The 144,179-nt window shown below is 47.0% G+C and overlaps 1 protein-coding gene and 1 long non-coding RNA gene across 5 annotated transcripts; one reads left to right on the top strand and one right to left on the bottom strand.

The window, feature by feature from the left end:
* Window positions 1-24,474: 24,474 nt before the first annotated feature.
* Insig1 (insulin induced gene 1) lies at window positions 24,475-33,671 on the bottom strand. Of its 2 annotated transcripts, XM_085691106.2 has the most exons (6): window positions 33,241-33,671; window positions 31,275-31,399; window positions 30,239-30,405; window positions 29,662-29,761; window positions 27,771-27,845; window positions 24,475-26,325 (listed from the first exon to the last, which is right to left on the bottom strand). In XM_085691106.2, exons 1-6 carry the CDS (start codon window positions 33,590-33,592, stop codon window positions 26,296-26,298), a joined length of 849 nt encoding a protein of 282 aa, XP_085547232.1. In that variant the 5' UTR covers window positions 33,593-33,671; the 3' UTR covers window positions 24,475-26,295. The 2 variants fall into 2 exon arrangements, with proteins under 2 accessions (XP_085547232.1, XP_048296149.1); XM_048440192.3 differs by lacking the exon at window positions 27,771-27,845 and having other exon boundaries at window positions 33,241-33,667.
* Window positions 33,672-33,895: 224 nt separating this feature from the next.
* On the top strand, window positions 33,896-136,107 carry LOC148121958 (uncharacterized). Of its 3 annotated transcripts, none has more exons than XR_015738198.1 (8): window positions 33,896-34,240; window positions 35,597-35,654; window positions 50,578-54,354; window positions 88,442-88,549; window positions 106,017-106,156; window positions 107,579-107,715; window positions 117,108-117,200; window positions 135,939-136,107. It is a non-coding gene; the product is annotated as an uncharacterized LOC148121958 (long non-coding RNA). The 3 variants fall into 3 exon arrangements; XR_015738199.1 differs by lacking the exon at window positions 135,939-136,107 and adding an exon at window positions 119,941-120,135; XR_015738197.1 differs by lacking the exon at window positions 135,939-136,107 and adding an exon at window positions 120,142-120,189 and having other exon boundaries at window positions 33,897-34,240.
* Window positions 136,108-144,179: the final 8,072 nt, after the last annotated feature.

Here is a 144,179-nt window from a genome sequence, read left to right as displayed (position 1 = left end):
AAATTGTCTTCCTGAGCCAGCGGCAGAGCCTTGCACACACACATAGCCACAGGGAACGTGAGCAGGGCTTAGAAGGCAGATGTTTGTCACACTCATAAGTCCTAGAGATGTGACACACAGGACCATAGAAAAAGCAGCAAGCCATGGGCTGGACCGGGGAGAAGGCAGTGTGGAATAGGCTCAGGCCCCAGCTCCTAAGGTGAATCGCATAGACAGGAAGGCAAGCCAAGATGGGCAGTTTAGAACTGACTTCTGTGAGTAATCTCAGTAGCTCCTACTCAAGGTAAGCGGGTCTGCAATGTGACCCTGGGATACAGGAATGATGCCTCCTCCTCTGACCATGGGCCTGGGTTCTTTGTTGGCCACCTGACCAGCAGAGATGTGTGCTCACTTGGCTTGTGCTTCCTCAAAGAGCTGAGCAGAACAACCTCTCCCCCCCAGGAATGGATTTTGTGTGTATATGTGTGTGTTGGGTGTGTGTAAGAGCGTGCATATATGTAGATGCCAAAGTCAACTTTTGATGCCTTTCTCAATGGCTTCTGATCTTATTTTGTTTTTGAGACAGGGTCTGTTACTGAACCTGGAGCTCACCAACTCAGAAGATTGGGTACCCAGCAAGTTCCAGGAATCCTCCTGCCTCTACCTTCCCAGCACCAGGTTATAGGTATATACCACTACTCCTGGGTTTTACCTGGGTGCTGAGGATACAAACTGAGATCCTCATGTTGGTGCAATAAGCACTTTGAAAATGGAGCCTTCTCCCCAGCCTCACATCGTGACATTGTTTGAAAAAACAAAAACAAAACAAAACAAAAAACAAACAAACAAAAACACTGGTATATGTCTTTCATCCTACTATGAAGGAGGCAGTATCAGGGGGACCTCTGTGAATTTGAGGATAATCTGGTTTGCTTAGCAAGTTCCAGTCCAGCTAGGACTACTTAATGAGACTGTGTCTCGTGCACACCTTTCTGGGACTAGGGCTAGGGCTGGGGAATCGACTCAGCTGATAAAATGCTTGCTGTGCAAGCTTGAGAACCCAAAATTATATCCCCAGGATTCATGTAAAAGCTGTACCTGAGGGTGTACCTAGGTAACCTAGCCCTGGGGAAAGAGACAGGCAGATCCCTAAGGCTCACTGGCCAGCCTGTTTAGCTGAAGTGAAGAGTCCCAGGTGCCCAGAAAGACCATGTATCAAAAAAAGATAGCGAGAGATCGAAGGAAACACTTGATGTCCACTTCTGTTCACATACATATGTATACACACATGTACATTTATTTCCACATACATGTATACACATGAGCACACACAATCAAAGAGGTTATAACATGGGAATGTGCTTGTCATTCCAGCACTTGAAATGCTAAGACAGGAAAATTCCAAGTGTGAGACCAGCCTGAGCTAAGTAGTGAGATCCTGTCTCGATAACAACAGTGATCAATAATAATAATAAATTCTAATAGGGCCAGGATGTGGTTTATTGATAGAATGCTTGCCTGGCATGCGCAAGGCCTTGAGTGAGTTCCTGATGCCAAAACAAAAAGAAAAAGAAAAACCATCCTTGTGGAAAGGAAAACAAAAGGTTGGTACAGCGTTACTGCTCCTCTAAGCTGGTGGTACCAGAGTCTTGCCTCCCGGTGGCGACAGCACAGACCCCAGCTCTTCCTAGAGAAGGTGGGGTGCAGGTTGAGTCTGTGGCTTGATTTGCAGTTCTCTACTCCATGCTGAGCATGCTTCACAGAGTACTCGGCAGCGCCCCCTGGTGCAGACACCACAGGGGTCCTCACGCACTGCCTGGTACTGGAGGATGTGACATTGCCCGCCATCTGCCCATGGCATGCTGCAAAGGAGGTGTTTGCTTGGAACAGGAAAGATCTGAAGCCCGTGACCTTGAGCAAAGGAATATGGCTTAGAGCGATGTCAGAACTCCTTGCCAGCAGCAGTCTGGCTGATCTAACCACACAGCTGGCTGGGACATAGGGATGGTAAGAGTTGCTGTCCCTGCTGTGATAGTGTGGTGGCCTTGAGTGGACAGACCGAGACCCAGGCCTGCTTTGCCACCTGGCCCTCATCTACACATGCAAGTCTGCCCTGGGCTTCAGGAGGGGATGGAGAGAAGAGGTAGTTGCAGGGAGGGGACCCACTCTGATCCTTGCTCCTCCAAGGCCCTCCCTTCCCTTCTCATCTTCTCATTGTTCCTTATTTCCCTGCTGAGGGCAAAGACCATTGGCCAAGTGGGACAGTCCTTTGTGTGTATTTCAGGCCTTATAAAAGTGACTGAAGCTGTCCTTCAAAGCAAGCCAGAGCACATGACTCTCCAGTTTGACTATCTCAGGAAGGCGAGGATCATTGGGCTGGGCATTGTCTCTTTCTAGGCAATGAGAGTATGGGCAGGCAGCAAGGGAGGGTTGCAGCAAATGCATGAGGGCCTGTCCAGTTCTTGGTCTGTGTTGAGCCCAGTGCTCAGGCAAAGGTTCTAGAAAGCCCAGGGCCAACCTGTGCAGCTGGTATAGCAGGGTCTTCCCTGTATGCTTTTGCTTTTGAGTAGCTCAGAGTCTGAGCTTTGGGAGCATGCAGCAAGAGTCTTGCTTTACCAAACAGAAGGAGAGCAGCCCAGAAGGCAAGGCAGTGTGTTTGCTTTGCAGTCTGTGACCCAGTGGCCACACCGTGAAGGATGTGGGCCAGCCCCTAAGGAGGGCTGTAGTAGATCCTTCTTTGTCCCCATTCGTTCCGATTGGAGATGCACATCCCACCTGCTCAGACAGCTAGTGCGGGGCTTCTGCGCATTTCTTTGCTTTTAAGTTCTTCTTCATGGCCTGTTGGGGAATAGTATCTTCAGGTGTGTGACTCTTGTTTATACTGCATTTGATTAACTGTGAAGCTGTGATTCTTTGTTTAAAACACTTGATGGTCCTAATAAAGAGCTGAACAGTCAGCAGTGAGACAAGCGGGATAGGCAGGGCTGGCAGGCAGAGAGAATCAAAGGAGACATGAGGAGCACAAGGAGCAGCAAGAGAACAAGCAGGGGCCATCGGAGGCCAGCCACCTCGCTACACTCAGCAAGGCACGGAGGAAAAAGAAAGGTATACAGAAATAGAGAAAGATAAAAGCCCAGAAGCCAAAGGTAGTTAGGATAATTAGTTAAGAAAAGCAAGAAACAAGCCAAGCTAAGGCCAGGTATTCATAACTAAGAGTATGTCTCTGTGTGTTATTTATTTGGGAACTGGGTAGCAGATCCCCCAAAAAGTCAGAAAAGTAAAACATCACGTGACAATGTCCAGGATAGGGAAGCGTGCTTATGCTCCAGATGACCAGCCAGTCACTATGACTTAAATCCTGTGTGAGCAGGGACTCTGTCTGCACCAGCCACATGCTCCATGGTGCTTGCCTCCAAGTACAGCAACACCCTTTGTCTGACATCAACACCCACGATTTCAAATGCTAGGAACTTGGTCAGAGGCATTATCATTCATTCAGCAAGAGCTCACCGAGCACTTACCATGAGTGAGACCAGATAGTGACGAGCAAGACAGGTGAGGTCCCGGGGCTCAGACAGACCCCAGAAGACAGACAAGAGAACGTTCTTCATGTTAACACAGGTCTCCCTAGGCTGAGCATGAAATATCAGTCTGGAAGTGGTGCCAAGCAGAGCATGAAGGACAGGGACAGAGGAAACTGCAGAGGTAGCAAAGTCAGTGTAATTGTGTGGGCCACACAGCTTCTCTGTCCCCATGGCCATTTGTGTGGTGACAACCTGGAGAGGCCTTTGCTCTCCCTGGTCCCTGGATACCTCCTGGCTGAAGGGCCATGATCTGCCCACTGGAGAGCTGTTTCTGGAGAATGTTTCTGGTTTCCTGAACAAATTTAAACAAAGAATAATAAGGAGTGACAGTGTCGTGGAGAGAAGGGGAAGAGGAGACCAAGGAAGACCGGAGAGAAGTGACGAGGGTGAAGCGGGAAGGCAGGAGGAGAGGATGAAGAGCAGAGGAAAATGGAAGGAGGTAGGGAGGAGGGGAGGAGAAGGGAGAAGAGGAGGGAGGAGAACCAGGGAGGAGGAGCAGGGAGGAGCTGTGCCGCTGGCCCAGAGTGGCACTACATGCCAGGGATGCCGGCAGACTTCCATCTCCATCAGGAACCTTGGGAAAGCTGTGGGGGCCACAGCACACCAGGATTCTTCCAGACATATTCTAGAGCAATGCCAAGCTTCCCAGACAAGAATCCCCAACACTGGAGCCTGAACCCAGGACCACACCCACTACATAAGGGCTCTACCACTAAGTCACAACCCCTCCTTCCTTTTTGTTTGTGTTTTGTATAAGGTCTTACTACATTGCCCAGGCTGACCTTGAATTCTGTGTGTGGGGGTGCGGTGGGCTGTTCCCCAGCTTTCCTTCCCAGCAGGAGGCAGAGACCTAGAGCCTGCATCTAGATATCTTTTGAGCATCTCTGAGTCAGAGTGCCTGTGCTCTGAGAAGACAGTGTTGGTGACAGTATCCCACCGTAGCAGGTCTGTGTCGGGAATAAAGCTTTGTGTGTATAACGTTACATGGAATTGTGTCTGAGGCTTATGACCTGGATGTTCTCATGCAGAAGGTTGGATGATTTTTTGAAAGTTGTTGCTTTTAAATTGTTAAAGACATTAGAGTGATGGGGGCCTGAAACATCCGATGGCTGCCACCTGAGGAGTGACAAATTAATGCTGCACCTGCTCTGATCGGTGACGCAGACCCTCTAACTAGAAGACAATGGATGTTTCCCTTTGTATGGGGCTAGATGTTTTTTGCACTGCTGTTGGGGAGAAAGAGTAGTAACACCCCTATACACACATACCCACACACACATATACATGTGACATGTACAAACACACAGACACATGTAGATATGTGCACATGCACACAATACACATTCTATACACGTGTTGATGGTACATATACATGTACATGAAGACATAGTCAAGACATACACAGACACATGCACTATGTGGACATACACATGCAAAATATAGACATGCACATACAACCAGACACAATATATGCACATGTCTGTGCAGACATGCATGTGTACATGTAGATCCACATGCAGACTTGGGAACACATATAACACACACATGCAGTCATGTATACACAGACATACATGCACAAATATACAGTGCATACTCAGGTGTGCATACACATATTCAGACACACACTCAGACATGTGTACACATATGCACATACAGATTACACACACAGAACCCAGATGCATACACAGACATGCACACACTTCTGCCCACAATTCTGCATGAGTACAACCATTATCCAAGCAGCCTCCCTGCTCTCTGAGACCTTGAAGGAGCTCTCTTGTCCTAGTGTGGTCTCCCTCAAGATACTCTTTTTAGAAGTGGGTCGAGTGTGGTGGTAGCTGGCCCCACCTATGCTTTATGCATGAACCTGAACCATATGGAGTGGCAGCCATAGCTCTTTGGGACCTCAGGTCAACCTTCCCAGGAGGTCAGATTGTGTTTGTTTCATTGATCCTCATGAGAGCTTTGGGGCACTTCCTCTATCCTTTGGGATGCTGGGGAGGTAGCAGTGACTCTCATAGAAGTGGGTGGAGTTAAGAGTGAGTAGCATCCTGCCTCTTCCCCATCCTTGCTGTGTAGCTTGGTCATTTTCTGATTTCGTTGAGCCTCGTTTTCCTTCCCTAGAGCTGTCATGAAGGCGAAGCAGTAGTGGAGGGTCAGAGCTGACCTCAGCCTAGCTATTGTGACAGCCCATGATTGTGGTTCCTTGTTACTGTTCCTCACTAATGCGGAGGAAGTGAGATGCTCACCTCTGGCACCATGCAAGGGGCGAGGTGCCTGCAGAGGGATGCTTTTCCACTGTGAGCGGCTTCCTGGGGCCTTCAGCCTTCTTGTGCCTGAATCTTACACACAGGACAGAGCATAGGATTGAAGATACGTGAACCTGAGTGTTCCCACATCACTGTCACTGGTGTCCTGGGACCAGTCAGTCACAGGTCCTTTAACTGCCAGAGCTGATGAGTGGGTATCTCCACAGGGAGCTCAAGAGGTTATGGAAGAATTGATGCCAAGCACAATGCTATGCTGGCGAGGTGGAGAGGAACACCCCCTACCAGGGCATCTTTGCCTCATCCCAGCAGCAGGAGCTGGCCCAAGACCAGAAAGTGTCGCGGGGGCTCTTTCTTTTCCACCCTGGTAAGGGAATCTTGGGCCAGAGTGGAGGAGAGGAGGCCTGACTGTCTTGGAACTCACTCTGTAGACCAGGCTGGCCTAGAATTCATAGAGATCTGCCTGCCTCTGCCTCCTGAGTGCTGGTATTAAAGGGGTTGGCCACCACCACCTGGCTTTTGCAGCCAATGCTCTTAATAGCTGAGCTATCTCTCCAGCCCCTCTGAACTCCTCTTAAAAGGATGGATGAACCAAAACTTGGTGTGTGTGACAGGAATAGATAGCTCAGTTGTTAAGAGGACTTTCTGCTCTTAGGGAGGACCCGGGCTTAGTTCCTTGTGTCCATATGTTGGCTCTCATATGTAACTCCAGTTCTAGGGGGTCTGATGCCCTCTTCTAGCCTCACGGGGCACAGCATTCACATGGTGCTCATACATGCATTCAGGCAAAACACTTAGTTTGTGTGGACTGACTAGTGGGTGACTGTGTGCTGGGGACTGCCCTCATACGGCTGGGGACTGCCCACAGCACCTGTGCACTCCACCTACTAAGCCTCAGTACATGTCCTGGTTATGACATTCAGATTAGTTTTGGGATTGAGTAAGCAGAGAGCTCCGGAGGATGCTCAGAGAGCAGCATTTGGAAAGCAGGGGAAGCCCTTGTGGGAAAAGGGGCGGAGTCACTGGCCACACCCTTACATGGGGCAGGGAAGGTGCTGGAGTTGGAAGATACCTTTGACACATGGCGGAATCTATGTATCTCATACAGCTTAGCGCTGATCTCTACTTGACCACAAACCAGCTGGCGCAGGGCCTGGCTGGGCTGTTCACATGGCCACACCTCCTGGGCCTGGCAGGACTGTTTATGAGGCTGCACCTCCTGCTAGAAGCCACTTGGCATCTCCTCCTGGTGCTATATGGTTCCAATACTCAGTTACACCTGTGCACCTGAGATGGCCTTGGTGAATGTGGCCTATAGACTGCATTTGGGAGGACACATTCCTTTTCTTAAGTGCTCCCCTGCCCAGAACTTTCTGTGTCACCTTCCGCTGACCTGTCCTCTGGAACCAGGAGTAAAGGGTAGCCACAGAACAGTGGGTGACAGGGGTGAGGCTTCTGTTCCCTCCCACAGCTCAAGGGGCATCCCTGCTGCTCTCATGCGGAAAGACGCTCTGGTCTCCTCTACGTGTGAGCTCCTCTTGCTCGATCTTCTGGCTGCTACCCCACAGATGACGGGAGAGAGCATGTTTTCCTTCACGGCAGTGCCTACCTCTGAAGTGACTCATTTACAAATTCATCCTGGCAGCAGCTTGAGCATCTGTTGCAATTTTTACCTGGGCCCCGGGGGCAAAACTTCCTACCTGGCTGACTTCAAATGATTACGAAGAAGTACTTTCTCTCTTCCCAGATCCCAATAACAGGGATGGTTGGGGAAAGAGCGGACGCCCTGTGCTGTACTGAGCCAGGTAGATGGTTGGGCAGCTGGAGTCTCTGAATGCACGTATATACCTGTCCAGATCCAAGCATGGGATTGGTGGAAGGTGTTGGCTCCCACCAGACACGCCCCCTTTCTACATCTGTTCTACCTTACCCCACAATGCCCTGCACTCTTGACTCTCCAGCTATGTATGCCTCCCGACTGTGGGTAAAAGCAAGATCGTATTTACTTAAGGAGCTGGGGTGGCGGAGGTGGGGGTGGGGTGGGGTGGCTGCCTGACCAGGTGGGATGCCTCATTGATGTGACTGGCTCCCCTGCACTGCCAGGAACAGCTGGCTCCCCAAGGGTGTGAGCTGGTGGCCAGTGACAGCAGTATGACAGACAGATTGTGAGGGGGCTGAGACAGGTCTGGTACATCTCATAGCTGTTTCTGCTGCATTTTAAATCTGACCTTCTGTTGCTTTGCGGTTTTGACCACATGTGTGTTGGCTCCTCCCAACGCTTCATTTCCAGCAAACCGGAACACAACCGCATAACCTCCAGCGAACGCACTGCATAAGACCGAGTTGGTGTCTCTGTATCAGACAGAACGGATTAGAGATAACATTGTTGCCGAGATTTGCCTTTTAAAAACTGCTCTGGCTTCCATTTCTCCCTAATGAGGCGGTGTCGGGCTTGGGGCGGGAGAAACAAGGGTGCTACCGTGACCACCAGGGGGCGCTGATGCTGTGTTCTGAAAACTACACTGTCGTGGAACAGTTTTCAGCTAACCGCAATGGAGGTGACAAGCAATCTGCGGCTATGCGTACACAAATGCACGAAGAACAAGCGGGTCCAAGTCTCACCTCTCTCCTCGTCAAAGATCGGCTTTGTACCAAGTGTAGCCAGCGTCTGTCCCCTGTGCCATCCCAGTATGGCGGAGAGCCCAGGGATAGGTGGAGAGGTTCTCGGATCAGATGCCCTCTCTTTAACCAAGTGCAGACTGCTACAGGGATGCTGCCCAAACCCCAAACTGGAAAACTGTTTTATATGGAACTGTACTGGAGGAACTTTTTAATAATCCAAATAGAGCTGAAGAGATGGTTCAGTAGTTAAGAGCACACAGTATTCTTGCAGAGGACCCGAGTTCAGTTGCCAGCACCATGTCAGGTAGCTTACAAGTGTCTGTAACCCCAGATCCACGGAGCGGATGCTCTGGCCTCCATTGACACCCTGTACTCACCTCACATGTCCCCACACTCTCGTCGATACACAGATGTACTTAAACATAATAAATCTTGGAAATCTTTAAAGAATAAAATATTGACAATATACCTCCCCTTTGATTTTTTTAAAATTTATTCTTATTTTATGTGCATTGGTGTTCTGCCTGCATGCATCCCTGGCTGTCCTGGAACTCACCCTGTAGACAAGTCTGGCCTCAAACTCACAGAGAAGAGCCAATTTCTTAAACATGTCTGATACTTTCAGGATCCTCACTAGTGAGCCAGGTGACAGCTTTGCCCCCGTCACAGTCCTCACTAACCAGCCGCCATAGTCAGCAGACCCACCCTTCAGGAAGCCCACACATGGCCACCCACCCACCCACCTATGTCATCGCTTCCTCCACAGGAGTGGGAGCACACCCTGGCGATCTCTCTCTTGACTCACCTGGAGCCGCTTTGGCAGGCAGCCTTTCTCCTCAGAGCAGCGTGAGGAGCAGCACACAGCAGTTTGCAGCTCCAAGGCCAAGGTGTGAGCAGGGCTGGTTCCTCCCGAGGCCTCTGGCCTGAGTTCCTAGGTGCTCTTTCCTGTTTGACTCACAGGGTCATCCCATTGTACACGACTGTGTCCTCATCTTTCCATACGGAGACGTCAGTGGCATTGGTTAGGACTCATTACTTACTCACCTCCTTAGAGACCCTGTCACGAGACAGCCCTGTGAGAGCAGGAATCAGGAGGCCCAGACGCATTTTATCCTGCAGCACAGTGCTAAGTGCATCCCATGTCCCTCGTCTAAGAGGAAAACTGTGAGCCTGAACCCTGTTCACAGCCTTCTGTGTGGAGCCTCACCACACACCTTTGCCTGGTGTACAACCAAGAGGTGGTCCCTCTGTTCTGGGATCGTATTTTCTTGGCCTGATGGAAATACCAGGTACCAAAGGAACATTAACAAGGGAGTTGACACTTCATTACCGTTAGTCAGTGTGCACTGGGAAAGGCCAGTGACAATGCAATGGCAATGCCGCCCTGCCCGGAAACCATGTCTGTATCCAGTGGGCCTTGGAAATCAATTGACTGGTAGGAAAACCCAAGACAAAAGGAAGCAGTCCGTAACAAGCACAGGAGTTTCCTGGTTTGCCCAGAGATATGATTGGCATGCAAACTTTTCTCTTTCTAGTATGTTCTGTTATTAAAAAACGATGATGCATAAAAATATATACAGTGGGGGTTTGGGAGATGGATCCATGGGTAACAGCATTTGGCATACGAATGTGAGGACCTGTGTTTAAATCCTCAGCACCTATGGAAAAGCCAGGCCTGTAACCTAAGTACTGGGGCATAGAGGCAAGCAGATTTCAGGAGCTTGCTGACTCTGTGCGTGTGTGCGTGCGTGCGTGCGTGCGTGCGTGTGTGTGTGTGTGTGTGTGTGTCTATGTGACATGTGTGTGTATGAGATGATGTGACATGTATGACAGGTGCATGTCTGTTAACCAATGTCTCCTTTTCTCCAGTCCTTCAAAGTTATTGTCCACTAAGGGGACAATGAAAGTCTATAAGAACTTGGTGCTCCAGCAGGCAATCTGTAACAGTCAGTGCTCTTACTGTTTGGGAAATGACCTCAGACTCAATACCCTGAGTGGCCCCTGTGCTAAGCATTGCACATAGTTTTGGTTCTTTTGGTTTTACTCTCTGGGGCATTGCATGGTGGCTCTAACATGAGAATTGGAGGTTAGACTCAAAGCCTGACTGGAGTTGTGTGTAGTAGGAGGTCACTTGTTCATTTCCCAAATCACTCAGAAGCTATATTAATTAAAACGCTGCTTGGCTAATACCTTAAGCATGTTGCTAGTGAGTTCTTACATCTAGAATTAACCCATTTCCATTATTTTATATTTACCACAAGGCTCACGGCCACTGACAAGGCTCCAGCGGCAGCTCACGTCCTTCCCCTCTGGCGGCTCCATGGCGTCCTGGGACTCCAGTTTCCTTCTCCCAGCATTCAGTTGTTTTCCCACCCAGCTCTATTCTCCTAAGCTGCTGGCCAAAACATTTATTTATTAACCAATAAAAGCAACACATAGACAGAAGGATTTCTCACACCATTTCCCCTTTTCTACTTAAATAAAAAGGAAGGTTTTAACTTTAACATAATAAAATTACATATAACAAGATAGGTATCAAGCAAGAATTACAGTTACAATATTTATATCTACTTTATCTTTTATCATAATTAGAAATACTGTAACTATCTATTCTTCAACTCCATCCAAGACTCCAGAAGGATACAATATTACCTAACTAAACAGGAAGTGCATTGTAAGCAATTTCCAAAACTCTAGAATTGACAGAGACATCTTACTGCCTGGACAGTCACCCAAAGTTCTTCTGTATTATTGAGGTATCCATCTTCAGCACACAGGTCCATAGTATCCTGCAGACTTTTCCACAAAGCAGGAAATTTCAAAAACAGTTCTGCCTATATTGGCAGTTTGTCAATTGACTTTTTTCTGTGTCCTGCAGAATGTCTTGCAGACTCTTTCATGAAGCAAGAACCCCAAAGGATGGTTTCACCTTTAGGCAAGTTCATCAGTCGTTTCTCTGTAGGTCCTGCATGTCCAGATCATACAGCATAGCATCAGGCAGTCCAGGCAAGAGCAGTTTCTTGCCCAAATGGCTAGCAAACTCCATAAGGAGCCTCTTTGGTGCCCATCTTCCTCTTGAAGTTAATTGGTGCTACCCAGAGCAGATGAGTCTCACTGTCATGAAAAATCCTCAGTTTTTAAAACATTTTAAATGCCATATTCCATAGGTCTTTGAAAGGTTTGAAGATTATCTATCTATCTGAAATATATCTCTCTAAATCTAAAAAAAACTAGTGGGTTAATGTAAATTATAAGAGTTAATAAAAAGTCTGAGCCAATAGGCCAACCAGTTTATAATTAAGCCTCTGTGTGTTTCTTTGGGACTGAACAGCTGCAGGACTGGGTGGGACAGAAACCTCTGCCAACAGCTGTGTACTGATTTTCTGAGAGCCTAAACTAGTTTCTGCTGTGCTATAGTGCTTGGCCTGGAACAGGTTGGTTGCATTTGCTATGGGTGCTAGTACCTGTGGTTGCTGCAAGATGTTCCCATGAGCTCAGGGGTGTGTGTAACCTCAACAATTTTTCTCACATAGGCTGGGGGCAGGACGTCTACAGTGCTGGTAGGTCACTGCCTGCAAACTCACAGGAGTAGCCCCTTGCCTCTCCCAGCATTGGGTGCCTACTACCATTGCTTGGCTTCTGGCCACATCTCTCCAGTCTTCAAGGCCAGGGTCTCCAGGTACCTTGGCTCTTCCCTCACATCACCTTCTCTGCTGCGTGTGTCAGTGCCATGTCTGCCCATGTCAGGTTGCTTTTAGGAACCTCAGAGTCCAGACCGCAAATCTAGACAGCCCTAACGTAAGCACATCTGCAAGTGCCTTGCTTTGATGTATAAGGTGATATTCAGTGCTCACTGAGCTCCTGAGATACAGTCCTAGAGATTAGGATGCAGGACTCTTGAGAGTGTGTGTGTGGGGGGGGTGGAGAATCTACTCTTGGAAGTAAATCATAACTTGACAATGACAGCATTAGCTCTTAGTTTGTCTTGATAGTTTGGAATAAAGTTGTTGGCTATATTGAGGGAGATCCCAGCTTCCTTTCTGTTGTTATAATAAAACATACTCACCAAGAACAACTTGGGGGAGCCAAATGTCTGTTTGGCTTATACTTGCTAGTCTCAGTCACACTGGGTGACACCAAGACAGGAACATGCAGACAGGAACCACAGAAGACATTACTTACAAGTTTATCCTCCATTTCATGCTTAACTAGTTTTCTTCTGTGGTCCAGCACTATCTGCCCAGGGATGGTGCTGCCTACAGTAGCCTGGGTCCTTCTATGTGCATTAACAGTCAAGACAGTCCCCAAGGACATACCCATAGATCAGCAGATCTGAGCAGTTTCTCGACTCAGGTTTTTTGTCTCAGAAGACTCTAGGCTGTATCAAGTTGACAATTAAGGCTAATCAGGACAGGAGTGTATTAGAGTCCTTTAACCATAAACCAGCTAGGAACACTGAAGAGTGACTGTGGCTTCAGTTACCCATAGGACATTGGGGAAACATGCAGAGTCCTGTGCTGTGACAGTGTGCTCTTTAGGCATGGTGTTCAGGAACTTACCCTTCTTCAGGACCTCATGGGGTCCCCTGGCTGAGAGCCACGCTCCTGTTAAGGTGCTAGATACTCGGGGAGTCCTGTGTGTGTCAGTGAACGGAACATTACACATCAGGGCACATCCTATATGTGCTCACCATTCCAGTTCAGTCTGGGCAGTCTCAGGGTGGCCTCAGCGCATGGCCTCATAAAAGCCACCCTGGTTGTCAGCGATGGTATTTGTGAGACATTAACCCTCAGGCCTTCAACATGATGGTCTTTTAGAGTCGTGGACAAACCCAGCATGTCTCTGGCAATGATGAGGGTGCCCTGACCTCCTGCTCAGAGGCCTCTATCTTCCTGGTGCTCTTCTCAGCTCTCCCCAAGGCTGTTGGTTTATTATTGAACACAGCTGAGATCACGGTCATGCTACACAGACCAGCACACGATTCTTCAGAAGCCACAGAAACAGGGTGAGGGCACCAGAAGGGAGACGAGACAGGGCTTTGTTTGTCCAGTTCCAAGTTCTGGGTTCAGACCCAGTTTCTCCCTGCTATGTGTCCATCATCCCACCTACAGTGGAAACTCTAGTCCAGCAGACGTGCTCTCATGGCTTTCCTCAGCCATTTGATCGCAGTTGTATAAAGTGGGAAGAGTTGTCCTGGTGGTTTCTAAATTTAAGTAGAGTCTCCCCTGAAGGGAATTGAATTGTTCCCTTCCAGAGACAGAGTCTGACGTATCTTAGACAGTAAGGTTGACACTATCTTCATTACACTTGGCCTTGCAAATTAAGGCAAGCTTGATGCCACAGAGGAAGAGAGGCACACATAAGCAGGATGTGACATTAGATGGCGGTTATTGCTCCAGCCCAGACACTCTCAGGAGAGAGGAAGAGGAAGCAGACACTAGACCTGTCACCATATGTCAGAGACAAAGCGCGCACAGCCTTGAGAATGCAGATGGGCTATAAAATGGAGATATCTTCTTTGTTGGAAAGTGGGCAAAGGGGTTGATGAGGAATTCATAAGAGAAACACACACAGCCGGTAAGCCGGCGGCAATGCTCTGAACAGGATGAAAACTGGAACGCGTATTCACTTTGTTGGTAGTCACTTTAAGGGGGAAGTGGGGTTGGGGAGAAGGCTCAATGGATAAGAGACTTGCTGTGAAGACAGCTGGGTCACCAGAGTGATGCTAACAAATGGCGAGCTCCATCACCGAGAGACCCTGTCTCAGGGAATAAGGCAGACAGATAGAGCGAGGCACATGCTGTCCTCTAGTCTCAACATGCATGTGTGTGTGCTTGCTCACCCTCTAGGTAGGTATTCATGTTCACACATACACACACCACCATGTGCATGTGCATGCTCATCCCCTACGTACTCACGTACACACACACACCACCACCACGTGCATGTACATGCTCACCCGCTACATACTCACGTACACATACACACCACCATGTGCACGTGCATGCTCACCCCCTACGTACTCACGTACACACACACACCACCATGTGCACGTGCATACTCACCCCCTACGTACTCATGTACACACACACACCACCATGTGCACGTGCATGCTCACCCCCTACGTACTCATGTACACACACACACCACCATGTGCACATGCATGCTCACCCCCTACATACTCATGTACACACACACACCACCATGTGCACGTGTATGCTCACCCTCTACGTACTCACGTACACACACACACCACCATGTGCACGTGCATGCTCACCCCCTACGTACTCACGTACACACACACACCACCATGTGCACGTGCATGCTCACCCCCTACGTACTCACGTACACACACACACCACCATGTGCACGTGCATGCTCACCCCCTACGTACTCACGTACACACACACACCACCATGTGCACGTGCATGCTCACCCCCTACGTACTCACGTACACACACACACCACCATGTGCACGTGTATGCTCACCCCCTATGTACTCACGTACACACACACAACACCATGTGCACGTGCATGCTCACCCCCTATGTACTCACGTACACACACACACCACCATGTGCACGTGCATGCTCACCCCCTACGTACTCATGTACACACACACACAGACACACACACCACCATATGCATGTGCATGCTCACCCCCTATGTACTCATGTTAATACATACATGCTATCTGCATGCTCATCCTCTAGGTACTCACACATACACCACCATGTGCACAAACAAAGGGGGCAACTTGTGCTGCCAAGAAACCAGGTTTTCACAGTCCTGGAAGGCAAACAGGTGCAGCATACTTGGGGGAATTTCAACCTGTTCGGAGGTGAGCTGGGTAGATATGCCCCATCTAGAACACATCATTCTGCTGCCACAGCTTCAGATGGTCAGGTGTTCAGTCTGCAGACACGTATGTTGACTTTGACCTTGCTCATTCAGGTGAACAACCAGGGGTGTCTTCATGCTCTCAAGGAGGATTCTGCCCAATAAACAACACAGCCTTGTAAAAGGCGAGGCATTCCCATCCCAGGATGAAGGAGGTGATCTTCTGTACCTCCTGAAGTCCAGCCTCTCTTGACCCTCAGATGCTGGCAACCTGGTTGTCTTTGGACACCCTAGAGATTGATTTCCACTCCCGAGAAGTACCCAGCCCAGGGCTGGTCAGCACACGTCTGGGTTGCTTCCTCCCATCTTTGCTGGGATCACAGGAATCAGATTCTGCAGTGGCCACCAAATGTCAAGCAAGCTGATGACCCCATGGAGCCAGCAGCACTGGATGGAACAGGTGCGGGCAGAGCCACTCTCAGTGGCAGAGTCCTGGGCAGGATCAAGCTGCCTGCAAACACCAGGAGGTGGAGTGCCTGAGCTGCTCCATGGCTTGTCTGCCAAGCAGCAATCAGATCAGAGATACCTTAGTCTGGGAGGCTGCCTTGCTGCCCAGCTGCCCTAACCCTATCCCCACTGCTGGGACTGAGGGTGGATCCTTGAGAGAAAGCCCCAGCATGTGAGACTCACCTTGGGCCATTTTCCAGGGAGCATGGACAAAGCCACCTCCTCAAGAGGTCTTATTTCACCAGCCCGACTTAAAATCCCAGGCTGCCTTCCTGCTCTCCTCTCATGCCTCCACAGTCGCTGTTTTTCTTACACCCATTTCCCAGTCTAGTTTCTCTTTCCTCTAAGGGATGTACAGAAGGCAGACTCTCTAGTTTGCTCACCACCTCCAGGGCAGGTCCTGGAACTTGGAGGCTCCCGATGCACCTCCTCATGAACGAATGAAGTCTCCAGGGCATGAACAGGGTGCTCATGGTGGACCCTGGTTCACCCAGGACTGAACTGAACGTTGAATACTGTGGAGATGTATATATTCCCTGAAGCACTATCACCAGAATACCCCATAACCATTCCAAAATTCACATAGAATCTCAAGGGAGCCCAAGTAGCCAAAATGATCACAAAAGAGAAGGAACAAAGACAAAGAACTCACACATCATGATTTTAAAGCACACGAGCAAGGTGCAGTAGTCAGTGATCAGGTAGTGGAAGGGGCAAATACAGACAAAACGAAAATAACAAAGGGCCCAGAAATAGACCCTGGCACATGTGGTCAAATGGTTTGTGACAAAGGCTCCATGACCATTGAATGGGGACAAGAAGGCTCAACAAATGGTCCCAGGAAAATGGAATGGTCATAGGTGAAAGAGTGAATGTGCCCCCCAACCTTACATCACCGGCTAAAATTATTTAGACAGACATGACTCCACACTAAGAAACTCTTAGAAGAGAATGCAGAGCTTGACTTTGGGCTTGGCAATTATTTTTGGGGCATGACACCAGAGCATAGACAAGAAGAACAGGACTTAATGAATGGGGTTGCATCAAATGAAGATGCAAGCAGGACACCAAAGTGCAGAATCAACAGGACGGAAAGGCATGTGTGCTGGGCGTCTCGTTGCCGTGGCAAGATGCCTGACAGAGACGCCTGAGGAAGGAAGGATTCACCCTGACTCACAGACTATGGCAGTTCAGTCCACTGTGGCTGGAAGGCTTGACTGTGGAAAGACGGTCCGGCAGCTCACACCGCATCCATAGTCGGGGAGCAGAGAGACAAGTGACAGTGCTCAGCTCACTCCCTCCACCCACATGTTAAAGTTCAGTCCAGGACCACAGTCCATGGGATGGTGCCGGCCATATTTAGGATGGGTTACTCCTCAGTGAAGCCTCTCTGGAAACACCTGGTAGATCCATTCATTGGTGTGTCTCCTAGGGCATTCCAAACTCACTCGTTTGACAAAAAAGATTAACCACTGAAGGGCAATCTGGAATGGGAAAGACAAATCAAAAACCTAGCATCTGGTGAGGATTACTATCCTGGGTATATATTTAAAAATACACAAAAACTGTTCACAATTCAGCTAGAAGATTGAATAACTAAATAGAGCAATGAGCCAAAGGTTTGAATTAGCACACCTCCAAAGACGACAGATAGCTGGCCAGTAAGCACATAGACAGAAACTCAGCCGCAAACGCAAACCTTAATCAGATACCGTCTCACACCATTGGGAGAGCACTGTCGAAAAAAGGAAGAAAACAGATGTGCTGATAGGGCATGAGGAAGCCAGGATTCTGTGTACTCCTGGTGGGCTGTAATGCTGTGTCCGCCATAGAGCATGTGTTGTGAACAGGGCATTGTCGAGGACAAGGGCAGCGAAGCCCACAGCTCATGTGAACACAGGCTTTCTTTCCTTGTGGGCTGTTCCTGCAGCCTGTCACCTGGGCTCTGGTGCAGCGCCCTCTTTGTTGTTTCCTTCCTAACCTGGTCTGGATGTTTCTTCTGATCCTGAAGTCTTGCAGGTACTGAGCTCCCTGCAAAGTCCTGTGGGATATTTTAAAATAGTATTTGTGTGTGTGTGGTGTATCTGTATGGAGACTAGGTGTGAACATGCGTGAGTGCATGTGTGTGGAGGCTCGGTGTGAACATTGTGTGCATGTGGCGGTTAGGTGTGAACATGTACATGCACCTATAGAGGCTAGGTGTAAAGATGTGTGAGTCCATTGTGGAGGCTAGGTGTGCACATTGTGTGCATGTGGTGGCTAGGTTTGAACATTATGTATGTGTGTGGAGGCTAGGTGTGAACATGTGTGTGTACATGTGGAGGCTAGAGGCCAACCTCCAGGGTGTTCCTCTTTTGCTCTCCCCCTTAATTTTTGAGACAGAACCTCTCACTGAACTCAGACCTCAGATTGGCTAGGCTGGCTGGCCAATGATGGAGATCCTTCTGTCTCAGCATCCCAGAGTCACCTGGGGCTTTTTAAAAAGGTGACAGGGAAATGTGTCATAGTGGCCCATGGCAAAGCAGAAGTAAGGAGCAGCCCTGGTTCCTGCTTGTGGCAGCAGCTTCCTTCTACCTGTCCCTTATCTCCTGTGAGCTGGAGGCGACAGAGCTTTGTATTCAAAAGAACAATGCATGCCCTCACTCCTTGGGCTTTCTCTGTGGAGCCATTTGCCTGTTCATAAGGAATGAGAGAATAACACGAGGTCCAGTGAGAACCAGTGGCACAGGGCAAGGAGCCCGGTGCTGCCACAGTAGTAAAGTGTATCCCTGCTCTTAGGGAAGTTGCTCTCAGCACACCCATTTTCTCCTAAGTCAAACATGGGGCTTTCAAAAACTTCTGTCATCACCATGTATCAATTATTTTGAGTGTGTGTGTGTGTGTGTGTGTGTGTGTGTGTGTGCATGCATGCACACATGTATAAACTAAAAACCCAGAAGACTACATACTGTATTAATAATGCTATTCGCTCCTGGCAAGTGGGGTAAGAGAATTCCTTTCACCTTATCTATTTTGATGTCATTTGACATTTTCAGAAAGCAAGGATATTTCTACTGTAGCTTAAAAATGGTAAAAGCAATGCTCAATGTTTAAACAGTTTAGGCAGGTGACTAGGGAGACGGATGGCAGTGGTGGTCAAAGACAAACGCACTGCTTCTCTGTTTTAAGAAGGACTGCTGCTTTCACTTCTTTGCCAACCCAAGCTGTGCCTGTGCTTTGACTGGTGACCCGGAAAGGAAAAGTGGGGTCCTGAAATGGGAGCTGTGGAATTCCACTGGTGGCTCCGCAGTGGAGGATCAAGAAGCACAGCAAACAAAGCAGAGTTTTGTTTGAGAAAAAAAAAGAGAGTAGGATGGCACTGATGGTTGTAGTGATGATGGTGAAGATGGAAATGATGGTGGTGGTGATGGTGTGATGAGGTGTGATGAGGACAGTGATGGTGTGATGAGGATGGTGTGATGAGGACGGTGATGGTGGTGATGATGATGGTGATGATGAAGATGGAAATGGTGGTGGTGGTGGTGGTGGTGATGATGATGGTGTGATGAGGACAGTGATGGTAGTGATGATGGTGAAGGTGATGATGGATGAGTGTGATGACTATGGTGATGGTGATGAAGATGATGACAGTAATAACGATAGTAATGATGGTGGTGATAGCAGTAATAATGATGGTGGTGATAGTGGTATGGAATGGCAGATGAACATGATGACCATGGTGGTAATGATGGTGGTGACACTATCTAACATTTCCTGAGCTCATACTCTTACCATGCAATCACAGCCTCCTGAGGTGTGTCCTGTTATCATCCTCATTTTGCAGATAATTGGAGTGGGATGCTGAGGACTCACCACTGGAGTTCACATGACCATGGGTGGAACCCCAGCCTCAGTTCTGGTCTTAGGAAGGATATCTCTGACTTCCCTTGCCTGGTATCCCTCATAAAATCTATCTAGGGTTTTCAGAAGTCCTGGGGTAGCAGCTTCATCTGTAGAGAGGGAAGAAACCATTCAGGAAGAGCTAGACAGCATGTGACATGTGAACACCTTCATAAGAGGAAGCTGAATTTCTGAGCCTGTGTCCAGAGGTTGTGGTCCTAGACCACAAAGCACCAGAGATGTTCTCAGTGCCAGGCTGGCAGTGGGAAGAGTCTGGCCTTCAGATAGTTACCAAGCTTGTCATTAGGAGGGTAGGAAGAGGACATATTCTCTCCAGGTGAGCAAGGGACTCTTGGGACCACAGCATTAGAAGTGAGTCATTGCTAGGGCTGTCCCATTCTACTGCTAGAAACCCTAGGTGGGGTGGAGTCCAGAACATTTCTGATTGGGCCCCGCCCACTGTGGTCTGCTGGCTGTAATACCAGTCAAGCAACCTGCTCCTCTCCCTCCATCCTCCTCTCCCTCCCTTACTCCTTCCATCGGCTTGAGGCCCCTCCAGACAAATGCCCTGAGCACTCCTGCCTGCTTTCACTGCCCTCCAGCCTAGCAGGCCTTCTCACTGCACTTCTGTTTGAGGGCTGAACAGCCTTGGCGCCTCCCATTCACACACCCACCATCTGGTGAAGGTCACCTTCAAGCTACAGCGTTCTTGGGAGCTTCACACACCAGCTGGCTCTCCAGAGACCAGAAGTTGAAGGCCCGGGTGTGAGCAGGCCTGACTACCTTGTCAAGTGAGGAAGAGTGTGCTCTATGCCTCTCCAGCTCAGACAGGCTCTGTCCTCCTATAGCTTCTGAGTGCATGGCTCAGTCTGTCCTCACAGGTGTTCTAACATTGGCCTGAGGCGGTTTAAACGAAAATGGCCCCCATAGTTCCAGAGGGAAAGGCACTATTAGGAGGTATGGCCTTGTTGGAAGAAGTGTGTCAATGGAGGTGGGCTTTGAGGTTTCAGAAGCCAAGCCAGGCCCAATGTCTCTCTCCCTGCTGCCTGGCAATCCAGATGTAGAACTCTCTGCTCATTCTCCAGCACCATGTCTGCCTGCATGCTCCCATGCTTCCCACCATGATGACAATGGACTAAACCTCTGAATCTGTAAGCCAGCCTCAATAAAATGTTTTCCTTTATAAGAGTTGCTGTGGTCATGGTGTCTCTTTGCGACCATAAACACAACAAGACAGGTCTCCATATTACCTCCTCTCGGTGTCCATTTGCCCGTTTCCCCCTTTATAAAGACATCAGTCATTTGGGATTAGGGCCCATTAGTCCAGCCAGGTTCTCCAAAGGAACAAAACTCATAGAATGGATGTGAGTCATAAAAAGACTTTATTGGCAACAAGTTCGAGCTATTGGGGGTTGGGACTTGAACCTCTTTTTCAGATGTGGGGTTCAATTTAACCCATGGTGCTAGGTGGGGCACAATGAGATCTGCTGAGAGACTTGGTACAGATTCCTGCCCTTAGATGCAGAGTGGAGGCCAGTCATCCTAGGATAGGGATGCTTTCCTGGACCTGGCTACCTTCCTCCTTTAGAGACAACCCAGGGCTTGGGAATTTCTGATATTTCTAGCTGGCAGCCAAGGACTGAGACTAGTGGCTAGGCTGAAGACCACTTCCTCCTCCTTACACCCCACACCCAAGCATTTGAACTCAGCTTCTCCCTTCCTCCCCCCTTTCTGCATTCATAGCTTTCCTTTAAATACCTGAACCAGGGTCCCTGAACCACCACCAATGGGAGTCTCACATCTCCAGATGTGCACACTGGGTCTCCGTGAGCCTGAAGGGCTTTTCCCAGCTCCTGTCCAGGAAGGAACCCATTTTGTGGACTTCCAGACACAGCACATCTGGCACACAGCATTCATTAATACTTTCCTATCTTTTTACTATTTAAGACAGGGTCTCTCTGTGTAGCTCTGGCTGTTCTGGAACTCACTCTGTAGACCAGGCTGGCCTTGAACTCAGAGATCCACCTGCCTCTGCCTCCCGAGTGCTGGGATTAAAGGTGCACCTGACTTATTTTCCTAAGTATCTTAAATGGCTGAATGAATAATGACAGTCTGTGTTTAAGGTATCTGAGGGCAGATCTACCCGAAGTGTGGGTGGCACCATCCCTGTGGGCTGGGATGCCTGGGCTGGAAAGGAGAAAGGGAAGGGCTAGCTGTGGACCTACATTCCCTGTTTTCTGCTTTCGTTTCTGAGCTGTGACAGCATCTCCAGGCACCGAGCTTCCTAAGAGGCCTGGAGGTGCTTTCTAACCTGGCTTGGCTGTGCTCTCCTTACAGAACCTGTGCTGCACACTCTTCAAATGACTCTCGCAGCCTGTTCCCGGAGGGCAGGATAACAAAGTATAGTACCAACAGTCTCCCGTGAGAGTACTGATCCAGCATAGACTTGCATGTCTCTCTTGCTGGGCACAGAGCAGTGAGGGAGAGACACCTACTGTAGCAAGGCTGAGTGAGAGCTCTGTATTACTTGGAATCCGGGATAAGAGGACACTCACTGTTCTGCAGGCCCACGGAGATAGAGAAAATCACAAGTTTGAAAGCCATTGGGAGATAACAGAACATTACAGGGCTTCTCTCAAAGACGGAAATCAGAAGGCTAGATGTACTTCTGAGAGGGTGGCAGGCAAGTAGTTCTAAGGACAGCCACTGTGTTAGCCCCCATTCCCCAGCCCCATAATTCCAGGTCTAAAAGCAACTGGCAAACACTTTACCATGAAGTACCCAAAACAAAGTCATTCCCCTCCTGGGTAAGCTAACTCCTGCTGTTGGTCACTAGCATGGAAATTCTAGGGCTACCCCTAGGGAGCAGGAAGCAACCCTGCCCCCGGCATCTGTATGTATTCACCCCGGAGGACCCTCTACATCCTTCTCAGCTTTCCTGCACTAAGGCTGACTCAACAACCTTGACTCCACAAATCAGAGACTGGAAGCCTGTTGATAGTAAGAGGACAGCGGACTGCCTTGGCTTGACAGGAGCTCAGTGTTTCTTTTGCTTAGTTCTTCCAACCAGCATGTATCAGGGTAAGTACGTGTCAGCTCTCTTCACATGAGACTGCAGCTTGCTGAGGGCATCAGTCAGACCGTCACTGCTGTGGAACAGTGCTGAGGTGGGTGTAATGCTGAGGAGAGCAAGAAAATGACGCTCAGGTAGGTTTCCCGTTGATGTGAGAGAATACCTGACAACAGCAACTTGGGGAAGGAAGGGCTTTCCTGACTCAGGTGCAGCCTTCACTGTCGGGGAAGGACGGTGATGGAAGGGAGGTGCAGGCTTCACGGTGGGGAAGGCACAGCAATGGAAGAGGCTGTGAGTTTATCTCCTCACAGAGGACAAAGAATGCTGGCACTCAGCTGGCTTCCTGTTTCTCTGCTTTATTCAGTTTGAGTCCCTTGCCTATCGATGGAGCAACCAGATTGAAGATGACTCTCCCTCAGTTAAGCCTTTCTGGAATAGGTGGTTCTTCTCAAAGACTGGGCAACTGACCTCACCCAGACCTGCCAAATATTTCAATAAATTCTAAAATTCATGGTTGTCTTAGAAGTATCTAAGGGGAAATCCAGAGTATTCTTTGGGTATCGGACTCAGATCTATTTCTGGACCCTTGTCTGTCAACATAAGCTCTGCAGTCTGCTGCCTGTTGAAGACTCCCCCAAGAGTAAGCAAGAAGTCAGATGAGTTAGGAGCAGACGACTTTCCACAGCGTGTGCAGAACTGAGTCTCTGTTGCAATCTTGTGGTGACGCTATGGCTGTTATCTATTTTGTGGTTCATTATCACAAAGAGAACCTGAAGCTTCAGGAAGAAAGCAGCTGTAGCTACAGGTTATCCAACTCTAGAAGGGTGTGGAAAAAAGCAGGTAGGAGATGTGGGTCAGCCTTTTTACACTTTACCAACATACTGGCCATTTAAATCTGTCAGGAAAAACCCCATGTAAGGACCCAGGGGATTTGAAGAACTTGGTAAATGAAATCACTGAAGTCAATAACGAGCCCCTATGGACTCAGTCCTCTCAAATGGCTTAAGAGAAGTTGGTGGAAGTATTTTGTGAATCTCCTACCTTGCCTTTCGTGAATGAAATGGTAGTTCATGCAACAACCAGTAAAATTCAGGGAGTTTTAGCCTCCAAAACACAAGTTCAGCGTGAGCTTCACTGCTGGAGCCAACATACACTGGTTCCTTCACATAAATGGTGGGTGTCCAGCTAGAGAATGTGTACAGCACCATCCTGACCACTGTGGCTGCTCAGTGTCAACCTTGTCTCGGATGCAGTGCGAACCTATGGGTGTGTGTCTGTGTTACCATGCGCCGGGCCACCTTCAGTAAAGCACCATGGTTACCAGTGCTGAAAGCAGTGAACTGGAAAGCAATCAAGGCTGTGGTAAGTATGGTAGGACTACCCTGGAAAAAATGTGCATTCTTTCAGCACAGGGAGGATAAGAGATGGCTTTTTGCATACAGTCAATCACTCCACCCTACACCCTGTCACCAATAGTTATGAGAGGAGGTGATGGCCTTGTGATGACCCACTTTCACTCTACCTACCAGTAGGGGTGGGGGTAGTGGCAGGTTCCTTTTAGCTCCATTTAGCTCCTACTACATAGAAAACACCTTTCAAACGGCACTTCCCAAAGACTACCAAAACTCCATCAAACTGAAAAATCCTTTCCTCGTGAATCCTAACACCCTAAACCAAGGTGCCATTCTTCTCCTCAGAAAGAAAAACTCAGAAATGCAACAGCTGGTTTTGAACCTTTAATAAAAGTAAAAAAAAAAAATGCAAAAAGAACAGAATGCTGCAAACAGCATGGACGTAAACCTCGCTGGGTGTTCAGATCGGGGGCAGTGGATGTGGTTGGTACTAACTACCAGTTTTATAAATTCCATCACTTTGGTTCAATGTACCTGCTATAAAAAACTATTGGCAAAAACATCCTTCGGATTCACATTTTTTGGCTACATTACTTCTAATAGATTTATTTCCAGTTTAAGAGAAAAAAATCATATATGATCAAGCACATCAGCAAGTTCCCTCGCTTTTCTTCTAGTAGCTTCTGGCTCTCCTAAGACACTGAAGTACTTGCTGAGGAACGCCTTCGAAGGACCATTTGTTTTTATTTCCAGGAAATTTTAAGGATTGCTCCAAAGTCCAGAACAACCCATTTTCTCTTAACCAAAGTAGTTTCAGAAAACCAGTTTACTCCCGACATTTTCCTCAAAACAAACTAAGCAAAACCCCAATGAGCATCAGCACGTGAGGGAACCCAAACCCGGAAGTCCACACAGGCACCAAGTGTCTGTCCTGCCTGGGGACCAACTTCTGCATCATCGAGTCAGTTCCACAGAATTTAAAACAAACCAAAAACACATTGTAGAATACAAAAAAAGGTAAATTTGTAGGTAAAAATGACTAAACTCACAAAACTGGAGTATGTCCGAGGACTGGGGCGCAGTGGAGGGTGTGACTGAGGGAGCGTCTCGCTGACACGAGTATTGCTGAGCTCACCTCCACGCACCTCTGAAATGACCCGAGAACCCTTCTCTGGAACAGCTCACGCGGTAAAAAACAAAAAAAAATAAAATAAATATTTAAGAGAATACAAGGCTCAGATTGGTTTTCATACACATTGCACTTGAAGTTGAAGACCCAATACTTGCAAATTAGGCCCCACATGGTCTATGCCATTCAACGCATACAGGACACTGCATGTTTACTGCAGTGACATGCACACTCAACCTTTTACAAGGCAATCACAGATTGCAAGGTCCATAGGGCTGTGGAAAAGTCCTCTCCACTTTGGAGTGACAGAAACAATTTCGGCTCATTACGACTGAAACAGCACAGACAGCTACTCACTCTTAGATGGTCCCAACTGTGGACAAAACTTCATTTAAATTGAGGAGAAAAGTCCAGCATCATGGTGCAGAATCATGACTTTGCGCTGCCCTTGGCTCTCAGGAAGATTGTCTACAAACCCCTGGCAGTGAAAAGCAAAGTTCCCACACTGTTGAGGCCCACATGTGATGCCTGCCTGAGCGTGACCTGGAGATGTGGCTGCACTGGGACCTCCTGGGAGCATGACCTTCCTCCAACTCACTGCTGCTCTTCTCTCCACTCCTTTTTACACAACCCTATTTTAACTCTGGATAAATACTCTTACTACACATACTTCATGTCTGTTAAGCACCATCAGCCTCTCTCCTTTGGGCACTGACACAAAACTGCAGGTTGGTAGTTCATTTTGATTCAAGGCTTTGAAATATGGCAACTTGCTTTGAATGATGAATGAAATCTAATACTCAGGAAACTGGCCCCCCACTCTCACATACAGCCTGGGATGGAATGTTCCAGTGCAGACAGCCGTGAGGGTGGGTGAGCAAGGTGAGACTTAGGTGAGTGGTCCTTGCCTCCATTTGCTAGTCTAGACCATGTGAACACTTCTTCAGGAGTCATTTATCATCATCAGCCCAGTCTAAACGGGACATTGAGGAAAAAGAGTCTTCATCACACCCAGGACCAGTGTCTCCGCATCCTGCTTCCGCTCTGAACCATGCCCTGAAGCTCAGTCACTGTGAGGCTTTTCCGGAACACCCTATGTGGAAAAGAAGAAGAAAAGTCAGTGGTGGAACGTTTAAATGGTTATACATTCTCCTTGTCTGGGGATGAGGCTACTAAGGTTACAGACTTAGCTCTTCACCTATGAAGTTCTGACAATCCAAAGCTCAGAGAAAGTGGTGCTGCTCACCCTTTCTATAAAGCCCGTTATGCAGAGTCAGACAGATGAGTGACTAAGCTACCAGCCACAGGAAACACTATCAAAGCACCGCCACCCACGCTAAGGTAGGACAGGTGCACCTCAGAGCTGACTCGGTGCAATTAGGGCCCTACTTTAAATCGAATTTAACATGTAAAAGGTAGGTGGCCTCTGCTGGAGCCTTGATAAGACCCGAGGCCTCTGCTACACCTGCCCTGGCAGCAGCTCAAGTCCGGGAATCACTGTCATTGCCAGGTCTGCAGGACTGACTGTGTAGGACAGTGTCTCCTTGGCAGAGCTGACTGGACAGAGCAAACACAAGCTGCCAATGCAGGAGAGATAAACCTCAATTCACACATCTATCCTCTGGAAGCCCAGGGACCTCCTACTCTGTTCAGTGTTCCCACATTCAGCAGCCATACTTAGTAAGATCCTGGGAACAATGAGTGATAGACAGAAATGGGCGATCAAGTGAAGCCACCCCAGAGTATGGCATGCCTTCTGCCAGGCGGTGGCGGCACATGTCTTTAATCTCAGCACTCAGGAGACAGAGGCAGGCAAATCTCTGTGAGTTCGAGGCCAGCCTGTTCTACAAGGCGCATGCCAGGACAGCTAGGAATGTCACACAGAGAAGCCCTGTCTTGAAAAACCTAAATAAATAAATGAATAAGGCTGTAAGCAAACTTGCTTTATTTTTGCTGTTGTTTTCTTTCTCGATTTTTGAGTGTAGCCTAGGCTGGTCTGGAACTCACAGCGACCCATGCTTCTGCCTCTCAAAGGCTGGGACTAAAAGTGCGCACCACACCTGGTCCAGGTCAAATTCTTAATAGACAGTTGGAAAGAAAAGTTAAACCACCAAATTATACTATCTATTTACTGATTCTACAAACAAAACACAATTTGAGAATGTACAGTCCTCAGGAGACTAAGCCTGTATTAATGTAAAAGACGAAAGATTCAAGAAGCTACCAATGAGCTGAGACTCCCTGGCACCTGGCTGCTCACTAAGGCTAGCTACACAGTGTATCCTAAATCGAGGAAGACAGTATCTGGGACCCTGGTTTGTTTACATCAGTTTTTACATCCATTTGCAGAATGAATGAAAGATACATGCTGTATGTTAAATGGCCATACAGTATATTAGTGAGTAGCATGGCTCAAATTGCACATACTTGTGCAAACATCAAGTTCCATATTTAAAACATGTTAATCATAGCTTCTACTTCACAGCTTGAGGGTTCCACTAAGTAACAACAGACATGGTCAGTAGTCAGTGACTCAACTGTGTCAGGAGACAGCAGGAAGGACAAACAGAATCCAACAGCAGGACAGGGCGGCAAGCTCCACAGGTAGTGCCCCTGTGGGAGAGGGGACAAGGAGCTGACATAAACTTGGCTGCTGTTTGCAATCTGAAACTTGACTTTCTGGGGAAAGGCTTTATAAAAAGCAAATAGCATGACTGCAGATTCTCTAAATGATGGCAAGAATTTTCTCTAAACACACAAGCTGATGACAAGCTTGCTGTATTTTCAGACACCCAGGAAAAACAACAGAAGCACCACACAGAAGAAATTGCTCTAAGGATATGAGTTTCTGAGCATGACTATCCTTGTGAAGGCCTAGGGTTTCATGTTCAAGGGAACTACAGGCAAGAACAAAGAGGACCAACGAACAGCAGGAGGGCAGCAGAGGTCCCTAGGACAGTTCCTCTAGTGTCAGTCATTTCTAGGTGTCTAGACTGCGGCATGCTTCAAAGTGTCCACTCCTTCCCAGGCATGCTGATTCCCGAAGAGGATGGGAGAGCCTTGGCCTCCCATTACCCCCTCAGAGGTCACAACTCCAAATACCTTTCAGACTGATACTAGTCAACTTGCTTGAGGTCAGCTCAGCTCAAAAGCCCAGGGATTCTCTGCCAGACTGAGGACAAATCTAGGAACACGAGATACTAAGAGGCCTTTCTTTCACTGATAACTACCGGGGCACACTGTGGGGAGCGAGCATGAGGGAAGTGTTGTCATGTTTTCATGTGATATGGATCTGGTGCGTTTTTTTGGGGGGGGGGGTGTTTGTTTTAAGACAAGGTCTCTATATGTAACCCACACTAGGCTCAACTCAAGACCCCACCGGCCTCAGCTCCTGTGTTGGGGATACAGGTGTGTCCTACCATGCCAGGCTTCTGACAAGGTTGCTAACACTGAGGACAGCTTTCTACCTCTCCATCATGGACAAGAGACAGTGGTTTCTGACTGGCTGTGATCTGTAGAGGATTAGAGGGACAGAAGAGAAAGACACCTCTAGTGTGAGCCCTTAGAAAGGACTGGAATTTTTGTGAGATATCCAAGTGGCCTTCAACTTCAGCTTCTCAGGAGCAGGTGTCAGGTGGCAGTTTAAAAATAGCATGAAACACTGAGATAAGCACTCAGAGAAAGCCCTAGAGCTCAACCCTGTGTGCGATGGCTCACTCCTAGTCACCCTCCTGTGAAGTTCACTACACTTATGCCCATGTGTCAATATGTTTGTGTTTAGTTCCTCTTGAACTAAAACGTCCACATTATCTTTAAAATTAAAGTGTTCAAGTGGCAATTGCTGCCTGGTGAAGTGACCTGCTACAAGATTCTGCACTTAGCTGTCCAGTTGCCTCAGAAGTGACCCTGGATGTAAGGAGGTGGCACTGTCTTCTCTCTCAGGGAGAAGAGAGTTAGTACCCCAACAAGATGGCCCCTTTATACAGTGGTCAAGCCATGTTCTAGAGCTCTCTGGATGATTCCTTCCGGTGCCTGGGTTCAGGTACCTTTTGGTAGGGAGTACATGCTGGTTTGTCTAAAGACAAGGAACTCCAGCATCGCCTGCACCCCACTGACTTTGCCAACAGATTCTAGAGAGCAACTGACAGTGTGGCTACCTACTGGGTGTGTGCACTTAGAGAAACCACAGGATGCAGCTGCAGGACACATGGCCATCCTGAAGCTCTGGTTGCTTTCCAGCATGAACAAGTACTAAAAATCTAGACATCGTAACTTAGGGAAGACCCAGCTAGGTATCATTTTATATTTACCATGGAGTATCCTCATCAACTGTTGCTAAGGAATCTGAATGAGGCAAACATCAACACCAAATACAGCTGTCACACTAACAATCCTCGAGTGTCCAGAGAACACTGGCCACTGTACTCACCATAGCTAACTGCCGTCCTATGTTTCCCACTGTGACGCCACCTGAGAAAAATATACACGGGAGCCAGGAGCGAATATAGAGGAAATCTGGGGATGTGTACCTGGGGAGAAAACAAAACAGTCTTAGCTACCCAGGCAGCCTGGGGTCCAGGACTCCCGTGATGTGGGTGTAGGAGACATTTGTGAGCTACAGTTAACCTCAAATGCCAGTGTCTGAAAGACATGTTTTACGGCCACCAGACTTTCTTCTCACCAAGTTATGAATAATGAGTTTTTTGTTTTTCTGAGACAGGGTTTCTCTATGTAATCGTTTTGGCTGTCCTGGAACTCACTTTGTAGACCAGGCTAGCCTCAAACTCACAGAGATTCACCTGCCTCTGTTGGAATTCCCAAATGATGGGATTAAAGGCACGTGCCACCACCACCTGGCTTGGATAGTGAGTTTTTAATATGTGCCAAGAAAAACCATTTGGAGATTTTCAAAGTTATTTTGCACAAAAAGCCAAATAACTACAAAACGTCTACACTTAACAAGTAGGTGTTGTTACCAAAGCAAAGCAACATTTGAATACACTTACTGGTAGACACCATTATACACAAGAAGCTGAGTGATCAGCGTAGCTAGGAAGGCGATGGTGATCCCGAGCCCAAGGCCACTTCGGGAGCGGTCAAACGTCCACCACAGGCCCAAAGACAGGGCTGCTAAAGTCAAGGACAGCTGGACATTATTGGCAAAATCCAATTTCTAGAGATCCAAAAGTTAAGGAAAAGTTTCCTAATTTATCATAAGAAAACACTAAACCCCAGAATAACTCACAGGCCACATTATACAGTAACGTGCTGCTGGTAATGACGGCATATAAACAAAGCTGAACCCCTACTTCCAGGATGACATAAACAAACCTAAGACACCCACCCCAGGAGTACCGCATCCAGAGCACTGGCTTTTCAAACTCCTGAGAGCCACAAGCAATGAACCTCTGCTAAGACATTGTCTCTACCTCCTCACCCCTTCTTTTCAGTGAGTTGCGACAAACAGGCACTACCCCATGTTGTCTCTGAACCACCCCAGGCTGAAGGGCAGGGACAAGTCAGTCAGTTTATTCAGCGCCTGCCAATCAGCACTATCAGAGTTACCCTGTGAATCATCTGAGTAAGGAAAGAGCCCCTGACGTCAGTATACAACATAGTATCTTTTACTCCAAGTTACTCAAAAATATAGTATTTGAAGCATTTATATCAAATCAATCATTTTCATAAAAAATGTATAATGCACAAAAACACAGCACACTGCATGAAAGGAGTGTGTCAGCTTTGGACACTAGAAGCCCAGGGCTACCTGAGCAGCCCTGGACTTCTATGACAGGGCAGGAGCAAGGCTCTCACTAATTCTCTATCACAGGAACAAGCACGTCAGTGGGGCAAAAGCTAAGAGGGAGGATGGATCAAGTCCACTGAGAGGCAGTGACTGAGGGGCAGAGCACATCCACTTCTGGTGTTAGTCCAACTGTCCTAAGATGAGTAAAAGGCCCTAGAAACTGAAGTCCAGAATTCCTCTAAAGTACAGGGATGAGGGAATGAACATCAACACCCGGTCACAGTAACTGAGGATACGGCACTGGCGTGGTTGATTCCAACGAACACCGCTATACAGCGCATGACGCTAGCCCACTCTCTCTTGAACTTGTGAGGTTCTCCAAGATGACTGTCAATACAGGGGTACAGTAGGCCGACAACAGCTATGTGAAGAAAAACAAAAACAGGATTAGAATATACTGGCTAAAATTAGCGCTTGTGTGGTCATTATTAATAGGATCCGAACCACTTCTTTTCCTAGGCCGTTTGTCACCTGCAGCACTAAGTACTTACTATCTTGCAAATACCCTATAGGAAAAGGCTGTGGCATGGCCACTTCACAGCGCTTCCTCTTGCCTAGGCCTGGCCCCAGTGGGACAAGTGGCACACTGTGGGGAGGGCAGGGCCCTAGGAAGGGAGAGCTCTGCTGCCAGTCCCAGGCTGCCCTAGGATGGCTGGGCCTCCTCCTGCTTGTTTCCTCATGTGTGAAATTAGAGTTATGTAAGTGAAGTGGAGGGCAGAGAAGGAAGAGGTTTTGTGGTTCTGAGTTAGAACTGTCACATAGACTCAGACTCCTAAACACTTGGACAGCGGCAAGCTGGGTATTCCAGAAGAGAGCAAGAGAGTAAAAAACAGGAAAGGGGTGTTTGCAGTACAAGTGGGAGAGCCCCCATGGGACACAAGGTATGTGTGAGTTGCAGTTAAGTTCAAGATCTCAGGTTGCAGTCATTCAGCCTTGACAGCAGTGAGAAAGATGCAGGTTCCGCCACGTATTCAGCGGAGGTGAGAAACCAGCTCAAGTATTCCTCAAAACTTCCATTACAAACTTTATGTTCCATACGTACGAAGAACAGAATTTCAAATCTACATCTTATGCCCCCAAAGAACTTTTAAGTGCTGGGGTAATAGTTCAGGGGCAAATGATTTGCCTAACATGTATGAGGCCACCTCCAGTCCCAAATATACAAGATATTCAACCGTGAGGTAGAGTGCTTTGAAAACAAAGATACCAACTTTGTCCCAATGGCTACATCAACCTTCCTGGCACAAGCACGCAGCTGTCAAAAGGCTGACCCCATAATGCTGCAGATGAGCCTCAGAGCAACCTTGGGAATTAAGTACCCTGCACATTACATCCAACCCATGACTCAGCTACAGCCCAGGAGCGAAGCCCAGCACATAAAGCTTAGACAGGCAGTCCATAAAAGCTGGCTTCAAAGCAGACAGGAGCTGCTCCTGCTGTCCTGCGGTCACAGGCACAGGCGTGTCTGTCTCTCCAGTCTGGAGGAAAGGTGTACCAGAGCTTATACTGCCCACCCACACAGGCCAAAGACAAGCAAGGCGGGACACAGACACCTGACAGATGTCTTTGGAATATATGCTGTGCATTGAGGGATATGCAGGGATCTATTGGGCTGTGACCAGTCAACTTTTTTTTTTTTTTGTAAAACCAGCAAAATGATCAAAAAAAAGAAAAAAGAAAAAGACTGTCTCACTGTCACAAGTTTCGTTGGGCATGAGAGGTGACACCATAGGTGTGCTTAGGCCCAAAGGTTCCTCCTTTATTACTGTCCCAAGTCTACTGGAGCTCCAGAGGGCTTGGCTGCTAGTCACAAGGCACTCACTATCAGCAGAAGGAAGTGTGGAGAAGTCTGTCCCCTGGCAACAGCCTCTTGAACGCACGTGATGGTTTGTTTTCAGTTATTCAGCGGGGTAGCACGTTTGCTCAGGCAGCCAATGGCTGCGTGGTGCTGTCCTCACCAGTTCTCCAGGCGGCCAATCCTAGCTTCTGACTATGCGAGACAGCTGCGACTCCTCCACTTAAACTGCCAATTATCTCCTGACCTCATCTCCATCACTAGTCCCTCCAACTTCCGCTTGTCTCTCGCCCGCGTCTGGGGCTCCCAACCCTCTCGTCTCCCTTTTCTTGTACTCAGGGTGACAACAGCTGACGTGTAGTCGTCCCCCCACCCCCCCGACTCCAAGAACAAGGAAGGGTACTCACCGGCTGCCGTGCCACAGCACGGGGGCACCCACCAGGCAGAAGAGAAGATGGTGGCGATCACCTCGTCGGGGAAGAGCGTGACATTCCGCTGGATCTGCAGCAGGTTGAGCACCAGGGCCAGGACCACACCGAACGAGAAAAGCACGAGGCTCCGCTGCACCAGGTCGTGGTGCCAGCTGCCGGGCCTCGCGCCGCATCCTGCCGTTCCAGCTCGCTGGACCCGGGGCAAGGGCTCTGTGGCTCCGGGGCCCTGCGGACAGCGAGCTGCCGCAATCATGCCTCGCGGGAGGCTGTACGACCTCGCAGCGCCGGCGCTCGGGCAGCTCCAGACGTGGTCGTGCAACCTGGGCATCGGCGGCCAGGCGCACCGTGGGAGGAGCACGCCACGACACCACACGTAGCGCGCCCGGACGGCCCAGGAGCGGCCGCGGCCCCGCGCGGGTTCCGCTTATAAGGCGGGCCGCCGGTGGTATCACGTGACCTCACTCGGCCTATAGACCGCCCGCGCGCCCCGCTGGGGGGCGTGTCTTCCAGCGGCTCCGCCCTGCCCGCGCGCCTGTCCGCTCGGGGTCTGGTGAGGCGGCGGGAGCCAATAGGAGGAGGGCGGCCCATATGACGTGCGCACACGCCACCGGGGGGGTGGGGCTGGTGCCCGGCACGCGCGCTTCAAGGGAGTGCGCGCTGCACGGGCCGGCACCAGGGCAGACAGGACAGGTCATACGGTCCGGCGGTGCTCTGCCATGCCCTGCAGTGCGCTGCCCGACCTCGTTTTCTGAAAGAATGCGGACACCCGCAGGTCCTCTCCTTCCCCCAGGGTCCGTGCGCAAACCCCTCTTCGTGCTCTAAAGACCCGGGATCCCTAGGGCCGAGCACCTCGTTGGCCAGGCGACAGGTGGTCTGTAGGTTCACCACCCGGTACGGAGCGCCCCCTAGCAAAGAACCCACCGGCTAAAGCCACAGGGCTTGTGACCAGGCCTGAAAGGGCACCATGTGACCTTAGGTAAGACGTGTGGTGGCTAGAGTAAAACAAAGCCAACCTCCTAAGCAGGCTGTTTCTCAAAGTTCCTGAGGGAGGTCAGTTTCCCAGCGTGACGCAGCACCGGTGTGGGTGGCTTGGCCGCTTTACTCGCTCACAACCCGTCCATTCCCCTCTAAGCCATATTGGCCGTTCTATGCCTTGTTCAGAAGAACTCAAAGCAGCTTTCACTAAGGAATGTTGCAATTTGGGTCTTGACTTTTTTGCACACTCTGGCCAATGCAAGCTTGTGAAGGTTACACGGGCACGTGCGTGCACACACACGGTGGGAGTGGGGGGCATCAATACTGTACGGGAACCCTCTCGACAGCAAAAAGCAGGAGGGGCTGCCTAGCTTCGGTGGATAGAAGTTGTTAGTGACCGTGAGTCTCCACCGTGGGACGTGGCAGGTGCCGCCCCTACCAGCCATTATCGGCTGTAGTCCTAAGATATTGAGAGAACTGCACCTGTGTAAATACATACACCTTTGCCCCTAAGGAACAGACACATCACTCACAGGAAACATGGCCCTAAGGAACAGTCACATCAGTCTCTTGCAGGAAGCTGGCATGATGGGACAGGCTGCAGCTCAGACCCTTCACCCACACCCCAGTACCATGCATCTGTCTTGTGGGTCCTAAGTTGTATTCCAGTCCCTTTTTCTCAGTCCATTTTGCTTGTCCTTACGGATTTCTCCAAGGGTTCTTCCCTGCCTCCCTCCAAGGATTCTTTCTGTTACAGTCCTTATGGGCAGGCTTGGAGCTTCTAGTATTTTGTGCATTTCTGGGTTGCTTGCCTCTGGCATGGAAAGGAGCTAGTGATGTCTTCAAACAGTTGCTCTGCTACCAGCTACTTACCCAAGTAAGCACCCAGCGTAACCTGCTTGGCATCTCATCTGCACTGGGACAAAACAAGCTGTGGTCCTAAATCATGATGGTTGCTGTGGCACACAGACCAAGGTGCCCTGTGAACCATGAAGGCCATGAAGGATACCCACCCTGTGCTCTGGTTCCTGGGGTCCCATGGAGACTGCCACATGCTCTATGGGCTTATGAGCAATTTACCCTCACAGTCAGTGAATGAAGCTTCCATAGCGTGATGGTAGAGGATAGTTTGAACTAAGGCTCTTGGAGAGGCAGCCTGATTGCCAAAAGTAATAGCCAGTCATTCTATAAGGCCTGCTAGTTTCTGTATGCATACTGGAAATGGATGATCAGGTGCCCCCTCTCTGGCGCTGAGGATGAGTGGGGTTGCTAGGGAGATGCCTCTGAAACAGAGCTCCTGGGTGCGCCACTGTACCATGTTACCATATTAACATGTACTTCATGTTAATCATTACAGACATGCTGATTGCAGAGCTCCCATCTACTTACGATTGCCTGGAGACCACGCAGGCAAGGTGAGCCAGCCACTCCCTTTGTATCCCTGCATTCTTTCTGGGATAATAATAGCAATTATCACTCAGGCTTGTATTCTTAAAATGGAGTAGATAAGGAGATACATCGGCTACTTTAACGCAAGCTTATCCCATGTTGTTCCATGTTGGCTATTCAGAAAATATAATCATGTCTGGAGCTGAGGTAACAACCCAGTCAGTAAAGCGCTTGCTGTACAAGAATATGAACTAGAGTATGACCCCTCAGAACCCACATAAAGGGCCACACGTGCAGGAGCATGTGTGGATAATCTCAGTGCTAGAGACGTAGAGGACCCTTGGACTTTGCTGTCTCTGTCTCAGTGGTGTAGCCAAAAAGTGAGCTCTGAGTTCAGAGAGAAACCTTGTCTTAAAAAAGGTGGAGAGCAATTGAGGATGACTTCCTAATCCATCTGTGGTCTTCACACTTATCAACTTTCAGCCCACCACCCACCACTGAGCAAAAACTGCTGTTAAGATTTCATACTAGGCATGGCAGGGGTGGCATATGCCTTTAATCCTAGCACTTCAGAGGTAGAGGTAGGCGGATCTCTGAGAGTTTGAGGCTAGCCTGGTCTATAAGAACTAGTTCCAGGACAATCAGGACTGTTACACAGAGAAACCCTGCCACAAACAAACAAACAAAAAAAGATTTCAGACTATGTATTTCCGCACATTTTTTTCTATGCAGAAGTATTTCCACATATTTTTCCTATGCAGAAGTATATGTGGCTTTTTCAGTTTTTATTTTTTCAAAGATTTATTGTTTTTAATGTGTGCATGTGAATGTATGTATGTATGTGTTTCACATCCATGCAGGTGCTCACAGACCTGAAGAGAGTTTAGAATCCCCTGGAACTAGGATTATAGATGGTTGTGAGCCACCATGTGGATGCTGGGAACCAAACCTGGATCCTCCAAGAGAACAGCAAGTGTTCCTAACCACCAAGTCATCTCTCCAGCCCCCTTTTCCATTTCTAAACATTTATTGTGTGTGTGTGGGGGGGAGGTGGGTGTGGTGTGTGGCTGGAGGTCAGAAGACAACCTTTGGGAGTTGTTTTTCTCCTTTTATGTGGGTTCCAGAAATTAGAATGAAGGCCTTTACCCCCCGAGCCATTTTGCCAGCCCCTGTACTGCCTTCTGAGTCCTACTGGAGTCATCCACATACAGCAGAACCTATGACCAAGTGACCGTGAGCTTCTTCAGAGCATGACTTTGGTACCGTGGTCGAAACTTCACTGACATAGTGCACAGCTTCCTCTCTCCAGGCCCTCACTGAGTTCCCGTACTCAGAAGGTGCGTAGGCTGCCCGAGGGTCACTGCTACCTCTTCATCCTTCCCTAGCCTCAAACCACCACAAAGCTGCTGTCTGCCTCTCTGGCCCCTTCTGTTCCAACCACTCTTGTGAACATGATATTCACTGTGCGGTCTTTGGTGGTTCTCTTTCAGCATAATGTTTACAAGATTGATCTGTATTGTAGCACAGTACTGCGCTCTTTATGGCTGGCTAATATTCCATTGTGCAGCTGCACTTGACTTTGACCTTTCCCTGGTTGGATATTTTTAGCGGTTATGAATGATACTGCAGTAAAGACACGTGCATAGCTCTGTGTGTGTATTTCCAGTTCTCTTGGTGAAATTACAGGGTCTTACAGGAAACTCTGTTTTCCAAGGCAGCCACACCATTCTGCAGTCTCATCAGAACGTCATAAAGGGCCAGTCTGGGTGAGGATCCCAGGGGAGGTGACAGTGATCTCACAAGTATGTACATCTCTCGAAGGGTTTGGTTGTGAAGAGGTGGGGGTAGGAAATGGAGCTGGAGGGAAGAGAGAGCAAGTCCAGTAGCTGTGGGACGTAAGCTGGTTGACTCTAGTCACTGAGTCCTCTGGGGACAGACAATAGATGGGGGCAAGTCTTCCCTCAAGGGAGTCAATGATTTTTAAAAGGGGGAGCTCTTGTGTAGCTATGCCCTCAAATGGGAAACTCTGCCTTGTGTGTGTTGGTGGAGACAGGATCAGAAAGCTCAAGAGACTTAGGAATTCATGAGAGCCCTCATGGAGGTTATCTAAGCTATAAACAATTGCTGGGGAGAGGAGACAGAGTGCCAGTAAAGCTTGCAGGCAGGGAGCTCCAGACATGCAGATTCTGTGAGAGCGCAATCATGTTGGAGTAGGCTGTAAAAGACAGCAATAACAACAAAAGGCTGTGTGTGTGTGTGTGTGTGTGTGTGTGTGTGTGTGTGTGTGTGTGCATTCCACAGTGTACATGTGGAAGTCGGAACAACTTTGGGGAGTGGATTCCTTATTTCTACAATGTGGATCACATGGACTGAACTCAAATTATCAGTCTTGTGGTCAGGCAAGCACCTTTACCCACCGAGCCATCTTTCCAGCCTGCAGTGAGCCCTTTGGTGATGGCTTTGTGTCACCCACACCCTATAATTAACTCCATGGACTCACTGGTTCTCTAACCCAGACTCGGTGGAATAGTACCTTTGGTCTCTAGCGACTGCCTTACCTGGAGTGATGGACAGTATTCATACACTACACAGGGAAGAAGGGCAATGGTGGGGAGGGCAGATTGCAATTGCGGGTTGGGAAGGTGGGCATGGGGAGCTGCTCTTTTAAGGTTGAAGACTTGGTGAGGTCTGTGTTAGCAGTGCCACTGACTTGCAAGGTGTGGTGACTCTCTAGATCAGCATAAGGGCTTCTGGTAGAGAAAAGGCAGGAAAATGGAACCAGGGAGGCAGGATTGGGGCCTGGTGATTGATGGGGTCATGCCCCCAAGTTCTGGGAGGTGGAGGGAGAAGCAGAAGGCAGTTCAGAAGAGGCCCCCAGACAGGTGTTCAGAGAGGAGAGGAACCCACATGGAGTTAGATACAAGCCCTAGGCATGCAGGGATCTGTCCACTTCCTTGGTCTTACTTGCCTCTGCCTTTGATTCTGGAACCCGGCACCACTTGATCCCATAGAGTAGAAATGCTGGGATAGCACAGCTGGAGCAGAGGAGGCTGACTTTATAGACAGCCAGGCTGAAACCAGCAAAAATGACATGGGGTTGCTTAACACCTCACTGCTTCCTTCCTGCTTTCTGCAAGGATTAGCTGGTGTAAGGCTTAAGGCAGGGGACTTATGGAAGGGTCTGTTTGGGGAACTTGGCTGTTGCCTCCTGATTTCTTGGAAGTCAGATAACAGCTTAGTTTCGGTTTGGTGACATGGGACTTTAGCACAAGCGGATGAGGCTGTTTTGCTCTGCCCTCTGGCAGCTGGGCCTGTGCAGCAGCCCTTGGAAAACCAGGAAACTAACAGACACCTCTGGTTCTGGGCAGACGGCTGGTGAATAGCCCAGCCAGGTGGGGGTGGAAGCTGAGGATGAGTGCATCATGGGGAGATGCTGGAGATATGGACAAAGTCCAGAATGGCTTGATGACCAGGTGCTGGTCTGCTGGTCAGCACGTCACCCAGGAGGTCAAGGCCTGGATGACTAAGGCTTCTGTAGGCCAACGTGGCTTACAAAGGCTCACAACAGATTTGGAAAATGGAAGTGGGCAGTGTAACAGGGATGAAGATAGGGAATGGGGTTGGTAGGTGGGGTGCTGGGTAGGTAGGGTGTCCTCTAACCTATGTCCTCTCTGGACCCTCAGAATTTGCCATTAAGTCACTGCAGATGCAAAAAGTTAAAAGATTAGGTCACTGGGAGCAGGACAGACCCTGATCAATATAAGGCTACCCATATTAGAGGAGAAGAGGAGCCAGGCCGATATAGACACCAGCAGCAGCCTTCCCCAGCTTTAGAGGGGTCATGGACTCCATACTCTCCAAATTCTGGCCAGGGTTGAGTTTCTGTTGGGGTAGGGCTGGGGCAACAAGGTAGTATGGAGAAAGGCTTGGGGTTGCAGCCCATGCTACAGACACACTGATGCTTTCTGTTGGTCCCCAGGCACCCAAGGAAAGGCTGAATCATCTGTCCTAACCTCCTCAGGCTCCCAGAGGAGCCCAGATGGGAAGCGAGCAGGTCATCTCTGTAGAGCGGTGAATGCAATTCACCCTCCTTACCTGCCCTTCCTTACCCCATAGCACCTTCCTCCCTCAACACCTCCAGGTCCTCCACCCTTTCCCTCTCCTCTTCCTCCTCTTCCCCCTTCCCATCCCTCCTCCCTCCACCCCCTACTTCTCCCTCTATTCCTTCTCTCTACTCCCATCTCTCCTCCTCTTCCTTTTCTCCATTCCCACTCCACTTCCTCTTTCCTGTCTCTCTCACACTCCTTTCCTTCCATGCCCATTGCTCAGTTAGTACACAGAAGTAGCCAGATGTCAGGAACTCATACACTTCAGGTGTGAACCCCTTGTGACTGCCGTAATAAGTGAGCTGGAGCATAGTAACTCATAGCAATATGAGTTTATCATCCCAGAGGTCTGGAGTGTGAAAGGGGATGCATCCCCTCTGGTAGGATCTGTTTCTGCCCTTCCTGACTCCTGGAGATCACCTGCTTCCCTTGGCTCAAGGCCTCCTCCTCCTCTCCCGCTGACTATTGATTGTGTCTCCGACTTTCCTCCTGCCACCCTCTCACGTCCTAGGACATTTTATTTACATCAGAACTATCTAGAGAAGCCAACCATATGTGTCTATGTTCTTTAAGTCCGTGGCTGGGAATGCCCGTTTTCAACATGAAGCATCAGGAGGTGAAACCTTTGGGAGGTGATGAGGTGAATCAGAAGACACCATCATTACCTCATCTCAAGGGCTTTGACATAGCCACATCTAGAGTCCCTTTGCCATCCAGGCCATGCTTCACAGACTGAGTGTCAGGACCCAGCTCCAGGGGCTGTGTGTCTGCCGGATCCGACCTGAAGACAGATTCCAGTACATTGGCTCCTGTAGAAGCCCAACCCAAGAGCTCTGGAAATTCAAGCCAGAGTGGTGGCTCAGGCCTGTCATCCCACTTCAAAGACTGGAGAATTACCAAGTTCTAGGCTATCCTGGGCAACACAGTCTTAAGGGGAAAAAAAGAGATGGAATAAATGAATGGTAGCAGAGCCCCAGCTTGGCATGCACAAGGCTCTGAGTTTAACCCTAACCACTTAAAAAAGGGAGAGAGGGAAAGGGACAGGTCCTTCAGATACTTGGATAGGAGGCTCCAGCCCGCATGTGGACAGAGGAGCCAGGGAAGCCAAGCTAGGCAGAAGGTGTCTTCTGATGTATGATACTCCAAGGACTCCTCAACAAAGAGATGGCGCTGAAAAACAAGCCAGGATAGAGCCTGGCTGTTATACCAGGAAGTATTATGGGGGATGGTGTCCCCTAATCATCATCATCCATCCACTTCTACTGATGGTGGTTTAGCTAGTGCCCTTCCTTGCTGTGGTCAGATGATGTCTAGGCCCATGTCTACTCCATAGGGAATAAACTGGCATGTGTGCAGTTACAAGCATAGTAAGCAGCCAGCTGCACCCCCCTTCCTTCTCTCTGAGGTGATTGCACTCTCCTCCTCAGGCTTCTGTCCATCTCTATCTCTTTGAATAAGCTAGCATGCACCCTAATCAATATTATGGGCTCAAGGTCATGTTTAAGCTCCACATTGCTTAAGTACTTAGTCCTGAGATTAACAGCAAACTTCCTATTCTGTAGTCACTTCCCATGTCCTTGGGGAACCACGATGGCTTTATAATTGATGTGGACTATAAGTGAGAAGCACAAAAGTGGCAGGTGATATTTTAAGTAAGCCATAAGGTTTCTACTGTTCATGACAGTACCAGTTCAGGCCTGGGCTGTGGTTGTTCTCCCTGCATGGCCTGTCGTCACAGTCCCTGATTGTGAGGCATTGTCTGGTTGAGGAGAGAGACCTAGGTTGCATGTTTGCTGACTATTAGCACATATGGGTCTCTTCTAGAAACATGTTGAACCCTGAATGTGGCTGCTATTAGGAGAGGCAGTGCAAACTGAGAACCTTTTTACCTCATTGAAGCCTGGGAGAGACTTCAGCATGGAGTCAGCCTGGTTGGGGATGGAGAGGTATATGTGGGCAGCGTAAAGGAGCTTGTCTGGTAGCATGAGGTAGTCTTGCTCTGGAGCTGTCTGAAATATGGGAGTGGTCACAAACCTTCCACCGTTCCCCAAGGTAAAGGTCATGGACTGGTAAGCTGTCATACCCCACAGGGACGAGTTACCAGACCTGGAGAGTCTGATCGCCAGTAGGCTCTCCTGGTGCATGGCCATAGGGTTAGACCAGGTGCTTGTTTCCACTTGGTTGAGAGACAGGGTGTGGCCAGGATACACCATTCTCAGAACCAGACCTTCAGAGTGTACTCAGGGCTGCACAGAGAACAATGACTATAAGAACTCTGAAGGACTCTGGAGTGTGTGGCTCCCTCTAGTCTGTCAGTTTCCTAGTAGGGCAGAGGAGTCTTACAATAACACAAGTAGTCATTGTGTATGTCAATCCGTATCTAGGAAGGAGAGCGGAAAGATCACATCCTGTTCTTCAGCCAGGCCCACAGTGGGACAGAGGGTCAGGAGATGGAGCCCTGAGGTGCGGGGGCAGTGATGAACGTTAGCCATACAGAATGCAGGTGCAGACTGTGCAAGATAGAACATGGGTCACTGTGGAACTGAGGTCTGAGCCTTCTCAAGGAGGCAGAAAGAATGAAGGCCGCCTGCCCTAGTATGGGTGGGCAGTGATGCTCTCAAGATCAGAGTCCATCTGGCAGGAGTGGGCAAGGCTGGGAACAGAAGGACTGAGGGAGGATGTGGGGAGTGTGCTGCTATATGGGCATGTTTGAGGCTATGGGCCACTAGGGTGATGGTGGGAAGGTGGGCAGACACCTGTGTATTCATTGTACATGCTGCCACACCACACAGCACCAGAGAACAGTGCCTGAAATTCTCAACTCAGACTTCAGTATGTTGTGACTTGCAGTGTTTTTTCTGTACATACAAAACTCTTTGTTCTTCTAGAACTATAACAAAACTTAAGATTTTCTTACCATCATCCCTCCGTATGTATCAAAGTGATGCATATTTGGGTCAAATTGTTTGATGTAGTGGCATTTCATTTGTATTTTAATAAATAAGACTTGCCTGAGAATCAGAAAAGTAAAACAGCCATACTGGCCAGCCTTACAGACCAGGCAGCAGTGACACACACCTTTAATCCCAGTAGCCACACTAGCTTGCTATAGAAACCAGGTGGTAGTTGTGCACGCCCTTAATCTCAGAATTAGAAAGGATTATAAAATGGAAGGAGACAGTTCTTAGGCACAGTCTCATTCTGAGGTTTCCTGGAAGCAGGATCACCATTTTCAGACTAAGGCTGAGGCAAGAACCAGTCAGTGGCTGGCTGCTTTCCTTTTCTGGTCTTCAGTTTGAACCCCAATACCTGTCATTGAGCTTTTATTAATCATGCAACAGTTTGATTTTTAAAACTACTGTTTGAATTTATTGGGGATTTATAAATAATTGTTCAATGAATACCAGAGTGAAGTTAGGGCAGAATTTCTAACAATTTCGGAAATGACCTTAGACATTTTTAAACTATATATTTATGAGGAGAGTTCTTAGTACTGAATTTTAGAAAATAGAAACATTGATCAGGGGTAGGGAGATGGCTCAGTAGGTAAAGTGCTTGTTGCATAAAAGTAAGGACCTGAGTTTGAAACCTCAATGCTCCCTAAGAGCCAGACGGATATCGTGGTGGACTTATAACTCCAATGCTGGGAGGCAGAGACAAGGGATCCCTTGAGCAAGCTGGCTGTGTTAGTGGAATTGTTCTGCTCAGGGTGTAAGTGGGGACCCTGTTTCAACATATAAGATGGGAAGTGGCTGAGGAAGAAGCCTGACATTGATGTCCGGCCTCCGTATACATTTGTGGATAGGTGTATCACATGCACTCATACATATGTAGACGTGCACACATACACATTGCACACAAACACGCACAAGTCTCACTCACCTCTGAAAAACACCTGTGCTCCAAATATTTAGCCATGAGGCAATTCCTTATGTCAACATAGACAAGCACATCCATCTCATTAGTATGCAAATTTGCTTCCGTCTTTAAGAGATAATAAATTAGATGTATACCAAGGAATTGTTTGAAAAGAAATGCCTCTGTGATTTATCATCATTAAATGTTTGATTGCTATACCTGTTTTATAGACTATTTGTCTTGGTATCTTAGTTACTCTTCTATTGTGAAGACATCATGACAAAGACAACTTATAGAAAAAACAGTTTATTGGAGGCTTACAGTTTCAGAGGTCATGAGCCCACGACCATCAGAATATGGCAGTATGGAGGCAGACACGGTGTTGGTGTAGTAGCTGAGAGCTCACATCTGATCCACAGGTGAAAAACAGAGAGAGAGAGAGAGAGAGAAAGGAGAGAGCGAGAAAGAGAATTAGAAATGGTGTGGACTTTTGAAACCTCAAAACCCACCCCAGTGACATACCTCCTCTAACAAGGCCACACCCCCTAAACCTTCCCAAACAATTCAAGTAACTGGGGACCAAGTATTCAAATATATGAGCCTATGGGGACCATTCTCGTTCAAGTCACCAGACTGAGCTGGGGTAAAATTTCTCAGGTGAAAAGGGGTATGAGTAGCACTCTTAAGCAACCCTCAGCAGAACACCATGGCTAAGGAATGGAGGGTGGCCTTCACTGGGGCCCTGTTCGTTTAAAGCTTCCTTTCTGGCATCCACTGGCCTTACCCCACTACCCTCCCACTTTCACTCCCTCGTGCCTTTCATTTCTGTACACTGAAGGCCAGTGTCTGCTTACAGTTGAATGGCTCGCATGGCCAGCATTTTCTTTGGTTCTTGCTCTCTAGCACCTGTGGCTGGCTCTGTTGTTGACTTCTCTTGGGTTAAGTGGCCACAGAACCCTCCTCACCCATACTGGTCATCTCCACGTACTCTTGCCTTCACTCTTCTTGTCTACCCCAACTGGCCATATCCCCGAATCCCGCTACAGGAGGCAAATGATATTTGGCCAGAGGGAAGTGCTGGCAGAAGAGAGAGGATGGGTGTGAGCTCCCTGCTCGCTCAGCTCTGAGGTGCCCTCAAGATGCCCAGGCTTGCTCAGCCTTGTTCCTTCCCCCTAGCAATGTGAATTCATTCTTAAGCTGCCTTCCTGTCTGTTTCACTATCTGCTGGTTTCCTCAGTTCTGGCTGTGTTTTCCAGGCAGCCTCTTCACTAAAGAGTCTTTCTTTAAATGATGCAGGAGAATTTTGTGTCTTGGGAAGGTCCAGCAGAACAAACACCTCTTTTCATTCCACTCCCAGCAAGAAAAAGATCTAATGCTTAGGTGAGCCTGTCACCTTTTGTTCAGGTGCTCTGAAACTTTGGAAATAGGCTTCTGAGGATTCAGGATGCTGCAGGGGTGCAGGACAGCTGAAGGGGCTGGTATGCTACCACAATAGCTGTAGCTTTCTGGGTGTTTGGACCTAGGGCAGCTGAGACACCTGACCATATTAGGACAGTGTGAGACTCAAGACTTTGGCTCGATGGGCACAATAGGTCTGCAAGGCCCTGTGTCCCAGAGATTCAGGGAGAGGGTCCTTCTAGCCTCACCTCTCTGGGGTTTCTGGCAGAGCCACTGCTTCTGGCCTTTGTTTGAACTGTTGCCAGCTTTGCTGTTACCATGCCTTCCTTCTGTGTTAACGCATAGTGTCCTTTCTGTTCAACTTTCTCCTCTTAAAAAGACAGTCACATTGAATCAAGTATCCACCTACCTCATCTCAACTCCTTGTATCTTCAAAGACCCTAGCTTCTCATAAAGTCACTTTGCAAGTATCAGGATATTTGTCAGGTTTTAGCCACTGTGACAAAATGCCAGAGAGAAACCTGGCAAGAGGCCTAAAAAAGGAAGACCTGATTTTGGTTCATAGTTTAGGAGGATCCAGGCTGTCATGTTGGGGAAGGGGCAGCAGCAGTACAGGGACCCAGAACACATCATATCCACAGTGAATGCCAGTGCTCATCTGGCCTTCTCCTTTCCCCATTTTAATTCAGCTTGGACTCCCCAGCCCATAGGACCCATCTCTAGGGACTTAGGACAGATGTTCCCTCTCCAGTTAAATCTCTGTGTCAGTGTCATTACAGCCATGCCCAGAGGTATGTCTCCTAGTGATTACAAAGCCAACCATGTTGACAACGGCTGCTAACAATCACAAGCAGGAAAGAGTTGCTTTACTTGTTGACTTCAGTCCATTTTCAACTGGCTCCATAGCTTTGTGTCTGTTGCATGGGAGTAAAGCCTCTGGCCTCATGGCATCCAGGAAGGGATGCGGAAAAGGGACTGGGAACAAGATACAGCCCCTAAGAACCCATTCTCTTTAACTAAGTGCCACCACCTAAGTGTCCATCAAATTATAAACCCTTCAATGAGGTGATTCACAAAGATCTAGTTGCATCCCTGAAGCCGCACTCCTGTACACAGTATATCAGGGACCAAAGCCTTTATCTTGTGAGCTTGTGTGACATTTCAGATCTGAACCATCACACATGGGATTGGACTTCAACCCTTATGGAGGACACCAGTTAGTCCATGCCAGTCTGGCTTAAAGAAGATGGATATCACAGGGAGAACCAGGTGTAACCTCCAGGATATGGGAGTATCAAGCAAAACAACTCCAGCTTCGAGTAGAGAACTGTATTTTCTAACTTCTAGAAAGAGAAAACGCATTTGTCCATTATGAGAGTTTAAGTCACACTATCAGTGTCATTGTTCCTAACATAGAGCACATGATTGACAATCCCAGGTGAGGAGCTAGAGTTGGCTCATCAGTTAAGAGCACCTACTGCTCTTACCTAAGACCATAGTCTAGGTCCAAGCACCTGCATCAGGCAGCTCACAATTCACCTGTAACTCCAGTTCCAGCAGATCCGGATTCTTTTTTTGCACATGTACCAGACTTGCACATAGTACACATTTATGTGTACTATGTACTATGTAGACAATCATTTACATAAAATAAAAAACAATTTTTTCTTTTTTTTTCTTTTTCGAGATAGGGTCTCACTATATAGCATTAGCTGTCCTGGAACTCACTGTGTAGACCAGGCTATATTCAAACTCACAGAGATCCACCTGCCTCTGCCTCCGGGGTATTGGAATTAAAAGTATATATCACAATGCCCAGCTGACAAACACATTTTTAAAGGGGCAAAAAACTATTGGCTTAAGTCAGGTGTAGTGCCATATACCTTTGATCTCAGCACTAGGAAGGTAGAAGCAGAAGAGAGTCAGGAGAGCAGAGTTACAAATCCAACTGGAGGCCAGTCTGGACTACTGGGACACTGTCTCAAAAGGGAAGAGGAAGAAGGGGAGAAGGAGATTGCATTACAGAAGTTTTGGATTTTAGTTCTGCGAAAGAATCACATCATTGTAGGTAGTCAGAAAATGGAGAAGAGTCAAAACAAGCACGTGAACATCGCCTCTGGTCCTAAATTTAGGGCATGATCATGGTCAGCATCTTTGTAACTATTCCACTGAGTAGCATTTCTACTGTGTTGTTCTGCATGCCTCATTATTCATGCAAATTCATATCCAAAATAAGGTCAGACTTTGGCTATTGTCATTATTGGATTTTGGTTTTTTTGAGATAGGGTCTCACTCTAGTTCAGACTAGTCTCAAACTTCTATCAGTCCTCCTGCCTCAGCCTCTGGAAAGCTGGGATTACAGATGTGGTGACTTTGGTACTTTGAGTTCTGTCTCTGAACTCCCCAGGACAATAATAATAATACAGATATCCTTCCAGAATATTTTTTGGCCCTGTAGGTTGTGTGTGTCACAGATTTCCCAGTAGTACTTCCTTGGACATTCATTGACTCTCTCATACAATCTAGTATCATAAACATAGCTGAGATAACCTATACCAGTGAGGTTTTATGTGCATCTGTTATTTTTTCTTTAGTCCGATTCCAGCGCTGATTTCAGATAAAGACTCTAATGACACAGTCAGTTGAGTGTGGGACCCTTTGCTCCTTATCGGTCCCTGTCTCTAAATTAGAGCCCCACATGTGGGCAAGGCCTAACAAGTAACTCTTGTCTTCACCACCATCTTCCCTCAGCTGCTTGGAGACAGATGGCTCCTATTCTGCTTTTCATTCACAGTGATTTCCTGCATTCTCTAATTTAGTTAAAATGTTTTTATATTTATTTTATTTCATCTGTATGAGGGTTTTGTCCATATATATGTATATATATTTGTACCACATGCATGCCTGGTGTCCTTGGGGGCCAGAAGATGACATCAGACCCCCTGGAGCTGGACTTATGGATGGTTGTGAACCACCATGTTGGTGCTGGCTCCTCTGCAAAACCAATGAATATTCTTAACCATGGAGTCATTTCTCCCACCCCATCTAATTTATATTTCTAGCAAGAAGTGATGTAAAACCAAGAAGGCTAAGACTGGGGGGGTGGTGAAGCTCAGCAGGAAGACTTGGCTTGCTTAGCACATGGGGGCCCTGGTTCATCCCTAGCATCAGAAACAATAAAACCACTTATGCTGTGCTTTAACCTTTTTGCAGTTTTCAGTATCTAGTAGCAGTTTTCAAACATGCCAGTGCTGTTAATAAACAAGGTCAGAACACTTCATTAGTGTCACATTTACTTTGCTTTTGCTATGTCTTAAATTTTGCTGAATAACAATTTAATATATGTAATGAATTTCATTTTTACAGTAAATAGAATCTTGGGAGTTATAATTTGGACTGATTTCCTGCTTAGATAAGGAAGTGGGTGTAATATTTCTAGCAAGAAGAGTCTGAAAAGTGGTTAGCCTCCCTGTGCCATACTCAAGGCCATCTGACCAGAGGGCAGAGAGGAGGCCCATTAGTAGTCTGGGGGCGTGGCTGCCGTGTGATAGCACAAGGTGCACAGAACCCACCCACCTCGAACTGAAAGTGGATAGGCTCAGGGAACCTGGGGGCTGGCCAGGTGTCTGCTCACCTGGGCGACACCCAGCAAGGCTGGAAAAATTAGTTACACGTGGAACAATGAACCCTTTAGCCCAAGCTCATTGCCACTCATCTGCTGGCAGCCCTTTGCTTCGGGGTGGTGAGGGGTGAAATGCTCCCTGATTGGCTGAGTCTTCCCAGCTCACCACTCTAGACAAATAGACCGGTCCAGCAAGGACACACTGAAACTGCATGGGACAGACTGGAAGGACCTCTGAGGAGAGGACACAGATCTTGCTTTTCTTCTAAGTCACCTGTTCTTTTAATGGAAGAAAGAGAAGCCTGATGTCAACGGTGCTGTTCTGTGTCTTCTACAAGGGCCACGTGACTTGTTGCTGTGGCAAAACACCCAACAAAAGCAGATTATGGGAAGGAGGGCTTGCTTTGCCTCACAGTTGGAGGGTGCAGTCCAGCCTAGGAGGGAGGCATGACAGCCTGCATGTGGGGCTCCATGGTCAGAAAGCAGAGCGCTAGAGCTCAGCATACTTTTCCCTTTTGTTCAGTCCAGGGCACCGAGGACCCCAGGCTCAGGATGGCTCTTCTTACCTCAGGGAACCCCATCAAGAAACTCCTTCACAGACAGGCCTGGAAATTTCTCTTGGGTGATGCTAGGTCCTGTCAAATTGAAGATATTAAGCATCACCACTTCTCTCTGAAGTACTTTCTGGGGAGCAACCAGGAACTAGGACTGTGTCAACTACACCATGAAGTCATCTTGTACTGGATCCACCCCAGGATTAGATGATTTGTAAAGACCCCCAAAAGGCAGTCTCTTCCAAACTAGAGTCTAGGTTTGTGGGCTTCTGAGTGGGGTATCCAGCCAGTAAACCCCTGCCAAGCTCCATACCTGAATCCTGGGGCTAAGGCAGCCCTGCAGTCTGCATTTTAACAGCCCTTTGCTGGTGACTCTGATGCAGGATCTAGACTGATCCAAAACCAGGCTCCTGGCTTAGGAAAGCCTAAGGTAAATATTCCCCTGTCAAATATCCTTTCTGTGCGTGGGGTTTGCTGACGTCCTTTCTCTTAGCATCACTTGGCATCTGTTCTCGTTGGCACTGGTTTTGCCCCCAAGGAAACAGTAGCTGTCTCCTGGGTGAAGATCAGGGTTGCTCTGCTCAGCAGTGAACTGTTAGTTACAACATCAAGGAGAAGTCATTTTGTATGGACATGATTTATTATCAGTGATATGTGTTGAGATAACGAGTGTGTAACGGACAGCTCTGAAATGTTGCCTGGCTCCACACTGAGTCCACTGCAGAGGATTTAATGATCAAACACTAGAAAAAATGTTTATGTCCCCAACAGGGGACAGAGGAGTGCTTCAGTGTGTAGAACATGGATGCCTGTCCCCAGCTGCTGTCCTGGGCCTGCTGGTCAGTGTCCCTGGAGGTTCCAAGACTGCCAAAGCTCAGACCTACCAAGAGCTCTTCAAACCCATGATTTAGTAGCTCCCAGGGGTTTGTCTGTGCTGTGACCTCTGAGAGGCTTTACCGTCTGTTTGACTAGAGGTGTTTATTAAAGATGCCAAGTTTTGGGGGCTAGGGAGATGGCTCAGTGGTTAAGAGCACTAGCTGCTCTTCTAGAGGACCTGGGTTTGGTTCTAAGCACCCACATGGTGGCTTACAACCGTCTCTAGTTCAGCTCCAGGGGCTCCAACACCCTCTCTGACTTCCAAGGTCAGGTGGCACACTGATATATATATATATCAGTATATATATATACAGGCAAAACACTCATGCACATAAAAGAAAGAATAAAAAGACAAGTGTCTGGTTGGGCTGTGGCTCCATGATTTACCTAGCATGTAAGAGGTCCTGGATTCTATCTCTACCACCACAAGAAAGGCAAAATAAAAACAAAACAGAAAAATCTCATACTCCTTTACCTTTTTATTTTTAAAAAAATCTGAATTTAATTTTTATTTGTATAAATGTTTTCCCCGCAGGTATATGTATGCCTGGTGCCTAGGGAAGACAAGGCCAGAAGGTATTGGATCTGCTGGAAGTGGAGTTATATATGGTTGTGAGCCACCGTGTGGGTGGTGGGAACCAAACCCAGGACCTCTGCACAAACGGCCAGTGCTCTTCACCACCAAGCCTTCGAACCATCTCTCTAGCCCCTCTTTAACCTTTTTTAAGATACCAAAAGCCCAACTAATATATACATATGTATATGTGTATGTATACATACATACATACATACATATATATATATGGCTCATTACTGCCCTCAAGAAGAGCACTCAGTTACACAGTTGCATGTGGGGTGCATGCCTGTGATCCCAGAATTTGGGAGATGGAGACAGGTGGATCAGGAGTTTAAGATCATCCTCAGCTGCCTGGCACCCTGGGCTTGGGCTGCATGAGACCCCAAGTCAACCAAAAGAAGGACGTAGAGTCACACTGACTTGTTCGCTTTGTAGCAGGTACTTATGCAAGGCAGAGGAACTCTTCTTTCCTTCCTTCCCCAAAGGGACCGAGTTCGAGAAAACAGAGCTTCTCACACAAGCCAGGAGAGTCCAAGGTTTCTTAAAGGGAGACAACACTGGCTAGAGCTCTGTAAGTTAAATGAAGCCTGAGATTTAGGAACCAGCAGAAAGAGACGTTTCTAAGTTGTAAGAAAGAGACAGTTCTGGGAACAAAGATCATCTTCAGAGAGACTTTCTCAACCAAGGAAGTCTTGTAAGATCAGTGAGCAGTGGAGGCGGAAGCGAGCAGGTGAGACGTGTGTGCTGTATTCGACTCTATCACCCCATGTCAGGGTGAGGTAATTTTTCAGGGAAAAGGAAGCAGGTTTAATGCCACTAATTTAACAAACTCATCAGAAATGTGGTGGAGGTAGAGAGGGCCGCCCACCCTTGGAGACCAGCCGGACTAGTCTCGGACTTCAGTGCCCTCCTTTCTTTGGAGAGAAAGCCCAGACAGCATCTGTCCTTGTTAGAGATGTGAACTGAATCCGTGTTTCAACTGAGAGGCTGTCCAAAGGAGTCATGTGCAGTCCCGTGTGCTCTGCTGGGATGCTTGTACTTTCTCTGTCCACAGAGTACATGCTTCTGGTGTGTTCCCTGTACTGCATGCAGAACATTCCTGGCCCATTTACTGCATCATGAATGACTTTCCTGGGCTTGTTCAGGACTCTGATGTCTCTGATGGTCTACCTTTCCCTTTGCCAGTTGGCAGCTGCTGATTTGTGACATAACTTCTAGAACCCAGACAATATTCTCAGTACCTTGCTGGCCATTTAAAGACCCGAGTACCATGGTTTTAAGAACAGAATTTGGGGGGCTATGGCGATGGCTCAGTTGACAGATTGTTTGCTTTGCAAGCAAGCATGAGGACCTGAGTGTAGATTCCAGGTACCCATGTAAAAAGTCAGGCATGGTGAGGTGTGTCTGGAGGTGAAATCAGGAAAGCTCAGCTTGATCAGTGAACTCAGCGAGAGATCCTGTCTCAACAAAATAATGTGGAGAGTGATTGAGAAAGACACTTGAAGTTCGCCTCCAGCTTCCACATGCGCGTGCATACCTGTACACCTCCACGAATACGTACATATATAAACATGAAACCACAAACTGAACATACGCATCACAGGAAGGGTAGAGCTTTTTGGCTGCAAGAGGGCGAGATGGTCCCTGGCCCCATAAACACTATTCTGTTTCTGATACTCCATCCAATTGCACATGGGTTTCAAAGCTGGTTTCAGAAACACATTGCCTTCAGGGATGGGCTTCACGGGTGCTTTGTTGGGATGCTGACACCTTCTGGTTTCCCCCATGGGGACTGTCATACCTGTTGTGAGAGGTGCCAGATGGGCCACTGTGGTGGTACACACCTTTAATCCCAATGCCTGGGAGACGGAGGTAGTTTGACCTTTGTGACTTCAAGGAGCAGAGGCAGATTGACCTCTGTGACTTCAAGGTGTCCTAGCATTTACCTTTAATCCCAATGCCTGGGAGGCAGAGACAGACAGATCTCTGAGAGTTCAAGGTGTGGTAGCACACACCTTTAATCCTAGCACTGGGGAGGCAGAGACAGGTGGATCTCTGTGAGTTCAAGGACAGCCTGGTCTACAGAGTTATTCCAGGACAAAGATATACAGAGAACCTGTCTCAAAAAGTAAAAGTAAAAATAAAAGAAATAGAGGTTAAAATGAAGCCGCATAAAGATGGAAAATACACAGAGAATCTTGATACTGTATGCTATTATGCTCTCTTTGAATTGTTTGAATGCTGAGGAAGGAGCAACAGCTGCTAAAAGCTATTTGTTTATAAATGCTGCTGAACTAATCCAAGATAGATATTTTGAAAATACCTTGCTTCAAAATTTGGATCTAAGGTTATGATGCTTTGGAAAAGTTCTTCTTTTGTTTTCACAGAGGATGAGACCCTGTGGATTGCTTCTATCCCAATATGGTATGATAGACCCCATCCTCCTGAAAGGTTGCTGTGAACACCCTCAAAAAATTACTTCATTCAACTGTCAACTGAGATGAAGCTAGCAAACAGGTTTACTGTGAAAGACCTGATTAACAGCGCCCCTATACAGCAGGAAGAAGTTTGGAGAGAAATATCTACGTCCATATTCCCAGATATTGTTTATAAAATGTTCTTTTACATTTAAAGGGGGATATGATATAGATATGAATAATTTGCTTTGTTATGGATTTTAAGGTCAATTTTGTTATATGTATATATGTTTCTGCTCTTGATTAAGGTATTGTGATTATGTAGTTCATTTAAAATGTAATGTATGTTTAGGATATATAGGTTGTTAATGGATAATCATTGATAATCGTCAAGCTTGTAGTCATAATAGTTAGATTTTCTAGATGTGCATAGATATATTTTAGATAGGCATTCTTCATATCTTTCAAAGACTACAGAACATGGCATTTAATGTTTTAATAACTTAGGGTTTTTCATGACATTGAGACATGTCTGCTCCTGACAGCACCAATCTACTTCAAGAGGAAGATGGGCATCGAAGAGGCTCCTTATGGAGTTGGTTAGCCATTTGGGCAAGAAACTGCTCTTGCCTAGACTGTTGCATAGACTGGACACAGAGAACCCGCAGAGAGAGGACTGCTGAACTTGCATAAAGGTGAGATGATCTTTCGGGGTTCCTGATTCATGAAAGAGTCTGCGAGACATTCTGCAGGACACAGCAGATAGTGACTGAACTGCCTTTGAAATTTCCTGCTTCATGGAAAAATCTGCTGGATACTATGGGCCTAATGGCTGAAGATGGATACCCCAACAGTACAGAGGAACTTTGGGTGACTGTCCAGGCAGCAAGATGTCTCTGTCATTTCTAGAGTTTTGGAAGTTGCTTACTTCTTGTTTACTTAGGTAATATTATATCCTTCTGGAGTCTTTGATGGAGTTGAAGAATGGTTAGTTATAGTTTTTCATTATTATGATAAAGATAAAATAGGTATAAATATTTTAACTGTAATTCTTACTCGATAACTGTTTTGTTGTATGTAATTTTACTATGTTAAAGTGAAAGCCTTTCTTTTTTGTTTAAATAGAAAAAGGGGAAATGATGTAGGTGGGCCTGCTGTCTATGTGTTATTTTCATTGGTTAATAAAGAGACTGCCTTGGCCCTTTGATAGGACAGAAAATTAGGTAGGCGGAGTAAACAGAACAGAATGCTGGGAAGAGGGCAATGAGGCAGATGCCATGGAGCCAGCCACCAGGTCAGACATGCTGAATCTTTCCCGGTAAGCCACCACCTCATGATGCTACACAGATTATTAGAAATGGGTTAATCAAGATGTGAGAGTTAGCCAGTAACTAACTCTCTAGAGATAATGGGCCAGGCAGTGTTTAAATGAATACAATTTGTGTGTTGTTATTTCTGGGACTAAGCTAGCCGTGCGTGAGCCAGGCGGAATGAAAAGCAGCCTGCTGCTCCCACTACAGGCCACAGCTTCCAGGGCATCAGAAGCAAAGTACTGCAGGAGGGCCTGAGATGGTTAGAACATCTGTGGCTATTTCAGTAGGAAAACTATAGCAGTGTGTGGGGTTGAACTCTATGGCACTGAACAGGTCAGCAAGGCTAAGTGGATTTTCTTTTGTAGCTGCAAAGTTCCGGCTTAGGCAAAGCAATATGAGGGTAACTGAATAGGTGGTGTGGTCACGGAAGCAGACACTAACAGAAAGGAAGGGACTGAGAATGACTGTGGAGATTTTGTTTTCAATGATAGCAAAGTCTTGGGATGTGGTGGTGGGGACTCCATAGTGACATGTGTGCACCACGGTGACTGCCTTTCATGACACTCAAGTGCACACTTAACAGATGCTTTAACCTCATGAAAAATCTTAATTCACACATTTTACCTTAACATTAGAAAAACGTTTTTTAAAAACTATGAAAAGAAGTCAGGCAGTGGTGGCACACACCTTTATTCCCAGCACTTGGGAGGCAGAGGCAGGCGGATCTTTGTGAGTTTGAGGCCAGCCTGATCTACAAGAGCTAGTTCCAGGACAGGCTCCAAAGCTACAGAGAAACCCTGTCTCGAAAAGCCAAAAACAAACAAACAAACCATGAAAAGATATAAATCTTTAGTATGTATCTGGTTTGTCACCGCTGAAAGACATATTAAAGATTCATTGGCCTTATTGTCACTGGGTGGCCCTTTAAGAGGTGATAGGGCCTCTGAGTGCACACTAGGATCCATTCACCTGTGTCATTAATGGATGGGTGGTGGATTACCTCAGGGCAATCTGCTAGCACAGGCACAGCCCCTGTGCCTAGAGGCTTCCCTGCTTCTTTTCTAGATGATCTGCCAGCCTCTGGAATCTCTTAGCATGAAGGCTCTCATCAGATTGGTGTCTCAGCCTTGGCCCAGACTCCTGAGCCAAAATAATCCCCGTTTCTGGACTACTTTCCCAGTTTGTGGTGTTGCATTGTTAACAGTGAAAAAATGTATTAGGAAATAGCTCAAAAGCCAGTTGGAAAACAGACAACTAAAGGTTAAATGCAATATGATCCTAAAGATCAACTCCGGAGAAGGGGAGGGGAGGAAGAAAGAACAGGAACAACAAGTGCCAGCAGCTGAGCTGTTGTTAGCTCCAGCCAGTGGGGTACCTGAGCCTCCCGGGAGGAGGGGGATAAAGGTGCAGGAGCCAATGATAGTCCAGTCACAGGAGACATATTGGGTTAATTTATTTGTGTGTGTGTGGTGCTGGGGGTAAACCAGAGCCTTGAGTGTACTTCATAGGATCTTTAGCACTGATCTGTCTCCCCAACCAGGAGAGACACAAAGTATAAAGACAGACTGCAGGGGAAGCCAGAGCTGAAGGAGTCCTGGAAGGCTGAGGAGGTGCCATTAATATAAGCATGTAGAGGCCACGGGGGATGGGGGTGATATTTCAGAACAATGAAAATCCGTTTATCGGAGAGATAACCTAACTGCCCAGGGACCTTGCAAAGAGCTTAGATATTGAGAAAGAGTTGGCATGCACAGGTGGACACGTCCCCAAGTATAACATACTCAGCTTGTCGCTCCAAGCCTGTGCTAGTGTGGAAAGCCAGGCCCACTGCCCACCAGCTATAGGCACTCTGTGTTGATTTGCCCAGAAATCGGGAGAAAAGCCTTTTCCCATGCAGGTCTCCTCTGTCCTAATCTTGGTGTCAGCATTGTGGGCGTGCCAGGGAGACCGGTCTGTGAGTCAGAGTACTGACAGGACCACTCAGCTGTGACCTGAAAGTCATCAACTTCATTGAACTCTAGTTTCTGTAAACATCAGGAGGCGGTTACAAAACGCACATGAAAAGTATTCTGCTGGTGTCTCAGAACGTCTCTAACTCGGAGTCAGATCCTCCTCTTAATTCTTTTTGGTTTTAGAAAGTTTAAAGATTTTTGCATAAGCTCCTGAAAGAAAAAGATAAATTATTGCTGAATACAACATTGAAGAACTCCCATCTAATGGAAATAAATGGAGGAAATGTAAGGGGCAAGGCTAGAAATATTTGTGTGTGTTTGTACATGTTTATATGGGGATGTACATGCAGGTTCACATGCATGCATGTTTGTGTGCGCGCGCATGTGTATGAAGGTCAGAGCAGTTTTTTTTCCTTTATCATTAAACAATAATATTTTATCATTAACCTTTATCATTAACCACTGCTTAACCAGTGGCTAAGCAGACTGATAATGAATTTCAGGGACCAACCTCTTTCTGCCTCCCCAGCACTGAGATTACAGAGGCAGGGCTGCGTCTGGTTTTGACATTGGTGGTAAAGAATCTGAACTTGGGCCCTCGCCTGCACAGGAGGCACTTTACCAATGGAGTCATCTCCCTGGCTCTTTGAAAGCACTTTTATACTTTTGAGTTTTTAGTGGGAAACACCACATTCTTGGCTTTGTGTTTAACATCTGTAGTAGCTTGATTCCCCTGAGCCTCCTCTCCTCTGGTATGGGAAGTCCTTCTGTATATGTGTTGCTTTTAATGGTTAATGAATAAAGAAACTGCTTTGGCCTGTGATAGGGCAGAATAGAGCTAGGCGGGGAAAACTAAACTGAATGCTGAGCGGAGTCAGGGAGAAGCCATGTAGCCCTGGCTGGAACCTTGCCAGTAAGCCACAGCCCCTTGGCAATACACAGATTAATAGAAATGGGTTAGCCAAAGATGTAAGAGCTAGGTAGCAATATGCTTAAGTGATTGGCCAAGCAGTGATTTAAATAATACAATTTCTGTGGATTATTTCAAGTCAGGGTGGTTGGAAATGAATGAGCAACCTCTCCCAACTACACTCCTTCATCCTTTCCTCCCTTGTCTACTCAAAGTTGGACCCATATGGACAAGATACAGGCCCAAAGAATGCCAGCTCCCATGTAATGGCATGTGACATTGGACATGTAACATGCCCAGTGCCTTAATGTTTTACTTGGTTCCCAGAAAATGGCTGTTCTCTATCTATCCCCAGGGGTCCCAGGGCTCATTAAGGTAGTATGTGATAGCAGCATTTTTTGTCATAACCAGATCCTGAAAACAACCTAGATGCCCTTTGACTGAAGAATGGATAAAGAAAATGTTGCATTTACACAATGGAGTACTACACAGCAGTAAGAAAAATAGCACATTGAAATTTGCAGGCAAATGGATATCTATTTGAGTGAGGTAACCCAGAACCAGAAAGACAAATATCATATGTACCCACTCATAAGTGGCTTTTAGACATAAAACAAAGAAAAACCAGCCTACAATTCACAATTGCAGAGAACCTAGACAACAAAGAGAACCCTATGAGAGACATACATAGATCTAATCTACATGGGAAGTAGAAAAAGACAAGATCTCCCGAGTAAATTGGGAGCATTGGGATCATGGAAGAGGGTAGAAAGGGAGGGGAGGGGAGCAAAGAAAAATATATAGCTCACTATAAACAATTTTAAAAATTAAAAGATAATTGAACTCAGGGCTGGAAAAAAAAAGTAACATGTGAAGCCAGTCTATAGGAGTCCCTGCGCCTACCCCACTGCCGGTACTCACAATCCTATCTACTAGCCCTGGAGATAAAAACTGACCGGCTAGCACTGTGCATCAGGAACACTGATCTACCTCACATGGAGGCCATGTGGGAAGCTGCTTTTTGCTGCACCTGCAGGTTTTGTCTTCCATGTCTTCCTGTTCTGATTGCATGATCCAGTGCTGTGTCAGGGACATTTGGGTGGTTGAGTTACTGATTTGTGTTTCCGTGTCCCTTCTAAAATGGGAACGGGATGTGGCTGCCACCATTGTCCTTTGGCATGGTCCTGGAGCATAGGTAGAGGAATCTCTAGCTCTAGGTTAAAGATCCTGTGGTCTGACCTTAGCCAACTAGGATGTCATAGTGGAGAGATGTAATGCTGCGAGCCAGAATGACCCCGGATGCTTCAGTCCTCTATTTGGTTTCAGCGTGACTCAATGTCCTCATAGACATCAAGGAAAACACACTGTGGAGCTGAGCAGGCCTCTGGCCTCCACCAACCCTAAAGCTAAGAGTGTTTATCTGTGTCTCAAGACAATTCTTCATATTTTGTGGTCCAGAGAAACAGAAGAGATAGAGAAGCCCATAAGCAAGAGAAGGTTGGAACAGAGGGCAGGCTTTTCTGCCTCGACTCTTGTGCACCCTCCAGCTGCTCCTGCCCTTATCATTGTTAATGCATTGCTTACTGTTTTCCCTCGTTCTGTGACTATAAAGGTTTGTGTCTCTTCCATGATGGAACTTGTCACTCACGGTAACCTGAGCCCATTATCCCGGGCCATGGTCACTCAGAGTTCACTCAAAAATAGTTCTTTCCTTATTTTCGTTAAGGCAGAATCATTAAACAATAGTCGGGTGGTGGTAGTACACACCTTTAAAATCCCAGCACATGGGAGGCAGAGGCAGGGTGGATCTCTGTGAGTTCTACAGTGAGAAACCCTGTTTCAAAAAAACAGAAAAGCAAACAAACAAAAATACTTTTTTATGTGTGTTCTGGCTAGGTTTGGGGGGTTTTGTTTTGTTTTTTCTTTTTCTTTTTGTTTTCTTATTGGTCAACTTGATACAGTCTAGAATCATCTAAGTGGAAACCTCAATTGAGAAAATGCTTCTATAAGATCAGCCTGTGACTGTGAGCAAGCCTCTAGGACATTTTCTTAATTAGTGATTGATGTGAAAGTGCCCAGCTCACTGTGGGAAGTGCTACCCCTGGGCTAGAGGTCCTGGGTGCTTTAAGAAAGCAGGCTGTGCAATCCATGGGGAGCAAGCCAAGTAAGCAGCACTCTTCCAGGACCTTAGCTTTAGCTTTGAATTCCTGCCCTGATGGACTAAGAGCTGTAAGCCGAAATAAACCCTTTCCTACCCAAGTTGCTTTGGGTCATGGTGTTTTATCACAGCAGTAGAAATCTAAGGCAATGTGTACGTATATGTATGCTGGAGTGTATGTATGTATACCACATGTGTGCAATGCCCATGGAGGCAGAAAACAACATTTGCTCCCTTGGAATTAGAGTTACAGATGGTTATAAGTCATATAATATGGGTTATATAATGCTGGGTTATCAGGGAGTGGATATTCTTTGTCCAAAGGGAGACCCAAGATACAGGAAGTCAGCATGTAGAGACAGTCTGTGGCGACCTTGGAGTCCTCTGGAAGAGCATCCTATACTCTTATCCACTGAACCACCTTCCCAGCACACTAAGTCATTATTTTCATGTCAGTACAGACATCCACTTTCTCCTCTCCAATTTCTGTTTCAAGACAAGGTGCCAAGTCTGCAAGTGGAACCCCTGTGAGTCAGTGCTGCACACACTGTTTGCCTTGCACTACATTCATGTGTATAACGTGAGGTTGTAAATCCCACAGTGCTTGTGGAGGTCAAAGGACAGTCTGTCTTCTTTGAAACAAGGTCTCGTTGTTTTAATGCTGTGCCTGCCAGACTAGCTGGTCTGTGTGTTTCTGGGTTTCTCTTGTCTCTCCCTCCCTTCTCCCTGTAAGACCACTGAGATTATAGCTGATTATACTCTAAATCTAGTTTTTATGTGGGTTCTGAGGATTCTCAGGCCCTCACACTTGCACGCTAAGTCGTTTATCCACTAAGGTATTTTCCCAGCTCCGTGTTCATTCATTTAAAGTCATTTTTCTGGAAACGAGGCTCCTGAGAGCTGTGTTGTTGTCGAAGGCTGATCTCAACTGACCGACTGTCCTCTGTGAAGTAATGGCTGTCCCTCTGGTGACTCCCAGTTCTTTCCCTCCATGCCTATACTCTTCCCTCCTTCCTGCTTCCTTCCTTCACTGTTTCCCTCCCTTCCACTGGCTCACAAGCCTTTACAGCCTAGTACCCCCACCACCACCGCTGGACTAAATCCTTCGAAAGCAGCTATGACTAATTTTCATTGCCAGCTCGACTCAGTTTGCTATCACCCAGGAGACGCACCTCTGAGTGTACCTGTGAGGCTGTTGCTAGAGGCATGTAACTGAGGAGGGAAGACCTACCCTGAATGTGAGTGACTCTATGTGGGGGGAGAGGGGGCTGGAGACCCAGACAGATTGAAAGAGGGAAAGAAGAAAGGATTTGAGCAACAGCACTCACATCTACTCCCTGGGGCAACATTCTCGGCACAATGGGCTGCCTTTTCCTGAACTCCAAGCCAATACAAACCCTCCCTCCCTCCCATAAGCTGCTTTTTGTCAGGCATCTGGGCACAAGTATAAGGAAAACATCCAATACAGCAGGGATCATGCCCGGGGTCATCTTTGTGATTCTCTTGACAGTAGGCATAAAGGGGCACTCTGACATTGTCAGGGAAGCTTGGAGTGACATGGCTCCAAGTCATGGCTAGGTGGGACCAACTGGACCATCAAAACAGGGTCAATGTCCCTCCTGGGCTTCTCCCACAGACCTCCAGGCCCAGGTCCACAGGCATGTGATATCTTTGTTGATTCTTTGCCACCAGCCTTCTTGGCAGAAACATCTGTGATTTGGGGTGGTGCCTGGTAGGCAGGGGCAGTGCGTGTGCTCTGGGGTGACATTTGCTGGCACTGCCTGGCAGGGTTACAGCACAGGGGCTGATGGCCTTTCAGTGACACTAATGCTCTTCTTAACCCCAACTGAGGAGTTAAGTTTTGTTTCTGAACCCTTAGATTGTTTGTACAGAACCAGCTTCTCTGGTTTGGGGTTCCCTCTTTGGGAGGGGAACAAAATGATTTTCTCAAATTTTCTGGTATGTATTTTCTTTTCCATCTACAGTCCACACAGGGCACCCCTCACGACTGAATATATTAATTTGTTTGAAGAAATATCCAAGGCCAGGGTCTATCATTCAAATTGAATGCAAACCTCAGCTACGTAACCTAGTTTGAGACCAGCCTGAGCTACTGAGACCCTGTCTCAAAAACATAAAAACAACAAAAAGGAAAAATAAACAAAAATTCGGATGTTTTAAAAACAACATAGCTATTCATTAGTTGTGTGTGTGTGCACACGTGCGCGCCTGCATGAGTTCATATGCACCACATGTGTACAAGGAGTCCATGGAGACAGGAAGAGGGTGTCAGATCCCCTGGGACTGGAATTACAGGTAGTTATAAGCCATTTGATGTGGGTACTGGGCACCAAGCGCTGGTGCCATGCAAGAACAGCAAGTCCTCTTAGCTGCTGAGCCATCTCTCCAGCCCAATAGATGTGTGAGGTTTTTGTTTTTGAGACAGTCTTAGTATGTAACCCTGACTGGCCTGGAACCTACTACCAGGCTGATATTGAACTCACAGAGATCCACCTGCCTCTGCCTACCAAGTACTGGGATTAAGAATATGTGCCACCACATCCCGCTGGCATTTAGATTTTATAAAGTAAATCGGGGAACCCCTTTTTCTAATGTATTGCTGCCTAGATGCCTTTTATTCAAAGGATCCAATGCCTTCGTGTTTCCAGCCCCACTTCCTACTCAGTTTCTTAAGTTGCCAGAGGAAGTACCTGTACCCAATACAGAACTGGATTCTTCTTCCTTCAGGGAAGGTCCTTTCTGTCCCCAGTTCCTCTGCTCATTTCCAGGGAGCCAGGCATATTCTAGAAAGGCCCTTCACCCCACCCAGTCGTACTAGCGCCTCTCAATACCTGTGTCCACCCTTCTCAGTTCCCCGGGTCTTTAGAGAATAAGACATCCCTGAAGAAAGACTTATGGGGCCCAGAAGAGAATTACATTGTAACAACAAAAACAATGAAAAATGGAAGGGAACAAGATGCAGTGGCCTCTGTCTCCCCCAGTCCCTGTCCCCTGTGAGGATAGAGACCACATTTTACCCTCACTCTGAGATGTTCAGCACCTAGGGCATCAATCTCCAAGGTATCTGAGCTCAAAACTGAGTGACCAGGAGGCCCACAGGAGGGCCTCCCTCCCACACCACCTCTGGGGAAGGGCGTCCCCTCCTAGGCAGGCTCCTTGGTAAAGGGCTGCCCAGTCCAGAGCCACAGCCCACAGTAGTCCCAGCTTTAGTTTTGGAGGTTCAACTGCAATACAGAGGTTTTAAGTGCAAATGTCCAGAAAAATGTAACTTAAGGTTTCAGTTTATGAGTAGTGATACAAAAATTTCTGTCCTGTCCAGTAGGTGAGCCATTCTTTGTGTAACACAGCCAGGTTGCCAAACCACCCATTGTCCTGTCTGTCACCAGGTCCATTGCCATGGCTCTGATGTCATGTAAAGATGGCCCAGGTGGATCCCCTGATCTGCTGAGGAGCCTACTCCCACACTCAACTCTGGAAGGCCACAGCTCAGAATGAGGCCCTTGTGCTCCAACTCTTGGAGGGGTGGACAGCACTGACTGCTGGGGATCTTTTGTAAGGGAGAGTGATCTCTTCTCGTGTAAATTTTTTCAGTCACTTTTGGTCTGGTTGATTTGGGGGATTTGCTAAAGATGGACATGGAGCTGTGTACTTCCTGGCTACACCCTGTCATTTATTGCCCTCAGGCTCAAGTATGTCTGCTTGCCATGTGGACTGCACTTCAGATGCTGTCTGATGGCACTTCCCCTACCTCTGTTCTTGTGTTTTGGAAATATTCTCTGATTTCTGATACTTCTTAGAGTCCTCTTTGTTGTCTAGGTTCTCTGGGATTGTGAACTGTAGGCTGAATTTTTCATTGCTTTACATCTAAAAGCCACTTATAATTGAGTACGTATTATATTTGTCTTTCTGGGTCTGGGTTACCTCACTCAACATGACTTTTTCTAGAACCATCTATTGCATGCAAATTTTAAAATGTCATCACCTTTTTTCACTGTGTAGTACTCCACGGTATAAATGTACCACATTTTCTTTATCCATTCTTTGGTTGAGGAGCATCTAGGCTGTTTCCAGGTTTTGGCTATTGCAAATAATGCTGCTGTGAACATACTTGAGTATGTGTCCTTGTGGCACGATTGAGCATCCTTTGGGTATATATCCAACAGCGGTATTGCTAGGTCTTGAGGTAGATTGTTTCCTAATTTTCTGAGAAATCGCCACACTGATTTCCAAAGGGACTGTACCAGTTTGCATTCCCACCAGCAATGCAGAAGGAGTGTACCCTTTATTCCACAACCTCTCCAGCATAAGTTTTCATCAGTGCTTCTAATCTTGACCATTCTGACAAGTATAAGATGGAATTTCAGAGTTTTTTTGATTTTCATTTTTCTGATGGCTAAGGCTATTGAGCATTTCCTTACGTGTCTTTCAGCATTTGAGATTCATATGTTGACTTCTTTTCATTTCTGAGTGAGTGTGTATGTCTGTATGTAAGACCAAGGACAATGTTGTTTATCCTTCAAACATCAGATGCCTTTACATCTTATTTTTTTTTTGAGACAGAGTTTTTCACTGGCCTTTTGTTTATTTATTATTAGTGCATTTGTATCTGTGAATGTGTGTTTGTGTATATAAATGATTTGTGACTGTGTGACTGTTGGGGGGGCTGGGTGTGTGAATGCCTACTACAGAGTGACAGAGGAATATATGAGGGGTTTCTTTCTCTCCTTCTATTATGAGTTCTAGAGAACAAACTCAGAGTTTCCTGTCTCTTTCTTCCCTCTGGGTTTGGTTTGGTCCTAGGAATGGCTGAATGGTCACAGGGCCATGTGGTACTGTCCCCATTTTCTGAGCTCTGCTGCTGTAAGCAAGCTACAAGAAGCCCAGAGAACAGTGTCTCACACCAGACAAAGTGTCTTTTGTGAGAAAGAAACTAGCCAGGAAGGGGCAGTGATGACCCTCGTCTGGAAGTCCTCAAGACAAGGAGCAATCAGCTACATTTAATATAAAGGCATGTGTTTAAGATGCCTCCTCTCACTAGATGCAAGGGGAGGTGGAAGACAAGGCCAGCCATAGACAAAGGGCACCAGGGACTTTGCTGGCCACTCACTCCCATCCAACACCTCCAGATTAGGAAAATCTACCCAGGAAGATCATGACACGTGGAGGTGTTTCTGACTTCTGTTACCGTGATTTCAAGGAAAGAGGTAACCTGGAACAGAGGCTAGCATAGGGTTTAGCTAGAAATCCCACCATCATTCTAGCTGGTGACCTGTCAGCCATCGGTTACCAATACTGACCACCCACTGAGAGACCTAAGAATCCACACAGCCCTTCATCCTACAGTAGGAGTCACAAGCAGCCAGTGTTTTTATTTTTGTTTGGGGTTTCCTTTTGAGATGGTGGTCTCACTACATGCGGGCTGTCCTATTCTGGAGTACATTATGTTGCCAGGGTGACCTCAAACTGGAGATCGAGCACCCCACTGCAGACTCTAAAATGCTGGATTCTGGGTGTGTCCTACTGCTCCTGGCTCATGTCATTCATGATTTCAGATATAATGATATGTACACTGATCTTCTCATATCAACAGGAGCATTTTAATACTAATGGCTGTTGGTTGTCAGTGCCAGAGACAGCTCCAGTTGATGCTAAAGGGCCCTTCTCCTTACAGAAGGAGGCAGTGTGGGCTAGAGACCAGAGTCACAGGCTATACAGGCAGGAAGAATTGGGGGGAACCTTTAGAGTGGCCCATGGGCCTGAAAAAAGGATTAGGGGCTGTCCCCAGACCTGCCACAGCACACAGACTTAGTTACATAATCACTCACTGACCACACCCCAAATGCCTTCCGTCTCAGGCCATCTGCACCTTCCTCCCAGGAAAAACTGAGTCCCAGGGCTGTGTCCATTCCCTCCTGCCAAAGACGGCCAAGTGCTGGAGTCCAGCTTGGTTCTCTTGACATTGAGAGCAGCCTGGACCCCTGCCGTCACAGGCAGCACAGCCAGCCCCTCTTGTAGTTTCTGTTCTCTGTTGTAAGGAAGATGAAGTTCCCACAGGTCCAGCTGAGCTCTGGTGACCTGGCAGGTCCTGAATCTCCGTGGACCCCAAGGTGTTACCATGACCCGATTTCCTAGTCCACAGATACCAGTGCTTCTTTTTAAATAATGTTTAAAACAGCAACAAGCATGAAGCTGGTAAATACACTTTAAATGGCTAGTAAGGCAGACTCCATCTCCAAAGGTAAAGAGAACGATAGTGGAAGACATGCAGTGTTAGCCTCTGCTGCGTGCACATACATGTGCATGCACTTGTACACACACACTGCACGTAAATATGTGAAAAGATATCACCATCAGGTGGTGGTGGTGCACCCTTTCATCCCAGCACTCAGGAGGCAGAGGTGGGTGGATCTTTGTGAGTTCAAGGCCAGTCTGGTTTATAGAGAAACTTCCAGGACAGGCTCCAAAACTACAGAGAAACCCTGTCTCGAAAAAAAAACAAAACAAAACAAACAAACAAAAAACAAAGTGAAAAGATCATAATACATTGAGTATGGGGGTGGGGCTTATACCTCATCCCAGTCCTGATGAGACAGGAGCAGGAGGATCAAAAGTTTAAGGGATTCCTCAACAATGTAATGAGTTTGAAGCCAGCCTGGAGTACAATAGCAAAACAGTAACAACAACAACAACAACAACAACAACAACAAAACATAATAAACCAGGCATGGCAATGCATGTCCATAATCCCAGCACTTGGGAGAGTTAGACAGGAGGATTGCTGTGAGTTCAAAATCAAATCAGTAAGGGCTCCGGAGTGAGTCTCTGCTTCAAACAAACACATCGAAAGCCACGAGCTGTTCCTCCGTGACTGAGATCATCACTGCTTAAGTGACTGTTTACACAAGCCTGCTTCGCCAGTGACTCATGCTGTCTCTCAGCCTCTGTCAGCCAATGATTTGCAACTTGTGGAGGCCCTAGTTTAGGGAAGCCCAGGCTGTCTGTGTGAACGTGATTATAAACAGGAATGGGCCAAGGCCCCTCTGATGCCGGAAGGGACGGTTGCTCATTCTAGTTTCAACTATGGAGCCTGGAGAAACAAGGGCCCAGGAAACGCTCCCAACTCTCACAATCAGGCTTCCCTTAGGCTGGGCCACAGGCAAAGATAATGGCACTTGTGACTTGGGCTGTGGTGGAGAGGACACAGCTATCAAGGAATTTTCTCTGCAGATGTGCCCTGGGGATTTAGGATGGAGTAGGGAGTGGAAGGACTCAGCTGACCCTCATGCAGAGCAGGACCGGCATGCTGTTCAGGGCGAATGAAGCCTAGCTTCAGTGGCTTCACGTCTCCCCAAGATGGGATGGCCATGTCGTGTACAGAGTGACCTACGTGGGCAAGTAGGTCTCAGTTCCATTGTGGTCCTACTGGCTGGAAAGGGAGAACAGATTGGGTGCTAACTATATGCGAGGTCCAACTCCATTCTTAGGAGCCAGGGAAGGGTCTCAGTGGACAGCATGGGGTTTTACTCTGTGCATAGACCTTCCTATTGCTGACAGCCATATAGTCTGTGTCTAGGAGGCTTCTAGGAAAAGATGTGGCTGCCAGACTTCTGTAGGAGGACACAGGGCTCAGAAACTTACCACAAGCTCTTTCAGGGTCACAACTTTCTATACACTTTCTGTAGAACAGAGATGGTTCCCTGGGGCCCATACAGTATTGGTGAGAGACTCCATAAGGAGAAGTGAGCCTGCTCCTTAGCCTAGAGATGAGGGCTCTGCCCAGCCAACTCAAACCAAGTCAAGGGTGTCAGAGGAGGTTATAGGGCACATTGCCTTGGCCTGGTCTGGAATGGTCAGACTTCAGAAATATCAGTGGCATGAGGACAGATGCCACTGTGTCACAGAGAAAGGCAATACAGTTCTTATGAGAGCCAAGTCCCTGTACATGCCCTCGTGAAATCTACTGACAGCCCTATGACTCAAAGTCAGCTTCAGCTATGTAATGAGCTAAAGGCCAGCCTAGGATACATGAAACCCTATGTTAAAAAAAATCCTAGAATGTAATCCAATATTACAATATATATACACACACACACATACATACACACACAATGGTATGGAATTAGTTTATAATCAGAAAATATGAATCTGGTGTAAACTGAAATTGAAATGGTTCCATTAGTGAGATGGACATTTTCCAGCCCCAGTTATTCAGATTTTACCCTGAACTGGATCTACAGACAGGTGGGGCCAGTCTAAACTATACCTATGACCAGAAGTGACCCAGGAGACACACTTATATTCTAGGGTCACTCCTCCATGACTATTAAGAGCCTACCACAGCATAGAGATCAAGGGGGAGGGCTGCTACAGAAGCCAGACTGTGCCCAGGTTCTGCTGGTGCTCCTCTTGGGGAGACACAACCAGGCTGGGCATGGGCTCTGTGCATGGAGATAGATCTGGAAACTCATTTGTGAATGGTGGATAGAGGCATGGGTTGAGGGTGGGGTGAGAAGTGGCTGAATGATAGATGGTGAGCGAGGCTTCTGAAAGAGCCTATGGGGACCACAGAGGACAGGCTCTGGGCACTGCCCTGGTTTAGATGTGTTCAGCCCTGCTGGACCCTGCTTAGTTGAGTCCATTAGACAACCATGGCTCAGCACCTCTTGTGTGGGAGTGGTGAGCACCCTGCCTGAGCCAGCAGCCTCATCATCAGTCCACCCTACTCGTTCTCTTAGGCAAGCCTCGCCCCAGCCCTGTGACCAGACTCTTTTGTGGTTTGGCCTCTTGGCAGAAGTTGCTGGATGGCCTTCCATCTCCAAATACTGAACTTTGCCTTGGAATCGGTCATTTTCCCCAGAGACCTTTCACTAGGCATAGAGTGTGTCTGCTTCACAGTCCTGCTCTCACCACCTTTCTTTGAGTGGCTGTGCATGCTTCCCTCAACATCCCAGAGACCCTCACATCCTATCCAGGTGCTGTGGGTGAGCCTGAACCTTCAGCCCTCGCTTCTTGTGCTGGTTGCCAAGGGCAGGCTCTCTGTCTCCAAGGGAAACAGATACTCAGCATCAGATACTTTTGATTGTACTTGGTTAGTTCCAGGACCCACAGTGCTTGCTTAAGGACATTTTCTTGACCTTCCCAGGCTTTTCAGATGACTTCCAGCCATCATGTGCTTGCATTTTTTGGGGCCTACACCTGGGTCCTGTGATGCAGCTTCTCCTGCTTTGGGGAGGTTGCTGGAGCCACAGGCTAACCACAACAGCTTGGGGAGTGATTCGGAAAGTCTCTGGGTTTCCTTCCAACATGTAAAGTTCTGGTCTGTCATTTATGCCAACGGTGAACAATTAATTTTCCAGCAGTCCCAGGCCTCAGCCTTTCTGTGTTTTCTTCCCTGATTTGTGGATGTCTAACACAGGGAAAGGTAACATCCAAATACAGCCATTGGTGTGTGATTCAGGGTCAATTGAAACAACAGGTAAAAGTAGTAGAGTCACAGCAGATGTGGCAGAGGCCGGAATGACCCTTGGCCATAGCACGGTTCTGTGTGAAACACTGGGGCTCACTTCCGGGGCCCATTGAACATTAGGTAAATATCTAACTCCAAGCAACAGTCCAACCTTTGGAGAAAACAGCTTTGGGTTGGCAGAAGCCTTGGAACCCCCGCCCCTCCTGGTGTCAGGTGCTGGCTGGTAGTTGTAGTGGGTCTACTTTCTGCCCAGATCCTACAGTGATGATATTGGCTGCATGCAGGCTTTGTGGGATTGGTTCATTTCCCATTCAGTTAGCAAACTAAGCAGCCTGCTGACGGCAGGGCTAGGAAAAGGGAGGCAGGAATTTTAGTCTCTGCACACAGCACTGAACACAGTGACTCATTCTCCCCTGTCATGAGGCAGTGAGGCAGGATGAGCCTGGCTTTTGAGGACCATGGCCTCCCAGCCTTTGCTATGTCTCAGATCCGCATTCTACTGGGTTGTGCCATGTGGGGGCTGTGCCTCAGCTCAGGCTTTGGAAACAAATACCACAGACCAAGGGTTCAAATAACAGAAATTACCCTCCTATGGTCATAGAGGCCTCATGTCCAAACCGAGAGTTCCTGGCAACACCTTGGTGAGGGTGTTCTTCCTGGCTTGCAGGTGGCCCCCTCCTCTGTGTCTCCACGTAGTGGGAAGGGAGGAGGGACAATGTCTGTCTCTGGAAAGGGCTCAAATTGCTATGTGAAGGCTCCACCCTAGGATTGATTTGGCCTTAGTTACCTCCCAGAGGTCTCACCTCCTAATCCCAGCATCTTGGGGTCTGAGCATAGAAATTCAGCAGGTGACACAAACATCCCACCTATGATATCCAGCAGAGAGGACTACAGCTGTGTGTCACATGTGATATGATGAGCCACAGGTGACCTCTTGGCACTTGAAATATAGCCAGTCTATATTTCAGTCTGCTATGAAGTGTAAAGTATATGCCAAATCCCACAGGTTTAGAATAAAAACTAATGAGCAACATCCAGTACATGATTGGAAACATTTAAATTATTTGACCAAGTATTATTATACTTGGTCAAATAAAATACTAGGTCAAATAAAACATAGTATTAAGACTAACTTTGCCTGCATGGTGGCCCAGACTTTTAATCCCAGAACTCGGGAGGCAGAAGCAGGCGGATCTCTGTGAGTTTGAGGTCAGCCTGGTCTATAAGAACTAGTTCCAGGACAGGCTCCAAAACTACAGAGAAACTCTGTCTTGAAAAACCAAAAAAAGAAAAAAAGAAAAGAAAAGAAAATATTTCTTAGACAATTTCAACTCACATGGTCATTAATATATCTGTGTTTTATTGCATATATTTTTAGTAAACAACAAATTAAAAATTTTGATATACATGTAGATAATGAAGTGATTATTATGTTAACTAATGAAATACTGTAATCACCGTGTATGCGCATATGTCTATGTGCACCTGTGTATACATGTGCATGTTTGTCCATGTATGTATGTAACCTACATCATGCTCTGAGCATATTTCTGCTATGTAATATGACAACAGAGTGGTTGCTAGAGAATAGCACATGTTATGGTTGCCCCTAAGATTGTATTTCCTGGTGACACTGGACTTTTCTTAGCTTGTATAAGCAATTCAGAATGAAGGTTTGGAACCAGATGGTCATAAGCAGAGCAGGCAGCTGAGATGTTCAGATGTTCAAGTCAAGGAATGCAGTGTAGACTCCAGGGGACCCCTGTGTCTAGCTCTGTCTCCCAAGAAGCTTCCAACATCACTAGCAATCTGTGTCACACGCTGAAGACATCCCACAGGTGTTTTCCTTCCTTGCCTATCAGCCTGTTCCACTTCCTGGCCCAGGCTGGCAGGCCAAAAATAGCTGAGGTTTGCAGCCACAGAAAGAGGTGGATCTGGGCTGATGGGGTGGCACCACTGTGGCCTGGAACATCCCGCCTCTTGGCCTGGGGCCAGCTGGAGACACCAGGCAAGGAGCTCAGCCAGCAGGCCATCATCAGCCTTGTTGGGAATTTTAAGATCTGCCCAATGGCAGCCTAGGAGTGGCAGGTACACCCAGAGACCCTCCCATGGAGCCATAGGGAATATTCGTCTCTGCATTCCTCAAATAGCTATGCTGGTGATATTTGGGGGAACCAGTGTCTCCTGAACAGAGTTGTGTTTATTGTGTGTTTGTTTTATTCTCTTTGCTCAGCAGGTGGCATTTTTGTTCAGATTGTACTGTTAGTCGTCCGTGTTCATGGATCATGACATATTAATCATGCAAATTAGAATATTATTAATGAGGGAAAAATTAATTCCGACCCTGCGGCAGGATTTGCTGTCACAGCTCTGTTAATGCCCTCTCGTCTCAAATGCCATCAGCAGATTCTCCCAGCTGCTGCAAGTTGGCACACTGACATGGAGGGCAAAGGGAGTGACTCCAACCCCAGGGCAGCTTCCCTCTTCAGGGTCAGTGTCGCAAGCACACGTTTACTTGAGAGCTCGCGTTTTCAGGCAGGATTGCAAAATCTGACCTGCTTCCCACCATGTAAACAGCCTTTGGGGACCAGCTCTATCCTTCCATGCCCTCTAGGAAAGCCCACTGAATATGGTAACACCCTCCTGTGCCCGACCTAGACTAGTGTGGCAGTGTGGAGGAGCTTCTGTGACTTTGGTGACTTCTGAGTCCTCCCCGGCTCCAGGTTTTTAAATGCCTCGTGCAGACTTGCAGACGACATGTGAGCCCCTCTGCCAGCGCCTCCTCCTCACATTCTTCCCTTATCTTGAGATCTACTCTTTAATTAAACACGGGCCTGTGGTCACTTTCCCTCCCTGCCCTCTGGATGACCCTGACCCCTCCCAGCATCCCCTGCTGCTCAGAGGTCTCCCTTCCTCCTCCTCTCTGATCTCTACTCCTTGAGCCAAGTTCAGAAACAGGATGTTTTTGTGAGCTTGGATGTGTCTCCCAAGTGCAAAGTAGCAACACCCCTTGGAAAGCTGGCTGAGTCACCCCATATACTGTCACAAGACTGGGCTGAACCAAGAGAAATGGGCAGCTGGACAGACCCAGCACTGCTGGCTTAATGCCAGGACCACGTGGGGGTAAGGAAATCTGGAGGGTGTCTGACCACTAGGAGACCTATTGGGACAAAGGTCTGCTGGCCTGTGGTCACTTGCAGACCAGAGGATAGTGTTTGTTCTCCCGTCTCCAAGTCAGCTCCTCGGAGAGCAACTAACTTCTGAACCACCCAGGGGCCAGAGTAGAAGAGAATGGACCCGATGTTTCAAGTTCGCTTTGCTGAATCCCTCTTCCTAGAGACCCTGCCCTCTTCACTGATGGTTCTCAAGATTTCTGTTGCTGCCATTGCTTGCCTAAGTACCTGGGCTCCAGCCCATGACCTCCCTCTGTGGAACCCTGGAGAGTCTTCCTTCCCTCTAAGTATCCCCATCTGTGTCCCCACCCACTTCCCTTTCCACACCTCCTCCTTCTGTGCTACCTGCTTAGCAATAGGTGTGGGAGAGGTGGAGTCAGGGGTGATTGACCTGACCCAGTCTGAGAAAACCAGTCTGAGAAAATGAATGATGGTTGGGAAATTCAGGGAGCTGCCTAGTCCTGCAGACAGAGCAGCATCAGCACCATTTATGATCATCTCAGTTGTAGCTACGAGAGGGATGGACCCAGTTTCAAAGGTTTGGCCTATTGAGGTCCTGAATGAGGGTAGTCTTAGACCTCCCCACACTGCAGTGATTGCTGAGGTACCTTGGCATGCAGATGACATTTCTCCATCTTTTTTATCCTTTCCTTGTACATCCTCTTTCTCTCACTTGGTGTCTTGTTATAAGGACAGGAATCACAGAATTAGGGCCATGTGGCCTCCCTGCAGCTTCTTACACCTGTAACAGCCTATTGCTGAGGTCACCTTTCTGGGTACTGAAGGTTAAGACTGTGCCATATGAACTTTAGGGGTATCAGAATTCACCCCATAAGAGGAGCAAAGGCCATAGAGGGGGATGGACCTGGTTCTGGGACCCTGAGTACTCTGATCGTGGCTCCTGTCCCTGCCAATGGCGGCCCCATCAGTGCAGGCTGAGTCTGGAGCTCTGGTCCCCCAGCATCCTCTCTGTACTTACGGTGAGTTAAGAATAGGGGTGATCAGCTCAGCCTTCTTGACAGACCAGGAGGCCTTGATAGGCCCATTGATTCAAGTTGAAGTGACTCTATCCAACACCTTTACCTGAGCGACACCTGGGGACAGCATCCCATCGGAGAGCTCATCCCAGTGTCCATACAGTGAACCCACCTGCAGTTTCCTGTGAGCTGGGAAACCTGTTGAGGGACAGCACAACTCCAAGGAAGGTAGGGGCTCAGACAGCTGTCTTTAAAGTAAGTAGGGGACAGGAACCGAACCTTGGGGTGGCCAAGACTCCTATCCACCTCAGGAAGAGCAAGGCTGAGCAGAGGACTGGGTTGTCCCCCTAAAGAAGAAGGTGCTCTGTGCTGGGCACTCAGGAGGCAGAGGCACAGATCTCTTCGAGTTGGAGACCAGCCTGGTCTACATAGTGAGTTCTAGGACAGCCAAGGCTACATCCCTTCATATAAAAATTCCTGAAGATTTTGGAATAGAAAGAACATATCTCAATCAATATAATAGAAGGTGTGTATGAAAAACGTAGCCAGCATTATATTAAATGGGGAAATCCAAAGCATTTCCACTAAAGTCAGGAATAAGACAAGGTGTTTACCCTCCCCACTCATTTTCAGTAAGCCCTGGAGTCTGAACTACCATAAAAGACAAGAGAAGCAGACAAATGGAGGCAGGCGGGAGAGGAAGAAGTCGGAATATCTATGTGATCTTACCGTAAGAGAGGTCCTAAAGACCCCACCGGAAAACACTTTTAGCAAAGTGACAGACTACAGAATTAGCACACAAAAGCCAGCAGCCTTCCTGTGTGCCAGCAAACATCCTAAGGAAGAAACCAGGAAATATCCACCTTGGGGGTGGAGAGCCATCTCATCTGCTAAAGGCAAGGCTCACCCCTCCCCCAATACTGTAGAATAACTTAACAAAGATATTAAAGAGCACAATAAAAACTCGAAAACACTGAAGCAATTGAGGAAGACACCAGAAGATGGAAAGACCTCCCATGCTTATGAATTGCATGGCTCAATACTGTGAAAATGACTACCCTAACAAGGCAGGGCTCCCGCCCTCAGACAGCTTCAGGGTGCTGTAGGAAAAGATGAGCTGCTTGAGCCAGCCATCTGCTGTGCCTCATGATTATGACCGGGAGGACTAAGAGGACGTCCCACAGAGGATTGGGTGGGGGCCATCCTCTAGGTGGGGAGCAGAGGCTGTGGGGGGGGGCAGCAGTGACTTGGTTGGGGTTTCATGTTCAGCTGCTTGAAACACTTGAAGAGTGCTCTTGAGCTTCCTTCCCAAACATCCAAACCAACCAGCCAAACTGGCTGTTTGGAGCTGATGGTTAATCTTGACCACCCACTTGCTAGAAATGAAATCATCAATGGAACCAGGCATGCCTGGTTTACAGAGTGAGTTCCACGACAGTCACAGCTATGTAGAGAGACTGTCTCAGTGCACGCGTGCGCACACACACACACACACACACACAAACACACACACCAAGTGCTCTGTGCACATCTGTGAAGAAGTTTCTAGATGAAGTAAACTGAGATGGGAATACCCGCCCCCAACTAACGGTGGGCAGCACCATCCTTTGGGGTAGAGCCTTGACTGACTGCAAAAGAGAGAGCAAGCTAAACACTAGCATCCATCTCTCTGCTTCCTGACTGTGGATCGATCGCCGTCTACTCCCGTCTGCTCCTGCTGCCAGCCTTCCCGCCATAGCAGACTGTGTCCTTAAACTCTGAGCCAAATTAAGCACATTTTCTCTGAAGTTGCTTGGTTAGGTGTTTTGTCACAGTGCTGAGGACAGTACCTAGTGCAGGGACATGTTCTTCCCATGCTGACCCTTGACCTGTTGTGGCACCCACTCTTATCTCATGTCGCTGCCTCTGCTCCTCCTCATGCTGTGCTTGGCACGGAGTAGCCAGGTCGGATGTAGCTACACCCAAAACTCCCTCCCACCTAGATTACCTCCTGGGCCTGGAGTGGCACCTTTGTCTGCAGCTTGGTCAATCCTCTCTAGAACCTACCTTTCCCATGTTCATTTTTCTGTCACCTGATTCTGGCTCAGATGTCATCTCCCCAGAGCTCCACTACCCATTCTACATTGTTCTACCATATTTTTAAACAGCCAACAATTGTCCCACGTTATTTAATGTTTAGCCCAATTTCATAATGTCATGCTTGCTCTGTGAGAGCCAGGACTTTGGCCAAGTCCATCCAGATGTGGTGTGCCTGGGTCAGGGGTGGCATATTAAACCCCTGCATAGGTGAAGCAGGAATGTGTCCTGCTGCTGTGACCAGTCCCTGCTACCTGTCACTTGCAAAAGAGAAGGAACAGGGACAGGATTGAATCTTTAAACTGTTCTTTATTCAGAGAACAGCAATCTGACAAGACAGTAGTGTAGCATCCTAGAGATTTACCTTCTCGAAAAACAATTAGTCAAGCGTCTGGAGAGATGGCTCAGTGGGTAAGAGCATTCACCAGAGCCAGAGTCTGGATCCCAGCACCTGCATGGTTGCTCACGACTGTCTAACTCTGGTTTTAGGCACTATGATGCCCTCTTCTGGCTTTGTCGGGCATTACACTCATGTGCCCAACTCCCTGTCCTTTGTACACATCATTAAATAAAAATTTAAAATTCAGTTAAAAAACACATGCAGTTGTTTAGATTTCTTTTTTAGTTGTGAGTATGTGTGTCTGCATTGTGGGGGGAGGGGGTACCCATGGCAGCCAGAAGAGGGCATTGGATCCCCAGAGCTGGGGTTAGAGACAGTTGTGAACTGCCTGACAAGGGTGCTGTGACCTGAACTCGGGTCCTTTGCAAGAGCTCTGAGGCACTTTTAACCACAGCGTGCACACTTCATAAAGAGTCTCTCCAGCCCCGCACAGGCCGTCTTTTATTTAGTGAAACAAATACCAGGAAGAGAGATTTGGGGTGGGCTGCCCCAAGATGGTAGGGAATGGGGAAGGACAGCCTAGTGGTTCTGTGTTGTGGATTTTAAAGACAGTATTATGAACATCTATGAGGTGATAGCATATTCATAGGGCAACATGACCCTTTTTGATGGGCCAGATCTCCTCTTTGGGATACCTCTTCCCATAATTTTTTAGCAGAGCCCACCAAAGGGAAGGGGGGTGTCAGAAGTACATTGTAAGCATTGCTGTGATGAGGCCAGATCTTCCGTAGGGAGTGGGCAGGAAAGAGTGTCTTGGTGCCTGAGTTTCAGATGTAGTGGAGACAGTCTATCTGCAGCTTCAAGGATGTCTTACCACGAAGAGCCATCAACTCTCAAGAGGCACAGCCACGGAGCTGCAGCTGCAATCTTCTTCTGTCTGGACATTAAGACACCAGGAGTCAGGAGCCCTGCTGCTTATTCCGGAATACACTAAGTGCTCATTAAATGCTTGTTATATACAAGAATGAGCCTCACTCAGCACTGCTCCCTCTTTCTCTTCTCACAGAATGCCTTCTAAACAGCGCTGGCTCCCCCAGGCCCTCAGGTTAGCCTTTCTGCCCCTGCTCCACCTTTGCTTTAGGAATTAATGTGCTTTCTTAAAGCTCATTACCAAGATTGGCTTTTAAGTTTAAAGAACACTTTAGATCCCTGAAGCCTCATAAATGTCTTTTAAGTCACATGAAAAAGATCCACTCTTCTGAAGGAACATGGGGCGGAGCCAAAGGCAGTACAAGACTCAGGACCAGGCCAGAGATGGGGAGGGAGGACTGAGATGGGACTACAGGCTCAGGCTAGGTTCCAGCAACACAGAGACCCTCCGTTGGGTCTGGGTGGACAAGGACCAAGTGCAGAGAGGAAAAGGCCAGTTCTGAAACTTTATTTCGGTTGTGGTAAAATGCACAGAGCATGAGATGTGCCATTCTTCCATTTGTAAGTGTGCTGATGAGCACTCCAGAGGGTTACAAAGCAGACCCAGAGCTTCCTCATCTGGAAACTGAACTTTGTGTTCTTCAACACTGTCCCTTGCTCTTTCTCCCTGTCCCTCTTGGCAGTGTATGTTCTTTGAGTTTGGAAAAGTGTCACCAGTTTATCCTCAGAGGATAATAAGAAACCCCAGTGCTGGCTGAAATCCGGAGTACCCCAGGTCCTGTGTTTCTTCTTATAAATGCAAACCTATAACAGATCTTCCCTCGCCACCTATGGGGGCTTCTCTGGCATACCTGAGTGGTCTGCATCCCAGCTCCTGTACTTTGGGGCTGTGACTAAGTCAGAAAAGGGAGCCCGCTATGACCCTGATATGGTTTATCTGATAACAAACAGTCAGCTACCAGGTTAGTAGACAGAGGGTAATGCGTACCCTCTGCTACACTGGGTGCCAGAGTACCAATCATTACGTTACTGTTCAAGAAGGGCAAGGACATCTCTGCCTATTCCCCTTTTGGCACACTTCCTGAATACACATGGGTTGACACTATTTTCATGCCATGTTCTGAACTTGGATATAGCCTCAATTTGTGACCTGGGAAGCTGAGATATTGAATCTTTGGTCTAGATAGCCATGTGGAGAACAGATTTTAAAAATCCATTTTTTTTTCTTCTGAGGAAGGCAGGAAGTCTAACTATTAGAGGCTGTTGGCTGTGCTTGTGAGAGAATGGAGACTGGGACTGCAGGATGAGAAATGCTGTAAATATACTGCTGCTTCAGAGTGTGCACATGCGTGTGTGTGCTGTGTGTTCATGTGTGTGTGCATGTGTGCGCGCTGTGTGTGCACATGTGTGTGTTGTGTGTGCATGCATGTGTGCATGCCTGTGTGCGCTGTGTGTGCATGCGTGTGTGCATTCCTGTGCTATGCTCGTATATTTGCAGGTACCTGTTTCTGTATGTATGTCGTTTGGAGATTAGAGGCCATTGTTAAGTGTCCTCCTTAATCATTCTCCACCTTATTTCTTAAGGCAGGCTCTTCCACCGAATCTGGAACTTGCCAGTTTGGCTAGGCTGGCTTACCAGCAAGCCCCCAGTATCCTCCTCACTCTGGCTTTCCAGTACTTACCAGCTCATTTGCATGGGTTATGGAAAGAATCAAGCACGGGTCCTCATGCTTGAGCAGCAAGCTCTTTACTGACTGAGACTTCTCCCCAGCCCCTCAAATTATTTTTGGAAGCAGATAGGGCAACAATAAGAAGGAGGGTGATGAACTTTGGCCCTGAAGAGGATTAGCCTGTTGAAGCCAACCCATGCACTTGGAAAGAATCCCAGGCGCAGGAAAGAGGGTTGAGCCTGCTCTCCAGTCTGAATTGTAGAGCACAGGAGCCCTACACACTCCTGGGATGCTTTAGGATTGGTGAGAGTCAAGGTCATCATGGAGCAACCAGTGCCATCCCTCCCACGATCCTCTGAAGAATGTCACCCTGTGTGTGACTCGACTTTCAGACAAAGCATCTGCCTTGTGGTTGGCTATTGTTTCAGCTTAATCAGTAGCATTTTTTTTTTGGTTTTTAGAGCGTTCTGTCCTAGCTTGATAGCTGTTTCCAACAATCCATGTTAGAAATTTCCAGACACTTGCTAAAAATATCCAGGTTGTATCTCAGCAACTGTAGCCTAAAAGCCTATCTGGGTATGGTGGCACACACCTGACAGCCTAGCTCTAAGGAGGCTGAGGTGGGAGGACCATGAATTTCAGGCCAGCCTGAATTACATAGTGATATCTTGTCTTCAAAGATCCAAATCAACCAAATTGAAATTAACCTTGAGACACAAAGGCTGAGATGTCTGTCACCTTAGAAAGAGTCAAGTAGTGAACTCGAGAGCCCATGTCTCGTCACATGCATGCATGATGGCAGGTCTGGCATGTTACAGGAGGGGGCCAGTGAGGAGCTGGCAGAAGTCCCCGTTAGCAGCCTTATAACCCTCTCGCTCCAAGAGTAAGCTTTTAACCTGGTTCCTTGGTATTCAGAGCTCTCTGGTGGAGGGAACATGCCCATTCTAGGCCATACCGTGGGACACTGTAAAATCAAACGAATGGCAGCTGTGGGAGCACCTGAAAGGTGGGAAGACTGTGCACGTGGTCCCCCCACTAGAAAAACAGAAACAGCTGAAAGTGGAGCTGCGCCAGTTGCCCCTGTTTAGCCAGTGCCGGATAGAGATACCAATCAGAACATGACACTGTTCCTCAGAAACCCATACAATCATGTGGGGTCTCCTGAAAATGTAAAAGAAAGGTTGTTGGTGAGAGCGTGTTTGCTGTGGTCATCAAATGAGTGTTTGTGAGTAGAACCATTTTTCTGGCTAAGCACATGCCTGTCCCATGAGCAAGAAGATGGGCACCTTCAAGATAGACTGTTCTTCTATGGGCCAAGCTAATGATGGGCTATGAGGAGGTCACAAAGGTCAGGGACACCAGTCTGCCAGGCTCCAGTCTTGCCTAGCCTCTTTGTGAGTGAAGCCGTGCCCTCTAATTAGGCACAGTGTGACACCACCCAGACTTCATGGTGACACACAATTGCATACCCAGAGGCCTCAACAGAGAGGATGTTTTGTGAATTCAGTTTTAATTCCCGGGGCCAGAAACCTGCTCTGCCAGCCCGCCAAGCCTGGTCCCTGCAACATCTAGGGTTTTCTTGTTCATAGAAAGTGCACATACATCTGGTACATCTCAGGGATAGCTTTGGCGGAGGGTCTGGAAGCCTCTTTTCTTTTGACGAGATTTCAAGGAGGTGCTGGTCACGTCAACAGCAAATACTTTAAGTTGGAGCCAGCAAAGTCCTGACTGGAGCAGCAGAGACTGCCTTGGGTCCGCACCTGGATTTGTTTACCCTCCAGGTGTCTGTGTTCTCACCTTCTCTCCTCACACTATCAGCACAATGGAGGGATGATCATCTCAAGTGACCTCTGCACCTTCAACAAGATACGGTCTACCAAGCAAGGATCTAAGCAGACACGTGTGTTTCTTTCCTTTAAACCCATTTGGACCTGTAAGGGCTGAAAGTGTTCCCAAGTAGAGGCATCAGAGACTTTGCTGTGGCCATCAAGGTCCAAAACCCTTGGGCAGGACTCAGTCAGTGTTGACTCCTGGCTTCTGCCTTCCTGAGGAAGAGCTGTTAATTCCAGGACAAGCTCACTTCATAAGGCCTGTCCCTGAATGTTTCAGCCCCATGAGCCTGGCACTGACTGGCCATAACACTGCCAAGAAAAGGGGTCTCAGCAAAAAATAAATAAATCCTCTCTGGTGGTGTGGTGAAGCCCATACCAACACCTAGGAGGTGGAGGCAGGAAGCTCAGGAGTTGAAGGTCATCCTTAGGTACCTAGTGAACTCAAGGCTAGCCTGGACTGGCCCTGTCTTTAAAAAAACAAACAGTAAAAATAGCATTCTGGCTGGAGATATGGCTCAGTGGTTAAGAATGTGTAGTTTTTATTTTGGGCAACACAACTACCTATGACTCCAATTCTAGGGAATCTGATATACCCTCTTTAGGCCTCAGACATATACATACACGTACACATACACATACACATACATATACATATATACACACATCATTTTTTAAAAAAGCATTCTGATGACATTTATCTCCATCTGGGATAGAACAGATAGGAACTGGCCAAGAAGACCACAGGGCAGATTCTAAGGCAAAGCAGGCCGATCTTACAGCCGGCCTGAGAAAGAACAGTCCCTCCCTGCCTCCTCTGCTGGTGGCCCCCTCTGTTCTCATGAGACACCCCTCTGCCAGGCTTGTCCTCTCAGTTCTGTGACTCATCTGCTTGCTCTTTCCACTGTTAGAGGCTGGTTGAGGAGATCTGTCCTCTGCCCCCACACTTGCCCTCCAGGTGATCGGGTGTCCTTTCCTGCCTCAAGGTCGTCTATTTACCAGCCTTGGTTGGTTCTGTGCCCTCCACCCTGAGGCGTGGAACCCAACATACTATCTGGTTTTGGGAGCAGGAAGTGGACATGGTTGTGTCTGTGTGCCCTCTCTGTTCTGCTAACCACAGCAAACAGCTCTTGGGAGGCCACTGGGCAAAGAGGACCTGTTTTGTCTGCTTTCTTCAAAAAGAAGCAGGAGTCTGGGGTTTGGCTCAGTTGTTAAGAGTACTTACCTATCATACATGGAATGCTGGATTCATTCGAATCACCATATACACCAGGTGTGGTGGTGCACACCTGTAATCCCAAAACTAACAGGTAGAGCCAGGAGGAGTAGAAATTCAAGGTCATTCTCAACTATGTGGAGGCCTTGAGCTGCAGAACACGATACTACACCTCAGAACAAGACAAAAATCAACACGACAGCCACCAAATGGAGACTCTGACCTATTACCAAAGTGCGGTGCATCAGACATCCCTGACACCTAGACCACCGTGTTAAAGAACTATGGTGTAGGTACACAAAGTGTCTGCTGTAATGATGTGTGGTGGTTGTGATAGGGGTGAGGATGGAGTTGGCTGTTCTTCAGTCATTAAGGGATGCCTTCTGTTTTAATTGGGCCTCTCTAGGGGGGTAAAGCCAGTGGAATATATGTAGGGATGCGACAAAAGGGGATTCATTGAACTGACAACAGGGCCGGGTATCTAAGAAGTCATGTTCAAGTGGCTGCTCGGGGCAACTGGACTGGTGGCGGTAGTGCTCAGGGGCAGAGACTGTAAACTCAACCCAGGAGCACACACACAGAAGAAAAGCCAGGCTTAGGAGGCTGACAAATAAGTCCATAACCTCAGCAGTCCCAGATCTGCCTGGAACGTCTGGAAGCTTCTGGGTGTCTCTGGTATTGCAAGGACAAAAGCTGGAGTCTGATAGCTGGCAGGGTTAGCCACACACCTTCAGAAAGAAGGATTTGCAGTGTGCATGTTGCCTTCTTCCAGCGTCTTCGCACCAGCTACCAGCTTATTGGATGCTACTGCCCCCAGTCAGGGAAAACCTTAACACAGTCACGGCCTCACATGTCAGCCCTCTAGGGAAACATGCCCAGAGCTGCACTCGCTCACTGAGTCCTGGGCATCTTGAAACCCAATCAAGATGACAGTCAAGGACAGGTACTACATCTTCTTCTTCCTTACCAAATAAACATTTCTTATGTCTATCAACAGATTAGTAGATGATGACAATGTGTTACATACACAGGATAGAGTATTACTTAGCTATAAAGATGGGTGGACTTACAAAGCAGAATATAGCCAGACAGTGGTGGCGCACACCTTTAATCCTTGCACTTGGGAGGCAGAGGCAGGTGGATCTCTGTGAGTTCAAGGCCAGCCTGGTTCCAGGACAGCTAAGGTTATACAGAGAAGCCTTGTCTTGAACACTCCCACCCCCAAAAAACAAAGAATATTTAGAATATTTGATGAGGTGACCCAAACTCAAAAGAAAAATAAAACATGTCCTCTGTCATATGTGCCTTCTAGCCTGTAATGTAAGCAGGTTGTGTGGAAGTATAGTGTCTAACTTAGAAATGAGACCGAGAGAGTAATGCAAGTTGATGAGGAAGGATAGCATGTACACGAGTCATGAAAGAGGATAAAAAACTATTTTCTAGTTTCAACTCTGTCATACGTTTTAAAATTTTTCATAGTTTAATTGAATTAATTTTTTAATCAAGAAAAATCAATGATATAATGGAGAGTGAGGATGTACAACCCGAAGAGAAGCTCCATGACTTCAGCATGTCACTCTGATAGTTTAGAAGTTCACTGAGGCGCACAGTTTGGGCTGGGCAGGTGTCTGAATGTCATCGTTAAACAATCCGTGCAATACTTTTGTTTGTGAGTTAATGTTGTTCCTGGTCAAGAATAAGCCCGCTACCACTGTTTAAAGTCAAGATTGAAGCAAGCTTTAGTTAAACATTGGCCAGGTTGATGGACGGTCTCGCCAGAACCGTCTCTGAATTCCCAGAAAATGGCCCCAAGTCAGGTTTTGCAGGGGCTTCAAAAGACAGAACCCGTAATTCCACACATTTTCCATAGGGTCCAATCAGGGTCGCGCATACATTCTGATTTATTTTCTGTCCACATACTTCCCACCCACATGTGTTCAAACATGTCCCATGCAGATGGCACAAACAAGCTTGTTTAGGGGAGGGAAACGTGTGGCTTGTTACCTCCCATAAACCACAGCCTCCAGCATTTTAGGAACTGTCTGTCCTTGGGCAAGGGGCTTGCAGATCAGAAACATTTCTGTTTCATGGATCTCTTAGGCATAGTAATTAAAACTTAAAATATAACTCTGGCTCTCACGTTAATTAGAGTAAAATTATTTTGAAAAGAAAATATTTTAAATGCATGCATTGATTTCCTTGGGCAAGGTTAATATTATGTTCACATACAGCCGTAGGGTCTAGCACAAGCAGTCACTACATGTATAATTAGATATTGTAATAGTGCATTTCAATCACAATAGGAAATCTAAAACAAAACAAAGGATGCCAACACACTTGTTTACTGGTGGGAGGAGCGTGGGTTGGCATAAGTTGGCCAGAGGTTCTCTGGCCTCTTAAGCAAAGAATTGAAAAGAAAGCTCTCACAGACTGGAAAGAGAAGTGAGGTAGCCATTCCAACCTTAATCAGAGATGCTTCTTTGGGCGATGAGGAGCAGTGCAGACTCGTAACTGGTCAAAGTGCTGAGAAGAAGTGACTTTGAGCGGTCAGCCTCAGATGAGACATTTTATCAAACCCACTCCCACCCAAAGCGAGAACATCATGAAAGGTGAGAGCCAAGGGGGGAGGGCAGTGCCACCTCTGGACATGACAGTGTCATTGGTCTCATGACCTCACAGCGGCTGTGGTGACCTGCACAGACCCACACAATCTCAAGCCACTAAAATTCCAGCAAAAATGGCAGAAGAGGGATATGTTTAGCCTTAAAAAAAATGGCATTTCAGGAGAGATTTTCACCTTTAAGGGTGTCCCCCCGCTTCTGTTGCTTAGCTCATTAGATGAGAAAAATTGTCTTACGTCTACGTAGCAAGTGCCCTGTTCTGAGCTTTTGGTCTTCCTGGGCATCAACTTTAAGTATACAATTAAAGAGACAGGCAACAGTGAACAAAGTCCATGTTTCTTTCTCTTCTCTCATAGATAGGATTTTTTTCCTAATTATTTCACATATGGGTCATTTCACTTTCCTCTGTCTGCCTGGTGTGTCCTAGAGCTCCCACGCCCTCCACAGTGTGAGAAAACGGGCACCGAGGCCTGGGAGGAGGGTGTGAATTAACATCTGCCCCAAATGTTCCCAGCACCAACGGCCCAAAGAATGACTTATTCAAGTTAATTCCGATGAGTCAAAGGAGTTTACTAGGAATTGTCATGAGTGGTGCAGAGCCACAGACAGCTGCGTTGTCCTGAAGTTGCCAAACAACCCCCAACTCCCACAGATACACACTCATCCACTCTCATCCCACATCAAGCACTTGGTTGAATTACGGGAAACTTTGGTATCTACTTAATAGAGGTGATCAGTGGAACGGTCAGCATGAGGCACAAGCAAGACCAGATTCTGGGAAAGTTATGTCTGTGTGTCCCTTTTTTCCATGGACACTCTGCTTGCCAGTCACTGACCCACAGGGCAGGAAGACTTGCTTTGATGCAGCCTGGCATGGAGACTAACTGACAGGATGGATTTCTGGCTCCTAAGGAGGCTTCAGGAGTCCTGTCCGGTCCCTGTGTCAAATCTGTCCTCCCCTGCCAGCCACTCCCAGCTGGACTCAGCCTGGTTGCCCCTCCTTGACTACCTCAGGGCCTTCTTCAACCACAGGTAGAGCTCTGATCCTAATTTTCTGTCCTTTGTTTTGTAATCTCCACCCTACCCCACCCCATTCCCCACCCCTCATGTTCCTAATTGGAGCAGGATCAATGGGAATATCAAGTTTACCTGGTTTTTTCTGTGGCTTAAAAATGCTGATGGTTCTTAGGTTTCAGAAATTTGAAAGAAGGGAGGAGGGGACGGAAGAGCTGCTTAATACTTTCCCATTAAAATAGCCCTGGAGACTGAGGGGGGTAGAGATGACCAAAACACACTCTACAGTGTGAGATTCTCAAAACCAAAAATAGAAATCATAGGACCATTGCAAAATAAATAGACCAAAGGGGAAAAAACCCTAAAATAGAGTCAGTGAGCCAGCTCAGCAAGTAAAGGTGCTTGCTGCTAAAGCCGGACAGCCTGAGTTCAATCCCTGAGATCCATATACTGAAAGGTGAGAACACACACATACAAACAAAATCATTAAAAAAAATACTAAAATGGGCATGGTGATCCATGCTTGGGGGAGGGGCACAAAGGTTCAAGACCAACCTGAATCGATTGACCTGTCTCAATCAATCAAGGCCAAGGCCACAACCTGAGACAGTAGGGCTAGGGCCTTTGGTTTAGGGCTAGAGAATCAAGATAAGTGAGAGAGGTGTTTGGTGAGGCACGGGTGAATTTATTTTTCCAGTATCTCACCATTTTCCTGCAGAATGGGAAAGGTGGCCTTGAGGGCAGAAGGAGAGCTGTCCTTCTGTTCAGTCCTCTGTAGACAGCGCTCTGCCCCTCTGTGAGCACGCTCTGGAGGCAGAGCGGGATCCTCCCTCCCTACACTCTCCTGTGGTATTCATTTGGGGCATGTGGTGTTCACTAGGCTCATCCCTGCAAGCCCTTCCCAGCTGGTTAAAGAACATCTAAGGCTGAGGCCAGCTCCTCTCCTGTGCTTAATTGCCTTCACTAATCATACCCAGATCAAGAGGATAAAGATAGCCTCTAGGGTCAGGGTGAGCAGCCCCCTTGATGCAGGCAGCAGCAAGTGCGGGGCTCTAATAGGCTCCTTGATGCAGTCTCAAATCATTGCTCTAATTAAATAAACCAACCATTGCGGTCTCGCTGCGCTGACACCTCCACACCTCTGCAAGCCACTGGGAGATGGAGGTGAACGGCTCTTCCTGAGAGAGTTCATACCTCCCTGAATGCCGGCAGGGCAGGAGCAGAGTCTCTTTCCTTCCTCTTCTCTTGTCTCCTTCCTGTCTCTCTGGCTCTCTCCCAGCTCTTTCCCTTCTTTCCCTCTGTGGCTCTTTGCTGCCTCCCACACTGACTTTCTGATGGACAGGTTCGTGTTATTGGTCTCTATGTTTGTGTTCGCTGCTCCTTTCTCATTTTGAAGCATTCTCCCAGTAGCTTATCTATATCCTCAAGCCCCACCTCCAGAAGTCTGTGAAAATTCTTGTGACTAGGGAGGGTGACCTTGAACTCCTGACCTGAGCCTTTTGCCTTTCCCTCCTACTGTTGAGGTCCTGTGCTGTCGCACTTGCTTTGCTGTTGTTGACTCCCTTTGTGTAGTTCTCACTGTCCAAATGAGTTGCCAGGTCTGAAATTCTGCCTCTAGCCCTCTCCATTTCCCCAGTCTGAGGTTGATATGCCATCTGACAGATTACCCAGGAACCCTGGGATCCAAGAATGCGAGCCATTGACACAAGCCTCACAAGCTCTAAGCCCCCAAGTGTCCCTGCTAAAACATATTCTTTCTCGCTGATATCCAGCTAGGTACCAAATTCTGAAATTCAGGGGTCATCCTTCAACACTGCCTTCCCACTTCACCAGACATGTTCCCCTGCCTCATCCAATATGACATTTGCCCTGAAAACCCTCACTGGTATGAGCTGATGGCTACAAGGGTAGGTGTCTACAATACCTTGGGTCTCTCCTCTTAGCCCACCAAGAGTCTTGCAAGACTCTTGGCCCCTCTATTCACAGCCTTGCCCAGAGCCAAGGTTCAGGAGACCACTCAGAAACCTTGCTGCCCTTCCTGTGAGTATTCAAGACTGACAGGCCCAGCGTGGCATCTCCTATCTCAGTGGAACCAGGAATGAGTGAAAAGAGATAGCCAAATCCACTCCCAGGAGACCTGGGGAAGTTGGATGCACACCTGCCAGATATGGGACGCCAGACACACTGCAGGTGCCCAGTCATTGGTCCATTCTTATTCCTGGGTTACTTAAAAATGATTTCTTGTAGCTTGCAAAGTACCATCAGGCTAGAGGTGTCTATTTTGATGTTTTGAATAAATTTCACCAAAAATTCTTCTAAAACCCTTCAGTACAAGGGTTGGATTTAATAGACCCAGTCTTAACACCTGTGACAGGTTAATTTGAGGAATTAGATGAGATGATGGCTAGCCCCAGCATGCACTGGGCTCATCACAAGTGACCAGCCCACTGCTCCCCGAGAGCCGACTGTTAACAGTATTTGCCAGAGTCTGTTGGCAATGAGAACTGACAGGTACTGTGAAAAACATGACTATGTCACGCCAAAACAAAACCCATAAACCACAAACCAGCACCACTAAAATAAAACAAACACTAGGGACTGTGTCCACAGAGCCTCCCCGTGGCCGTAACCCACAGACAAGGGCGTCTCGGACAGATCCTGAGCACTACTACAGGGTTTGCTCTTGCCATAGCTCATCGTGGGCAGCAGTTCTGAAGCCGCCATCCCTTCCTATTCCCAGGAGCAGATAGGAAGGTTTCAGAACTGCTGGGCGCTGTGAAATATTCCTTTACACTCTGTGAAGATGTGTCGCTGTGATTAGTTTAAGAAAAAGCTAAACAGCCAATAGCTAGGCAGGCGATAAAGGCAGAACTTCTGGACAGAAAGAGCTCTAGGAAGAAGGAAGGCTGAGTTGCAAGCCAGACATAGAGGAAGCAGATGTTCAGTAGAGAGTAAAGGTAACTGAGCCATGTAAAAGAGCATAGATTAAAAGAAAAGGGTTAATTTAAGTTATAAGAGCAAATGGGACAAGCCTAAACTATAGACTGAGCTTTCATAATAGTCTCTGTCATTTTTTATGAGCTGCAGCCCAAAGAAAAATCTGTTCACTACATATGGCATCCAGTGTATGGGCTCAAATATCCAAATATAGGGCCTGAAAGTTAAGGAAAGTTCTGGACAGGGAGCCAGATGTAACTTCTTAGTCCTGCAGTCTCTCAGGTGGGCTGGTGCTCAGCAGCACACAGCAGCATGGCAACCACCTACAGCCTGTGGGCTGGAGCCAACTGCCAACACCATGTGCCAAGCTGAGCCATGCCGGTGGCTGACATAGCAGTTTAAGAATGCTATAGGTGCTCAGTAAAGACAGATTCAGATGAAAAACCCTCCAAACAGGTTCCGGTAGATTTAAAGTATGCATGCAGGTATAAAAAAGAAAGAAAATGGGTGTAGACCATCATAGAAAAAAATAAGTAGTTTATAAATAATAAAATCTTTAAAGGGAGAATAAAATAACATTTTTTAAAAAGCCACATAAAGATGGGGAATATGCATGGCATCTGGATTCTGCATGGTGCTGTTTTGATTTTATAAATGTTTTGAATGCTAGTGAACAGAGAATAACAACTGCTAAGAGACATGGGATTGAAGAGGGATTGCTGAATTAAACCACCCTAGATTCTCTAGGAATACCTTAACTTTCAAGTGGAAGTTAGAAAATGTATCGCTTTGGTTTCCACAGGAAATGAAAGACTCTGGATTCCTTCAAGGTTAATAGAGATCAGGTTTGATCTTGGAAGGCCCCCTGACTACAGACATAAAGAAATAAACCTAGAAAACCACAAAGCAGGTAACATATATTTTATCTTCTCAAACATAAAACAAAAAATCATTTTGTCGGGTTTGTGTACAAGGCACAGTCCATACTTATGCTAATGCCAATATGTATGTTACCATTGAAAGTTTCTGTGTTTCTGAGCAAAAGGACCAGGCACCAATGAAAGAAGGTGACCCAGGTGATCCAGCCTCTCAAGTACCTTTATTGCAGTTTGCTCAGAGTTCCACATCCAGAAAAGCTTCAAGGCTGCTGACTGAGATGGTCCAGCCTCACAGACTATTGCAGCCAAGACTTCAGATAAGCCTTGCATTTTTCCCTTGCACAGAGACTGGACAACAAATGTTATGGCTAGTTTTTCCAGGAGTGGACCATTATCTCAGTTTTCTCAGGATCCCCCTAAAGATATTATAAGTAGTCTAGAGAACATGATGCCCACATTCCCAAGAGGTGGGGTGGGTGGTTTTGGTTGTTTGGTAGGTTATGGATGTTTGTCATCATTCATGGGGGTTGGTTACAAATTGTTACTGGTCCTGGATAAGGAGGAAGCTAAACAAAAGAGATTAGATTCAGGGATCTCTTTCTGAAGGAAAAAGGGGGAATATAGTATAGAAATGATAGGATAAATGGGTAGATTGTTGAGTCTACTTTTGAACAACCACTAGTCACTTATACTTTACGTTGGTATGGATTTTTGTATATTTTTTACAAATGTAAGGTTATTTCTGTTATACTGTATTTATGTTTCTATTCTTGCTTAAGGTGTTTTACTCATACAGCTTATTTAAAAATTTAATGTAAAATTTTAATCCTTGAAAGCTATTTAGGATAATAAAGAATACAGGTTAATAGTCATCTATAGCAATCAAAGTTATAGTCATACTAGGTATACTTTTAAGGTCAATCAGAAACATATTTTAAATAGATAGATGGTCTTCAAACACTTCAGATACCTACAGAATATGTCATTTTAATGTTTTAATAACATACGGCTTTTCATAACAGTGAGACACTCTGCCCCTGGCAGTACCAATTTACTTAGAAAAAGGATGATGGGCATCGAAGAAACTCCATGTGGAGTTTGCTTTCTTTATGGAAAAAGCTAGCCATTTGGGCGAGGGGCTGCTCTTGCCTTGACTGATGACAGTATGTTGTCCAAACTGAACAAGAACACAAAAGAAAGTGATTGGTAGGACAGTCCTTCAAAATTCCTGCTTTACAGAAAAGCCTATCAGATATTCTAGACCTGTAGGCTGAAGATGAGTGCCCCAGCATAGCAGAGGAGCCTTGGGGTAACTGTCCAGGCATCCAAATATCTCTGTCATTTCTTAGTTTTGGAAGTTATTTTCTCTGTACTTCCTCTTTCTTCAAGTAATATTTTATCCTTATTGGGTCTCTGATGGAGATTGAAGACTAGATAGTCATAGTTTTATAGTTTTCCTTGTTAACAAATTCATGAAAGAAATTTAGTAAGAGATGTAAAATTTATAAGGTTGAGAAACACAAAAATGTATATTGATTATTTTAAAAGATGTTTTAATGTCTAAAAAGATATTTTTCAGATGGTAATACAAGTTATGACGAAATGGTTTGGCTATAAAACTTCAGACTAAGATAGGATAGGCAATGGAGTATTTTCTCTAAATTTGCCAAATGCAAATGAACTGGACATTATAAACATAATTCTTACCTGATAATTGTGCTTATCGTATATAGTTTTACTGTGTTAGAGTTAAAGCCTTTCTTTTTATTCAGAGAAAAAGAGGAAAATGCTGTGAAATATTCCTGTGTGAAGATGTGTCACTGTGATTAGTTTAATAGAAAGCTAAATGGCCAATAGGTAGGCTCTGGGAAGAAGAAGGGCAGAGTCATGAGTCAGGCGCAGAGGAAGTAGGATGGGAAGGACAGTGTAAAGATCGCTGAGCCATGTAAAAGAATATGGATTAAATGATATGGGTTAAGTTCTAAGTGCTAATGGGACAAACCTAAGCTATAGGCTGAGCTTTCATAATTAATAATAAATCCCTGTATCGTTTTGTAAGAGCTGGTGACCCAAAGAAAAACTTGTTTATGACGGTTGAGAGTGTGGCTTTCCTCCTAGAAGATCTGTGTCTCCCTCCTGTCACTGCCATGTCCACCTTCCCTGGAAACACTCTGTCTACTTGTGTAGGTTGTGGGGGCCAGCTTAGGGCAAGTCATGGGCAGAACTGAGTATCAAGAGTAGACATATTGGACTTTCAGACCAGTGGAGGATGAGATGTCCTTGGATGCTGTGGCCAGGGCTAGAGCCAGGACTCAATGACCCAGAATCTATACTGGTCACAGGAGAGGATACAAAAGGCCTGAACAGCTTTGGTTGGGGTGTAGCTGTGCCCAGTGCCTGTTCACCTGGCAATGGCATTAACAAACAAGATCAAAGTCACACCTGTCCCCCATGGCCCTTTTTAGTTTATTTAACTTTATTCTTGAGACAGGGTCTCACTGTATAACCATGACTAGTCTGGAACTGGCTATGTAGACCAGGCTGGCTATGAAGTCCTAGAGTCTCATCTACCTCTGTCTTCTGAGTCCTGAGACCAAAGGCCTATACTATCCTTCCAAACTCCCTATTGAATATTTTTAGAGATTTATTTAATTCTTATGTACATTAGGGTTTTTTGCCTGCATGGATGTCTGTGTGAGGATGCCAGATTCCCTGGAACTGGAGTTACAGACAGTTGTGAGCTGCCATGTGGGTGTTGGGAATTGAACCCAGGTCCTTTGGAAGAGCTATCAGTGCTCTTAACCACTGAGTCAACTCTCCAGTCCCCTCCCTGTTGACTTTTTAAAAAATTATTTTACTTTATGTGTTGTGCCTGGGTCTTTTGCCTGCCTGTCTGTCTGTTCCTATGGAGACCAGGGGAAGCAATCAGATCCCATGAAATTGGAGTTATAGACATTTGCGAGTTGCCTTATGAGTGTTGGGAATTGAACTCAGGTTCCTCTGGAAGAGTAGTCAGTGTTCTTAACCTCTGAGCCATCTTCCTAGCTCCTTCCCCACTGGTCTTTTGAGGTGCATCCTAAGACCTGCTGGATTCTAGACAGGAAGCCCAGATGCCAGCAGAGAAGCTAATGAATCTGGGATGTGAATTAAGGCAGTGCTTGCAGGGGAAGGCTGCTCGTGTACCCCAGGGTAGAGACCTCATGGGCCCAGGCAGTGTGATGTAGGACCACTGCTCGGCTAAAGCTAGCATCTCCTCTCTCCCCAAGGCATTGTCCTTCAGCCTCACTCAGGCCTTAAGGAGTGAGACTGGCTTCAGGAATTAGTCTGGAGGCCAGACATGGTGGCTCGTGCCTTTAATCCCAGCACTCAGGAGGCAGAGACAGGTGGACCTCTATGAGTTCGAGGCCAGCCTGATCTACATAGTGAGCTCCAGGGCAGCCAGAACTATGTAATAGAGAGATCCCAACTCAAAAAAAAAAAAAATCCAAAATCCACCAACAAACAACAGAAAGGAGCTGATCTGGGCCGTCTCACAGGCAGGCACAACACCCATGTGGTATGATTATTCTTAAGCCTGCTGGGAAAATCTCACTCCTCTCCTCCCCAAATGGAAGATACTGGCACCTTACGTGTTAACCACCAGACCCTCAGGTCTTTCCTGATGTGGGAGCCAGCAAGGACCAGCTCACTCAAATAATGGGCCCCAGAAACCCGGTGGCTGATTGACTGTGAAGTGCATAAGCCCCTCGGAGTAAGAAGGTGTGGGCAGACACAACGCCTGTGACATGCAAAATCTGCTGCATGTGGCACAGGACAGCCTCATCTGTGAGCTTGGTGAGGTGAGATCATGTGACCTCACATACCAAAGTCAGCCTTTCCTGGGAGCGTGGCTGTGTTGAGATCCTGTGGGTCTGTGAAGGAGCTGGTGTGAACCAGAGCTAAAGACAGCCAGCAGCTCCCCCTTTCCCCTGTCGTACCACTGAGAGGACCTGTGAGTGGTGGGTAGCAGGGCAGTCAGAACAATCCTTAGGCTTCTTCCCCCTGCTTGCATGCATCTAGGTCCACATCTCAACACATGGTGCCTTCCTCCTGGCCCCTTAGGACACAACTTCTGTAACTGTGGTCTCTCCTGTGCCCTTGGCAGCACCAATAGGCTTGGTTCGGAGAGGGTCTGTGCAGCCCAAATATGTCCAGGACAAAGCCACCCATTCTTCCCCACAGCTGGAGCGAGAAGAGCCCAGGTAAGTTAGCTTAGCTGGGTGACACCAGAAAGCCAGCTGAAACAACGATCTGCTTATCCATGCAAACCTGCACTTGGTATAGACAACTGGGAGAATGTAGGAAGCAATGAAGACAGAAATAAAACCATCATTCGGAGGCAGCTACTACAAACAACCTGGTGTGTTCCCTCCTACTCCTCTTCCTTACTTGTTAGGAAATTGGGTTCTGCATGGGTCCAGCTTGCTTCGCAAACCTGTATTGCAAGCATTGCTCAATTTTCAGTGGCTGCATTATATTTCAGCACACATCGGGGTATGCTAGCATTTATTTAATCTTTAGCTGTGGACTCTGCCATCTTCATTCTTTTCATAACTGAATATGAGACTGTAGATGGCTAGGGACACCTCTTGGGGTGGGTGACATTTGGTGTTTAGATGCTAAGTGACAAATGCTTTGAGCTATTTTTGCATGCCAGTTGGTGGTGGGGTGAGATGCCACTTTATTAATGCTTAATAACCTAAAAGATACCCTCAAATGGAATAGTTAGAAAGGGATGGGATAGGTCAAAGTTGTGAAATTAAAGGCCAGTTGGTTACCTTAAATATTGTAAAACTATTAATAGAGACTTCCTGGTTGTTGGTTGGTTGGTTGGTTGGTTTGTTGAAGGCTGAGTATGGTGGTACATGCCTGAGATCCTGAGACTTGGGAAACTGAGGCAGAAAGATGATGAGTTCAAGACCAGCCTAACCTACATAGCAAGTCTCAAGCCATGGGCGTACAGTGCTTCAGTTTATTCAGCTGTTAAATGGGTTGACAGACACTGCCTCCCACTAATCACTGTAATGGAGGCTGGCAGGTAAACAGGAAAGACTTGGTCATTAACCCAATCTGAATGTTGCAAGCTGTAGGCGAGTGTTGTACCATCATGTGTAATAAACAATTAGCACATCATAGTAAACACACCAGCCCTCACGCATGCAGTGCCTGGGCCCACAGGCTGGTCCTGGGCCCTCAGACTCTCTCTCTTTGGAAGGACATGGGTGTTTACAAATTGTCTTTATGTGACTTCATTCTTTCCCTGTGGCCTTTGGCTCTGGCCTTTTTCAGGAGCTGAGGTCAGGATCAACCTTACAATAAATGAAAGAGGAAGGAGGGTCTGGAGACAGTGTGAAACAAGCCCAGGGCCACTAAACACCGCTTGCCTGTGACTTCCCTAGGCCACTGCCTCCCATGAAGTCTTAGGTCTCCTAAGAATTTTCCACAGGGCCTTCCCCTGGTACATCCAGCTCCATGTTCACTGAAAAGCATCCTACAGAGAAACAGAAGGCCCCACGACAGAATGCAACCTTGTTTGAAAGCAGGGGCTTTGCCAAGGTAATTAAGGTGGAATGAGGTCACTGGGAAGACTCCTAATGCAGTCTGACTGGTGTCTTTGTAAGATGAAGACCAGGTGGCCCAAGGCACCGAAGTGAGAGGTGGGCAGGTCCTCCCTCAACTCCATAAGCCTGCACCGCTTGCAGTGCCCATCCAGCATCTGTGGCTGGGTTTGGCCTCTGGCTTAAGTTGTTCTGATTGTGTGTTGCTGTGGCAACGGTGTCGGTCAGCTTATAGATGGGTAGCCCATCATTAAAGCAAATACAACAATCTCAGACTACTCAGGGGAGGTGGCAGGACATGTCCCTGGTGACACTGGTTTGGAGGGAACTATATACATTTTCTCTTCTCCATGTTTGAGAGCTTGGCATAGCCCTGTCCCTGTTCATACTATGAACACATGGGCCTTCATGGCCCCTGATTCACAGGACAGGAGACAAGAAAGAGAAAGTAAGCAAGAACTGTGGAAGGACTGGACCAGAGAACTGTCCAGAAAAAGTTAGAGCCCCTACCCCCATGGAGCAAGACAACATGCAATACTGTGGGGCCCCAGAAGAGCCTAACTGTCTACCAGAATTGCCAGGAAGTCTTTGTGTCCACTAGAAGGTGGGAGCCTGGGAGCTTGCAGTATCCTCAGGCTCCAAGATGCATCCAGAATTGTGCGGTCTGCTGTGGGCAGGTCTTAGATAGCACTGACAAGCCAACCCATCCTCTTTCTGCCACTCTGTGTGCCCCAGGGATCCACAGTTCTCAGAAGAAACTGCACGTCCCTTAATGACCCTTCAGATGGCCTGACCTTGCCAGAGTAGAACATCGTGATTATGGAGCGCTGGAGTGTATAGGTCAAAAGCCAAAATGATCTTGGGCTATCTTTAGTTCCATTAAAAGATAGACACATACTTTCAACCTCTGAGTGTTAGTCAATGCCCCATGACTTCCTTAAACCTTTGGAATGTATGCTTAAGCCTGACACACCCACCCTCTACCAAGGCAGTGGCTAAGAATGGGGCAGACACGTTCTGAATCCTGTGACACCCCCTCCGTGCCTTGCCACGACAGCCTTCCCTATGACCCTGTGTATTGTATAAACACATTGATTCATGGTGTTCGATTTTTGTGACCATGAAAGGTCAGAAAACCTTCACTGTGGTGAGATGTGTCATGAGTTCCTGGGCCATAGCTATTTGTGTTTGGAAAAGGATAAAACTATTTCCTTATTTCCTCAAAGCAAAGTTTATATTTTTTATGTCAACAACGCAGTACTTGGAGCTCAGTGCCTCGGTTTCCTCTGCTGCCATATATCTCCCTGAACAAAGCACACGGCATTACAAGGATGCAGGGGAAGATGCTAATTAGCTCAGTGGTCTCTCTGTCTGGGTCCTACCTTTCCTGTGATGTCAGCATTCATGTCTCCTCTGGGACCTAATGACTGGCCTGAGCACATATGTAATTGTTCAAGCCCTGGGGAAAGTGGTCATCCCCCAACTTCATGTGGAACTGAGGCTCAGGCTCGGTGCCAGAAAGAAGGATGGGAAAGCCCAGAAAGTCATCAATCAAGAGGGTGCCCCTAGATTGCCTACGGGGCCATCTAGTGGAGGTAGTTCTTTAATTGAGGATTCCTCTTAGCAAGTGTCAAGTTGACAACCAGGATTGGACCCAGTCCAGTGTCTGACCTAGCATCCTCTTGTCTGCCAGGAAAAACCTTTAGAGTGTGTTAACTCTACCAACCACTCACTCCTTCCCACCAGCCTAGAAGCTAAGATTGTCACTGGATAGCACCCAAAGTCTAAAGCAGAGATTTCCATGCTTAGTTAGCTGGGTTACCTGATGTCCCTACCAGTATACTTAGTAAACTCATTGGTTTATAACCGTCTTCTGCTCTGTGGCTATAAATTCATATAATGGCTCCTGCAGTGGACATATCATTTAGGGTAGCCTGTATCTGTGTTCCCAAGCTCTTATTCTTTGAGTGTGAAATGTCTTTCATAGGCCCATGTCTTTGGACACGGTCTCTGGCTTGTAGTACTTTTTGGAAGGTGGTGGAACCATTAGTTTGTGGATCCTTACTTGGTGAAGTAGATCATTTGAGGAATTGGTCAGTGCAGGCCATCCTTTGGATTTTTCTAGCCTGACCCTAGTTCCTATGTGCTCTCTCCTTCTGAGTGTGGATATAGTGTAACCATCTCCCTCACAATCCTGCCACCAAGCCTTCCCTGCCACGATGAACTGTCCCTTCCAACTATGAGCCAAAATAACCCTTCCTTCCTTAAGTTGCTACTTGTCAGGTATTTGATCAAATCAATGAGAAATAGCTAGTGCACCAGCCAGGGCTATTCTTGCTAGGCTCAGAGCAACCCGTATTCTCCTTGGAGCAAGAGCTGTAGTGACTTCAGTGGCTTAGGAAGAAACTAAAGTGTGTTAAGGCCTAGTATACCTCCAAGACAGAATATGGCTTAAGTATACCAGGGAACACCCTAGGTCTCCTGCTGTTTCTGCTGAGCCCCAGGAGATGAAGATATCCTAGGGTCTGGAACTTGAGAAGCACATGGCAGAGAATATGCTGGTTTCCAAAGTGGTCCCCATGAGTTCCTCCCAACTTGTAGGCTTCCCTTTAGGGCAGACACACCTTTTATTCTCAGGGTATATTTTTTTCTCTTCTTTCTACTGTGCAACCTTTTTTCGGGGGCCATCTGAGTGGTGCCTTCACGTCTCGGTTCCTCTTTGTCTGGAAGTATGTGATGTATGTCATGGGCTTTTCCACATTCCTACATCCCATCATTGTACGATGGCATCCCAGGTGTTTGTCTTGTTGGATTTCTGACTGATTGATGTGCTTTCAATTTGACTTTTTAATAAAGTATCTGGGGCCAATAGACACCCAAATCCCTGCCAGTCATGACAGTAGCTCCATGGTTGTCCCCACACAAGCAGGAGTAGAAGCACTTCTTATTAGTACTTTTGCCTTTGACAGTCTGGACACCTGGGAGATAAGGGCAGACAGGGCAGACTCCCACTCCCTGCCATAGGCCCTCCTTTATTTGGTTTGATGAAACTCCAGTCCTTTTTGTAAAGTTGAGGCGGCCAAGGTGTGCTGTCAGGTATGAGCAGACAAAAGGAAGGAATGATGATAGACCAGGCGTCCAGGGTAGGGCTGACCCTAGCTCCCTTGTCTCAGAGTCTATGACCTTAACTTCCAGGTCCCAGACTTCTAGAAACCCTGTTGGCACTGGCCACTCAGACCCAAAATAACCACTCAAACTATATTAGTTACAACACTGCTTGGCAAGTGACTCTAGTGTATTCCTAGCAAGATCTTGCATCTTAACTCATTTCTATTATTTTATATTTTACCACAAGGTTCGTGACCTACCAGCAAGGTTCTGATTGGTAGTCCACATCTTCCTCCTCTGGTGGCTACATGACTTCTCACTGACTTTGCCTACTTTCTCCCAGCATTCAGTTTAGTTTTCCCACCTAGCTCTATTCTGCCCTATCACAGACCAAAGTAGCATCTTTATTCATTAACCAATAAAAACAACACATATACAGAAGGACTTCCCACACCATTTCCCCTTTTCTGTTCAAATAAAAAGGTAGGCTTTAACTTCGACATAGTAAAATTACATATAACAAAACAGTTATCAAGCAAGAATTATAGGTAAGATATTTATATCTACTTTATCCTTCACCATAACTAAAGAAAACTGTAACTATAAATAGCTACTCTTCAACTCCATCAAAAGACTCCAGAAGGATATAATATTACTTAAGTAAACAGGAAGGGCATGTAAGCAACTTCCAAAATTCTAGAAATGACAGAGACATCTCGTTGCCTGGACAATCACCCAAAGTTCTTCTGTAACATTAGGGCACCCATCTTCACCCTACAGACCCATTCTCATGGCCCCTGGACTTTGTGAGTGATGACCCAAAGCCAGCTTGATCCGTGGTCTATGATAAACCTCTGGGACTCTGGAGTTTGGTCTCTGAACCTTCTTCTTGCCTTACTCATGGAGACTGTGCCTTTGCCCTCAGATATCAAGCTACATAGCTGCTTATCATTAGCTTATATTCTACCAGTAATTGTTAGCTGGAAATGTAGCCTCATTTTTCTATGTCTATCTGCTTTTCATTCCCAGTGCTGCTGCAGTCGTGGGCTTAGCTCCCAGCTTGGTGGTATAACGGGCACTCTGTCCCACCCGTGCCTGTCCCACCAGTGGCAGAATCTCTTTGTTGCATTCACGCAGCCCTGTTTCTGCCACTGCTGAGTTGTGGGCATGCAGTCCAAGGTACGTGAAAATCGTGAACCTGGACCTGCTACCAGTCCACTTCCCAACTTTCCATCAGTCCATGTGGACCAATGGTAAGATTGCCTCTGGCACTTCCCATGAGCAAGGTTCTCTAGGACTCTGCCCTAGCCCTGCACTCATTGCACAGTGCATTCGATTTTTGGGTCCAGATCCTTTTTGGGGTATGAGTCCCCTTCTGTCCTAGTGCCTCTCTGGAGACTGCCCTTTCTCAGCTCTTGTTATCTTGTGGATTAATGGATAGCAGCCTGAGCCAGTATTTATTTTCCCGCCTCACTCATGGGGACGGGCTGACAAAACCATATACATTTCTAACTTTACCAGTGGGTGGTTAAATGTAAAGAGTTATACCACGTGGACAACCATGACTGCCACCATTTTTTTTGAACTTAAGAAAGGGAAGAGGCACAGACTTGTGAATTTCCACCGCTAGCCAAACAGTGCTGGCAACAGGTTCCCCACATGACCTGCTTTAAGCTTTTAAAAATTGCTTTTATGTTCTATTGAATTTGGTGTATGATGGTTCACCGCAGCAGAACCCACTGAAGCATTCATTACATGCAGAGACCCACCTGCAGTACATCTCCTACCCTGCAATGACTCTACTTTCCTGATTTAAAAAAGAAGCCAGCTTTCTCTTGCTCACTTTCCATTTAACTTTATGCAGAACTTAAATTCAACTGTGTATAAATGATCATATACTTGCTGTTAAATGTTTTAAATAGTCTGTTCATTGTATCTCATTCTAGACTAAGAAAGCAGTAAATCTCAAATATTTTAAATTCATATGTACTTTTAATCTTTTACAAAATACTGTATATGTGATCCAACCCTGATTCAAAATATATTAAGCTGCTCTCTACTGTTGTAAGCTTCTATTGCAAGCAGTTCTTTCTTCGTTGTCCTTCACAAGTATAAATCTCACCTGTTAAGTTAAAAACCAGTCTAGTCAAGTTTGGACTCAGCTCTCCAGGCAGATCCTATACTGTAGTCATAACTTATCTATACCTGATAAACAGTGCTCAGAGATCTGGGGACTATAGCATTTAAATGTTTAATTATTAAAAGGCTTTTCATAACAGAGAAACAGGTTGGCTCCTAGCAACATCACCCCTTCTCCTCCAAAAAAGACAGAAGACAAAAATGTGCACAAATTGGACACAGAACAGCATCCGTCCACAAATCACTTCATCAAGTGAGAGCACTAACCACTGGCCAGAACTACCTTTCATCTAAACTCCTGAAGATCTCCAGACAGTGGATAAAGAAGAAGTGTAATCAATGGCCTAGCTGCTCAGGGAAAGGTAGACTTGTCTTCCTACATATTTCCTAACCCACAGATTCTTCAAAAGCCTGGCAGGCCCTGCTTCTAACAACAGAGGGCAAATATAGTCCCTGCCCTCAGTGACCATGGAAGACCCCAGGAGTGACTCTAGGTAGCCAATCTAGTAAGATCTTTGCCATTTTTAATCCATAACTCAAGTAAAATTTCATCCTTCTCAACAATCTCTGATGCAGTTTGACAGCTGAGAGGTAACAACACCAATTTCAGTATAACTTCTTACCATGTTTTAAATAAAAGGTATTTTAAGATACAAAAGCTCAAACCAAAAGGTGTTTTAAGATATAAAATATAGTCGGGCGGTGGTTCCAGCACTCGGGAGTCAGAGGCAGGTGGATCTCTGTGAGTTCGAGGCCAGCCTGGTCTACAAGAGCTAGTTCCAGGATAGGCTCAAAAGCTACAGAGAAACCCTGTCTCAAAAAAAAATTAAAAATAAATAAATAAATAACAAGAAAAAAGGCATACAAATGCAAGTTATTAAGGTATGTATCTGCAAGTTATAAAAGTCTGAGGACAAATACAAATTATCAAATTTCTCTCCCATTATGCTGCTGCTCAGTCTTAACATCATCAATAAAATGCTGATTAGCTATTAATCCAACTCCGGCAGAGTGCTGTTACTACCACTGCTTCAAGATCAAGATTTTAAATTCTCTTTGGTCACTTTCTAAAAATACTTCTCATTGTACAAAAACATCTGTCACAGCCATTCTGACATAAATATGCTGCTGTTTACACAATGTATGTGTCTGAAACTTATGCCTTACAAACTCAAAGAATTCTTGTGAGTTCGAGGGAGCCAAATTGATGGATTCACCTTAAACAGGTCAGATACACCCCTCTCTCAATTCCCTGGTCCTGACACCCACCTCCTCCTGAATTACCAGGACCTAAAAAAAGAATGTTTTTTCTTAAACTTAACCTTGTCCTCTGCTCTGCCAACACCTTGCCAGGTCCAAGAGACACCAGACAGTTCCACACCACAAATCCTGTACAGAAGTGAAGCAACCAGCTACCCCAGAACATGACCAGAACCCAGCTTTCTCAGGTCCTCCAAGACTTTGATGCCCATAAATAAGCAGGAAGCAGTTTTGAGAACCCTATGCTCCATCCCCTTAACCTGCCATGCCTAACTCCCTACCTTTTTATTATAAAGAGAAAGATGGAAATGTAAAAATGATAAAATGATAAATTTTGCTGATCTTGCCTGTCGCCTTGGTACCCTGTCCCTTTAAGAGATAAGCTCTACCCACTCCCAGTCCCCGCTTCTTGCCTCTGAGGAGAGCTGATCAAGTGCCTTCTCTCCATCCTCTCCTCTCTGTCCCTCTTCTGAAGAGGTAACTACTGCCTCTTCCTTCCCCTTCGCACCCTTCTCTCTCCACTCCATAATCCCCTTACCCATTAAATAAACTTTATACCCAAGCTCTTTCCACATGGTGTATCTGTTTGTCTCCCACCTGACATGGTCTCCTACCCTCCAGGGGACCTGCCAGGGTCACACCACCATGAATCTTTCACACAGAACCACAGATGCGCAGATCCATAGAACCACAGAACCTCAGATCCACAGAATCACAGATCCGCAGATTCATAGAACCACAGATCCACAGATCCATAGAACCACAGAACCTCAGATCCACAGAATCACAGATCCGCAGATTCATAGAACCACAGACCCATAGAACCACAGATCCATAGAACCACAGATCCATAGATCCATAGAACCACAGATCTACAGCAACAGGACCTTTACCCTGAGAGGGTGGCCAGGGGTGGCCTAGGCTCTGGGTATGGGAATGAGGCCTGAGACCAGACCCTACGATCCAGATGTGTTCTGATTTTCCTGCCCTGTTTTGGCAGCTCAGCCACTCTTTGGGTTTCTGTGTTGTTTGATGAGCAAGTGCTCACTGTGGTACCCCAAGTGCTCACTGTGGTACCCCAAGTGCTCACTGTGGTACCCCCAAGGCCAACAAGGTCAAAGTTTGAAAATATTGAACTCAAAACTAGTATCTGTCCATCCAACATTTTTACTAGTATTTGGTAAAATGAGAAAAATAGAACAGTGATCTTTTTCTTAATTAAATAACTCACATGCAGAGAATACAAGTGGGGCAGTTTAATCAGTCGCTAGAAAGCAGTACAAAATCAAGAAACAGACAGCTGAGTCCAGGGACCTTAACAGGAAATGGTTCTTGGAGGCAGGGGCTCTTTGCACTGCCCCAGTTCCTACGGGTCTTCCTGGGGTGCTGTGCAGAGCTCACCTGTGTACTGTGCTTTCTTTTGTACCACTTTACCATGGCAACGCAAATCTCTGGCCACCTTCTCCCCTCCTGCTGTGGAGTGCACCATCTGAAGCCACCCTAGTCCCTGTCTCCCACGTGGTCCCAGTCACTTCCTTTGCACTGGCATAGGTGGTACTGCTCCGGAGCGCCCCCCTCCTGCTGCTCTGTGTGCTGTGAGCTGAAATTCCTCTAGGCTTGATTTCTCTACAGTGTTCCTTTCACATGTAACGAGGCTATCCTGAGTACCATGGGAGCATGAGCAGCACCCCTGACTCCATCCTCTGGATGCCAGAAGTACCCCATCCTCCACCCGGGTCCATGATCAGGAGCCTGGAAGGGCACTCAGTCACAGAAATGGAAGCTTCAAGTTCCCTAGAAAATTCCAAAGTGTTTGTATGGAGTTTTCCACGTTTTCAAATTTTCATTCTGAAGTTGTTTTAATTTTTAGTACTACAAGACACTCTCTGTGTTGGGAGGCTGTGCTGAGATTGCATGGAGTGTCGCCTGTGACCCTGGGTTAATCAGACTCGGTTGGACTCTAACCTACACCGTAGTCTCTGAGAAAACCTACTGGCTTTACAGATGCAGGAATGCAATCTGTTGCCAACTTGAAGCTTCCAATGAAACTCAACCACAACACAATCTGTAACAAGCCACAGAGACCAGGGGTCTGTGTGATCGAACAGCAGCTACGGGGCTGTTGCTCTGGCAATAAGAGTAGTCCAGACACTAAATGCTGTCCAGTGGCTTCCACCCTTAGCACAATCCTGTGAGGTCAGCATCTCTGCTTTAGCAGTGAGGTCTGGGAGCTCCTTTTCTAGAGAGCTCCTGTACATCACAGGGAACTGGGAACAGGAGGTGTGCTTCCCCCGTGGATCTTAGTGCACCAACAGTCCTGTGCCAGTGTATGAATGCTCAAGAGGACACACAAACATTTACAGCCAGGCCCGTGAGCCGTGGGAGCACCCAAGGACACTTAGTCACAGAAATGGAAGTGTTCTTCTATTCATGCACTAAATGGCACTGACCCTGGTTAGCTTCAGAGATCAGACAAGAGCAGATGCCTTCAGAGCCGTAAAATAATTTGCTTTCTTTAGGGGCAGGCAGCAGGGTAAGCATTCATGGGGACAAGAGTGAAAATGAGTCCTGTTTGTGCAGACCAGCAGGCAGAGGAGTCTCCTCCACCCATAGCAGGTCAAAGCTACCTGGGGAAGGAGGAACCATCTTGGGAGAGGACACTGCTTCTTCCTCCATGGAGTTCAGGAGGATGGCCAGGTTAATTATATGCCCAGAGTCCCCTGGGAAGACAAAGGGCATCTGAGTCTCTGCATCCACTGTGGCCTGCACCTCAGGTTTCTGTTTGTTGCAGAGATACCTTTCCCTACCTCTGCTGTGAGCTCCTAGGGTGTGAAGGTGTGAGGCAGCTGGGAGGGAGGAGGTGGTGAGAGGGAGATACTGCCCATGGGTAGATTTGGGGGAACGGCAGCGTCTCTCTCCGTTATGATTATGCCCAAATTATGCCCAGATGGGAAGTGGGAGGAGACATGAGGAAATGACAGACTGGTGGTTGGGTGGCACTGCTGAAGGGGGCTCTGCTCTCGGATTTCTGTTATCTTTGATACAGATTTTTTTAATATTTATTTATTTATTATGTATACAATATTCTGTCTGTGTGTATGTCTGCAGGCCAGAAGAGGGCACCAGACCCCATTACAGATGGTTGTGAGCCACCAGGTGGTTGCTGGGAATTGAACTCAGGATCTTTGGAAGAGCAGGCAATGCTCTTAACCTCTGAGTCATCTCTCCAGCCCTCTTTGATACAGATTTGCAACAGCATGAAAACAGGTTGGCTCGGAGATGGGAAGAAAGTAATCAGGAACTTAATTTAGAGTTGACCTCGTTGAACAAAGATCCGGACTCCTGAATTGCAGCTTGGCTCAGCTGCTATCTGGTGTCCTCGCCTCAGTCTGTCCTTCCAGGTCGTCAGGGCACCAACTTTACAAAGTTAATGGGAGCCTGATGTTTGGGAAAGGCTTAAGCAGTACTGGGAAAGAGAAAGCAGGGATGTTTGCTCTTCTCAGGTGACATGAGGCGTGAGGAATGTTCTGGCATTCTGAGACGTTGGGAGTCATGGTTGCTGTTCCAGGAAGGTCCTGGTCACTTTCTAGATGTGACCAGGGACCTTTGTCCTGGGCTTGCCTATACTCCACACCACCTTGGAAATCACCACTTCAGAAATGAAACGAAGACCTGGACATCCTGATGGAATTTATGAACAGTGAATTCACAGCAGCTCGCACCATGCATCCTTTCGTGCCGTGGCAAATACCCTGACAACAAGCTACAGGGCGTTACGCAAGCATGTTGCATGTAAGCATGTGGTGGGCTTATAGTTCCCAAGTTACAGCTCATCATTTTATGAGGAAGTCAAGGCAGAAACTCAAGCAGCCAGTCTCATTACAGTCCAGAGCAAAGAGAATAGCCACATCCTCGCTTGCCCAGCTCCTTCACTCTTCTGCGGGCCAGGGCTCAGCTCGTGAAATGGTGCCACCCGCATCCAGGGTGGCTCTTCTTGCCTCAACAATCATGACATTCCCCCACAGACATGCCCACAGGCCAAGCTGATCTAGATAACTCCTCATTAAGATGCTCCTCCCAGGTGACACTAAGTTGTGTCAACTTGACACAGATTTTCAGAGAAAGGGGTGCTGTTTGGCAGGTGCGGTTCCCTTTTCTTTCTGGCTTAGAGGACTCCGTGTTTAGGGCATCAAGAGATCCTTGTGGTGCCAGGCTATATGGTTTGGGAAATGGAGGGGTTGGCTGTCCTCTGAGAAGGCTCTGGGGTGTTGGAGCTCCAAGACCTCACTGAGAGAAGTGGGTATCACTTTAGAAGGTGCTGGGGCTGCTGTGGGTAGGTAGGGTGGGCCAAGACACCCAGTCTTCACAGAGAACAGCACACTCTTGGGTTTTGCAATGGAGTGTGATGAGTATGCTGCTGCGGGACAACGAGACACTGGGGTGCTCCACCTGTGGCTAGTCTGCTCTCCCTGGGAGTGGCAGGGTGTGTACATCTAGGTTTGGAGAACTTGCGTGGTTTTTGGAGGTAGCCCATAGACAGGGCTACCTCCCACACAGGGCCGTGGGAGTTAAAGGGTGATAACCCTCACGTGTGCCAGTTGGGAAAAGCACAGAAACTGTGCTGCTCTGAACCCAGTGCACAAACCAGCTGAGGCACCTGCCATGCCCCCACACCACCCCCACCCTGACTCTGGGAAACTACATGGGTAGCCAGGGCACAGGGCAACAAAGGGTGAGGGTGGCTGGCAGCTGTAACAAGAGAAGTGTGCACACAGGTGGCACGTGTCCCAGGGCACACGGTTTTCAACCTGTCTTTCATACACCTGCTCCCCAAATCTGCCATGTTACATCTGATGCCCAGGCTTAAGTCACCCTTTTAAGGCTAGAAGGGCCACGTAGGAGCAGGAGACCGTCAGCAGCAGGAGCTCTGAGCTGAGAGGAGCATAGAGACCCATGGCATCTATCTAAAGGCATAGCCCCTGCAGGCCCTACATCCTGTGGGCAAGCACAGTTCAGCCTTCCTGCTAGGGCTATGGCTTCTTTATCCTCACTGCACCCCCTTCGTCACTCCTCTCAGTTTCTCTACCTTCATCCCTCACTGAACCCCTCTAGAGATCATCATCACCTCCTCGGCTGCTGCCCTGTCATCTGGGAGCCCCTTGAACCATTGTCTCTCTTTGCTTTCCCCAGTATGCCTCACTGGACACACAGTGGTCGCTCACTTGCTGCTGTCCTTCTGTGGGCTCTGAGCTGCCTGAGCCCAGTGTCCTGTGCTCTGTGCTTTGCTGTCAATAGCTGAGGGACACTGCAGATGACCTGCTGGCCCCAGGCCCCAGGTGAGCTGACCTTTGCAGTCACTCAGGGTGTCAGGCTCATACTCATCATTTTCTTTCAGGTCATTCAGAGATGCCATAGCCCCATCTTCTTCAGAACAGGATCCATGGTGGCATGGGCAGAAGCTTTGGGCTGTTGAGTGTGAGATGTTGCCCAGTACCTTACAGCTCTGCAGGAAAGGAACTGACAGGATGTGGAGAGGTAATTTATATACACATGTGCACACACTCATGCATACTCATATATGTGTGTATATACACATTTGCACACCCACACATACATAGTTTCATTATGCATTATGTGCACACCTGCACACACAAACACACTCACATACTCAGATACATATGTGCACACATTCATATGTATGTACACACAAACACATGGACACACCAACTCACATGTATGGACACAGATGTGTAATGCATGAACATGTGAGCATGCATGCATATATACACACATGCACACAATTCACACATTTGTATGCATGTACATGTGAGCATACATCTACATGTGTAGTCACATTTATGTATGTGTATACACATGTACTCACAGTCATGTTCACACACATGCATATATACACATATGCATATGCATATACATACATAGCGGTATACACATGCCTTGCATACATACATTCACACATGTAAGCATGTATACATATGTATGTACAGCATGTACACACACACATTTAAATGCTGTACAATGATGTTTTGGCCAGCAGTGTACCACATATATGATCATAGTAATGGAACTGAAAAATTCCTGTCCTATAGTGACAGCCATCGTGTCCAACCCAGTGCATGCCTTGTATGTTCGGGATGCTGTGGGATGCATCCTACTGTGCCTCAAGTTATATGCAGTCCAGCCCACACTACAGAGCAGTGTGTGCTCAGTGGCGACACTGGATGGCAGTGGGACTGCTTTGCTTACTGATGACACTGTTCTTGTTACTTTTCAGGGTGCCCATTCTCTTTATGATAAAAAGATATATATAATATATATATATATATGAATATAATATATAATAAAACAGTGTGGTCATGAGAGCAGTCTCACACATATCTTTTTTTCATACTCCAGTCCACTCCAGCGTGCATCACCAGGTCATGTGGTGACTGTCCTGTTCCACCTAGTCTTGTGTAAGTGCACTTTGGGATGGTCACCCAAGAACACATGTCTCAGAATGTATCCCTATCATAAAATGATGTGTTGTGCATGTATGTGCATACATGTACACAAGCACAGGAATATACTCACACCTCCTTGGAAGTTGGAAGATATGTAGTCAACAGAAGCCAAGGAGCACTGATAGTCCCTGCAAAGACAAGAGAAGACCTCTGTCCAGCTTGAGAGCAGTTGGCAAGTGTGGCCTCCCTCACCCTTTGTTTTAATCTGTGCCTAGCTCCGGTGGGTTGGGTGAGGCATGCCACACTGGGGAGATCTGCTCTAGCCTATCTTCCCATTCAGATGTTGATCTCATCTGGAACCACCATACAGACACACTCTGGCACCTGAGTGACACCCCACACCCTCTCACCACTGCCTGAGCCCCTCCTTTCCCAGAGCAGGACACGGTATGCTTGACATCACCCCATTTCACCATTTTCCTATCTAAATCTCTAGGAAAGATGTTGTTCTTCAGAAGGTAAGAGGATGATCCCAGGCCTTCCTCAGGAGCCCTCGATGCAGCAGAGGGGTCAAAACAGGCATCCTTCCAGCTCTTGGGGCCCAGGTTGAGCATCTGTGATCCTGGCATTGAGGTGGGTGCTGGTGCTGGACTCTGTTGTGCTGGGTCCTGGGGACATTGCACTTGCAAACCTTAGGCAGCGTCCCTGCTCTGTGCCTTTTGCATGCAGCTAGGAGTCATCAAATGTCAGTAAGAGGCTAGGAGGCCTTGCAGGGGCCTCCTGCTTCCTCTGGCAGTTCCCATTGACAGAAGCCAGATGCTGGGAGAGGACTCAAGTGTTCTTTTTCATAACATCTCTGGAGTTTGCATCCGAGCAGTAGGGGATTGGGTCACACTATGATGGGTATGTGTCAGCTATAATGTCACAGGCTGATTGGAGTTTTTCAGTTCCACTAAGATCTTAAGAGACTGTCATAAAGTTGACTGAAACACCATGAGTCAGTGTATGGATTGAGTGTGTGTGTGTGTGTGTGTGTGTGTGTGTGTGTGTGTAGCCAGATGGAATCGGTTTGAGTGTTATTTAGTTCATTCAACTAGAAAGCTGTGTCCTCCAAATTTTGCCGTTTGTAAACTTAGGCAGAACTCCCCACCACCCCACACTCCAGGCTTCTTCCCTGCAACTGGAAGTTGGTAAATGCCACTGACAGGTGATAGGTCTTCAGAACCACTCTGGGACCATAAGACCAAAAGATGGAAAGCCATCCTGCAGATCTCAGCTCCACGAGGGGTGATTTTGTGACCTGCTGCTTCTCACCGACCCCCATTCTCAAGCTCTGTGGCTAACGGCAGGTTGGAAGAGGAGGAGCCAGCCAGGCAGAAGTGAACAACAGGTTTTATCAGCTCAAGTGGCAAATATTGACAGAACCTAAACACCAAGTCAATGTTTACTTGACAGGACAATAGAATTGAGCCCAAGTACGTGCACTCCCACACATGTCCAAGCTTTCAGTGTCCCCACCAAGTGTTTCTGCCTCTCGATGTAGTCGTGTGGGAAGTTCTTCTGCACAGGTGTTGCTTTTATTGGTTAATGCTGGGAACAAATGAGCAGTCTCCACCTACAGTGTAGGCTAGTGGAGGTTTCTAGAAGGCATCCAGATAGAAGGCTGGCAAGGAGTTCCCCATCATCCAGAGAGGCCATCCCCTGTAAGGCCAGCTTTGGCCCCTACATTGTCCCTACCACAAAGCCAACCAGGACTGGTGCTGCCGGGTTCTGCTGGGGGTTCCTACCAGCTAGAAGGATGGCATTATCAGGGTTTTTGCTGTGGATCCCCCTCATGATGACAGGTAGCTCTGCATGTACTATGCCAATTGATGCCAATGGTGTGCGGCTTGTCCAGCCCACCACCATGGAAGCTGGAGTGGGGTCCTGCACGGCAGGCCTCCCTTGTAAGGCAAGCTGCATGGCTGGACAAAGGCAGTGTTTTAGCAAGAGGAGATGAGGCGGGAGTGAAAGCTAAGTAAGGCAAGACTGTGGGGCTAGGGGTCACTAGAGGACAGATGAACACAATACATCTGTCAACAGGATGCAGGAAGACGTGATCTAAAGTTAACATGGGAAGTTCTAGCTATTGCTTCTCCCAGGACCTGGGAAACAGTTGTATGCTGGACAGTTTTAATGGTCAACTTGACACAACCTGGAATCATCTAGAGAGCCTTGACGAGGGACAATCTATACCAGATTGTCCCCACGAGCATGCATGCATCTTGGTTACCTTAACTAATGTGGGAAGGCCTAGCCTAAACTTGGTGGCACCACCTGCCAGGCTTGGGCCCAGGGCTGGATAAAAGAGGAGAAAGGTAGGCGAGCACAAGCGTGTGTGTGTTCCTTCCCTCTGCTGCCGGCTGTGGTTGTGATAAGCTTCAGTCCCATTGCCTTGGCTTTCCCACTGATAGACAGTGAAGGGGCTGTGTCAGCAGGGAGCCAACCCCTCCTCCCTAGTTTCTTCTGACCAGGGTAGTTTATCACAGCAGTAGGCACGAAACTAGGTCAGGTGGACTTTGTCTGGTGTGAAAGGGTGGCAGGGCCCTGCCCCGAGTGTGTCTGGGAATGCCGTGCTACCTTCTGCCTGATGGCTGAGTGCGGAGGCCCAGAGAAGCTGTCCTGCCTCATTTGGCCTGGCTTCCTGCTTCTAGGTCTAATAACATTCTTCAAGATCGCCTCAGGTACCTGCTTCTCTCAGCCAGGCCCTAACCTCCTAAAGTTCCCAGAGCCTCCCCAATCAACACCACTGGCCCATGGCCAGCATTTAACATGTGAGAAGGTGATTTCACATAGCATCCACTGGGATGGCCGTGGGTGCTATGCCTTCCCCAGGCTCTGTGGTGGTCAGAGTATCCCCACTGTCCCATTCTCTATCAGGTTGTTGGGGCTTGTCAAACAACTGTCAGATTCAAGCTCACCCCCACCCCCACAGTCTCTCATTCACAGGGCAGAGAAGATAGGCAGGGGCCGCTTCCTTCCCTTGCCCCAGGCCTCAGTCGATCAGATGAAGTACCATATGTGAACTTGGCAGTTCACAGACAGCACTTACAGAAGCCAGTATGACTGATGGGCTCTGGGACCGCATGAAGTGGCTCAGAAGGTGGTAAACACTGGGCTCTTGTGACCACTGTCTCAGGGTCACAAGAAAAAAAAATGCGGCTTACCCTTGTGGTAGTTTGAACACTTGGCTCAGTTGGTGGTGCTGTTGGGGGAGGTTTAGGTGGTGTGGTCTTGCTGGAGGAAGTGTGTCACTGGAGGTGGCCTTTGAGATTATATCCTTCACTCTGTCTGCATCTGAAGGTGTCAGCTCTTGGCTTGCTGCCACACCTCTGCATAGTGGACTCTTCTCCCTCAGGAAACATAAGCCAAAATAAGCACTTTCTTCCAAAAGTTGCCTTTGGTCTTGGGATTTTGTCATGGCAAAAGGAAAGTGACTAATACAGCCTCTGTGCTGTCCCCAGCGCTGGTCCCAGCAAAGAATGAAGGAGGAAAGCCACTAACCTCGCCCCACCTCACCTTGCCTGTTTCCAAAACAGTGCCACCTCCTCGCAGAGTCCTGGGGCACCACTTGATGAAGGAAGTCTCTGGATGGTGGAGCACAGAACACTCTAAGCTGATGAGTGCCCCTGTATGGCCTAAGCCCCAATCTTCTCGTCCACGATGGCATCTGTCTGAGAAGAACGCACCTCCTTCTGTAACACAAATGGGAGCTCTCTCTCTCTCTCTCTCTCTCTCTCTCTCTCTCTCTCTCTTTCGCTCTCTGTTTGGATGTCCTACCTGGCTTTGCTCTGCTAAGCCATTGGCCAAAACAGCTTTATTTATCAACCAATAAAAGCAACACACATACAGAAGGACATCCCATATCATTTCCCCTTTTCTGTCTAATTAAAAAGGAAGGTTTTAACTTTAATATAGTAAAATTATATATACAAAACAGTTATCAAGCAAAAATTATAGATACAATATTTAGTCCATTTATATTTGGCAAATTAAGGAAAATATTCTATCATCTATCCTATCTTTGTGATTCTACAGTTTTATATCTAATTTATCTTTTTAAATTTTTTTTATTTTATTTTTTCATTTTTATTGAGCTATATGCTTTTCTCTGCTCCCTACTTTCCTCCTGCTCCCCTTTTACCCTCTCCCATGGTCCCCATGCTCCCAATTTACTCAGGAGATCTTGTCTTTTTCTACTTTCCATGTACATTAGATCCACATATGCCTCTCTTAGGGTTCTCTTTGCTGTCTAGGTTCTCTGGGATTGTGAATTGTAGGCTGGGTTTTTTTGTTTTGTTTTGGTTTTGGTTTTTTTTTTTTGTTTTTTGGGGGTTTTTTTTGCTTTATGTCTAAAAGCCACTTATCAGTGAGTACATACAATATTTGTCTTTCTGGATCTGGAATACCTAACTCAATATGATATTTTCTAGATTCATCCATTTGCCCACAAATTTCAAGATATTATTTTTTTTCTGCTGTATAGTACTCAATTGTGTAAATGTATCACATTTTTCCTATCCATTCCTCTGTTGAGGGGCATATAAGTTGTTTCCAGGTTCTGGTTATGGCAAACCATGCTGCTATGAACATAGTTGAGCACATATCCTTGTGGTACGATTGAGCATTCTTTGGATAAATACCCAAAAATGGTATTGCTGGGTCTTGAGGTAAGTTATTTCCTAATTTTCTGAGAAATTACCATACTGAAATCCAAAGCAACTGTACCAGCTTGCATTCCCACCAGCAATGCAGAAATGTTCCCTTTACCCCACATCCTCTCCAGCATAAGTTGTCATCAGTGTTTTTGAACTTGGCCATTCTTACAGGTGTAAGATGGAATCTCAGAGTTGTTTTGATTTGCATTTCTCTGATGGCTAAGGATGTAGGCCATTTCCTTAAATGTCTTTCAGCCATTTTAGATTCCTCTGTTGAGAGTTCTCTGTTTAAGTCTGTACGAGATTTTTTTATTGGATCATTTGTTCCTTTGATGACCAATTTCTTTTTTTTTTAAATATTTATTTATTTATTATGTATACAATATTTTGTCTGTGTGTCTGTCTGCAGTCCAGAAGAGGGCATCAGATATCAGTTCAGATGGTTGTGAGCCACCATGTGGTTGCTGGGAATTGAACTCAGGACCCTTGGAAGAGCAGGCAATGCTCTTAACCTCTGAGCCATCTCTCCAGCCCCCAGATGACCAATTTCTTAAGTCTTTGTATATTTTGGAGATCAACTCTGTCTGATGTGGGGTTAGTGAAGATCTTTTTCCATTCTGTAGGCTGTCATTTTGTCTTGTTGACCGTGTCCTATGCTTTACAGAAGCTTCTCAGTTTCAGGAGGTCCCGTTTATTAATTACTTCTCTCAGTATCTGTGCTACTGAGGTTATATTTAGGACGTGATCTCCTGTGCCAATATGTTCACCTTATTTCACTTGTATTAATACATGCAATTTTCAAAGCTATTTTTGTAAACATGTATCATTGAAACAATCTGTTTTTATTTCCTTCTCTGGAAATTAATGCAATTCTTAAATTAAAGCAGAGTAAGAGATGGTTTGTTCTGAAGTAAATTATAAATGGCCATGCCCCCTGGAACACAGTAGATTTTATAGCTACAATGCAACAAAAGTCACAACAAACACTGTTCCACAGGTCAGAGTATCAGGTAGGGAGTTACAGGATAGCAGAGAGAGATATGCCGTAGAGTTCAGTGCTGTCCAGCGATATTCTTAGCCTTCTGGTTGCTGCAAGTGGTTTGTTACATTCCAAAAGGTTGCACCTGATGGTCGTGAGGGTGTTAGGTAAGACACAGAGGTGGGCTATCACTGGCTATTAGGGAGGCTGAAGATAGCCCCAGATTGGTCTCTGGGTCGGAAGCATTCTAACTCTACAATCACCACCATCAAATTGAATGTCTACGGCTGTGACTTTATTTTTCCTTTGGGGCACTCCCTGAACTTCCACTGCCCTCTGGATTTCATCTGCGCGCTGCTTTCTCAGAAGTGTGGTGAGTACAGCACTTTCTGTGGGAGGCGAGACTGGGGAACCACATAAAGAAACTAGGGAGGGCGTCAGGCTAGCATGCCGAGGGGATGTCCCGGGCCTACCTGACAACAGCATCCAGTTCCTCAAGGGGATGAAGACCAGCGCCACAGGGCACTGCTGGAGCGGCACAGAGGCACAGAGGAATGTGGGCCCTGTGTTGGGGTAGAGTGTGTGCCTCATGTGTGCAGGTGCCCACGGAGAACACATGTGGCCATTAGATGCCCCAGAGCTCGATTCTGGGTGGTTTTGAGCCACAAGATATAGGTGTTGGGTCCTCTGGAAGATCAGGAAATGCTCTTAACCACTGATCTGTGTGAGACTTGACCTAGGTAGGGAAGTAGACAAGCAACCATGGGATGCCATCATCAGCCGGTCTGTGGATCATGGACAAATCTACAGAGATCCTTGTGGAAATAGAGCAGCAGCTTTGGGGACACCGCCCCCCGAGGCAGACACCAACTGCTCTGCTGTGGACACCTGCAAGTTGACAAGTCAGGAGCTGATTCAAGTCAGCTGAAGGGCCTTTCCCAGGAAATAAAGCAAGCTGGCTGCCGTAGAAGGCAACACTCCCATCACGGATCAACATCAAATGGAGAAGCTATTGCTCTTTTTGTATTAGTCTTTTAAAACCCTGTGTGTATTTTACAGTCAGAGCACAGCACAATTTACAATTGGAATACTTCACAATTAGAACGGAACACTCACAACCAAGACAGTGACTGGCAGTCCTACTAGAACAATAGCAATGGATAAAGGAAAAGTAATTTACTCTTCCCTCCATTTAAATTCACCAGACTTAGAATTACAACACTCCACGACCCACTTCAGTAGAACCCAGCCTTGTACAGAGAACCAAAGACTCTGCCGGGTGCTGGTGCCACCTAGTGACCATTCCTGGAAGTGTAGGGTTTTGCACAGATGGGAGGTACCGTCCTAAAACCTGGTGCGAACATTTCTCACAGCTTCATCTCCTGAGGTGGGAGGGAAGGGGATTGAGGGGACAGTCATGGGAGGACAGCTGTGTTCAGTGTTCATTTACCACACCCCTGCAGGCGGTGTTAGCCAGGAATCTCCCTTTGCAAACCACTGACTTAGAATAATAACTTTAAGGACCACCTGGAAGGCTGAATCTTCTCCATCAATCACAAGATAGCAGTTCATTGGCTCAGCTGCCTTTGTGTCCCCGTGGCTTAGCCCAGAAGACCCTCACCTTCCACAGTTCTGCAGCTGAGGTTTCAGATCAAGGTGTCACTGCTCCATGTGGAGTTGAGGGTTACCTCTTTTTATGGCAAGGCTACAGTCCTGTGGGATGAGGGGTCCGTCCTGTGTACACATGCACACGAGATACTGAGGTCACATTGGCCTGGGATTGGGCGAGCCTGGAGTTGGCAGGTGAGACCTGCTTGCTGGTTGGTGGGACAGACTGGCCCCATCAAGGGGTTAGGTGACGGGAAGGGTGGAACATGGGTCAAGAAAGGTCCAACATTAGGATATCTATGTTCAGGCTGGCTTTCAGAGACAGGAGGGCATCCTGTGACTGAGAGGGCTGAGGCCTGGGAATGGCTACAGGTGCTTAGGGGCACTTTGTCTGCCGTGAACCAGCAGACACAGAGAGTCTAGATAGTGCTGGAATGGGGGACACGGGTCAGCATTCTGTTTCAGAGACCAAGCTCTTGTGCCAAACCTCTTGCCCTGGGGTGGCTTGTCCACTACAGCTTATGGCCTGGCTGGGGCACTCTACATGTTCATATGTGTGTTAATTCTGCTGTGTTCAGAAGGCCTGTTTTTCATTGATATCCTTCATCTATTCTGGGTCTTAAAAATCTTTCCACCTCCTCTTCCCCAAGACTCCCTGAACTCTCGGGGGAGGGATTTGATGTAGAAATCCTATACAGGGCTGAGTGGTCCAAGGTCTCTCTGCATTTAATTTCATTGTGAGGCTCTGTATTTGTTCTCATCTACTATAGAAGGAAGCTTCTCTGTGGGACAGGGTTTCTCTTTGTAGACCTGGCTATCCTGAAACTCACTTTATAGAGTGAGTTCAGGCTGGCCTTGAACTCTCAAAGATCAACCTGCCTCTGCAGCCTAAGTGCTGGGATTAAAAGGCATGCACCACCACCGCCCATTTTATTGCTGTTCCTTTAGCAGAACAGTAGTGTTTGGATTTCCCTAGGTCTCTGGCCTGTCTAGTCTCAGATTTTGGCCAACTGAGCAGTGTTGTATATAGGTTCCATCTTGTGGGGCGGGCCTTAAATCCAATCATGGGCTCTGGGTTATCTCACTCAGGATGATTTTTTTTCTAGCTCCATCCATTGATCTGTGAATTTCATGATTACATTTTTCAACAGTTGGGTAATATTCCATCGTGTAAATGTACCACATTTCCTTTATCCATTCTTATGTCGATGGGCACTAGGCTGTTTCAAGTTTTGCCTCTCATGAAGAGGGCAGCAATCAATGGTTGAGAAAGTATCTCTGTGATAGGATGAAGTATTCTTTGGGTATGTGCCCAAGAGTGGTATAGCTGAATCTTGAGGAGAGATATCGGTTCAGCCTCCTGAGGAGCCACCACACTGACATCCATAGCAGCTGTACAAGTTTGCACTTCCACTAACAATTCTTTTCTTATTCGGTATTGTTTTAGAGAACCCAGAATTGTGTGTGTGTGTGTGTGTGTGTGTGTGTGTGTGTGTGCGCGCGCGCGCACATGCGCGCGCACGCGCGCACTTCCATATGAAGCTTAAAATTCTTTCAAGTCCTATGAAGAACTGTCTTAGAATTTTGATGGGGTTTGCATTGAATCTGTAGATTGCTTTTGGTAGGACTGCCATATTTATATCAATCCTACCAATCCAGGAACATGGGAGATCTATCCATCTTTTGGTATCTTCTTCAATGTCTTAAAGTTTTTTATTATAGAATTCTTTCATTTGCTTGGTTAGAGTTATCCCAAGATAGACATATTGAGACTCATGCATTTTATGCCCTCTCATAAGGAGGTGGTGGCAGTGTGATCTGGAGGACTGACTTATAGAGATATGCCTTGGTCTTTGGCTGCCTGGGTGTGCCCAGACACCACCCACTCCTACCTGTGTCTGGCCAGTGGAGTACACACTTGCCTAGGGCTTTGCAATGTGTCTTGTCAACTACAACCTGGTGAGGTAGAGCTGTAGACCAGCCATGCAGGTAGTGTGTGATGGAGCCCAAAGATATTTTTCCCTCTGCTGAAGGCAGGACTTTGGGTGGATTATCACATGCTGAAAGTGACATCATCCAAGACTTATGGGCAGAGGATGGCCAGTGTACCATAGCTGAACCCCCTTGGATTCTGCCCTCTGCATCTACTCTTTTGAAATTCTTTTACTACAATAGAACCTTCACAGCTGAGAATAAGGCACTCCTGGTGTGGCAAAATCAGGTGGATCTCTGTCAGTTTGAGACCTGCTTGATCTATTCAATGAGTTCAAGCCAACCAAGGCTGGTGTAGTAAGACCTTGTCTCAAAAACAAAGACTAGCTCTGTGGGTGCTGTGGTCCTTCTAGCATAGTCTGAGGCAGTGGTGTAAGCTCTGAACTCAGAGATGCTGTCTTAAGTCAGGGCCTTATGGTGGTGACTCTCTGGGACATATGGCATGCCTCTGTTGCTTTGCAGAAGATTAAATCGTACCAGGGACAGCAGCCAACACTACAGGAGTAGTGGCTCAGATCAGGGGTTCCACATCTCAGCGATAAAGAGGATGCAGTCAAGTGTCCTGGTGTGTTTTGATTTGGTTTCTCTTTGATTTCTTCAGAGACGTTTTACTCATCCTTATAGTAAGATTTATAGCCAATCAGAGACCAGAAGGATGTGCTCAGAATCACATCAAATGCATCATTATTTTCTCATATAAATGACCATGGATTTGAGCCACACTGAGAATTCTCTATGTCTCTCTGAAGGTGTCGATCAAGGACCTGTCCAACAATAAACCCAGCGGATCCTTCCATTGCATCAGAAGTCACTGCCACTTGCCTGGAGACCACATCTCAGAGGTAAAGTGGTCATCAAGGACTCTGGGAGGGTCCTTCTTGGTGCCACACCAGTAAGGTATCCCAACAGCCCATCCTTAGGACAGATGGATAGAAGAGATGGACAGTTCCTGAGCACCATCTGGAGGAAGGAATTATGCAGGTGGGTGGGGAAGGAAGGCGGTGGAGGTGGCCAGGTCAGGGACAAGCGAGCAGCAGTGAGGCCTGTGCTGGAAGAAGTGACTGACCCCTGGGAGGGACACTTATACTTGTCTGCTCTGCTGGCTCCAGTACACACTTAGCTCTCTTTTCTGGTGTGCTGCCTCGGTGCTGTTCTTCAAATACTCACTGAGTTCCTGTTAGACAGTGATTTCCTCTTGGATGCTACAGAGGTCAGAACACAACATGGAAATGTCATCAAAGAAACGGTTGAGCAACCAAACCAAAACACTCATCTATTGTTGTCAAAAAAAAATCCTTTAAAAATGAAAGTGGGGTTGGCACGTCCCCAGGTGCTGTAAAAGTAGTGGTGGGCTGCATTCCCGGTGCCCAGCCACCCAGCTAGTTTACACCCGAAATAATTACACAGAAACTATATTCATTTAAACACTGCCTGGCCCATTAGTTTTAGCCTCTTATTGGCTAACTCTCAACCCATTTCTAATAATCTGTATCGCCACTTAACTGTGACTTACCGGCATGAATCTAGCCAGCATCTGTCTCAAAGAGAAGAGCCATGGCGTCTGCCTGACTATGCTTTCTTTCTCCCAGCATTCTGTTCTGTCTACTCCACCCACCTAAGGGCTGGCCTATCAAAAGGCCAAGGCAGCTTTATTTAACCAATGAAAGTAACACAATGAAAGTAACACATAGTCAGAAGATCCTCCTACACCACCTAGGCAAAGGAACCAAGACACTGTACAGAGCATGTGCAGGAAGCCAAACCCCAAGGAAACTTCCAGTAGAGGATGGAGGAGGGAGACTTTCAAACAGAGCATGTGGCTAGGATGCACTTCCCCCAAGAATCTCTTTCTTCAAGGTGGGTTCCGGTTCCCTTTCTGTTGCTGTGATAAACACTGAACAAAAGCAACTTGGGAAGAAAAGGGCCTATTTGTCTTAAATGTTCAGGTTGTAGTCCTGAGGAAGTCAAGCCAGAAACTCAAGGCAGGAACCTGGAGGCAGGAACCATGGAGGAGCACTGCTTACTGACTTGCTCACTCTAAGGCTTATACTTTGCTACCTTTCTTATACAGGCCAGACTGCCTGGGAAGAGTAGAGGGTGGTAGGGAATGGTACCATTCAGGTGAGCTGTACCCTCCCATACCAATTAACATGATAATCCCCTAACAGACTTTCTTATAAGCAATTGGGGTTCTTCTTCCCAGGTGACTCTAGACTGTGTCAACTTGACAATAAAAAGAAGAAAGTAAAGAGTCAAAGAGATGGCTCTTTGGTTAAGAACACTGATCTTGCAGACGACCTGAGTTCAGTTCCAATCACCCTTGCTAGATGGCTCACTGCTACCTATAATGCTATTTCCAAGGGGTATTCAACATCCCTGATCTCCATGAGACTGAAACACAGATGCACATACAAACAGACAAACATGCACACACATAATTTTTTTAAAAAAAATCTTAATAAGCATATATTTTTTTTAAAGGAGAAAGTGAGCTGAGCACCAGCATTGACCTCCCTCTGCTTTCTGACTGTGGAATAGAGTGTGACCAGCTGCCACCAGTCCATGCAGCCCATGCCACCATGCTCCCCCCACGCACACACCCACTGTATACTTGAACGAGAAACTAAACAAACCTTAGTTAAGTTTTCTCAGGTATTTGTTGCAGCAACATGGGAAGTAATTACTACATTTGGACAGTTTACATCAGACAGTGTGACACTGGCTCCAGAGGCTGATTCATGGGTACAATCTCTGGGGCCCTCACTCAAGGGTGCACCTGTCTGCCATGGTTTAATTTGTGTGGCTTCGGTTCCCAGCCTCTTGCATGGCTCTGAGTTTGGATCCTCTCCAGTCCCTTTCCCACCATCAGCTTGTTTACCTTCTTCCTAGCTACTGACGGTTCACCTGTGGCTGCTGTTGCTGGGGTCTCCATTCTTTTCTCATTTGTTTCCAGGAGCCCTTGGCTGTGAGCTTGGGGTGCTGATAATATCTTCTTATGCTTTTTTTCTGCTCATCTGGTCCATGACTTCCTTCAAGCAATAGAATGCCTTATTTTGACTGATCCAGTGCACAGTGTGTGTGCAGGCAGTTCTCTGTGTGTGTGTGTGTGTGTGTACGCGCGCGCGCATATGTGTATGAATCTAAGAGTGTGTGCATGTGTGTATGTCTCAGGGTTTTGTTGAAGTGTTTCCTCGCTTTTGAGGTCACATAGATACTCTGTAATTCCTTTTATGACCCTGTAGTGTTAACTTCACATTCCGGCTTTTTCCTGCGTTAGAGAAATCAATCCGACTTCATTGTTCCCTAGGAGGAAATCATATTATCTGTACTCTAATTTCTCAATTTATTTCTAGCGCGACTTTTTTTTCCTGATGGATGCAGTTATTTTTCTCTGTAAAAGACTGGTGTAGTTTGTGGAGAAAATGAGGAAGAGTAGGCAGAACTGGTGACTGCACTTTAAGGGAAAATACTGAGTATTAGCTGGTGACTTAGCTGTGACACAATAAACGAGGAAAAAATTGATTTCTAGCTCAGTGCTGGGAGGGATCATTAAACTTGACATTTTATTCTGTTTGAGGTCAGAACCTTCATGAGAACTAAAAATGATTCCAATTTACTTCCCACCCTATTTCCTGGAAGGGAGATTTCATGTTCCAAATACAGCACATAACAAGAAGAGGACATTCCCAGCTGTAATTGCAAAGCAGTAATTGACAACGGGGGTACAGACTCACCCTTTCCTTTTGCATCTGATGAGTCTCACTTTGTCTATTCAACCTACAGACTTGTTTCTCCCATCTCGCTCTCTTCTGAGCCTCAGCATAGCTCCCCATTCTTTTCCCTGCTAATTTGCCCTAATTTAGAACAAACAAGTATCTCAGCCAGTGGGCCTTCTTCTTTTTAGTTAACTGAACTTAATTGAAGTCTGGCACAAACAGAAAAACATGTCAATCATAGGTTCACAGCTCAGGGGATTTCCCAGGCTGAACCAGCACAGTCAGCCCAGGAGACACCCATCCTCTCAGAAGTCGTCTGTGCCTTCCCTGAGCGGCCACTGTCCTGTCTTTCCCTTGTCTGTCCAAAGCACAGATGAACGTTGCCTCAATGTGATTTTCTCAACAAAGGTTAGAGGAGATACCTCTTCTTACACTTGGCTCCTTTTTCAAGTGATTTTTGTGGAACTCACCAATGTGTGCATGTGTGTGTGAGTAGGTGCTGCAGTGTGCATACGTGGTGTGCATGGGTGTGCGCATGCAGAAGCCAGAGGTCAGCCTTGAGTGTCATTCCTCAGGACAGCTGTCCCCTTTGTTTTGTGAGACAGTATCTCTCACTGGCCTGGATCTCACTGGTTCAGCAAGGCTGGCTGGTCAGTGAGCCCCAGAGATCCTCCAGTCTCATCTCCCCAGGGTTGAGATTACAGATGCATGTCACAAAAAACAAAACAAAACAAATAAACAAACAAACAAACAAAAACAACTGGGAGATTTGGCGCATTTGTAACATTGAGTCTTCCCAGCTGTGAACATTGTAACAACGCTAACTTGTAGGTCTTGTTTAATTTCAGCAATGTTTCACAGTTTGGGGGAAAGACTTTTTTTTTATATTTTAATTAATTTATTTATTTATAAGACTTTGAGGTGTTTTATTTTTTCTCATATATTTTCTTTTTTTTTGGCTAGTATATAAAAATGCAATTGATTTACATATCGCTTGTGTTCTGTGACCTTGAATCTTAGTTCAGTCTGAGTTACTATAATAGAGTACCAGAAGCTGGAGAGCTTACATAGAAAACATATTTATTCCTGACAGTTCTGAAGATTAGGAAGTCCAAGGTTGATGGCCAGCATCTGAAAAGGAATTTTGTGTCATGACAGAAAGAGAGATGCCGAGAGAGAGACAAAAGGGTCGCAGCTAGGTATGATGGGGCACACCTATGGTCTCAGGCATTAGACAGAGACAGGGGATTGCGTGTTTTCAACAACACAAACCCCACCTGTATTTCCCTCCCAACCACCTTATGGAAAGCTCTGTCATTGCTGGCCTTTTGCAGATGAAGAACTGAGTTCCAGAGAGAGGAAATATCTCAGTCAGGGTCCCCTAGAGGGTAAGCAGCAGACACAGGGCCATGAAGTGGCTCTTTGACTCTGAAGACTCTGGCCCTCTGGTCAGCCCTCCTACATTCCTGGGGTTTCACACCTCCACCTGCTGGCTCCAGTGGCTTTGGTCAGATGGTGACATCAACTTCTATGCGGGCTCATTCTCTTCTCGAGGAAGGGCACAAAGATACCCATTGTTGAGAGCCAAAGAAGTGTGTGATCTGGAGACAGCAGAGCTACCAGCAGGGGCAGATGTTTAGAGAGAACAGATTCCATGAGATGCTTGGTGTGACCAGGTAATCACACGGGGCTTCAAGCAGGAAAACGAAACCCATTCACTTTTGAGGCATTGAGGAGACTGTGGCTAACTAGAACTTTGGTAGGCAGAATTGGGAATTTGGAAGCCAGTTGTGGGTCCAGGGCTCCTGACACCATACACAAGGTCACTAAGTCAGAGTGGTACTTTGTGGGTCACTGTGGCACAGAGACCCTGAGTCTGGTCTCAGCAGCCCTGGTGAGATAGTCTTCACCTACAGGCGGAAGAGCAGCCAGGCAGCTCCTGCAGGGACAGCTACCCAGATGCTGGGGAGGAGAGGATGGCAGCCTCCCTGTAATTCAGCTTCTGTAGGCAGAGAGAGCTGGCTTACAAAACCAAACATCGGCAGGCTGTGGGTTTGATTGAGAGACTATTTCAATGACTCAGGTGGATGAGCCAGAGAGGATAATTCTCAACCTCATCCTTGGGCCTCCACACATGTGAACACACACACACACACACACACACACACACACACACACACACACACACCAGGGTGTGGAAAAGGAAATAAAATGAGACCTTAAACAGTAACGGGGTTATAGAGGCTCTGCCTTAGGAGTCTGTACAGAGGCTGTCTTTCCAGGCTGAGGTCAGCCGCCGTCTCTCTGTCCTGTGTGCACACTTCCTCAGTAGTTATGGATTATGACATAGCATGCAGGTCCTTGCCAGATGCCAGTGCCAAACCCTTGGACTTTCCAGACTACAGACCTATTAATAAACTTCTTATAGCTATAAATTTCCCAGTCTCTGGTATTCTGTTACAGTAATACAAAATAGATTAAGGCAAGACATCACCCTGTCTGCTTATTTCTTACTATCAAAATTCACCTGCCTAGAGACATCTGCTCAGGACTCAAGAGTCTGGGATTCACTTATCTAAAAAATTACTATATTTTTAATATTGACTTGAACATTATGATACTGGTTGGATGGTGAAAATTAATTTGGTACAAATTAGTAAGAATATCAGTTCTTCCTGCAGGATAGGCTGAAGACATGAAATGATTGACAGGAAGCTGAAAAGGCAGTGTGGGGAGGGGTCACTGAGCCCCAAGGCATGTGGAATATGTTCTGCAATGACTCTTGCTCCCACATCTTTTGGGCTAGAGTATGCCCCATCTTGTAGACCCCAGGAACAATACTGTTGACTCCTGAGTGTCTCCATACCTGGCCTTCCTGAGGTCTTTCCCAGGAACCAGGCAGTCCTCTTCTGTTCTGGCCGATGCCTAGTCCTTGCCTGTACTCCCTCCTTCAGGACATGCCTCTGGATATGTCAGCTGGCAGCCTAGGTTATGTTCTTCTGCCGTCACTACCAGGGGACTGGACGCCGGCCACAGCCAGAGCCTGAGTATGGACTTCTGGGTAGGAAAGCAGCGTCCATCACCTACTCTGGGTTCTGCTTGCACATCTGCCTAGAAACAGGCCCGGTTATTGTGCCCTCGATTATAATCCGCAGAGACTGAAGAGCAGCTCCTAGAGGTGCACCCCAGATCGCACCTGGCCCGATCCAGGCCTTTAGCTTTCATTATTGCACATCTGGTTCCAAATCATGATATGACCCAAGGGCAGGATTCGCCCTTCTCTGCCTCTTCACCAAAACACGACCCAAACTCAACACGTAATTGCTTACATTTTGCCCATTATTCTCAGTAATAATAAGTTGAGGGCCTGTGACTCTCCAGCCCAGACACAGCTGAGGATGTCGGGGCACCTGAGAGCTGATGACTTCATTTCCTCAGCAACTGCAGTTTCATCTGTCAATGCCCAGGAAAATGAAAATGCAGTTCTCTGCCCACTCAGGAAGTCACTTCTAATTTGATTGAGGAAGATAGGCCCACCAAGGACATGGATGTGGATGTGGCTGGGTCAATCTGGATCAGGGTGAGGGAAGGAGGAGAAGTCCAAACAATGAGTAAGAGTGATGCCGGCTGATTCACATACATTCCAGATCACATTCTCATCAGAGCGTCGTGGGACCCCGGCTGTGGCCACCTCAGTGAGATAGAGCCCTCCTGGGCCACTTGACGCTTGATAAAGGAAATGTCCATTTCTCACTAGCACAGGTACTTCTGAGGAGCAGGGGGTGCAGGGTCTGTGGGAACAGGAGAGCAAGGGAGGATCCTCAGAATGCATGGGAACAGAAGGGAGTTCTCTTCAGCAAGTGAGCAGAATTCTCTTCAGAGTGTCTCCTTTCTCTGAAGGAAAAAGGTGAGGGGGTGTCCATAACTGTAGCAGAGTCTAGGGGAGCTTTCTGGTCTACCTCAGGGGGCTGTGGGGAGCTGACAGGAGACAGGACTGCCCGAGACTCTGAAATAGGAGACAGATATCTTTCAGTGACCCAGGATGCTGAGGAAAGACATTCCAGTCTGAGACAAGTGAGCCAGAGAGCAGAGCGGAGGACATTCCAGTGAACCTAAGAGAAAGAGGAGACAGTTGGCTAGTGTGTGTGTAGGGGGCGGGGCATCGCGTTTTCTGTGTGAGGGATTTGTGGATGCAGCCGTCTCTCACAAGACAGGGCGTGTTTCCTGTTGACATGTCTGCCCTCCCACAACATCCGACATCCAGGATGCAAACAGCAGAAAATGAACTAAAAAAGAGTGAGTGAGAACTGGAGAGATGGCTTGGTAGCTAAGAATACTGACTGCTCTTGCAGAAGACCTGGGCTCATTTCTCAGCACCCACATGGCTTCTTACAACCATCGGTAACTCCAGTTCCAGAGGATCTGACCCCCTCTTTTGGCCTCTGTGGGCTCTGCACAGACATAGTGCACAGACGTGCATGCAGACGAGACATTCATGCACATTAACATGAATAAATCATTTTTTCATAAAGCTAGGAATCAGTTTAACCTTAAAAAAAAGAATAATGTTTCTCCATGGCTTGAGGGTCCAAGGATGGAGCTGTCTTTGGTGACTAAGAGTCTTCCACTTCAGTAAGACTACGGACATCCTTCCTCCTGTGACCCTGGTGCCCCTGTTTAAGCATCAATCATTCCTGAGCAGACTGACTCCATGGACATGTTGAATTCTATAATGTCCCTGCAATGTAAGTAAACGTGTGGGGGTAGGTGGGAGGGGTAGATCATTCGTTTACAGCTACCGGGGACACATGCTGTAAACATAAATCACATTTAGTCTCACACTTTATTAACTAACTTTATTTGAATTAATAAATAGGAGCTGGATTATGGCAATATCTACAACTCTCCACAAACAGTAGGGAAGACAGGCGGAACTTAAAACTCTAGCATCGACCAAGTTCACTTTGCCACAGGAAGCCAGCCCATCAAAGACTGGGAGCTGGGCCCTTGAGGATGGGTCTCAGGGCAGCAAGAGTGGAGAAGCCCTTTCCAAGCCCAAGACCACGAAGCGCTTTATTCTGCTTGAAAGCCAAGTGATGTGGCTGGAACGGGGCTTACCGGCTGGTCTGTACTCACCCGAGACTAGGATGTGCAGGTGTATCAGCTGGGATGTGAGGTCCCACCTCAAGCTTGTGCTGAAGGGTGACAGAGGGATAGTTGGGTCCACCCTGCAATGTGCAGCCTGCAGTCAGGCTTGGGGTTGCCAGCAGGAACAGGTGCTGGGCAGTGGCCTTGGCCCTGTGGGCAGCAGCCTCTCGTGGTGCTTTTTTTGTTGTTCCCATACTGGTGAGCAACATGGGCCCGAGGGAGATCCAGGAGACTCAAATCTGTTTGTTCTTCATTTCATAAGAAAAATACACACTGTCTGGAAAGGTCAGGGCATTTAGAAAAGGTCAGGGTTCACAGCTATGTACATGGAAGCCGGCAGCCTTCTGCTCAGAATGGCTTCTGCACATACAACAAGAGACAAGGACTCCAAGCTCCCCATGCCAGCCTTTGTTCCCCTACTTTCTCCTTGTGTCAAATTTTTCAGATCTCCCCCTGACCAAAAAAGCCTGTCTAAGTAACACCTCTAAGCAGTCTCATTACAGTGACGCTGAGGTCCATCAAGGCAAAGCTGCACAGGATTCTGATGATCTGTGCTCGCCTGGGTCAAGGCATCCATGTGTATCTGCTGGGATGTGAGACATCCTAGGGCCTTGTGGAGGGACCTCGCTTTCAGGGCTGAGTGGCTCGTTTCCACAGGCTAACAAGGGAGCATTTTGAGGATGGTGTGTAGAACTGTCAGGTAACACAGTGGCTGCTGGAGTAAAAAAGGCAGATTAGAATCTACACACAGCCTCTGGAGCACGAACACATCACCAAAAGGGGTGCAGGGTCAGACTCAACCTCTATCAGAACTCTGTAGAATCCACTTCTTTATAGGAGCTCCTGCACTCACTGTGGAACTACATCTCAATAAACCCACTGTAAACTTCAAACATTCCACATCGAAGCGGTTCAGCGCCTGTGCCTACTGAGCACAGGGGCCCAGCACAGCCCACTTTCCAGGGCCCAGTCAGGCAGTGCCATCAAACACCAACTCTGTCTTACGATAAAGTGCATTGTTTGATGCCTTCCAGAGTCTGTGACATTCCAGTTGCCTCCCCCAGAGGAAAAGAGAACTCAAAGCTTAAAGTACAGTTTCTAGAGAATGCACAGCATTTGACACTGTTATACGGGTGGAGACAAACAGATGTATCATCATGGGCTTCGGACTGTGTGCAAGGTGAATGGGGTGTTTTATGTTTACAATCCCAGAGCTGGGGAGGCAGAAGCAGGCAGATTCCTGGGGCTTGCTGGCCATCCAGCTTCAACTACTAGGGTAGCTCCAAGCCAAAAACCAGTAGACAGCACATACCTGACAAACATCTGAGGTTGCTCACTGACCTCTGACCTCCAGATACATGCATGCACATGTGGACACATATACATACTTTGCAAAACAAACAAACAAAAAAAAAAAACTTGGAGACTCAGTACCCAAGCACTTGTCAGGCAGAATCGACTCCTTCCAGCAACGCCAGCAGGAGTCTGAGCTCCTAGGAAACGTGGGTTTCCTCAGACGAGCAGAACAGATGCTTCAAAGCTCTCACACTTGTCTACTCTTCAGGTCCAGGAGTTGAAAAGGTTTGACTCCAGCAATTTGCATGTCACAGAATCAATGTTATGTTAGAGTGGAGCCCAAGCTGGTCTATGTTCTCAGAGCTCAATTCTCTCTTAAAACACTAAAGGTAAAGTTCAACCCCCAACGGGCTGTGTACTCAAATCCCTGTTTATCTCAAATTCAGTTTCTTTTGGAAAAAAAAAAAGCCAATATCTCAGAAAAAGAGTAAGTCAATAACTTGGCATATGAGATGTTTGGTCTGGGCTGCAGGGAGTATGCCCTCCAAGAGCAATGAAAATGTCTTAATCAGGGGGTCACATGCTGCAGGTTAAGGCTGCCCCCCAAATGATACTGTACCCTGGAATTCACAGCTTGTATTATCCTGTATCCTTGAGCATGGCCAGGCATACAGACCTACTTGAATCTAACAAAGAAAACAAGGCGTAAAGGATAGGCTGTCAGTGCTAAGGATGTAGCTCAGATGGTAGAATGTTTTCTGTCCTGCTGCGTGACACTGCGTGTTACAGATGCGCTACAGTGCCCACATTTTATGTGGAGTCTGAGGGTTCAAATTTATTTCCTCACACCTGAATGGCAAGGTCTTTGCCCACTGAGCCATCTTCCAAGTCGAATATATCTTTTATTTAATTGTTTTCCCCAAACTAGAAAATACTTTTAAAAAAGTAGCGATTCTTTTATCTAGTAATTTTCTCTTCTAATCTCATATCCTAGGAAAATGAGTATTACTAGATCTTTGTGTGATGAAATGTTCATTTCAGGTTGTTTGCAGAAGAAAGCGTTTCAATGTCTCCAAACAAAAAGGCTGAGATGTGATTCTATCTAAATGGTACCACAGTGTGTAAATATTTAAGACCTTATTTCTAAAGGACATTATGAGAAAACACTTGTGACGTGGTGATGTCAGGAGAGGAGGAGGATGTGGAGTAGACCCTCCCGGGCGGGGTAGATTCTTCTAGAGAGAGAATTAACAGGTGACGTCTACTGACAAGAGAGGAGGAGGATGTGGAGTAGACCCCCTGGGCGGGGTAGATTCTTCTAGAGAAAGAATTAATAGGTGACATCTACTGATTTTTTTGGAAAATTCCTCCAAATGCCTGGCGGTGAAATCTGTTGCTTTTACATTCATGAGGAAACTAACAGACCAGAATCAGAACATAAACGCTCCCTCCCCCAGCTCAGAAATTTTAGGACAGTCTTAGTGTCTCTACATGGGGTGCTTGGAACCTACAGAAGCCCTTTGTGAAGGTGGTGGAGCCCCGGGCTGCTACCAGCCTCTGTCATCACTTCATCCCACGCGTGTAGTGAGGTGAGGACAAAGCATTGGCAGATGGAAGAACAGTAAGAGAAGACCCAGAAGGTAAAAGCACTTCCCACCAGAACTGATGACCCTAGCTCACCTAGAGGAAAAGAATTTACTGTTTTTGACTCCCGCAAATGTGCTGTGGTACACACACACACACACACACACACACACACTTACAATAAATTTCAAAATGAACAAAACAAATTTCAAAATATGGACTAGAACGTGATAAAAAAAATACCAGAATTCTTTACCCACAGTAAGTTTCAGGAAAATTTGTTAACTGCCTGTTATTCCCCCGCCAAAGTAAAAGTTGTGTCTCATTGTGCATAACACCAAAAGTGGGTAAAAACTGCTAGTTCTCTTGCCCACGGTGTCACCCCACCATGGCACCCAGGCCGTCCAGCATGGTGGCTATCCTTTGCAAGGGAACAATGGTTTCCTGGGCAAGCTGGATGCTGGGTCTCTTCCTAACCTTGATTCTCCCTGGGTACCCTCAACCCCGGATGCTCGGAGGGCACTGCAGTGGGCATCTGCAGGCAAGCGATGCTGGGAGGGGCTGCACAGCACTCGGTGCCTCTGACAGGGCTGTAAGCAGGAGGTCCCTGCCTGCTGCCCTGGGGTTGTGGCTCTGACAGGGCTGTAAGCAGGAGGTCCCTGCCTGCTGCCCTGGGGTTGTGGCTCTGGCAGGGCTGTAAGCAGGAGGTCCCTGCCCGCTGCCCCGGGGTTGTGGCTCTTTATTAGTTAGTCCAAGACTGGGCTGTTCTTTGGGGGTGGGGCAGCCATGATAAGCTAAGTATGGGCAGGTCACCCAAAGAAAGTTCTTTACTTCCAACCATTATCACCTGCCAGAGTAGAACTCGGCCATCCGTAAATTTAATAAGAGGCCTGAATCTCAGTAGTTTACCCTGAGGCAATACCTGGTTGCAGGAGGGACCACAAGCTGAGGTTACCCAACCACCACCCAAAAACAGACCATTCAAAGGAAATGCCTAACATTCCAACCCCTGTAGATAGGATCAACAGCCAGGACACCCCTAGACAAATGTCAGCCATCAGGGGTTCTGAACCTCAGAAACCCCTCACCCCCACCTTTACTACTATAAAAACCCAATTCTAATTGAGCTCGGGGTTCTCCAGTTATTCAATACGTTGGACATGCAGAGAGACCGAGTTTGCAAACTTGATTAAAATAAAGGCTCTTTGCTTTTACATATGGGACTCGGTCTCCTTGTTGGCTTTGGCGGGGACTTCGTGGATTTGGGCATAACACTTTGCGTGTGGGGTGAGCCCAGGTCTCACTCTACTTCTGCAAGTTGGCTAGATGCTAATCTTGGGAGAATGTACACACACCCTGCTGTGGCTCCTAAGAGTAGGGTCACCCTAGCCAGACAGCCATTGATGGGAACAACAGCCTGTGAGTGCTTTTCAGTCCTGGAATCACTCTTCTCGCTGGCGCCAAGGAAGGTGGAGCAACGCCCACCCACCATCTTTTCAGCCCTTGAATTAGATTGCAGTTTGAGAACATTGCCAAGCTTTCAGGGAGCAGTTGGAGAAACAGTGGGTACACAATAAACACTTTCCCTCTGTGCACCGCACTCAGCTGGATGCTGTTAGGGGCCCGGGGTGATGCCTGCAGTCCAACACAGGTCTGCAGGGCTATTTCCATTTGGCTGGTTCTGTACACTGGGCAAGAGGGGTGACTTTTCAGTTGCTTTCAAAGGCTTGTGGATAGATTTATGTTTTATCCATTAAAAATGTCTCAGAAAGAGAGAATACAAAATTATCAGTTCAGATTCTCAGCCTTGGTGAACCTTTCTCACACTTCAGGCTGCCTAGAATCCTCACCCGTTCTACCCCAGGAATTCGTTTATCTCCTTACAAGGCCTGAGTTGCCTTCTACTACAGGTACCAAATGTCCGTCTAGTCCCTTTCTAGTCTTGCAGTCAGACACAGACATGTGAGTCTACCGATGAGTATACCAGCTCCAAGCTTGAATCTGAATTCAGGAGGAGAAACCACCAGGATGCTGGGGCTCAATGATGCTGGTGCTAGGGATACTAGGGCTTGGGGAGCCTGGGGCTCAGTGAGATTTGGACAGAGAGATGCTGGTGTTCAGAAATGCTGGAGACTAATGGCCTCTCGCAGTGTTTGAAATAACGAAATCTAACCATTCTCCCATACCCTACTCCTCTATTATGAGAGTTCACAGCAAATTCTCCCATATCCAACAAACATTAGTAAATTACATAGTCTAGGGTGAGAATCCAACTCTCCTTTCCAAATCTTTGCCACCACTGAGAATGTGGGATACCCAGATATCATAAAGGATATAGGAAGTGATGGGACCTAAATCAAAATCCAGAGACTGTCCCTGCTAAGTGACCACAGTCCTCTCCTCCCTTTCTCCAACCCTTTCCTTTCAATGTTCACGGAACAATGTGGTGACATCATTGCCCCATGATATTAAAACAAAACACAAATTACCTTTCAGGGCTCCCTACCATTAATTCTCCTTTCTCTCATGCTCTTTCACCCAAATATATATTATAAGTATATATCATTTTTATGTGCTTGCAAAAGTCATGAAATAAACCATCAGAGTGACTGTGCCCACTGGGATGGCTAACATAAATGGTTTAGGGGCATTTAGGAAGTAGTTATTACTTCTGTGTATCGTATGGGCACCAGGCAGGCATCTGGTGAGCCACATTTTCTCCTTCATAAGATAAAAACCTGTAAGCCACAGGGAGGTGAAGTACACACCTGCGGTTAGGCCATCCGATGCAGCGCCTAGCAACCACTCAGACTCCCTGTGGCCGTGTGGGCTGTCTCGGGGTCATCACTGGCGATATTACTACACTCAATCACAAGTCCTGAGTTCTGTGCTTTGAAAATGTTATAGGTATCTTTGAGCTGCCAGGGGCAAGGCTGAGAAAGCAACAAAACATGACTCTGGATTCAGCTTGCTGCTTAGTCATCAAGGGTATCTGTATTTTGTTTTTAATTTTGCCGTTTAGATGTATTTATTTTATGTGTATGAGTGTTATGCCTGCATGTATGTCTGCGCACCACACACATACCTGGTGCCCTCTGAGGTCAGAAAAGGCATCAGATCTCCTGGAACTAGGATGACAGGCTGTTATGAGCCACTGGGTAGATGCTGGTTACCTGGCCTGACTCCCCTGCAAGAACAGCAGGTGTTCTTAACTGCTGAGTCATCTCTCCAGCCCCTATATGAGGTTTGCTTTTTGTTGTTGTCGTTGTTACTGTTGTTGCTCTGGAAATCAAACCTAGACCCTCGCACATGCTAGGTAAGTGCTCTATCACTGAACCATAGTTCCATGATGGATATTGCTTTGAATTAGCAGACTATGGGATTGGAAAGACGACTCAGTGCTAAAGATCTTGTACTGCTCCTGCACAGGACTCAAGTTCGGTTTCAAACATCCCCATCAGACGACTCACAGCCACCCATAAGTCCAGAGGGTCCAGCACTTGGGGCCTCCGCAAGCACCTGCAATTGTGTGCACACACCTCCACAGTGACATACATACATAAGTGAAAATAAAACATGAAAAGGGAGTGCTTTAAAAATTAGTTAACATGTGCTGGCTGGTTTTCTGTCAACATAATACAAGCTAAAGTCTTCTGAGGGGGGGACCCTCAATTCAGCCTACATAACACCAGGCTATAGGCAGGCCTGTAGGGCTTTTTCTTGCTTGTTTTTATTTTTGTTTCTCGCGACAGGTTTTCTCTGTGTAGCCGTGGCTGTCCTGGAACTTTTTCAGTCGACAAGGTTGGCCTTGAACTCAGAGATCTGCCTGCCTCTGCCTTTCAAGTGCTGGGATTAAAGACTTTGGCCACCATCCCCTGCTAGTAGGGTACTTTCTTAGTGATTGATGTGGGAAAGCTCAGACCATTGTGAGTGGTGCTGTCTTGGGCTGGGGTCCTGGGTTCTATGAGCAACCCATGATGAGCAAGCCAGTAAGCAACACCCCTTGATGGCCTCCAGGTTCCTGCCCTCCTTGAGCTCCTGTCCTCGCTGTTTTTGATGATGAACTGTTATATGAAATAGTAAGTAAAATAAACCCTTTCCTTTCCAAGTTTCTTTTGGGCGTTTTATCACAACAGTAGCTACCCTAAGTAAGACAACAGACTGTCTTTCTCTCTGCTCAGCCCCACCACCATGCTTAACGATAGAAACTGGGGTTAGTCCCACTTCAGGGTAAGACAAGGTGGCCAGCTGCCACTGCCGTTGTGCACAATCACCAGGCAGTGTGAGTTGTCTTGGGCTGTGCTGTGCTACTGTAAAAACGAGGTAACTAGTAACAGGCTGTCATGTTTTCTCACAGTTATGAAAGTTGAGGAGTCCAAGACCAAGGGGACGCATGCGGCAAGGTCCTTTGGGATGGTAGCATGCTGGAAAGGCAAAGAGAGAATGGGGTCAGAGAAACAGAGCCTGAAGACAGGCCAGCAATGCGATGCTCCCGAGCCCCTCTGCAGGGCTTAGCCAGCGTTTCTCCAAGCTTTTGGGAGTGTCGCCTAATGCTCCTCTTCTCAGAGCCTGCCCTTAGCACAAAAGTGCTGTTTCTCCAAGACGACTCTGCAGCCCTAACTCTAACCCTAAGGGCAGCCCCTCACCCATGTCTGGTCAATAGAGGATGCATAGACCCCGTCTGCTCAGGTCAGCTGGGCATGCTGGTGAAGGACTGACCTCTCCACACTGCAGCGAGGTTTGCTTCCTAGTACCTGTGTGACCATTGCTTCCCTTACATTCTGTTGCTAAAAGAGAATTGTAAAGAATTCACTGATACCTTATGAAGGCAGAAATGTTGAAGATTTATGGGCCTCTATATATCTTTTTGGAGAGTCACTTTGTTAACTGATGGGTAGTACCATTTCATATATAATCGGCACGTAGGCGTTGATGTTATCTTTCCCAGTTTCTGTTCCCAAGAATACTCTAGAGAGCAGCCAGATTATCACTAAAATGAAAGGGAAGTGCAGGTTCTTACAGAAACTGCCCCATTATTGGTGTCCCCTCCCTGAGATGGGCACAACAGCATAGTCCCCTGAAAGCCACATTGGGCTCCCCCAGAGTTTTGTACACTGTGTGCCTGTCCCCAACCAGAAACACATGGCAGCAGCATGGATGTGAATCTTAACTTCATTATATTTTCATATGATATATGATAAGTCCTTGTGTTTTAGTGTGAGTGTGCGTTGGTCCTTGGGTTATCTGCAATCATTTCTAATCCTGTGAAGTTGCACCTAATGCAGTAAATTATCTACAGTTCCTGGAAGTGGCATTCCTTAGGTCAAGCAGACACTAAGGGCGACATGGGAGGTAAAAGCACCCTTTCTTTGCTGGAGCCAGTGAGTGTCTAGTGAACTGAATGAGCTTGCTGATCTTTGTCACCTTGAGAGGCCCCTAGCCTCACAGGGAGCCACTGGTACAGCAGCTGGAGAGCCCCAGACTTTCCAAGAACAAGGCATTTCCCTGTGAACCTCAGCGACTGTAAGCCACCACTCATACCCTATGTCACTTTTATTTCTAGACTAGTCAGTTGTCACTGGAATTAATTAAATTGGCATTCTACCCATCCCTATGGGACCCGCACAGCTCTCTCTAGAATGAGGGCATCTATGTGACACTGATGTCTGGTTTGCAGCTTCAAATGCCGCAGTGTAACAGGAAGGGGCAAGCGAGCGGCTGTGTTTGTAGGAGCGGGAGGGAAACTGCAGGGTAATAACCCAGAGAAGCAGATGGCTCCAGGACTGCTCTGGAAGCCCTGTCTTCACCGAAAGGAGGTTTTGGCACATACTGGCCTTCCTGTATCTCAGCTTAGTGTGCCTGGGCAGGTGGGGTGAACATTACACAGAGCTGGATCTCATATCATAGGGACAGATGCAGTTCCTCCCCTTTGTTCCTAGTAGGGCTGATGGTCGGTTTCCACCACCTCCAGACAAGGCAGAATGCTCTTCAGATGACCCTTTAGTAGACTCGAGCTCAGCACTAAGGTGAAGAGAGGACGGGAGTTCTAGCCCCAGGACCTCTCTGAGGAAGGAAGACTCTCACGGGGACTAGTGATGAAGTCTGAGACTGGACCAAAGAAAGTCCAGGACTGACGAGAAGGACAGGAAATGGGGAGCAGAAATTGTTTTTCTTACCACTGTGACTGGATCCCAGACAGGAAGCCACTCAGGGGAGGAGTTGTTTAACTCACAAGACAAAGAAGAAATGGCAGAGTTCACGGAAACAGGAGTCTATGGCTGGGACTCCTCACATCTCTACAATCAGAGAGCAGAGACACTTGGATGGCACCTGAGTTGAGCCATAACTCTTAAGGCCCACTTGCCTAGTACCCCAGTTTCTTCAGCCAGGCTCTACCTCCTAACAGTTCCACAATCTCCTCAAACAGCGCCACCAAGCGTTCAAACGCAAGAGCCTGTGATAGCAATGAGGACACGAATGAGCAAATGAACGCGGCCCTTAGCACCACGCCCACCTCCAGGAGTTAGTGTAAGGTTACACCTATGTCCTTGACCAACATATTGCTTCCCAGCTCTGCTACATCCTACAGAACAGGCTCTGTCACAAACAGCAGGGCTCCTTGAAGTACAGGCAGGTGATGTACAATGAGGCTTTGGTCCAGAATAGACTGAGCACACAGCTGTGCACCACAAGATTACAGGATGTGATGCTGCTACAGCCATCTTAGTGTGGGTAAGTGCACTCTGTGATGGTCGAATTGCCCGATGGTGCCTCTCTCAGAAGGCTTCCTTGTTGTTGACTGGTGTGGCTGTGTTTCTCCTTTACAGCAACCACAAGGTGATCTTCTAGGTGACAGATGATGAGGAGCACAGTGAAGAGGACTGACTCTCCTGGAGTATATCAGCTACTTTTCTATTACTATGATAAAACCCCATGACCAATGCAACTTTGGGAAGAAAGAGTTTATTTAGATTTATGATTCCATTGGGCTAAAAAGTCCATCACCATCAAAGTAGAGAGGAGGCAGGATGGCAGGAGCAGCAGCTGAGAGTTCATATCTTGAACTATGAACATACAGTAGAGAGAGACCAAGTCCTGGGAGGGCAAGACCTTAAGCTCTCAAAGCCCTGACCCTGTGACACTCTTCCTCTAGCAAGGCTATTTATCCTAGAACCACCCACACATCACCACCAACTGGGAAACAAGGATTTACATGTCAAAGACTGGGGATGACATTTATCATTCAAACCACCATACCCAGACAAGGAAGGAGTTTGTGGGTGCCTATGGCCTTCCCAGGGACTATCTGGATGCTATATTGTAGGGGAAGGAGGTAGGACTCACCAGAGGATCCCGCAGCTCAGGAGAGGTGCAGTCCTGTAGCCGTGGCCCATTCACAGATGTGAGACTTGTGGAGGGCAAGGAATTCTTGCAGATTCAAGGGCATCTTACTGAATTCCTGGCCCTAAACCAAAATAGTTAATAAAAAAAACCTATCAATAATGATAATGATTGGTGTGGGAAGTCCTTCTGTCTATGTGTTGCTTTTATTGGTTAATGAATAAAGCTATTTCGACCAATGACTTAGCAGAACAGAGCAAGACAGGAATTCCAAGCAGATAGATGTAGAGAGAGAGTAGGTGGAGTAAGAGATGCCATGTAGCTGCTGGAGGAGACAGATGTGGTTCAGAACCTTGCCGGTAGGCCATGACCTTGTGGTAATGAACAGATTAATAGAGATGGGTTAATTTTAGATGTAAGAGCTAGCTAAAAATATGCTTAAACTATTGGTCAAACAGTATTGTAATTAATAGAGTTTCTGTGTGATTATTTCAGGTCTGGGCAACCGAGAAACAAACAAGCAGCCTCCATCTACACATGATGGAAATCACAAGACAGCCATCCATGGTCCACGAAGAGGCTACAATCATCCAGTCTTGTCAAGTGTTTCTTTGAGGCCATGTCTGTTTCAGGGCTTTTACAAATACATGCCCCAGAAGCACAAGGTACAGTCTTGTGTGGTGTTTCTAGTACTGTGACACTAACCTTCTGTGATTTGTTTAAGGCTTATTCTGCTGCCAGCCAAGCAAGGCCATTCCTCTTAGTAGATCTGAAGTCCCACTACTTCCTTGTCTATTCCCGCTGTGACAGTTAGATTTCTGCAGTTTTCCCACTATTATTAAGTGTTGTGGTTTGAATAGGTATGGCCCCATAGACTCATGTTTGAATGTTTGGCCTATAGGAGGTGGCACTATTAGGAAGTGTGGCCTTATTGGAGTAGGTGTGGCCTTGTTGAAGGAAGGAAGTGTGGGGGCAGGCTGTGAGCTCTCTTATGCTCAAGGTATGCTCAGTGTGGTATACAGTTCACTTCCTGTTGCCTGTGCATCAACATATAGAATTCTCAGTTTCTTCTCCAGCACCATGCCTGCCTGCATACCACCATGTCCCACCATGATGATAATGGACTAAACCTCTGAAATTGTAAGCCTGCCCCAATTAAATGGTTTTCTTCATAAGAGTTGCTATAGTTATAGTGTCTCTTTTTAGCAATAGAAACCCTAAGACCCTAAGTGAAGTGGCATTTTTACCTGGCAGAGGTACACACATGCTTCCTTATGCACCCAGAAAGTTTCTGTCTGTATATGTGTTGTGGTTACTCAGCAGTCGCTTGGGGAGCAGGCATTGGTATGTAAATTTTCCGGTTAGTTGTTTACTGGACTTTCCCCTTGGGGTCCATGCCTGCAGGGGAGAAAGGAAGCAGGAAGGTGGAGGAAGGAAGCTTCTAAGTGGTCTTAACAAAGATTTGGCAATACTAAGGGCATCCTGGTTCCAGGATAGCCCCCACAGAAAAGTACAGAATTTAACCTTACCCAGTGGAGGCTTTACTTTTGCCTAAAGGTCAAGGAGATCTTTAAGCCTAGGGTTGTTCAACCCAGCAAAATGACACCATTTACTTGGGGTCCTGGGCCATGTTAGAGAACATATACCAACCCCATAACTTAGGGTGGGGCCTGGATCACAGGGTACTTACTTGACTTCCTAGAGGTTGAAGACTAAAGGTCAACCAGATGGACAGTCAGTCACATCAGTCAGATAGAGCCCCAACTGAGGCTCCAGATGCCAAATTTCCTCTGAACTTCTCTGGGAAGCAAGACTGCTACTGACTTCCTGTCTTGACCTCTGTGGATATTCCAAAAGAAACACACATATCTAAAGATTCAAAGCTATCACCAACACGTGAGAGAAAACATGCAATATTTGTTTCTCTGGGTCTCACATAACCCATAATGGTTGTTTCCAACCTCATCCATTTACCTGTGAATTCTTTTTTTAACTGCTGAATAGTATTCCATTGTATAAAAGTACCACTTTCCGTTATCCACTCTTCAGTCAATGGACATCTAGACTGTTGTAAATACAGCAGCAAAGAATGTGGATGAGCAATGACCTCTATAGTAGGATATAAAGTGTGGGTATATGCCCAGAGAGATATAACTGGATCGTGTGGTAGGCATATTTTTAGCATTTTTGAGGAACCTCCACACTGATTTCCATAGCAGCTGCACAAGTTTGCACTTCCACCAGCAGTGAATTAAATGTCCCCCTCTCCCCACATCCATTCCGACATTTGTCATCATTTTTTTTTTTTTAAAAAAATCTTAGGGGGCTGGAGAGATGGCTCAGTGGTTAAGAGCATTGCCTGCTCTTCCAAAGGTCCTGAGTTCAATTCCCGGCAACCACATGGTGGCTCATAACCATCTGTAATGAGGTCTGGTGCCCTCTTCTGGCCTGCAAACATACACACAGACAGAATATTGTATAATAAATAAATAAATATTTAAATAAATAAAAAAAAATCTTAGTCGGGAAGTAGTGGTGCACAAATTTGATCCCAGTACTCTGGAGGCAGAGGCAGGTGAATCTCTGTGAGTTTGAGGCCAGCTTGGCCTATGGAGTGAGTTCCAGGACAGCCAGGACTACACAGAGAACCCCTGTCTCAAGAAACCAAAAATAAAAATAAAATAAAATAAAAATAAAAAAGAAGAAAACAAAAAAAGAAAGAAAAAAATCAGTCATTTTCAATGGGGTAAAATGAAATCTCAAAAGTCATTTTAATTTGCATTTCTTTAGTGAGCATTTTAAAAGAAAATGTTTTCAGAAATTTGCATTTTATCTTTTGAGAAGTCTGTTTAATTCCATGCCCCATTTTTAAGTTGGATTATTTGGTTTTTGTTTTGTTTTGCTTTGTTTTTTTCGAGACAGGGTTTCTCTGTAGCTTTGAAGACTGTCCTGGAACTCACTCTTTAGACCATGTTGGCCTTGAACTCACAGAGATCCGCCTGCCTCTGCCTCCCAAGTGCTGGGACTAAAGGTGTACACCACCATTGCCCAGCTCAGATTATTTGTTTTCTTGATGTTCAGTTTTTTGTTTTGCTTTTTAGGCTTTTTTTTTGGGGGGGGGGTATATTCTGGATACTAATCCTCTGTCAGATATATATCTGTAAATGTTTTTTTCCTTCTGTAGCTGCCTCCACTCCGCGATGGTGTCCTTTACTACACAGAAGCACTTTAGTTCAATGAGGTCCCATTTATTAACTGTTGGCCTTAGTACTGGCCCTACAGGGGTCCTGCTCAGAAAGTGCTTTCCTGTGCCAATGAGCTCAGTTTATCCCCTACCTTCTCCTCTGACAGATTCAGATGACTGGACCTTATTTTGAGGTCCTTGCTTCATTTGGAGTTGTGTGTTGAGGTAGAGGAAGGCAATGATCTTGTTTGACTTGTACCATCTGTTAAGATGCTGTCTTTCCTACAACTATTGACCTCTTTGTCAAAAATCAGAAGGCTGAGGGAGCAGGGCTGGTGTGCAGGTCCTCAGCGCTATTGCACTGAACAACGTCTCTGTTTTGTGCTAATGCCTTGCTGCTTTTATTACTAAAGCTCTGTAGTACAACTCGGAAGCGGGGATGATGCCATCTCCAGCAGGCTTTTGTTTTGGTTTTATTGTTCAGGATTGTTTTGGCTACTCTGGATCGTTTGTGCTTTCATGGGAAATTTAAGATAATTATTTCAGTTCTTTGAAGAACTGCATTGGAATTTTGATAGGGCTTTCATCAAATCTACAGATTGCTTTCAGCAGGATGGCCGTTCTCATGTCATGAATCGTTTCTGCCATGAGCATGGAAGATCTTTCCTTCTTGTGGTGTCCTCTTCGATTTGTTTTTTTTTTTCATTGTAATAAACCAATAAGAGAAAGAATCATGGATGCACAGTCTCAGCCAGATAATCAGGATTAGCATCAATGACGATGGCTGATATCTTCGTATGGATGATTGGACACTTCTTTGTGTTCTCCCAGAAAGCCACTGCCTTGGCCTGGTCACAGAGACTATACCAAACAGTCTCAGCTGAGGGACATCCCACAGTTACTAACGAGAGCTCTTCAAAGCCAGGATCAAAGACAATGAAAACAGTCACAACCAGGAGGACAGGGAGATTAAACACCAGGTGGCACCCTGGAGAGGAGCCTGGGATGCGGAGGATGTTAGAAGAAACCGAGGAACAAGAATAAAGCCTGTGGGCTACAAAGATGACTCAGCAGTTAAGAGCCCTGGCTGCTCTTCCTAAGGACCTGGGTTTGAATCCCATCACCCTTACAGCCTCTCACAGCTGTCTGTAACTCCAGTTCCAGAGGATCTGACACCCTCTTCTGTCCTCCAAAGGCACCATGCTTACAATTGGTGGACAGAAATACAAGCAAACCATCCATAGCATTAAAAAATTAATTTTAAAAAAGAATAAAGTGGGGACATTAGTTGGCAAAAAGCCACATGAGACCAATAACTGGGGTAGATCACACTGATGTGGGGTGCTAAGATAGGAGACATGATGGACAGGGTGGGGCATTTGGGAACTCTGTTGTAGGCAGACTTTTCTGTCCCACCACCCCACTCCCAGATAACCACATGGAGTCTTATTATTAATTATAAATGCTTGGTCAATAGCTTAGGCTTGTTACTAACTAGCCCTTTCAGCTAAATTAACCCATATTTCTTATCTATGCTCTATCACGTAGCAGTACCTTTTGTCAGTGTGCCATGTTCGTCTCCTTCCTCTGCCTCTGGCTGGTGACTCTGCCCTCCTTCTTCTCAGGGTTCTCTCAGTCTGGCTTTCCCACCTGACCTCTTTCTTCCTAGCTATTGGCCAGTTGGCTCTTTATTAAACCAACAAGAGTAATAAATAGTCACAGTGTACAAAAGGTTTATTTCAAAGCATTTTACTATCTCTGCAACTTTTTCCCAAAACTAAATCTGGTTTGGGAAGAAAAGGTTGTTTAAAATAAAAGAAAGAGGGGCTGGGGAGAAGCTCAGTGAGTGAAGTATGGGGAGCTGAGTTTGGGGCCCCAGCACCCACAAAAAAACTAGGTATGACAGCACTCCTGTAACCTTTGTTTTGGGGTAAAGACAGGCAGACCCAAGCTTGTGGGTCAGCCTAGCCATCAAGTGGCTCCAGGTTCAAAGGGAGACTATCTCAAAAAATGAGCAGCTATTGAGATGGTTCTGCAGCTAAAAGTGCTTGCCGTCAAACCTGAAGCCCTGAGTCCCAGATGATAGGAGAAAACTGATTCCTGCAAGTTGTCCTCTGACTCCCACAGGCATGTGTGTCATATCTGTGTGTACATATATAAGATCACACATGTATACTATCTGTGTATATGTACATACACACACAATAAATAAATGTAATAAAAATGTGTAAAGAATGGTAACAGATACAATTTTTAAAAAATGAGTTGGCGAATTGATTAAGGAAGATACTCAGCAAGTTCTGGCTTCCTTGCCCGTCCTCATGAGAAAGTGCACCTGCACCCACGTGTGTGCACATGTAAGCATATACAAGCATGTGCTCATGCACACACACACACACACACACACACACACACACACACATTAAATAAAAACAAAACAAAACAAAAAAAGAAACCAGTTGTGTCCATATTCTAACCCTTCAGGAGCCAGGGGGCACTTACTGTTTAATCTGATCTTTGTCAAATTTTGTCATTATAATCAAAATACTTCTCAGTCAAAGGGGAGCAGAGTGAGCCTGGACCAGGCAGTTCTAATCTGTGAGCAGGAGGCAAACCAGGATCAAGCCCTAAGTAGGGGGCTGTGCAACTTCGAAGCCCTGGGGATAGCTTATTAGAAGCCTTGTATGGAAGGCTCAGGACACAAAACCATTTCCTCCTAGACTCACACTGGTGCCTCTGTATCAGCCATGCAGAGTGGGACTGTGGAGCACCGAGGGAGAGAGATACCTGGAGGGTGGCCTTAACATCGCTGAATGGAACTCAAGATGATTGTGTTCTGAGTCATAGCTGCTTTGGATAGTGAGCCTGACTGTTTGAAAAGTCTGTGGCCTTCAAAGGCAAATGAAGGTGGGGATGTGCCAGATTCCCTGCTGTACCAAGATGCTCTCTTGACTCAGGAAGCTAAGGGTCCCCAGGGAGGACCCAAGGGACTGTCGTTCTAAAGCTGGTGGTAGTGTCCCCTACATTGATGGACACTCTTTTCTGTAGTGTAAATGTCCCTACCTGAATCCATCAGCATCTTCACACAGGAACCACATCTGTGAAGACCAGCAGCAGGGAAGCTTTGTAGTCAAGCCTATCCCAGACTTCCTGACAGCCCCACACCCATGCAGATGGAGGAAGCACCTTCCTCTTGCTCAGCCCCAATGGATCCTTACTGGGATTTTAATTGCTCCCTCAGGATTGAGCAGTAGCTCCTAGAAATGTCACAGAGTCCCGGACTGGCAAAGGAGTAAATGATATTGTCACTTAATGTTGCAGGGTGAGATAAGTCATTTAGTCTTGGGAGAAATGTGAAAAATAGACCAGTCTCGGGGGTAAGCCCAGCAGCAGACACAGTTTTAAACTCAGCTGCAGCCCTGAAACTCGATGCTGGGTGAAGAACTGGGGTATGGATCCAAGGCTCACAGTGACCTCAGGACCATCAGAGCAGATGGCCCTCTGCTGTCTTCATGGAGGCTGGGTATAATCAGTAAACAAGGAAGAGTCACTCACTGTGGTCCAGCTGCTGTCCCTGGTGGCTTCCCTGTACTACCTCTGCAGGTGATGCCACCTTTACACAGAAACAGACAGCCCACGTCTGCATCCTGATTCCCACATCCAGGCTGTTTGTCCTTCCCTGGAGCTAATAGCAAGCAGAGGAAGGGGATCCTTGCATCCTCTGCTCTGTTACCAGACTTCTTTTGGGTACCAATAGCTACAACATAGGAAGAGGGTATAGTAGTTCATTTTGCATTGAATGAACTACATTCATTCAATGACTACAATGAAGTGTCTGAGACAAGTTAACTTTATCAAGGAGAGGTTTGTTTAGCTCACAGGTGGGTCTAGGGACTCGGGGGTATGATGCCAGGCTCTGGTGAGGACCCCATGGTGGGAAGTATAACAATGGCAGGTACATGTGGGAGAAAGAGATCACGTTTTGAAATACGAAGTCAGTGAGCATCAGGGCTCAGGCTCACTGCTAATGACTTGCCACGCAGAGAGCTCAGGGTTCCCCGAGAATGGTATGAAAAATCTATGTCCAACATGTTGGGAAACCTTGCCACCACGGGCGAAGGAGGAAGCTAGGCTCCTACTTCAGCTCACAGACTGAACTGAAAATGAACTGGTACATATCAAAGGTAAAGCTGTAACACTCTTAGAGGAAATCAGAGGAGCTGGAGATGCAGCTCGGGTGGGAGAGCCTTCGCATAACATCCACAGAGCCCTGGGTTCAGTCTCTGGTACCACATAGACTAGGTGTGGTGGCATACACCTGTCATCCCAGGGAAGGGAGAAGGCAGGAGGATCATAAATTCAAGGAAATCCTTACCTACAGTCAAGGCCAGCCTGGGCTACAGGACTCCCTCTGAAGAAGAGGAAACTGGGGGCTGGAGAGTTGGCTCAGTGGAGTTGGCTCAGTGGTTAAGAGCATAGCCTGCTCTTCCAGAGGTTCTGAGTTCAATTCCCGGCAACCACATGGTGGCTCACAACCATCTGTAATGAGATCTAGTGCCCTCTTCTGGCCTGCAGACATACACACAGACAGAATATTGTATACATAATAAATACAGAATATTGTATACATAATAAATAAATAAATATTTAAAAAAAAGAGGAAACTGGAGATTAGAGGGAAAAGGGGAGAGAAGGGAGAAAGGAGGGAGGGGAGAGGGAAGGAAAAAAATAATGTAGTCTCCAGAATATGTGAAGAACTGCTACAGCTGAACGGCAAACCAAACAACATGATTTAAGAATGAATGAAAGAGGGGCTGGAGAAATGGCTCAGTGGTTAAGAGCACTGACTGCTCTTCCAGACGATGTGGGTTCAATTCCCAGCACCCACATGGCAGCTCACAACTGTCTGAAGATCCAGTTGCAGGGGATCTGACACCTTCACACCAATGCACATAAGATAAAGTTAAATAAACCATTAAAAAAATTTTGAAAAAAAAAAAAGAATGAATGAAAGATGCCTCCAAAGAAGCCATGTGGGTGTTAGGAACTGGACCTGGGTCCTCTGCAAGAGCAGTAAGTGCTACTAACTGCTGAGATATCTTTCCAGTTCCTGGGGGTTTTTGTTTGTTTGTTTTTGTAAGCTTTATCCCTGTTGAAATCAGACCAAAGAACAGAGTCGGGTACCAGGTACCTGCACCTCACTACCGTCCTCCAGGGGATGAGAAGTTCTGACTGGGGCTGAGTCCCACAATTGCACCAGCAGGATGGAGATTTCTATATGCCGAGCATATGGCAAAAAAGGCGGCAGCTGCACATTATGACAGTTCTCTTCCTGATTGTCTGACTTGCTTTGTGAATGCTAGCAGAGGTCCAGTGGGCACAGCTCGTGCCCTACCCTACATACTGGGGGAGGAGGGCTCTAGACCCACGTTACACCTCTGCTTGTGATAGGAGCCACCACCCAGGGAAGGGGACTTAAAATATAAGGTGTTTGGGGAGCACCTGAATTGTGACTCAAGCTTCCCAAATGTGATGCATCCACTTGACATCCA

This window comes from Myodes glareolus, chromosome 6 (genome assembly GCF_982192425.1).
Source record: "Myodes glareolus chromosome 6, mMyoGla1.1, whole genome shotgun sequence".
Taxonomy (NCBI): Eukaryota; Metazoa; Chordata; class Mammalia; order Rodentia; family Cricetidae; genus Myodes; species Myodes glareolus.
This window is presented reverse-complemented; position numbering and strand designations above follow the sequence as displayed.

Bases quoted from the DNA above. Each gene is read 5' to 3' on its own strand.
- Insig1 (XM_085691106.2), bottom strand. From the start codon at position 33,592: ATGCCCAGGTTGCACGACCACGTCTGGAGCTGCCCGAGCGCCGGCGCT. The intron at 27,846-29,661 runs GTGAGTACAGTG...CCTCTCCCACAG, and splicing joins TAGGACGGCAGTTAGCTATG to GGGCACTACCTGTGGAGCTT. The intron at 26,326-27,770 runs GTTGAGTCACTG...TTTTCCACATAG, and splicing joins TCCTGCTGTCTCCTGACACA to GGTGTTCCGGAAAAGCCTCA.